Source organism: Pleurodeles waltl, chromosome 5 (genome assembly GCF_031143425.1).
Source record: "Pleurodeles waltl isolate 20211129_DDA chromosome 5, aPleWal1.hap1.20221129, whole genome shotgun sequence".
Lineage (NCBI taxonomy): Eukaryota > Metazoa > Chordata > Amphibia > Caudata > Salamandridae > Pleurodeles > Pleurodeles waltl.
In genome coordinates this window covers 146,117,757-146,261,935 of record NC_090444.1, presented here as the reverse complement: position 1 = coordinate 146,261,935, position 144,179 = coordinate 146,117,757, and positions in this window count along the sequence as shown.

Genomic DNA, 144,179 nt, shown 5'->3' with positions numbered 1-144,179 from the left:
AGTTTTATTCGTAATTATATTTGAAAGGATATACAGGCAGTCACGAGGTGGTGTATAAGAAACAAACCTAGCACCAATTCAATGACATACAAGACGGCGTCAGAAATAACAATTTCCAGAGACCAGACTCCCTGACGCCGAGTTCCCATACTAAAGTACCATTGAAAGTCCAGCAGTTTTAGAGAGAAGGACGTCTGATCAAGCAATAGGGAAGGCTGTCAGTCAGTGCAGCTCCACATAAACTGGACCGCACCTCTGCTTAAACCTGTGATACACTGACTTTCTAGGCTAGTTAGGTTTCTGGTTGGGTATGATATTGCCCTCAGGGTCGCTATCTTGCAGATTTTAAATATGATATGCAATGTGTGTTTTAAGAAGAGGCCGGTGTGGGGCACAAAAATAAGTGGCGTGGAATTCTTGGGAACCTGAGGCATGAATCCTTACAGCTACTTGTACTGTTCAGGAATCTCAACTTTTATGTTATTATATCTGATGAGAAGTAATTCTGTTTCAACAGGGTTCTATTTGAGATACATATTTGACACCTAGTTCTGTATGAGGGCACGTCAGATTCTGAGATGGTCAATGCCCAGATTATATGTCAGGCTGAGTGGTATCCCTGGATGAGTTAAAACTCGGTATGATCACAAGAGGCCTAGCGGGAATACATACCCAATTTTACCAGCCAGAAAATGTGACTGGTAGCATTATGAATGGATCGGATAGTGTGGGCCAAAGCCCAGCCCAGCTCCATTCAACCCCTTCTACTTCAAGGGGAGAACACTGAACACTGAACAGTCCCTCCCGCCTCGCATCATCCTTTGCTGCCACCCCTCGATGTCCTCCCAACCCTCAGCTCTTACATCCCCCACCTACCATGCACATGGCTTCCACCCATTTATTACCGGCTCAGAGCAATTTTGGGGTACTCTCCATTCCCCCCACAGAAACGTTAATTTCAACCACCATCAATCTGTGCACCTAAGTCCCTCAAATGTCGTTTGTGGAGAGGCTTTTGGATGAGTTTTTCTAATAAATGTTTTGATGGCTGCTACTACCAATGTGGCTGTGTTAGACTCCACCGGGCTCCATTTGGAAGCTGAAGATGATGAGGGAGAAGATGGATTTGGAATACAATTAACTATGAAATAAACTAGAGAGAGACTGGATTTAGAATACTATTATACTATCAAATACTATTTTGATACAGCTGTAAAATAGCAGTACCAATGTAACACTCAGTCAGAAGCACAACTGCAGCTACATGTCAATCCATGAATACATATCTCTTTTTACTGTAGCATCTTACTCCGTTGCATCCTCTTCATTTCGGTGTCTGGGCTTTTACGTGCAAGAAGTGCCACTTTACCCGTATTTCTGTAGAAGGAGTAGTAAGGTACAAGCCCTGCTTCGAGCCACTGAGTGGATGACCTACCAGACTGCTGCACAGTACAGAGGAGAGCAGGAGAGGTGTGGGGAGCACAGCAGCAGTATTCCATCCCTTTGACAACACACGTTGTAGCAAAAAAAGTCTCTATCATATGGTACCTACAATAAAAACAACATTTTCTAAACGTAATCAGAAGTCAGACTTATTGGTCTTATCAGGGTCAACAGCCATGAAAAATGTGCATTTCAAAATCAATGACGATTTCAGTGAAATATCACAGTTTATGGGTTTTATCACCATTATGATGACAATTGCCTTTCCATGTAAAAAATACAGAGCTTCGACAATATTTCTTCAGGAAACCAGATTTTAAGAAAATCTATATTTCCACTTTAACGCCAAGTAGCTTAGCAAGCTCTTATACCCAAAACACATTGGACCCAGCGCTCTCAAGGCAACACAAAATGTCACCCCTAGCAGAAATGTTTTTTTCTGCCTAAGCTTCTCCTATGAGCATCTTATATTCAGTGTAATCGTCTCCTGTGGTAACTTTCACTCCACCCCAGGAGACAGAGGTTGTTGCTTTTCTATCAGAGTGTAGGGGACTGCCGCTACTCCAGATGGCCCCTAGAACTCAATTTAACAATTTAGTGGTGTGCCTGCCCTTCAGGGAGCATTGTGCAATATGATATGCACATTTTGTAACCTGGCCTATGGGGTGCTGTTTTGCCCGAGGCAATATGGCTCCTGGGTCTTTGATGCAGCTATGGCTACCCTAGGAATTCAATACTTTTTCTTTTTGTTTGTTTCTATTTTTTTCTTTCAATGCGTCCACTGGTATTGTTAATAAGCGTGCACCTGCTCTGTCCAAGTACCCAGGACTTCGGCCACTTCTAGGGTGCCTATGTGTTCAACAGCAGTGTAAAGTGCACCTGAGATAAACACAAACAGGACCAGTTCACAGAAATGCACTGGGATCCTCTTTGTTCAGGGTCCCAGCAAATCTACCATCTATGGGGAGTCACGAGGCGAGTGTATATTGCCCGGGGGAGCGAGAGGTAGTACACAAGAGTCCAGGAGTACAAGTCCTGAGTGGGAACCTTCACACTCTATACAGGGACTCATTAGCTACACAGGTCCATCTTCTGCTCCTGTTTTCAAGCCCTTTCCCCTGACCAGTGATTTTGAAATTCAACTAGAGAGTTCTAGAAAATGGGAGTTGCCGTACCGGTCGTGAGATGCCATATCACCATTCCACTAATAACTGGCATATCGGATTAACCCACTGGCTGCTCAAGCTCTCGCACCGTACTGAGGTCTGTATGAAAAATGGCCATTGGAGCAACATTAAAGCACATTCCCTCTAATCCAAACTCCACAACTTCAAAGAAAACCCAGGGTAGACAAGAGCCAAAGTTCTTCATGTCCTCCCTTTCTTTAGTATAGGTACACCCCCCAAAACTCTTGAAAATTAGGTGCTGATTATAAGCTTATGGAGATTTCATACCCATCCCTCCAGCAGGGTTAACCCCTGGGTTAACCCCCTCTAGCACAGACCTATTATCTGGGGGTGGCTGGGGTTTTCTGCCAGCTGGGGTGCAGAGCAAGTAACTCTCCCAGCAGGGCAGCTCAAAAATCATTTTTAACAAGGCTGGGTCAGGAAAATATACCAATTGTATAAGTATATGAAAGAACTCATACAATAAAACAAGCTCTCTTTATGAGTCTATGACTCAAGAACTTAGAGGAAAAGTAACAACAATGAAACTCATGGCAACCAATATTTACATTTTAGGCACACTTTAATCAAGTACACACTAGTCTAAATACTGCAGAATTACAGAACAATTCTATCAGTGCAGGGATGCCAGTCTGATTCAGATACAGTCTTCTTACTTTGCCTGCACTTGGGTGAACACATGTGAGTACAAATCTTCATACATAATCTGAGCAGAGCCTTAACCCAGCTGGGCAGTAGCAGACTTTATTTAAAAAATAAACATGGTCACTGGAGGCAACAGATAAAATCTATTCTAACACATAGCTTACTGTGGGTGAGACTCAGTCAGGGGTCTCACGCCACACAAGATATCCAAAAACAGTAGTCTAAGCAAAATAACATAGGCCTTTTATGGGTTAGATCCTTATTGCTCACTCTGACCCTCCATAGCATTTCACAGGCCTCTGGCCACACCAAAGCAGCAGACCAGGCGGACAACAACCCAGCCTCACTGATTAATGGCAAGAGTGAGGTGGGCAGAAAAAATTATATCCCTCTGAGTTGAGAGAGATAAAAGGAGATATTGTTGGGGAAAAAGTCAACTTGAAGTTTCTTTGACAGGGAACTACTGATAAAAATCCTGATATTCTTCACATCATCAGAAGATAAGTAGGCGATAGCAGATTAAAAATACAATAAGTAGGGAATGTAATAGAAGCCTTAAACAGTGCATTCTTTATGTTCCGTTCATGTAGGAAGCCCTAGCCTAAAAACTTGAAAGTTGTGAATGGCAAGTTGGATTACAATTTTATTTTTAACCAATAATAACAATGTAGCACAGTGCCTTAAAACGTGGTTAAAGGAGCCAAACACTCTTTTGGACATGCACAAAGAAGGTAGCTAGTGTTTCTACAGGATGGTGGTTATGAAATGTCAGGTCGTACTATGGTCTGGGGTGTCCAAACCGAAGGATAGGTATTTAGAAAGCTTGCATAGATCCACTGGGTCTCAACCCATTTGTTCTTTGGACTCAATAGAAATCTCTGCAAAAAGGAGAAAAGAGTTAATGATGTGGTGGCAAGCGAGAATGTGAAACATGTTCCCAGAGTAGGTATTTCTGTGTAGGAGGTGTAGCATATTCAAGAGAGCAGGATTATACGTACAAGAACATTTGGACTTGAATTGATCTAGTTTTTGTCTACCCCAATAACTCTTTGATTTGAATGCTGTGCTTCTCTGAATTGGCAATCGTACTGTAATATTATACTTAACTGAGATGGGATGTAGTACATGCACAAATCCTGAAGGGCTTAACCTCGCAGGACCTAGAGCGGTACAAGGTCTTATTCATAAAATGTGGATATCCTTAGAAAGTCTGTACTTATGACTGGAAGCAATTCAATAGGAAAGAACATTTTGGGCATTCAGCATTTGTTACCCTCCACCCTTTCAAATGCAACTATGCCTTCCCAGTGCATTTCTGGGTTTTGGTACTGCCTTCGATAAACTGGACTGTGGTACTTTATGGCATCAGTGGTTTTGGTGTGGCATGGCTATGCTGCTTAAGTGCGGATACTTAGAAGACAGGTCTATGAAGGTACTTTGATAGCAACAAATCCCAGCCTAATTGCTGGAGGCGTGAATCAGAGCAGCATCTTTAATTCATATTTAGCATCTGGCAGTATTACTATTCTAAAAAAAGATTGGAAACATTATACTCTGCACATTACTATGTGTATGATATATTGATCTGTAACCAAAGTAGTGCCGTGGGACTTCAACATGCACTGAATTAACTTCCAAGTTTGATGTCAATCTTGACAAGATCCAAATGGTATGCTTTTGAAGACTGCTGCATAGAGAGAATTAGAATATGAACGAATCACTGCTGATACATGCTCAACCCAATAAATCACTGGGTATAATCTTTCAGAACAAGTTATCATGGGCCTCAGAGAGGGAAAGAAAGAAGGCAGTCAAGATGTTGGGTCGCTTTAGGGTTAGCGTCAAATGTTACTGATGATCAAAGTATTAACTATACTTCAATATGCTTCTGTATAGAGCTTCAACATAGCTTCCAATGCTTATAAACCCACTGAATATCTTAGTTGTATTATTCGGAGGAAGACTTTGGGTATGCAGATGTCTTCACTAGAGGAGGCCTTGTGTTTAGAAGTTGGTCTATCTCTACTTGATCAAGAACCCTTTTTTTATTTCTAGGGTGGACTCTTCCCTCCAGGTCATTATGGACACTGTCTCTAGTTCTGAACTTTTCACCTACAGATCATTGAATTCAGGTGTGTTAGTCTGATTAGATCAATGGAAGCACACCTGACTACACCACCTATAATGCATTAGGCTCTTGCACAAAAGTCCAGGACTTGACATAATATCTGTAATGACCTGGGGGAAGGTGGTCACCATAGTTACCACCAAATTAGTTATCTAATTCAGCAATTATGTAGTTAGTGCTGAATTAGTTTTAGAAGCACAGTGGTACACTGAAATTATAGTCTAAAAATGTGCCAAAAGCAAATCTGTCACTTTTCTAATTACCTGGTCAGGTACCTTGCAGATGATGCACCTGCTTTTTTGATAAACTCACAACTCTGTGGAGCCTTAATTTAGTTAATAAAATGACATTGACTGAACAGTCAAGTAAGTCTAATTTACTATTGCTAAAAAAGAAATACAGCATAGTGTATGTCATTTACGTAAGGTGGTGTGACTGTTGTCACTCCAGAAATTAGAATCTGCCTCATCCAATCCAGGTTCCGTCACACTGGAATTCGGGGAACATGGGAAAATGGATTCTGCATACTCAGATAACTTTCAACTGAAGACTGCATGGCAGTAGTCTGAGAAATCTACATCATCTTTTATTTGATTGCAAAAAGCTTCACAAGATTAGAGAGGCAAATGCCTAATTTAATTGAAGTAAGTTTGGCTTTGAAGCGGACACTATTTATGCCCTGATGAACTGTAATAAGCTATTTACTAGTAGGATGATAGTCAAAGTTATAACTGTTTTTATTTAGCAAAAAAATATGTGATATAAATTATAACATTTTTGTACATTAGATGCACTCTATTTATGTAGTGCTATTAGTAAATCTATATGTGTAATTTATACTTACACCTTTGAGCAACTCCACTACCTTTTGCTATTCACAAAATGTGAGTGTAATGTTACTCAAAAGTGTAGACTTTCACTTCTTCCCCGCCTAATAGAAGAGGTGGGGCCAAATTTACAAAAATAGGTTACAATAAAAAAACAACAGTTAAGTCCAGCACTACACATGGCCAACCACTGGTACTAGAAAATGACGGAGGCAGGGCATAAAATAATCCCCCTAGCAAATATTGTTATATTAAATTAAAGTATTTACAACAGTTGAAAATATAAATCAATATAATTTAATTGAAGAAAACATATGGAGTACATATTTTAATATTTTCATAATAAAACATTTTGCATGTAAAAACTTAAAAAGCTTTATGTACAGGACATTTTAATAAAAGATAATTAAATGACAATACCTTCTATACATCACGTTTAAAAACTATTACTACAAATCATATTTTTTTACTCTATATGAGAAATTATTTCACTTTAAAGTTCAGAAAAATCATTAAATTGAATTTAATACATATGCATTAATTAAAGTGTTAATTCTAAGTTTAGTTAATAGTACTGTGGCATTTTGTATTTAGTTCTAGATTTTAAATAAATATGGGAAATGCTTTTATATTAATACTTATCATAGACATATTTTAATATTCCCTTAAGTTTTACAAACGTTTTTATTTTCCTTATGCTTTGCCATGCAGGAGTGTTGTGGGTACACTTGTTGCCAGAACATGTGAGAAAATAGTCACAAAAGTATTCATTTTTCAGCACAATTTTTTCTACAATGTCTTACAAGCCGTAGGCGCTTGGGGTAGTTTGGAAAATGCACCTTTACCTGGTCTATAATTGTTCACAGCATTTAACGTACTTTCTACATTTTGTTTCCTTCCAATTTTTCCATTCTGCTTTTTCTAAGAACTTAATTACCCGAGGTCCCTCTAGTCCTCGTCCCATTCATCACTAAGTGGATATAACTATCTCCATGACAGAAAAAAAGAACGTAAGGAATGCTGGGATATTCCCTCCACACCCCTCCCTCTGGTAGTAGTAAAGCTGTACTTTTTTCTGTCTTTCGACAGGACGTGGACATGAGGATGTCGTCCCTGCTGGGCTCGAACAACTGTTGTTCCAAGTACGCTACCCTCAAGTCTGCTGGGCTTACTGAGATAGCGCTGCTGTTTGCTTCACAGTATCCACTGGGCGGGCCCTTGTTTGCCGTTGTTATGGCTCACTGGTGCGGTGATCGTGTGGCTCCTTTTTCGGGAAGAAGTCGCCGGATGCGACATAGTCATGGTCATAGGACCTCCCATTAAGAGCTGAGGATTCTGTTTCAGTCGATGGCGGTCTGATTTCCTCATCTCCCAGCTAGCTGGGCAGGTGGAAGACCTGAGGTGGAATCAGAAAGCAATGGGCTTGCCTGACTTCCTCCTCGAGACACTGTTGTTTCCAAGCATGGACGGGAAGCGCGCTTTCTGGCTTGGTGGCTGGCTGTTCCTGGGGTTCGCATCCCACCTGACTGGTGTGGCTTCTCTCCAGATGTATCTGTCATTGCTCGCCTCTGTTTTGTTGGTCGCGATCACTGGGTCTACATTCTGTGAGACGAGGGTCCAGGTGTCTCTGTATGTGTCACCTCCCTTCCATCCTATTGGTTAGGCGCTGTCTCTCCTTCCTGCTCCCTGTTGACGGATGATGGTGTGTCAGGGTTTTGCTTTACTTGCATTTTTGGTGGTTTCCCATGGGTGGTCATGTTCTCATGCCCTCATCTGGAGGTATGTGGCGTCTGTTCCATGATTGTCCATAGCCATTCCCCTCTTGTGCTTAGCAGGCTGCTGCCTTTCTCTTACAGGCATGTGTAGCACTGACGGTTTCTCCAGTTGCCGGTGTTGTTTTCTTCATGTTGTGGTCGTGGGTCTGCAGTGAGACTTCCACCCTGGCCTGTTTCGGTTCTGAATCCCTCTCAGTGCAGAGTGGGGGTTCTGTTCAGCCTGTGCCTGCTCCTATTTTGCCTCCTTTTTTCCCAGGAGCTTTGGAGATTCACTGTGGCGTAAGGCCCTTGGCCACTGTTACTCGCACAATGTGGTACGAGTTCTTTTCGGGGTGTCGTCTAGTGGTCATGTTCTCTGCCTCTCAAGACGTGAGTGGAGGGTTCTCCTCCAAGTGTGGCAGTCGCCATTTCTGGCTTTCATTCAGGATCAGTCTCTCTTAGTCCCCTTCTTTTGTGTGCTTTTTGCTGGTGCTGGGGTGCTTCCAGGCACATTCAGCTTGGCCTCCCTGGCAGTGCCTGGTGCAGTCGGTGCTAAGCGGGATAGGAGGATCACTTCTGGTTGTTGTGGGCTTGGGTCGCCTCCTGTGCATTCCTTGAGCTTTTGGTTTCCCAAGGCATTTTTGGGGACTTTCCTGTTGCCTAATGGTCACTGTCCCAGCCTCTTCTGATGTGTGTTGGGGCTTCTTCCCAGGTGTGTCTTTGGGCATTTGTGGGCATTTGTTTTTTTTTGGGGGGTGGAACTCCATCTCTTTCTTTTGCCCGTGACTTCTCCTGGCAGGATGGGCTCTGTGGGAATGATGTGCTCAGACTTGGATTTTCATTTCCTGGCCTGCTCTGTTGTGGCCAGTCTGGTGTTGCGTAATTCTGGGACTTCTAGGGGGTACCATTGTATTTGGTGTCTCTCTTCCCTGTGTGCTTCCCAGGCGGCACTTGCTGTGTGCTCTGGGTCTGTGTCCTGTTCTCTGGGGTGGTGTATTGTCACCCGAGTGCCCGTCCCCGGTACGGGGTCCTGCCTCTCTGTTGGGGGGGCATGCGGGAGGAGGTTGTCCTGGGTGGTTCCCCAGCCTGGCTAATGTCTCTTTTGGATGTGAGAGTCATGTTGCCATCCGCCGCATCTAGGGTGCATCAGGCTCCTTGCCCATCCTTCAGGAGCCATTTGATGGCCCTTCTGCATGGTGTTCTTCCTCTTCATTGGACTCCTGCTGTTTGTTGCCCGCTTTGATGTGGGGTGAGGCGTTCGGCTCCATTCTTCTGTGGTTTGGCTGTTTTGTGTTGTTTTGGCTGGTATGCATTTGACTGCTCTGGGCTTCTTTGTCAGCTCTGTCCATTTCGGGAGGGGAATCTTACACATGTTCTTCACTTCAGTGCTGGGGGGCTTTTCTGGTTCGGGCTGCTTGGCTGGGTGCATATTATTGGGTATCCCTATTGTGGTCTGCGGTCTACGTCACATTTGTTCCCGAAGTGGTGTATCCACTGGTGGTGCTCCTTCTTCTCCTGACTGTTTTTTGTATCTTTCTCTGGTCGCGTGGCTCCTTGCTGTGTGTGGCTCCTTGGCGTGGTGTCTGTTGGTCCCTGTTTCCAGTTCTGCCTTTGGTTGGGGCCGGCTGTCGCATGGTTCTCCACACACGGTTGGTGCCTCCTTTTTGGGCTCTGGGGATTGTTGGCCAGGGTCATGTTCCCGCCGCGGTTTTTTTTCCAGCTGGTGGCATGTTTTCTCCTCACCCCTTGTGTGTTCTTCTGTTGTCTTTGCTTGGGGCCTGTCCCTTGTCTTGGGTGGTCACCTTCAGGGCTTTATCCTGCCAGGCTTGCTGGTCCTGTCAGCTGGGCCTTCTCTTGGAAGCCGTTGGTACTGCTGCTCATGCGTCTGGGCCGTTTTTTTCTCACTATGGTGGGTTTACTCGGGTGGTGTGGCTTTGGTGGTACACTCACCTCCCAGGTGATGGTGCTTTTTTTGGTCATTCAGGGGCTGTTTGTTTTCTGGTCCCTATCTCCTATTGTTTTCCTCTATTAGTTGGAGGATGGGGGGAGGTTGTTGTTGTTTCCTGTCTTAAGGGTCTACTTCCCCTCTTGTGCCTATTGTCCACGGTGGTTTATGGTGGGTGGGGTCTTGTCGGTCCCCTGGCCCTGGTGTCTATTGTGCTTCTTGCCTCTGGTGGCGTTCTTGCCCTGTTTTCTGCCTTGCTTCGAGACGAGCACCGGTTGATACTTGCTTGTTCCTGGTTCACTTTGGTGGTCATGTTTAAGGGGTTGACTATGATCTTGGTTGCTTCCCTTTCCTTTCTGCTCTGGTTCTTCTGCAGCTCTCTGCCTCGTCTTTGTGTGGCATAGGCTGGTGTGCGTGGCCTTCCCCAGCTTCTGGCGGTGACTGTGCGGTGTTTTGGCCTGTGGGCCTTTGGTTTCGGCTCCTGTGTGTCTCTGGTGGTGGATGCTGCTCTACTTTTATCCATTTTGGTGGTCCCTTGGTTGGCCTTCACTTAGGTTGGGCATCTCAGGGTCCTGAGCGCCTGTAGGGCTGGGGTGACCTTCATGTCTTTTTCAGCCTATGGCGTCATTTTTGTACTTCAGTTCTTCCTTGTTCCTGTGGTTCCTTTTCGGTTATGTTGCTGGCGCAGCATTTTTCCCTGCCTTGGGTTCTCAGGGTCCGGATGTCTCGGGTTGGCCTCTTCTTACCAGGCTATGCCTAGGTCTTTTGCGTTTGTGGTTTGACCATGCCCCGGAGGGGTTTCATTGATAGGTGTTTCTTTTTGGGTCCGTCTCTTGAGCTGTCTGTTGCAGTGGCTTTTGTTGTGTGCTTTTCCACACTGCTGGCGGGGCTTCCTTTGAGCCTGTATTCTGGCACTGGATCTTCCTTTCTGGTTTGTGTTCTGCCTCCGATTTGGCCTGGGTCTTCGGAGTAGGGTATGTTTGTGTCTTTTTTCTCCCTCTGTACTTGTTTGGGGCATCCCTTTTTGTGGTTTTGTGTTGCGTCTGTCCGGTTCTTAGAAGGCTGGCTTTTGCCTGCTTGGGTACTCTCCATTTAGTGATGAACGGGACAAGGACTAGAGGGACCTGGGGCTAATGTTATATTACTTATCTGTAATATTAATTACTCCTGGTCCTGTTGTCCAAGTCCATAGTAGGCCAGAGGATTTTTACCCATATGCCATAGTTAGGCTCAGTTATGTCAAGGGTGCCCACAATATGTTAGGGGTGGGCCTGGGCCAGCAAAGGTCCAGCGATTGTCACCATCATGCACAAATTACCATAATCATACCTGTATAAACATTACATCAGAGTTGACCACCATCAAGCCAAAGTTGTCCACATTACATGTTTTATTGCGTTAGAGTTAGATGGCATGCATTCTGCTATTAGTATGGTCTTGCAGCACTTTTGGAGATTTGGTCCCTTTACTCCATGATCTTGAGAATTCTGTATCAAACTGAAGACACCATTATGCTACTGCAGAACATTACACCAGGGGTGGGCCATTCAACACAGGAATGTGTATAACATGTCAAGAATCGTGGCCATTAATCCGGTAAAATTAGTACACTACTAGTGTTGTGCACCATCCAGCCAAGAATACCTATACTATGTTAAGAATTACCAAAGTCAAAAGCAAGCATTATGCAGTCGGGGCACGAACATGCTAAGAAGGCACACAATAATTCAGAATTACCACCATTTTGCTAGTGCATTATTCCGGCCGTGGACCATGTTGTCACAAGAATTGCCATCACTGTGCCAGTACGAGCATTACACGTGTACAGCCACCATGCCAATACTGGGTGCGATATGCCACGAATTCCTACATCCATGCAAGGTCCCCGTGATGCCCCATGCTGCTAAAAGGAACTTCATTACATTAGCAGCACACTCTCACACAGGCATGAACATATGCAGAGAGTCATGTGTACAGCACCATACACACAGATACACACAGACCCTACACCTGAATGGAAACAAGTAAAATTCCATTTGTATGTCTTCCCGTGGCACTCATGTTGTCAATGACTCTTGTGCTGCCTTACAGATCTGCAGCTCCATCAACTGATGACTTGTGAGCTTCTCCTTCCACTTCACCCTTTCCTATTTAGTCACATGCTGGGATGTAGCCAGGGGTGTAGCTTCGGTGGGGGGTGAGGGGGGTGTTTGGGGTGTTACACACAATTAATGTATTTTCTGATGAATAGTTGGGTACAGGTGCTTTCAGTCGGGTATGGTGAGGTGTCTCTCGGATTTCACCTGGGATTTGTGCATGAACACACAAACACAAACACATTGTCTCTCGTCTCTGTTTTGAAAGCCCTAAAAACGTTCATTATTTTACCAAATATGACGTTTCTCTTACTTAGTACTCCTGTCAATCCTCATTGCTTTCCCTTTCCATTTCCTCTTAAGCCCATCTCATGTGCCCTGCTTGTTTTTTAACATTATGGGGGTCATTACAACCCTGGTGGTACATGACCGCAAGGGCTGAAATGACGGAAGCACCGCCAACAGGCTGGCGGTGCTTCCCTGGTCATTACGACCGCAGCGGAAGCGCCGCGGTCGCACCGCCGGGGCCAGCGGTTTCCCGCTACAATAGCCCCGGCGGTAGTAATCCGCCAGGGCAGCGCTGCTAGCAGCGCTGCCCAGGGGATTACGAGTCCCCCTACCGCCAGCCTTTTCCTGGCAGTTTGAACCACCAGGAAAAGGCAGGCGGTACGGGGAGTCGCGGGGCCCCCTGACAGGGCCCCATGCGGCTTTTCACAGACAGTGAAAAGCGCAACGGGTGCAACTGCACCCGTTGCACGGCCGCAACACGCCAGCTCCATTTGGAGCCAGCTCCTATGTTGCGGCCGAGATCCCTGCTGTTTCCGCCTGCCGGCCCAGCGGGGATCTCTTAATGACCGCAGCGGGGGTGTGGCCGCATTGGCGGCCGCCCGGCGGTCAGATCTTGGCGGGTGGCTACATGCCAGCGTGAATGTCGGAAATTCTGAAGCTTACTCTCCTCCCACCCCCCAATTTTGCTGACCAAGCTACACACCTAGATGTAGTCAGTGATTTCTTACCAGATCCCCAAATTGTGACTTGTGAGAAAATGGTAGGCCAGGGGAAGAAGTCTGGAGAACCTGTGGGACCTGCTGCCTCTTTTGTTGCTTATGGGAGCAGTGTCTTAGGTTCCCAGGCATGAGAGAATCGGTGGGTGGAGGTCCTGCCCCTCACCCTTCACTGCTTGAGTATTTGTGTAAGGTAAATGTGCAGGTGTACTCCCTGGCCTTTGCAGCAGTGTAGGAGAACATGCATATTTATTATCAGCATGTCACAGAACCTGACTGGTGGGGTTCAAGACATCCAGGGACTGTGGAAGTGGTCATATGGGCCACAGAAGAAAAACGAGGGGGGCCATTGGGCTTCATCCAGGGTTGCATGTGGAGTAATTCGCAGTTCGCGAGGTTCCCAGAACAGTCCACCAGGAGCATCACAATCTAACATATCTCTATAGGCACCCATAAGGTTTCCTGATGACGAGGAATAATTCATCCGAAGTACTGGTCTATTTCAAAAGTTTCTCTCTCGGACAGACTGTAAAGCCTGTGACATTGTATACAATATAGTTGTGATGTTATGCTGTTAAATGAAATATATGGCCCCATTTTCTAAAAACATATATCTTGGCGGGAGATTTTCTCCAAGCATAATGCAGCAAGGCATACATAATACAGCTTCAAATAGCATTGTTAATATTTGTACTATTTGTATTACAAGCGTAAAGCACACAATCTGCAGTTAGTGTGGCATCACAGCGCATTCGGTAGATTGGGGATGACTTTCTAAACCGTTCAGAACTTCCATCGCACACAGGAGTCTGAATGGGTAGACGTATTTCCGGGAGAGTGAGGAATGTGCTTCTGATCGGTTCATGTGTGAGAACGAGTGGGTTGCTGGTTTGAAGGGTGATGCTGCAAGGCTGTGTTTAGACAACTTACTTATCTGTCTTAATGATGTGTCCCACGGCAGGAAACGTGTGTAGTATGTGGTAGTGCACGCTCTTGTGTGGATCTGGGTCCTTGATTGTTTAATGTATGTAGGATAGTGGATTATTGGGGGACGTGGTTGTGAGACCTCCCCATGTAATAATGTTACCATCTCAATCAGGTACGGTTAGGTTTCTTTGACAAACCCTTTAGCTTAATCCTGGGCAGCTGTGCTACAGAGCAGTCAAGTTAGGCAAAGGAGCACGTGTAAAGCACCTAGACGTACCAAAACAGCAGGAAAATAAGAAAAACGACGCAATACAAATCCAGCACCAATTAATAAAATTATAATATTCTTTTGGTTTAAATTGGGTGCAAAGATGATAGAAATCTATCGGGGGAACTGGAGATATTATTTTTAAAAGGTAAGTAAATTCCTTTAAATGACGATAAATCTTAGTAATCGCCGTTGTAGTTCCTTGAATCAACGGCTAGCATGACTATCAATCATGACTGGACTTGCAACAACCGGTCACAGGGACTACGTAGGTCCAGGGAGACAGATACCTGTGGGATCCAGCAGTCTCAGATTCCTCACAGTAGATTTTCTCGGGATTGAGGTTTCAGCAAAGAAGTAGTGCTGATGCTAGGGTGCAGGATGCTGAGGATGCTAAGAACGTGCCAAGGGCACTGACGACATTGAAGCTGAAGAGGAGATGTAGTGAGTGTTTCTGGGGCCATCCTGGGGACCAAGACCTTCAGGGGTCATCTCCGGCATCAGAATCACATCTGGTAAACACCAGAAAATAAACAAAACACCTCATCGAGACCCATCTGAATTTGCCTAATGTTGCTTTGAGGCAGGCAACATGCTTAGGGCCATATTTATACTTTTTGACACAAAACTGCGCTAACGCAGTTTTGTGTCAAAAAAATTAGCGCCGGCTAACGCCATTCTGAAGCGCCATGCGGGCGCCGTATTTAATCAATGACGTTAGCCGGCGTTAGCCGCCGGCGCTGCCTGGTGTGCGTGGAAAAAAACGACGTACACCAGGCAGCGCCGGCGTAGGGGGATATGGGGCTTGGGCGTCAAGAAATAGGGCAAGTCAGGTTGAGGCAATTTTTTCGCCTCAACCCGATTTGCGCCATTTTTTTCGACTCCCAACCCCCATAGAAATGACTCCTGTCTTAGCAAAGACAGGAGTCATGCCCCCTTGCCCAATGGCCATGCCCAGGGGACTTCTGTCCCCTGGGCATGGTCATTGGGCATAGTGGCATGTAGGGGGGCACAAATCAGGCCCCCGTATGCCACAAAAAAAAAAAAAAAAACACTTACCTGAACTTACCTTAATGTCCCTGGGATGGGTCCCTCCAGCCTTGGGTGTCCTCCTGGGGTGGGCAAGGGTGACAGGGGCTGTCCCTGGGGGCATGGGAGGGCACCTCTGGGCTCCTTCAGAGCCCACAGGTCCCTTAACGCCTGCCTTTTGCAGGCGCTAAAAAAACGGCGCAAAAGCGGCCGTACGTCATTTTTTTTGACCCGCCCACTCCCGGGCGTGAATTTTGCCCGGGAGTATAAATCCGACGCACATGCCTGGGAGTCGATTTTTTAGACGTGAACGCCTACCTTGCATCTCATTAACGCAAAGTAGGTGTCCACGCTAAAAAATGATGCAAACTCCATGGACTTTGGCGCTAGACGCGTCTAACGCCAAAGTATAAATATGGAGTTAGTTTTGCGTCGGAATTGCGTAAAAAAAAACGGCGCAATCCCGGCGCAAATGGAGTATAAATATGCCCCTTAGTGTCTCTCATCCCTCGTTGGTTATACAAAGGGGTTGAAGGAGTCATACAAACGTGTCAAAGAATCACTTATCTGCATGTGATGGTAAATTTGGGCCCCACTTGTGTACCCAAAGTTAGTATGCACACAGATTTGTATGTAACATATGTATCATCAGAGAAGCTCTGCCACGTACAAGGGATGATCTCTATGTTTATCAATTCACTATCTAGCATTATTTGTAGTTATGCTTTCACAGTCCTTTTATTAATCTTGTTGAATTTGTTATTCCTCCTTTTTACTAACCCCCATCTTGAGGAATTTTGGGCATGTTTTGTTTCCTTTCTTCGGTTCGTCTTTTTCCTTGGAGGGATTTAAAAGGGGCTCATCATTGTTCACATATGTAAGGCATAACAATTCGACTGCCAATTCTCTTTTTTCTCATTTTCTCGTCATGTTCATCCATTTGGTGGATTAATGCTTGTTTCCCTTGTTTGCACACTCTTTGCAGACCTTGAGTTGTTTTCCATAGCAGAGAAGCGATTTAATGGATGACGGTATGACGATAATTGAAAATTGATTAAGTTGAATGGTACGATACACCCGCATTGCCCTTTTTCCGTCCTTTTCAGTGGTTTTATTTTATTTTATTTTATTTTATTCCTTTTCGCTGGGGCAGCCATTCCAGCTGGCTCAAATGGATTGACCTTTGATTCTCCTTAAATGGACAACACAGGTCAAGTGGCAGAACTCTGTAAACATAAAAGTAGAATCAAATGAAATAAAAAAATCATCTCATCTACCACAACCTCGTTTCAGGCAGCCAGCGGCCGCACCAGTTTTTCTGTCTGTAACTACTAAACTAGACATCAATGGTTACAGTGGTCTGAGGTTCTAGAGCACCAATTACAGCTGCAGACCTTTATTCCTTAGCTGTATATTTGTACTCTCCAGTAACGAGGTCTATAGTTACTGGATGTAATACTCAACGATGTCGCTTTCTCTTATTACATTGTTATCCTCCCCACTCACTCCACTCCACTCCCCTGCTGGAGCATTGCCCATCCGAAGCTCACAGCCCTCTTATGTAGGGCCAAGTGAGGCCTTGGAATGCCAAACAACCGAACAAAGTTGACTCTTGCTCATTCAGGATTCATTATACACATTTGAGAGGAAATCAGAAGAAAAAGGTGCGCTTGAGGGGGAGGTCACGTCTCCTGGTGTCTCCTTTGATCCCTCTGGCACAAGCACTCCAGTGGTCTGGCAGTTGTTGGTAAGCAGCTCAAGAGGCCTAAACAGATCAGAGTCAATAATTCTTCTCACTTTTCAACGCTTCTGGTCTGATGGTGCTGTGGTCATCAACAGTGGAACACGGTAACCCGCAGGTCTCCTGCAAAGTGCAGAATACTGAACCAGCACAGCTCTCACAGATAAGAGGAAAATATGCATTCCTGAAGGAGTTGCAGAGAGGGGACAAGCACCACTCGCCTCTTCCGTGGCTGCACCTACCAGAATAGTGGTGTGGCAGGTGAGTGGCAGACACATCCAGCCAATGGGTTCCTTCCAAAGCTGGACGACAACTAACAAAAACAGTATCTAAAGGGTTGCCATAAATTGGATGACCCATTGGACCAATGCTATTGCCTTCAGAGTAGGAATTGGTAGTGCTGCCTTCCTCCAATCCTTAAACGCAGTGGAAGACTACAGAGTATCACATGCATGGCTTCTTTCTTTTGTTAGTAGAAGTTCTGGTAGCCCCTGTCTCTAAATAAGCCCCTAGGCTATGTTCCCACCAGTGTGCGTGCCTGCGCGCGCCCCCTGCTACACTGAAGTGCCCAGAGTCCTTCATAGAGCATGCAGGTCACATCACAAACCAGGAGAGTCCTTGTTGTAGCCGCACGTCTTTTACTCTAGCGCCTGAAAACTAGTATGTTGCTTGGGGTGCTGCACTGCAAAATGGATCAAGGACCCCAGCTGGGAAGGAGATCGACGTGTAATTAGCCTGGAGGAGGTGAATATGCATGGGTCTTCACAGGTCTTCTGAGAAATAGAAAAGGATTTCTCACTAACAGGGCTTCCTTCACAGATATCCTGGGGCTCGACCCAACCCCCCAGCACTCCTGACTGAGGGGTGCAACCCTAAATGTCTAGCTTAGGGAACAAAGCACAGCGAGAGAAAACGGGTGGGCGTTTGGTATAGCGCTTAAAGCTGAGAAAGGCCAGTCCCTAAGCGCCGTTCTAAAAGTAAACAGCAAACCTGACAATGCATTCTCCTACTGCCCAAAGCTTCCCTGTTTCAGAATGTCATATTATATTTTTGCATTGAGACACATTTATCAAAAGTGATAGTTATCAGAGCTGAAGTCTTAAAACATGAACTTTGACACATTTAGGACTTGGGCTGTGCCACAGTGCAAGGAGCAGGTCAGTATCTGGTATACCAGTATGCGGCCTACATTCTTCTTACACTTTGAGCAATATAATGATTTAGCGAGTCAACGAATTAACAAGGATAGCAGAGTCCAGCCAAGGGTAGGCCCATACAACAGACGTTATGTCAGAATGGGCAAAGGTGTCTTTAAACTTCAGTAAAGTGTATTTATTAAACGCATGGAAGCTTTCCACCTCAGTCAGGGCCACTGGAATTATATAGCAGGGGAGGGTCAAATTATGTGGCAGGGTTGAGTAAACTATACGTCAGGAAAAGGCAAATTATGTGGCAATATGCAGCACTTTTTGTGATAGTATTAATTCATTATTTTGTCATTTTTTAAGCATGTTAACAATGTTTGGGCATCAGTTGAACGTCTCTGGTACCAGTTTAACACCCAAATATAGCAATAAGCAACAGACAGATGACCAGTCAGCCTTCGCAAAGGGTCTTCCAATGTGCAGCAAAATGTGTCTCAGAGGTTTTAGTAACTTTTGAACAGTTTGAGCTGAAAACAAATATTTTTTTAGCAAAAACTACAGGTTATGCGGCAGATGATGGATTATGTGGCAAATGGAGCAAATCTACAACTATGCGTAAATCGCTGGTCCTGCACAAGTTGCAGAACTCCAGTAGCCCTGACCTTAGTGCATCAGATTGGTTTTACAGTATTTATTAAAAGTGAGTTTATAACATGTAGTGAGAAACCTTCCTGCCCTGCCCTTATGACAATGCTATTAGTACACTAGGAGGCAAGTCAGTTGTCATGTATACCATATACATAGACTGGATTTTTATTATAAATAGAACAGCATTTTAGGTTATTAATTCAAGAGGCTTTTGTACAGAGCACACCCTCAATTGAGCTATTCAAAAGTGTTCTTCTATGTTATAATAAACAAAAAGGAGGTTTGGTGAAATAAAATATTTAACTTTGATCACACAAGTAAGTGTACCAGGGAAGCTGTGATTGATCCCAGAGTTTCTAGTTTCACACTGCAATCGGACTACTAGATCTGTATCTCAGATATCAAAAGTTAATAGTTTGTTCGTAATTTTTGAAAGATGCGATTAGAGAGCAGAGGACAAGCAGAATTCACATTTTATTTTTGGCACGTTTATACAGCACAAAGCTTGAACCTTACCCAAGGACATAAGCATTCTTCAGAACAGAAACCAACTGCTAAAAACATTTTTTTTTCAGCACAATGAAATTGTCAGAGATAAAGTTTGGCTCATTTTGGGCTTGAAGGTCCAAGAGGACCTTGAGCTGAGCCAGAGCTAGGCACCTGGATCAAGCTTTCAGTGGCTCCCCCACCTCTAGAGTAACCTTATACACTATTAAATCAAACGAAGCAGAATTATTTACAGCACACACCCTGGACTCATATAGTTGAATGTGCTGTCATACATAATAATGAAGAAAAAAGAGGCTCAATGAAATAAAATATTTGAACAGAATCACACAATTTGATGAAATAGGCAAGCTGAGATTCAGCCCAGGATTTCTAGATCCACATTGTGCAATTCAGCTACAAGATGGATGTATCTTCCTCATGCCTGCTTTACAGTAGAGTACTGCTTTGTTTTGAACTCTTGATGCATAAGGTTAGAGCATTTTGGCAGAAAGAAACCACATAAAAGCATGGCTGATTTTGGGCACCAGGGTCAAAGAGGGCCTTGAGCTGAAGCAAAGCCAGTCATCGGGCTTGAACCTGATTTGAACTTCCAGTGGCTCATCCACTTCTGCCTCAGATTACAAAGTACTAGCCTACCGCAGCCTGCTGAGGGGAGTCAGACTGTATAAATATGCGGTTCAGCTCAGGGCCAGCGAATTCAGAAGCCCCCAGAGAAGGTGTTTCTTAAGTGAGGGAAAGAAAGCAGAGAGATGGATGTGCTGCATGGGGCTATGTTTTATTGGGTGCCATTGAGACCTTGTGGTAGGCTGGTGCCTTTCCTAGGGCCAGTAGTTATGGTTGGGATATATCAGTCAACTGTCAGATACAGTGTCAGGTATCGCCTCATTTGTTACTGACTCATCCCTGGCACTTTTCGGGCCTTAAAACATGTCTTTGGTGCACATAACCTTGGCTGTGGTGCACAGAGATCTTTCATTGCTGCACACAGGGGAATACAATTAGAGTGAGTATTGCCCCTAAGTCTCTTTTTTATTCATCCTGCAATGAGTCCCTAAGACTAAGGAACCATCCAATAAGTAGAGTACCTTAGGTCATGATGTCAATTACAGAATTAAATGTACTGTGTGTAAGAATGTTCTTGTGTGTATTTATCTTGGATCATTTCACGTAGTTTCTATTTCTCTTGTTTTTTTATTGATGGGCAATTCTGTTGCAGTAGTTTCTTTTTGAAGGTTGTCTCACTACAGAAGACTTTATTTTGAAAGTCAACTAAGGTATGTCAAGGCAGTCTGCATCCGAAATTAATGTCCGAATATTGGGTGCCCACTTCCATTAATAGCTGCGATGCTTCAACGACTGTGTGCTCTGTGAGAAGGGCGAATGTTGAGAATTAATTAGATACTAAGATACAATTTTCATCTGTGGAGCTATTCTCCTAATTAACCGTCTACTTTTCTCAGTGTTGAGGCCAGAAGCCAAAGGCTGCCATTCGACCACTTCAAGTGTTTGTGCCAGAGCCCTCTTTATGCCAGGGATGTCATGCATTGTATCTCAAAAGATATGTTAATATGATCGATCGAATGTCTGCATTGTTTTGTGAGTCCACAATGAGGCCTGTTCTTTGAGGGACACTTTTACCAGGGTACATTTAGTACGAGGTACCAGTGCAGGAAGGGTACGAATGAACGTTCTGGGATGATGTATTTGGTTGTGCTTCTTTTCTTGCATCTTTTGTTGTTAATAAAGATCACCTGAAAAACCATATTGACTAAATTCTGACCTGATGAGAAATGGATGAATGCGTTATTTCAAAATACAAGCCTCTCTATGGTGCAGTCAGTTGTGGTTTTAAAAAACGACAAGGATGGGTAGGGAAAAGGGAGACTTCCCTCTAGTGGCTCATCAAAGAGACTTAGAGGATGATGCTTCTGCGCAAATTCTGGCTAGCAGTCTGGACAAAGCTCCTATCTATGAAGGGAGAAAGAATAAGAGCCTGTGTAAAAGGTGGCCTACAATGGACAAAGTTAGAGTCTCAGTACTCTCTGATCGAAATGAATACCCCCGTCCGAATAGACACACTACACCAAACACAACACAAACACACTATACCAGAGCACACACACAACCCACACCACACGTGATACACACCACACATGCATGCACATATCCACCACACAATACACACATATATAAATATACCCCACCCCGCCCCCACACACACTTTGCAAATTGAGATGGGCTTAGTCAACCAAAGGAGAAGAATGCAAACATGTAGACAAAGTGAATCCTAAAGGAGAAGTGCACACAAAACAAATAATGGACTTCGCTCCCTCTCCATCTTGCTCTTTAGACTCTCCCATGTCTTTTTCCAGTATCTGATCTGTATTGGACACTTTGTGGGACTCTTCTCTCTCTCTCCCTTTCACTCTCCTCACTTTCACACCCTGTCTCCAGTCCGACCCTGCGGCTCTTACTGCTTCGTTTGTTTCCGTTCTCATATCTCACTTCAAATGTTGTATTTCTCTACTTCATTTCTCGTTCTTTTTCTTCTTGGCCTTCACTCTCTGCTTTCAACCCTTCCCAGTTTCAATCCAGTCCAGTCAGCTGTTTCCAGTTTTTACCGACTCTTTACACATTACCTTTGTACAGAAGGGGATTAATGTTTGACCTATACCTGACACTAACGTCTGACGTCAGCGAGTGCCACATGTTGAGGATTTCCTGTCTCAGAGGCCTGCTCTCTTCTTCTCCTTCTCTATTTTTGATTCTTTCTCCTCCCAGCTGCTAGCTTTTTAAGCCTCGCAGGTTATGCTTGATCGGTTTACTGAACTTTCCATTGCTTAATAAAATACCAGCTTTCTTAGGGATTATTTTTAACGTACGCAGCCTGAGCGGAGAATGTTAGTTAAACCAAGCGGTTTCCGTATGCTTCTGTTTTCTGTCTCCGGGGGCAGGTTGAGAATGGTCCAGCTAGGCGTCCATTAATGGAAGAACACAACCATAGCCATGCCCCAATGAATTCTCAGGAGGAGGGCAAGTCAAGGGTACTTGTCTTGGTCCTTCCAGGAATGGATCTGATTTGTAGTCTGCAAAGTAGAAAATAAATATTAAAGAACATGTGAATTATCACACAATTTAGCAGTTAAATATGTATTTTTATTTTGTGCGTTGAGTTTTCGGCATATTTAATTCATGTTTTCTCCTATAAGTGTGGTACAAGCGTAAAATAACAAATACATGTGGATCAGAGTTGATTATTGTTAATCACTTACCCCAAAAGGCACGATACTTGTAAAATATTGTAAATTATTCTAGTTTAGATGTAGGTGGCGACCTTAAACCCTCTGATTTCTGACTGAAGTTTTAAGTCTACCTTTAGCCAATTCTTCACCAGTAGAGAATATGCTGGCAAAATTACAGCCACCCGGGCTATTTATTCCACCAGTACCATTGTAAATTTACAGTACCAGCTGTAAATCACCCTTCAAGACTTACCTAAGTACTACTGGGTCACTTTCTTTCTGTGCTCCTGCGCATTTTATTTTAGGATTTTTATTAACCATTCTCAAATGCCCGTCAGCTGTGGTGGAATGGAGAATTTAGAAGAAAACACCAAAATGGAGGGAGAGCTAGTCACAGACTAGTCTTTCCCGGGAGATTTCAGGGGTGGAGGCATGGCAGGACAGGATTAGTTAGTGGGAGGTGGAAGGAAGTCCTTTAGGGTGGATTGAGAGGTAAATTGAGCCAGGAGAGGAAATTACATCCTCTTTCAGGCTCATGGTGAAAGGGAAAGGAGCTTTTCAAGTGGAGGTCCGTGAATTTAGTAAACGTTAACACGCTTCCAATGGGGTTAGCGTGCCACGTTGCTAGGGCAACGAGGCCCTTGTAACGCGACTCAGGATGGCCACATGGCCCGACAATGAAGTGGTGTGGCCCGCATTGCTGGCTGTGGGCGATGCCTGTTGCGGCGCGGTGTATTGCAAGAGGCCTCGCTCATTATGGAAAGACCGATCTGGGCTGCGTCAAAGGGCGTGGCTGCTTCCGTAGCGGAATGCAGCTCTCCAAAAGGTAAATCTGTGGGAAAAGGGAAGGGGAATAAGGGAGGGGACCTTTCTCCTGGGGGGCCATGATAGTAGCCTCATGGTGGCCCCAGACTGTGCAGGGACTGGGGCCAGTCAGGATGTTTGCATGGCCCCAGATGGGGGAGAGTCCCACTGAGGGGGATGATGGAGGTCAAAGGAAGTCAGGGGGGCTGGAGGTTTGCCAGGGGGTGCGAGTTGGGAGGGCCCCCTGGATCTGAGTGTAGCCAAGGTGGGCGATAGCCAGAAGGGAGGCAGGGGACAGGTGCAGGGCACTGTGGGCAAGAGGAAGCAGGAAGGCTACAGTGGTGGTGGTGCCAGGCAGGGGAACAAAGTGCTATGTTTTACCCAGGGCCAACGGGACTTGGGCATTGCAGTGGGCATGGTTGTGCCCAGTGAGAGTAGAAGTGGTGAAGTGCTGGGGGCCCAGCATAGTGGGGGCAGGGCTGGCCTGGGGAATAAACAGTATGACTGGTAGGTGGTGGATCAGAGAACAGCACTGGGCGGTGGAGGAGACTGAGGCTTTATGAGAAAGTCTGTGCAGGGCTAGAGAACAAGAGAGGGACAAGGTAAGGCAGTTCAAGAAAGCCAAAGAAATTCCAGTTAAGGGTGGGATTCAGAAAGGGCTGGTAGGCCAGGACCCAAAGGGGAATTGGCAGTGGGTGAACACTTACATGAAAGAGGTAGAAGAAAGGGCTGGGTTGGGTGGAATTTCCAGTCAAGGTGGCGATGCGCCCAGTTGTGGCGGCCAGAAGGGCAGTGGCTCGAGACCAGCAGGTGAGGCTGGTATTCGGCTGGTTATACCAACAGGGAGCATGGCAGCCCCAAGATGTTGGTCTAAAGAAATAGGTGGGTTTCATGTGGCCCTCCCTACAGCACATGATCAAATGCATGGTGTGTTGCCTAAGGAGCAGACAGCACAGGAGGGGTCTGTGCGACCTTCCACAGCATCACAACTGAAGGAGCGAGTGTTCAGTGACGTTTATGAATGAAAGGATGTTTTGGAGTTGGATCATGATGCGGAGAGTGACGACGGGGAGGAGGGTGAAGTGCGTGAGGACGATGGGGTTGGTTGCAAGTGACTGGCACGGCCTGGAGGGGATTCACAGAAGGCAGGAGTTGGTGTCTTGCAAGCGTCAAGTGCGGACGTAAGAGGCACCCCAGAGTGGAAAAAGCTGACAGCCAGAGTAACCAGGTGGCCAAGAATGAATGCGGACATTCCCATAGTTAAGAAGGTTTGTTGGGCAGTGTGGGATGCAAAAAGTGGGTTTCACCGAGCAAGGCATGCAGGTCAGTGGGTGTGGGGGATGGAGTGATTGGTAAGGAGGGTGAACAGCAGCAAAAGGCAGACAAAAAAGGGGATGAGGGCATTACAGAGGTGAAAGGTGAGGCGGGCAAGGCAGGAAAGGGTGAAGTTGAAGAAGCCACAGATGTGGCAGGGGACAAGAAATGTTTCCCCTGTAGGGGCCTGACCATGCCTTTAAGGTTCCATCTTTCTGATAAAACAAATGGAAAGATATGGAAGCATGCATATGCTTCTTTATAGGGATATTCAGGCTAAGGAAAGGTCGAGGGAAGAGGCGTGGGAGCTGGGCAGGTGACCCAGAAGTCCCATTACCATGGAGAGCTGGACATCGACATTTTTAATCTATGCTAGCATCTTCTGTGACAAATAGCCGACAGGGCAATCGCCTAGTTTAAGTATATGGACATCCTTCGGAAGGCCCAAATGCATTTTGGGGGTTTTGCCTGGCTTATCTATGATGAGGAATTTAGAGCGAAGGTCAGGGTTAACCCTGACAAGCCATGGGGGGACATAGATGCTGAGCTTTGGATGCAGTTGATGTTGTCCACCCAATCTACTGCTTCGATGCATACAGCTAGTGGTTTGCTGATCACATACAAGTCCTTTCAGCTGTAGCCACCCAGTCAGGGATTGGGCACTACAGCCAATAATAGAACCAAGACTGCGGCTGCGGGGGAGCATCAGGGGTGTGCTGGAATTTTACCAAAGGTTTCTGAAATAGGAATTCCTGTAGGTTCAAGCATGAGTTCTCTAAGTGCAGGGGAAGGCATCCTATCATGCAGTGCTTTACGCAGGCCAGCCCAGCAGAGCAATGGAAGTCAGGGAGGGGAAGAGAAGAGCAGGACCCTGCTGGTCCGAAGCGCTCCTACACCAATTAAACTAGATGCTATGCTGCCATGGCTAGCCCAATATCCTGAAGTGGAGGTGGCTTTAAGGCTGAGAAGAGGTTTTCTGGAAGGTATCAAGGACCTAGGAGTCGCAGGTGGGCTAACAATTTGCAGTCAGCTAGGGATCTTCCAGAGGTAGTAAAAGCAAAAGTGAGCAAGGAAATTCATGAAGGGAGGATTGTAGGCCCTTTTCGAGATCGGCTTCTGACTGACCTAATAATCTCACCATTGGGGGTTGTACCTAAGAAGCAGGGGGGAGTACAGGCGGATACATCACCTTTCTTGGCCCGGAGGTGCATTGATCAATGATTCCATAGCTGTGGAGGATACAAGGGTTGTGTATGCCTCCGTTAACAATGCTGTTGTACTCGGCAGGCAGTGTGGGCAGGGGGCTCAACTGGCAAAATGTGATATCAAGTCTGATTTCTGCTTGCTACCTACACACCCTGGGGGCTTCTCGTTGTTGGGGATGCAGTTTGATGGAGCCATTTATGTGGACAAGGTGTTACCCATGGGTTGTGCTATTTCCTGCACACTGAGGCTTTTAGCTCCTTATTGCAATGGGTTTTTGTGCAAGGGAGTGGGCACAAGGAGGTCACACATTACCTGGATGATTTCTTGTTTCTTGGAATAGCAGGTTCTGGTGATTGTGGCAGGGCTTTGCAACAGTTTCAGTGCATTACAGATACCTCTAGGGTGCCCCTAGCTCCTGAGAAGATGGAGGGCCCCAGTACATCCCTGGTATTGTTTGGGATTGAACTTGAATCAGTCAGTATGATTGCACGTTTGCCATGGAAGAAAGTGGAGGAGTTTCAGGCTTTCCTTCAAGAGGCAATGGGGGAGAGGCGTTTGAAGCTTTGGAAGGTGCAAAAATTGTTGGGCTTCCTTAATTGTGCTTGCCGGGTGGTGCGGGGAGGTCGGACATTTTGTAGGCGGTTGGGCTTGGCTATGTCCGGGACAAAGCTCGCGCACCACAGTATCAGAGTTTCTATGGCAGTGAGGGCAGATTTAGGGGTCTGGCACTCCTTTCTTGAGGATTTTAATGGTGTATCCATGTGGTTTCAGGAAGAGAAGATGGTGTGGCAAGTACAGATTGTTTCAGACACAGCAGGGGCGCATGGCTTTGGCCTGTTCTGGGATGAGGTGGGGTGGTCTACTGCCTTTTCTGGCATCTATTTTGCCTGGACGGGTTGTCTCGATATGTGGGTGATCCATTTGGGAGAAAATGATTTGGTGCAATTGTCAGGTTTGACGCTACTGCATTACATGCAGTGGGGCTTGGAGATCCTCAAGTGTAAACTATGTGGGACATGTTTGGTATGGACAGAATTTGTGCCACGCAGAAGGTGGAGGGGAGTGGTCAAGCATGCCACCATCGACAAGGCCCATAAGAAGGTTAACAGGGCAATGAGGGTTTTCTGTGCAGGACATGGTATCAAGGTGGTGGCTCACAGGGGTATTCATGAGGAAGACAAGGGCTTTTCCGGAATGATGGAGTCCACTTTTCTGATTTGGAAGATGCCTATTGTTGGAAAATGGGTTATTGGTAAGGGCAGGTAAGTACCTTCACTTATCAATAGACCACTAACCTTCACTTATGTCCAGTTAGGTCTAAATTAATCCCAGCTCAACCCTTGGTAGCTTGGCAACGAGCGACAAAGCTTAACTTAGGAGCCAAAACTTAAAGCATTCAAATATCACAAAACAGTAATTAAATAAAACACAGGAAACAGTTTAAAAATCCAAAACCAATTTATAAAAATAGGACATATTTTTAGCTTTAAAATGATACCAAAATGAATAAAATCAGATAAAAGGAACCAGAGATATGAATTTTTTAGCAATTAATGCTTTTTAGCGCTTAGAAACGAATAGCGCCAATCTGGTCATCTGGTCGCACCTCGACCAGGGCAAAGTCAAAGTTTAAGGCTGACCACAATGGAGCCTTGCTCTGCTACAGCCTGCAGGAGGCCTTGGTGAAAAGTTTGCCTTCGGACGTAGTCGTTTTTTGAAGATTTTCTTCAGCGGGACCAAATCGCCAGTCCAATCCGACCTCCTGCACCTCTTACTTGGATACACGCCGCGGGAGCCCTTGGTGGAGATTTTGACCTTCAGACTCAGTTGTTTTTTCAAGATGAAAATCCTTCGACTGGGGCAAACCTGAATCTTGATCCGATGTCCTTGGTGCCCTCTTCAGATACACTACCTGTGAGGTCCCGGTCAACTTTCTACGTTTGGTCTTAGTCCCTGTTTCAGAGATTTTCTTCACTGGGATGAACCTGCAAGTCAGGCCGGGTCGCGGTTGAGGCAAGCTGGCTAGTGTTGCCACAGTGGGTCAGTCCCTTTATGGAGCTTTCTTCAAAAAGTTCTCCAAACTTCTCCAAACAGCTTAGCCCAAGGTTCCAGAAGCTCTGAGATGCTCCTTGAGGGTGTGGGCTACAGCTCCCAGAATGCACCTGGTGCAAACTCCAGTTGGCCAGTGGACAGTGGTCAGCTGGTCAGTTTCTTCAGGAGTTGGTGCAGGGGACTCTGGTTAGCAATTTGTTACCTGTAGCAAACAGGGAGTCCCTCCTTGAACCAGTTGAAGCCAGGCAAAGTCTTTCTTGTGGTGAAGCCCAAGTGTGCAGATGGTGCAGTCCTCCAGAGTGCAGTGTCTGGGTGCAGGTCAGGGGTCCAGCAGGGCAGTCCTTCTTCTCCTGTAGTTCTTCCTTGTAGGGATCAGAGGTGTGGTTGCAGGTCTGCCAGATTTATCTTTGCTCCTGGGTGAAAAACAGGGGGTTACTGGTTCTCCAATCAGATGCAGGGTCCTTCCCCCTGTGATGACCACTTTCTGGGAAGTGTGACGAAAATCAATCCCAGGGAGCAACATTCCTCAAAAATCCATCATGGCTGAAATTGATTTTTGGAGGTTAAATCTGGCAGAGCCCACCCACTGGTGTGGCAAAAAATCCTAAACACAGCCCTCTCCTGCCCTCTCCTAATCTAATAAAATGGGCACCTAATTGTCTGGGTTTGCAGGTTGTGAGGGAGGTGCTGTGTTGCTCCAAATGTCCTTCCCTGCCTTCTAAGACCAGTTTGGCACCCCTCCCTCTTCCTGCTTCTCCATCTGCTGAGGGAAGTTCTCCTCCCCCAGGCACATCTCTTTGTGTTCAGCCCAGGCTAAGTCACACCTCATCAAGGCAACCTGGCCAGGCTGCCAGAGGCTGGCCAATCAGAGCAGAGTACTACAGAGCTGAAGTTGGCAACTTTTTACGTAGAGTCCTAAACCCTTTACCTGAACAAGTTATATTAAATCCAACAATTGTAAGTTATGGGATTTATTATAATAATTAATTTGATACCAAACTTGAGGTATCTGACACTCAAGGGGACTTTATAAATTAAAATCATGTCTCCCCATTCTAGCCTAAGGAGGCCATTCACTACAATGAGGGAAACATGAATTTGGCTGTTTTACCTCACCAGGGCTTATAAAGCTATTTTATAAGGTCCCTGCTTATAGTTACATGACATGACACCCACACCTAGGGGCACATAGGGTACACCTTAGGGTGACGTATATGTAAAAATAAAGTAGTTTAAGACTTTGGAAGTACTTTTAATTCCAATGTCAACTTTGCATATCACTTTAGTCTAAAAGCAGCCAGCAAGGCAGGCCTGCCTTTAAAATGACACTGGGCACCTCAGTAGTGCACCTATGGGTGCACTACCTATGCTGGGGTCCCTAAACCTACATGCCCTACCATATACTAGGGACTTATAGGGAGGTTAATATTGCCAGTTATAAGTAGCCTAATTTGCATATCCAGTTTACACAGAGCACTAACCCTGGGACTGATAAGCAGTAGCCAGGGCACAGCCAAGGGTCAGTAACCACCAGTATCTGTCCAAAAAGTTTGGGGGTGACCAGGGCAAATAGGAGGTCTTTCCTACTCCTATTATCTGGTGGAGCTCAGGGATGCATTGGGGAGCTTGTGGAATGAGTGGGTGTGGTGTGAAAAGAAGAGGTGGGATTGAATGTGTTGCAGTAGCATTTCCTTACAAGGGTGGGGCGGAAAAACACACTTTCAGAGGTGTCTTCTTGGTGGCGATACGTGGGGGTGGAGAGTCAGATGCTGGCAGGAGTAAGGGGTTCAAGTGAAAGGAGATCTGTTTGTATGTTGACTGGGACAGGTGAATGAAGTGGTGGTTGGAGGATGTTTTGAAAGGAAGATATGAGGACGACAGTGAAGGAGGAAGTGACTGAGGTGAAGGGCAAAAAGAATGCGTGAGACATTGTTGGGGAGAAAGGGTGATGATGGGCAAAGGAAAAATACAGTTGATATGTTAAGGAGTTTAAGATATTGTTTGTTACATGTTAGAATGCTTTTTGTTGCAATCCTGTCCTAATAAATGGCCTTTTACACAATACTGATGTCATGATGATTATCCCACGATGGCTGTCCCGTGAGTAGCTTAAATTAAAACCATTCCAAAATGGCTGTTGGGTGCTCACATGCATGCCCACGCATCACAGTGCAAATGTACAATGTATACCAAATGGCAGACAGATGACCATTTTCATTTTTGTTTTTACTTTACCATTTTAACACAGTTGACTGCCATTTTAGAATTGTGAAATAGCAATACCACAACACAGTGTGCATGAGCACACATAGAAAAGTGAGCATCTTGGGAGCGCTTAGGAGCTGCAATACCCTTGAAAAAAATTAACAAAATAAACAGCATTGGCAAAGTGACAGCATCCGCACTCCCATTTAACAGGTAAGTTATATAGGCTCTACCAAAGCTTGTTTTTTCTTTTGGATTTCCAGTAAGAGTTTTGGATCAAGAAAGCTGACTGAAATTGTCAGTTTATCACGCAGACATGCCAATTGGATTAGAAGGATGAGTTTGCAGGTGCAATATCAGATTTCAAATTGAGTCAAGCCCTTTCTCATTTTGAAATTTGAGCACCAGGAAGGTAAAACAGGCCTCTTACCTACCTGAAACCTCAGAGAAGGAATACCTCTGTCACTGTGGAGAAGGCTTGGAAGTGATTTTGATAAGCACACATTGGAACAAGGGCAGTGGTTCTCAACCGCTTAACTTCTGTGGACCCCTGCTTTATCATTACTGGAACCTGGGTACCCCCACTGAATCATTACTGGACTCAGGAGACCCCCACTGAATCATTACTGGCGTAAACATTGTCAATGATTTGAACCTCAAAACAATACACAAAAAAACAGAAACAAGCATTTTATCAAACACATACACAAATGATAACAGATTTTATTTAATTGCAAACTAATATCAATAAAAATATATAATTTTTTATATTAATAAGAAGGTTGGAGCTTTTCCAAATTCAATTGAAGCCACCTATCGCTCATACTGTATTCTGTTTGATGCACCTGCACTTCCCCCACAAATCAATCCGAGGTTACTAATTTAATTTTTGGCTTCCATTTTCAAATTCCTTGACATGTGCAGTATGTTTTAAAATGTTCAATTGAACATTTAGCTACTTTATCTATATACACTTTATTAGTCTGTTAATATTTTTAATTTTCTAAGCAGTCATGGCCCTTCTAAGGAGACTTTGCAGGCCCCAGGTGTCCCTGGACCACAGGTTGGGTACCACTGAACTATACAATTAGTTTACACTGTGGGGTTGCAGGGATGACATTTCCTACATGAAACATTCAGTAAACTTAACTCAGTGTGTTTGCCAGTTGAAAATAATAAAAAACAGAGGAACACACTCATTCACCATTCATCCCAATAACTTCAGCACTACTCTAATTCATTAAACGTAATCACGTGTAAATCCATCACTCAAATCACCACACAATCCACTCCTTCTTGAACAGACTTCATGCAGCCAGTTCATTCCATTCACTCTAGATTTTCTAGGACCTACCTAAATTACTGCAACAACTGTTCATCTTTCTCTGCTACAGACCCAACTCAAGCACATGGCAAATTCAGGACATTAAGACCAGGCACTCCATTCCACCCTAAAAAACCTCATAACTCCCTCCACCACTCTATCAACAAGCCTCTCTCACCCCAGTCACCCCACTATCTGTTTTTTGTATTACCCTCCTACCTTTTCCATCTCTCAATTCGCAATTAGCTCACCTCCATTAACTCTCCAGCTAAGAAGGAGAAGAAAAGTGTCAGATGAACCCTGGACAAAGATATGTTAAGCAACACATACACCAGTCCCCTTAGATATCCAGCTTTTAATGATTTTATTACTAGCTAATAAAATAAATGACACACAAACCTCAGTCCAATAGAGGGAGGATAACTGTATATAATAATTAAAAATAAGGCAAAACAAACACCAAACACAAATAAAACAATCCAAAAAGCATAACTCAAAGCAAAGCAATGACAAGGTATTTGACTTATTTTTAGGTCGAGTGTACAAGTGCTTTTTAAACTGTTGTGAGTGCTAGCGCACCCGGTCCTTAGTAAGTAAACTAAAAGGGGAAGCGTATAAGTCGATTAACCTTTTGAATTGCATGGAGTATCCTAGTCATGCAGTGACCACTGAACCAGAAATCAACATCAATAAACAAGATTAACACTTTATAAATCCACAATAGAAATCATACTAATAAGAAATAACCACTACTCATGGAAAGGGTTAACAAGTTTTATTCCCTATTGCTTAAAATTCTAAGCCATCTGCTAGTTCAAAGTTTATTCAAATCAACTCTTTTTTAATTCATTAGTTAAATAGACATAGGCCCTCATTCCAACCCTGGCGGTCTCTGACCGCCAGGGCAGAGGGCAGCGGAAGCACCGCCAACAGGCTGGCGGTGCTTCCAGGGCTATTCTGACCGCGGCGGTAAAGCCACGGTCAGAAAAGGGGAACCAGCGGTTTCCCGCCGGTTTTCCCCTGGCCCAGGGAATCCTCCATGGCGGCGCTGCTTGCAGCGCCGCCATGGGGATTCCGACCCCCTTCCCGCCAGCCTGTTTCTGGCGGTTTTCACCGCCAGAACCAGGATGGCGGGAATGGGTGTCATGGGGCCCCTGGGGGCCCCTGCACTGCCCATGCCACTGGCATGGGCAGTGCAGGGGCCCCCTAACAGGGCCCCATACAGATTTTCACTGTCTGCTTGGCAGACAGTGAAAATCGCGACGGGTGCCACTTCACCCGTCGCACCCCTGCAACTCCGCCGGCTCCATTCGGAGCCGGCTTCCTCGTTGCAGGGGCTTTCCCGCTGGGCCGGCGGGCGATCTTCTGGCAATCGCCCGCCGGCCCAGCGGGAAAGTCAAAATGACCCCCGCGGTCTTATGACCGCGGTGCGGTCTTTCGGCGGTTTCCGACTGGCGGGCGGCGCCCGCCGCCCGCCGAAGTCGGAATGAGGGCCATTATCTCTTGAAAAAAACAAATGCGACAAAGCAACACCATAAGCTATGGATATCAGCATTAACAATGCAATTCAGCAATAAAGTTTGTCAGTCATTTGTCACTGTCCACGTCACCCCTAACAGCCTACCTAACCCAGATTAGCATTAGCATCGGGGTCTTCATGCGAAAACATTTTAGGTAAAAACATTAATTTGGAAAAATCTACCTAAGAGTGAATCTCTGTGAAACAGCGCAGTTGGTACCTAGAAAAAAAGGCACAAAATCGTCACTCACATTTCATAGCTACCTATCCAGGATGGATCAGCAACAAGTCAGTCTTTGTCTTCAGGTCGTCAATAGTCAGCTACAGCTCAGGCTCACAGGGTATGAGCCCAATATCAGCACCTCGGACAGCGTCTCCTGACGTCCTCAACTTTCTACTAGCAGTTCTGAATTGTCATCCTTTGTCATGACTTTTTATTAGGGTCTCCCAGTCTATCCCACTATGTGCTAATTGGTCAATCTATCGGAAGTTATGACTCTAACTTATAGTTTTTGTTTACCAAATCTCTGAGTTTGCATATGTCTTGTGTCCCAAAAAACTGATTGGTTCTTCTTGCGATGAGAACATCATCCGGCTCTTCAGGTAACGAAATTGTTGCATTCGAGTCTTCAGTCAGTGTCTCTATTGTTCAAGTCCTGGGAAAGTACACTTAGCCTTCACTACACATAATTGTATCAAATTGTCTTCATCATCTCCTTTCCATTGGTACATTTGCAGAATGTTCTAGCTGAGTGGCCTGAACTCTGAGCTGTTCAAGGTTTCAATCCCCGGTTACCAGCCCTTTGCAAGGCATTCGAATTCTCCATGTTCAGAGCAAGTGAGGCCCAGTGAAACCAGGCCCTCAGTCTGGCTAATTTAAGAATATGAATTATTATAAAACATAGGTTATAAATTTCGTTATGACATATTAGTGCATTTTTCTTATACGCTTTTCATTATTTTGCATCTTTTAGTTCTTTTAGTACACATGGTGATCACTCCCCGAGGGCACATTTTCAACACACACATTATTTTTCTACAATTAATCTCTCTATGCATTTTTCTCATTAGTAAACAAACACATAAGTCATTAAAAGCTCCATCATGAGTATTCTGTCAGCTTTTAACCAGCCACTCTCACGCCTATCACTTTCATTCGTTCGTGGGCTTCCTTTAAAAAATATCTTGATGTCATTGGTAAATGCTTTACGATTGACCCTGTTACATGGATTATTGCATGAAGGCTGATATACTTCAGGGTGGGCAAACTATTTTTTTATTTTGGCTCTCCACTTTTTGCTCCATGGCAGCCATGGCACTCACAGCACAGAACACCGCAAACTTTTTTTTTTTTCAAATATATTTTTATTTAACTGTTTGCTGTTTTACATTTGTAGGTCATTTTACAGTAACGTTTTGTCATTATTATACACATCTCTTAAGTTGTCCGCACCACTGTTTTGCTTTGTTTGCATTGCGTTTCACAATTACTTGCTCAATTCAGTAGTTTAATAATACTTGTGTAATATTGCTCCCATCACTTAATCAATCCGACTTTATGGAGACAGTACTTACAGTGCCCCTCGTTACTTTTAATATTGGTGACCTGATAACAGACTTAACTCCACTTCAAACTGTATATAGGCTTAATGGCTCATGTGGGTGTGGCTGCTTAACTTCAGAGAGGGGGGGTTGACATAGAGTTTCATACTATGTAGGAGCGGTCTATCTACTATTCCCCTCCCTCCTTCGTTCTTTTAGTTATTGCGTCCTGTCCTCTGTACTCGCTCCCTCTGCGCCCGGGCCAGCGGGGCTCCTGATGTTCCTCCCATCCTGTTTTCTGGAACTTTCGCTTACAAGCACATCAGGTGACCCTCTCAAGTGGTTCCTCCCATCCCCTCAGGTACCATTGGTCCCTTCGTTAGGCCGTCCCACCTTATCACTAGGTTTTCCCACTCCGGGGCGATGGGTGTCTGGCGGACTCCCCTGGCCTCCTCGGCCTTAAGGACCTGTAGCTCAGCTCTGGACCATCTTGTGACATCGCCTCTCCATTCTGTCAATGAAGGGGGTGCATTCGATTTCCAACCCTTCGTAATCAGCCTTCTGTAAAGGGCCAGGGACAGGTCAAGGAAGCGACTCTCTACCCTGCTCCATTTGGCACTAGCTCTGAGGCCCAATAGACAAATGTCGGGGGTTGGCCGGAGTTCCGTACCGAACAGCTCCATGAGATTAGTCGTCATCGCCGTCCATCCCCTCTGGAGCATCGTGCATCCCCACATCATATGATCAAAGTCGGGTTCCCCGTCTCCACATCTGGGGCAAGTCCTGGGCTCCCCCCCGTATATGCAGTGCAGTCGTTGAGGAGTAAGGTATGTTCTGTGTAGATAGTTGTATTGTATGTATCTCAGCCTAGTGTTGCGTGAGACCACCCCAGGGTAAGCAAGTGCTCTAGTCCACTCTGACTCGGTCAGGTCCCGCCCAATTGTCTTCACCCATTTTTCTCTTAGGGGTCGCAGGGGATCCACTGCTACCTCTATCTGGGCCCTGTATATTTTTGCTATTAGGTGAGTTTCCTCTCCCTCTGTCAGCAGGAGGTGCAACACTCCGTGGGGAGCGGGTTCTGCATTGACCGTGGTCCAATGCTCCTTCAGGGTATGCACCAGCCTTCCAAAGAGTAAAAACTGTCCTATTGGGACCCCCCCTCCACTACATCAGCAAAGCTCCTCAGCACCCCCTCCCTGAATAGCTCCCCCACTGTCTCTATCCCTGCTCTCGTCCAAGGCCCCAAACCCAGTCCCCCTGGCCCCTCCGCCCTCACGTCCAGAGCGACGGCCGCCAGCGGCAGAGCGGGAGAGTATGGTGGCCCCACTCCAGTCCTCCTCTCACATTGTTTCCAGCATCTCATCGCCACATTGTACATTATGTTGCCTCTAATGGGGGCCATCTTCCTGCCCGCCATATTTGCTGCAATCTGAGCTATGTCAATTTCACCGTTCGCGGTGGCCAGGTCCAGCCGCCCCCTACCCGCTAGCCAGCCGGCCACCCATTGTAACTGAGATGCCAGGTAATAGCCTACGAAATCTGGGGCGCCCAGGCCTCCCAACCTCGTCGGCCTACAGATGGCCGAGAGCGCAGTTCTTCTGCGGCCCTCATCCCATATTAGTTCTCTGAGCAAGGCGTTCAACTCTCGGAACCATGCCGCGGGGATCTGTAGTGGTAAGTTAGCAAAATAGTAGAGGAGGCGTGGTAGCATGACCATTTTTGAGAGCGCCACCCTGGCCATGATTGTTAGTTTTAATGATCTCCAAAACCCCACCGAGGAGCGCAATGATCTAAGCGTCCTGCCGAGGTTACCGTCCCTAAGATCGTTTAATTCGTGAAATATCTGTATGCCCAAGTATCTAAATGTCCGCGGGGCCCAATTTACGTCAGCTGGGCACGCATCTGGGCGTGCACTGTCTGACATCACGGGGAATACATATGTTTTCCTCCGATTAAGTCGGAGTCCCGATAGGCCCCCGAAGTCTTCCAGTATTCCCAATGCCCACGTGAGTCCTCTTGACGCGTCCCTCATGTAAATAAGTATATCATCTGCATACAGGGAGACTATATGTTCGGACGGACCCCAGATAATTCCCTTGCCCACGCCTTCCCATCGCAGCTGCGATGCCAGGGGTTCGATTGCCAGGGCAAACAGTAGCGGGGACAAGGGGCAGCCCTGCCTAGTTCCCCTGTATACTGGGTATGCACTGGAGATCATCCTTCCGGTTTTAACTCTTGCTAACGGGGATGAGTACAGCAAGTCCACCCATTTTACCCAGTTCTCCCCCAGCCCCATTTTAAGCATCACAGTCCTTAAATAATCCCATCTGATGGAATCGAAGGCCTTCTCGAAATCCACCGCGAGTAAGGCTCCCTCTGGCGGTCTCTGATCCCTGGGCATGTGCAAGATCGTAAACACCCTTCTCAGGTTCAGGGAGGTACTACGGCCGGGGACAAAACCATTCTGGTCAGCGTGCACTAACTTTGTCATGAGAGGGAGCAACCGGGCAGCCATTATCTTACTAAGTATTTTGAAGTCGCTGTTTAACATAGATAAAGGCCTAAAGTCCGTCACCGGAGCTTCCCTGTCTTTTGTCTTGGGGAGCGGTACCACTAAAGCCTCCCGCATTGTCTGTGGTAGTTCTCCATATTGCAGCGCCTCCGCGTACAACCCTGTCAATTGGGGGGCCAGCAGCAATTTGTATTTTTTATAGAAATCCATGGGGAGACCGTCTGTCCCTGGGGTCTTTCCGGGTGCTAACTGTTCTATAGCTTCATTTACTTCCTCTAGCGTTACTGGACCCCCCAGGCTGTCTCTCTCATCTGCGCTCAGTGTTGGTAGTGGGATTTGCTGTAGGTATCTATTGAAAGATTCCATCTGCAATTCGCTGGGTTTCCCGTACAACTGCGAGTAATACTCTCTGAATGCATCGTTTATGGAGCCCGGTCTGAGTCTGCGAGACCCCTCCCCGTCTATTACACATGTGATGGGCTCACCCTGCTCTCCCGGGCGGACCAGCCACGCCAGTAGTCTCCCCGATCTACCCTCTTCCGCATGTAGGGATGCTAGATATTTTTGCCTGTCGTGGCACCGGAGTTGCTCTTCAATGCGGGAGTGTTCCCTACAAGCTCGGTTATATTCTTCATTCTCCTGCGCTGTCTTCCCTTGTCCCAACTCCCTCTCGTGCATATCCTTCTCCAGGTCATTCAATTCTTTTTCAAGTGTACGCCTCACCCCCACCGACTGCCCCAGGCAGAAGCCCCTTGTCACTACCTTAAGCGCCTCCCATTCTAAGGCCCTAGAAGGAGTAGACCCCTTATTCGTCTCAATATATTCTGCCAAGTGGCCGCGTAGGGCCTCTCTGTACGCCTGGTCCTCAAGTGCCGAGGGAGAAAGCCTCCATGATGGTATAAGGGGTCTATCCTCCGACATCCTCATCGTTATTAACAAGGGATTATGATCAGACAAAGTGCGGGCTAAGTATTCTGAGCGTGTCATATTACTTATCAAGCCTGCTGTGCAGACTACTCTGTCAATTCTGGTATGCACTCGGTGGAGACCCGAGTAGTATGAATATTCACTAGACGTTGGGTGGTGCATTCGCCAGACGTCCGACAACCCCCACATGTCCAGCCACTCACTCAGCCTTTTGGCTGTTTTGATTGTCGCTGCCCCATGCAGAGGCGGGGTGGACCTGTCCAGATTTGTGTCTAGTACTGCATTGAAGTCCCCCCCTACTAATAGCTCCCCAGCGCTTTGGCGTGTGAGGTGTCTCGATAGGCTCGTCATAAAGGGGACCTGGTCTTGGTTGGGGGCGTATATGCAGCTTAAGACTATTGGGATACCTTGTAGCTTCCCTTCCAATATCACGAATCTTCCCTCCCGGTCTATATTGGAAGAGGTCAATATGAATGGGACCCCCGCTCTGATCCATACTAAAGCGCCCCTTGCATAAGCTGAGTATTCTGTTGCAAACACCTGCCCCCTCCACCTGCGCCTTAGCTTCTCTCCCTCTCCAGACGCCAGGTGTGTTTCCTGTAGTAATGCCAACTGTACTCCCCTTCTCTTTAAGTAAGAGAGTATTTTGTGCCTTTTAGCTGGAGTGCCCATCCCCCTAACGTTCCAGGTCAATAAATTATAGTCCGCCATTTCATGATTTCATTCTGGTGACAATACCCCCGCTTCTCCCCAGTCGCAAGGATATTTTCCCACATCATCATGTCTTTGCCGCAGTCAAATTCCGCCACCCACATTGCCATATTAACTTGTAACTGTGTATCCCAACTCCCCATCCCCAGGGCACCTCCTAACCTGTAGGCTGCCCAGTAAACTATGCAACCGTGCAACTTGTTCAACTTTTGATCAGCGGTACTCGCCATGTTGAATGGGCGAGGTTCTGTTCCGGGGGGGTGGCCAAGTCCGGAGGGGCCGCCATTACGCTTGACATGCCCAGTCCCCGGCGCCTTCCGCAGGCCCCGGCTAGCCAAGTTCGTCAGCTGTTTGTGGGGTCACCTTCGGGGCTCGGGCTGAATGCTCCAGGTCTTCCGCAGAGGACACCAACGTGTCGTCCGTTTCATTCCCAGAACCTTCCTGAGGGGATGCATCCCAAGCCATGCGTGCTGCCGCTTCCAGTGCTTCCTTCCTGCCTTTCTCTTTCTGTGTTTGTGTGGGCGCCAGTCGTCTGCGGTCTCTGGTCTTCCTTCCCTTCAGGGCTCGGCGAGCATTGCCACCGGTCGGGCCCTCTCCAACGGGACCCCCCGCCTGAGGGCCACGTGACTCAAGCCATTCCCATGCCTCCTCAGGGGATTGGAGGAATGTTGTCTTCCCTTCCAGCATCACTCTCAATCTGGCTGGGTAGAGTAGCGAATACTGGATTCCCTCCTCTCTTAGGGCTCTCTTAACTGCCAGAAACGAAGACCGCTTGTTTTGCACCTCCAGGGTAAAGTCCGGGAACAGTGTCACCTCCCCATTTGCGACTTTAAATGGGCCCGTCTCCCTGGCCCTTTGCAGGAGGGAGTCCCTGTCTCTGTAGTGTAAGAGTTTAGCTATCACGGCCCGGGGGGGTCTCCCCGGGGCAAGGGGCCTCGCCGGCACCCGATGTGCTCGCTCCAGCGTGTAGAATGGGGTCAAGCGCCCCGGCGCCACTGAGGTACTGAACCATTTCTCCAGAAATTCAACAATGTTCTCCCCCTCAGTCCCCTCCGGGAGGCCCACCACGCGCACATTGTTCCTTCTGTTCCTCCCCTCCGCATCTTCAGCTCTTTTTTCGAGTCGCGCCACTCTGTCGGCCAGGGATGTCACTTCAGCCCTCAGGTCTTTCTGCTTTGGTGCTATCTCGGCCAGTACAGTTTCTGTCTCTTTGACTCTGTCTGCCAGTTTGTGGTGGTCCGCTCTCAGTAGGCTCACCTCCACAGCTACTTGACTGATCTCCCGTTGCAACGTTGTTTTGGTGTCTTCGATCGCCCCGAGTATTTTATCTAAAGTATCCTGGACTTTGATCTGCATGTGGCCCTGTGGGTCCAAGTCATCGCTCCCGGACTGAGCTGCAGCGGCCATGGTTCTGTTCTTGTGGCGGCTCCTGGGGGGCATCTGATCAACAGCGGACCTCGCCCCGACAGCTGCCCCAGCTGTTTCAGTTGTTCCGCTTCGGAATGCTTCACCCCAGGCGCTCTACGTTTAAGCGCTATCCATCTCAGCTCCAGGTCCTTTAGCCCGTCATGGACTCTCAACTGTCACTCTTCATCGTGGCACTAAATTTCCTCCCGCTTGTCTCCCTTGTTGCACCAGGCACACTTCTGTGCTCAGTCCTACTCCTTTATGGATCTCCAGTACTCCAATGCGCCCGGGGGAGTCCACGGTTCAACCTTTTAGGCCATCCGCCCTTCGCCCCCGGGGGCGCGATCCGCCATCCGCCAGCTTCATCAGTCGGCCCTTTTTCCTCGCTTGCTTGATCCTATCTTCTGGGTTCCTCAGCCCCGGGTACTCATTCAACCCCCATGGGTCACGGGCCACCTCCGTCCGGGGCCACCCCGATCCGGCCCCCGGCTCGGTCAAACCAGCCACCATGCATCTAGTTCACCGGTGTCTGCAGGGGTCCACCAGGTCCCGTTATCCCTCGTTCTCTCCGCTTCTTCGGTGTGTACCAGGGCCCAAAGGCCCACCTCAAGTCAAGCGGCCCCGGGTCACGTCGCTACCTCGAAATCGTTCCACACTGCCTTTCACTCGCTCTTGGCCTCGCTTCGTCCCCAATCCTTCCTAGGGGCCTCGTCCGTGGCCCAGAGTAGCACCACTTCACCACCCGTCAGAGTGCGACTTCCGCTGGGCCACCAGAACCCAAATGGCATCTCCACCCCAGCTCGTAGTCTCCGCCGGCAACCTCCGCTTTCTTCAGCCTCCGGGTCGCCTCAACCTGCAGCCCTGCCCGTGGCCGCGGCCCCGATCTCGGGCCTGCCCCCTGTGTTCTTCTGGGGTCACCCGTATCCAGTGTCTCAGTCTCCGTGCGCCTCCACAGTGCGCGATCTCACCTGGGCCCTCACCACTTCGGCCCCCAGGGTCGCCGCAGGGGCCCACACACGCTCGGCCCTCTCCTCTGGTCCACGCAAGGCCTCCAGGCCGCCTCAACCTACGGCCCCGCCCAAGGCCGCGACCTCGGTCCCGTTCCTGCCCCCTCTGTTATTCCGGGGCCGCGCGCTTCCAGTGGCACAGTCTCTGTGCGCTTCAGCTGTGCGCGATCTCACCTGGGCCCCCTGGCCCCCGCCAGCACCTCTGCCGCTGCCGGAGAGCCTGCTCGGCGCCTCCCGCTGTTCTGTGCCGTCCGTGCACTCACCACTTCGGCTCTCGGCACCACGCGAGGCCGCGGCCTCTGTCACGTGCTCAGACCCGCAGACTCCGAAGTCCCCGACGGGCAGATTCGGCACCCCCGGGGTCGCCGCAGGGGCCCACACACGCTCGGCCCCCTCCTCTGGTCTCGCCCCGCAGCCTGGACCTCATTCGGCCCGGGGAAGGCACGATTTTGACTTTCTATTCGCCGGCCCCTCCGGAGCTCAGAACACCGCAAACTTCATCGGCGTTATGAAGAGCTAGTCACATTGTTCTCACTGTTACCTAGTCATAGTAATTTCTTTTGGCTCTCCCCATCATGCTCCATAACTTTCACAAAAACACTTTTGATTGATAAATGCTTTACCTGAAAAAAACAAAGGAATCCTCAAAGCAGCTCTCCCGACACAGCGGAAGAGCCAATACTACATTATTCACTGCAGTCGGGAAACTTGCCCCATAATCCTTTGCAGGCCATTACGTTTAGAAAACATGTTTGCTCATAACTCAGCCTGCGGTGGTCCTAGGACCATGGGACCACCACCAAAATGGGCACGATAATGTGCTCTTTCTGTCTACATCATCTCCGGCTCCCCACACTAGGTTAGTGGGAACCCGAAAATAATAACCCCTCCCACCATTCAGTGTCTAAGTTCTCTCATGGCTGGAACATTTTACAGTTGGGAGTAGTTTGTGTTTTAAGGGACTTGTTTGCAATATCATTGCAGTAGGCCTCAGAAAATGTGTAATGCACTATGTTCTCTAGGGACTAAATATATGGTTACACTTCATTACTTTCTTCCGTTTTCTTTTCATGTGGTTATGCTCTTTAGGGGCTAACTATATGGTTACATGACCATGTTTCTTACAAATGCTATTTTCATTTTGGTGTCCTCTAGGGTCTGTTCTGGGCATTACTGGCTAATGCCAAAAGTTTATTTCTGATAAAGGTTTTTATTGGGTTTACATGATAATTGTATATGTTTTTATTAATCTCCCCTTATTACAATTATGACTGTGATTTAGACCAACTGAACATCCTAATTACACTATGATTGTTTGAACACTTTTGATATGTTTGGGTGACCCCTCTAATTTATTTCTCTCTTTACTCCTCCGTGACTGTGTTGTGTCTTTATTTTGGGAATTGTGTTAGCCAGCCAGCAACTCTGATGGTGGGGTGGTGAAAGTGATATTCTATTGGAATTAGCATGGCAAATTTAGATTAGGATGCTACAAGGAAACATTTTCATTTTTGGCTGCAGATAGGGGAAGAAGGTAAATCGAAGTGCTCTAGTTATATGCAGGACCACTGGAATTATGTGGCAGGAAAAGACCACATTATGAGGCAGGGTTGACCAATCTATGTGGCAAGAAAACTCCAGTTCTGAATTTACAACATCAATAGCTCTAACTCAAGCAAATCTGAGACCTGTTGCATTGCGAATTATTATTTCTTCTTTCTTTTCATCGCACACTTCTCGGACTGCCTCCCTGTTGTCCACATTGGTAAATGGTAAAAAAAAGTAAGAAAACGGTGGAGGAAACATATTAAACAAAGAAGGAAAAATCGAAAGCAGGGCTTCATGGTGCAGCAGCGTTAATAAAAATACAATAATCAAGAAAAAATAATACCACACTCTGAAAAGTACTAGAACCCAATAACAGTAATCAGACTGAAGACTGATAACCAGTAACCGTTTTTGATATAACAATATCAGTGAAAGACGATATAAAAAGTGTGGCTTTGAAGCTTTGTGAAAAAGCATAAAAATTGAATTGTGGGAGTTTTCCTATGTTGAAAACTCCAGAAACATAGCTGTTGCTGCAAAAAACTTGCCAGAAGTCAGGATATACATTTGCTGTGTCACATTGACCAAGGCAATATGTTAGTTTTAACTGCAGACAGATCTATTGTTTCCAATATAGGATACATATTTAGAGAGGCTTTTCAGTCAGCCACTTGATCATGATTAGATTGTTTATCTGTCTGACTTAGGTTTTGGCTCTTGATTGTCTTTCCTCCCTATTCTTGTGATTGTTTTACCTATTTCAGCGTCAGAGTGTTCTGTCTGGAAGATCTAAGGTGATTTTGTTTGTTTACTTTTCAGTGCTGCCTGTGAATGCCCCTGTTTTCTAGGTTTGGGTTAAATTTTCAGGACACCAGTGAAATCTCTCATAATTGGTGGTATTTTGTATTATAGTTGGTACACAAATTTCCAAAAATTACAACATTATGCCTAGTCACATAATTAAAGACTGTTTGTGCAAACATTTTATGGTGGGAGTGTTGGAAATGACTTTCGTTTGTGTGGTATGTGCTCCAATGATTGCCTTAAGCTTCCGAATCTGTTTGTTGTTTCTCATAGACCACAGTGCACTTAACTCTGCCAACCAGTGGTGAAATGCTTGTGCTGCTCTTTTTAAACATAGTTATGCCTCTTTTTAAAAAATTGATATACAGCTAACTGGCATATTTAATTTCTGTGTTGTCTCTAGTATATGGTACCACCCGTATTTAGGGCCTGCAAATTAAATGCTACTAGTGGGCTTCAGCACACATTGTGCCACCCACGAAAGCAGCACCGCAAACCATGTCTCCAGCCCTGCCACTGCAGCTTTGGTGTGCAGTTTTAAACTGCCATTTCAGCTTGACAAAATAAACTTTATGCCAAGCCTGTACCTTTTTAATGCTAATAAGTCAGCCCTAATGTAGGACCTAAGGGCAAGATGTATATAGGCCTTTTGAATTTCTTGAAGGGCCGAATCGCAATTCCGGCCCATTAAGAAATGCAAAACTGTTTTTTCCTATGTACAAAGGCCTTCAGGGAATGGCAAAATGTGATTTGTACCCTGTAGAAATCGCATTTTACAATTCCCTGAATGGGAAATTGCAATTAGAGATAACCTATTTGCGATTTCTTGACACATGTACAAAGTGTAAGTGTACAAAATGAGCATTTAGGAAATGCAATTACCATCGACTTCAAGTCGATGGTAACCATATGCAATTAAAAAAAAACACCCAAAATTGTTCTTGTAAAGTGCAATAATGGGGCATGTGTGCTCTTTACATGTGCACCACATTTTACGGGGTGCAGCAAGAGGGATCTTAGGCTGAATGCCACCCTTGCGTTAGCATTTCCTAATTTGCTATTTATCTATAAGTAAATTGGTAATTGGGAAATGCTAAACAGTTTGTACCTATAGAAAAGAATAGTTTGGTATTACCTAAATAGCAATATACAACCAATTGACAGATTTAGGCCCACATTTATACATTTTTAGCTCCGCAAGTGCCGCATTATTTGGTGCAAAAGCAGTGCAAACTTAAAAAATGCAATTATATTTTGAAGGTTTGCGCCGTTTTTGCGTCAGAAAAAGACGCAAATGTGGCGCTTAAAAAAGTATAAATGTGGGCCTTAATTTGTATGAATCACTATTTTTGTACATACCATTTTTGCATTTCCTAAATAGTGATTTCAAAGGAGTCGCTATTTTGGAAATGCAAAATAAGTGTTTTGTACCTCTGGCCCTAAATGCCCATAGAGCAGGGTGCATGATACTTTAAATGTAAGGCATGTATATTTGATGTTTTACATGCTCAGTCAATGAAACAACTCCAAAGTATTTTTTTGATGTGGCAAGGGTGAATCTCCGATAGATTAACACCCATTTACACTATATATAATAAGGGTTAAATTCAATTTGTGTGATTTTCATGCTGCTGTTTTAGAAATTACACTTTTAGAAATTTATCTTTTTCCTGTCTCGAACCAAAATGCTTTCCTGCAAGTGTCCAAGAGGTCTTGTGACCCCTGATGGCTCCTCTGTGGTAATATGTGTATTGCTCCATCATAGTGGATAAAGGGCCCCACGAGAGGGGAAGACCCTTCAACATTGACTGGATGGCCTGGTGGAAGCTGTGCAGAGCCCTTGCTGCTGTGCAAAATATGCCTACCTTGTCACTGGCAGATGAGGCTCACACCTAGGATGGCCTGTCATTTGTCTTTCTAGTCAGACAGGCACCAAACCTTGTTGAAGTAGAGGAACTGACCAGAAGTGGTTTAAGCAGTGAACAAAGTATTGCCCTCCAGCCACAGGCTGGCACTGAGCATAAAATTAGACCTTACAGACATCTCTTCAGAGCATTACAGGACTTGTGAAGAATCAGAAGGACTGTTCTGCTGTCTGAAGAATCCTGAAGAAAGACTGGACCTTCTTGCCTTGATCCCAGGACCCCAGAAATGACTCCAAGTGTCAGTTGGCTGACCTCTCATTTGAGCTACAGGAACAGAGCAAGCTTCAATAGGTGCTTTTGACCAGTACCAACTGCACCTGCCCTGGACCCTGCTGCTGGCCTCTATTGGAGTGAGTCCTAGCCCCCAAGTGATACCCTCCAGGTCTTGGCCCTTGGCTAGTTTTAGAGTAGATTTCTCCAGTCTCCATACTGCACTGGTACTTTGAAACTTTTGCCCACTTTCTGCCTGGAGAACTGATGGAGAACAGCATCTGCGTTAGAGCTGCAGCCATCTACATCAAATTGTCAATCAGCCACAGCTTGCTGGTTTGCCCACTGAAGGAAATATGAGTTCTAGAAAAGTTTCCAAGTCAAAACATGGAAGGCTTCATCGAGCCCGACACTAGGCAAAGCTGATTGTGGCCGAAGCTGATCACCATTGAGACCTTCCTGGCCACAGACTTCACCTGCTAGTAGATTTCCCACCTTCGGGGGGGTGACTGCACTGGGACTTTATGCTTCAGCAACCCACCAGCGTTGAACCCCACTTTGATTCCAGGTTGCAGCTTGTCCCTTTGGCTACCACTTTTTCTCCATAAAAATGTCTAAATCATAAGGCAACTTTTCCACCAGGATGTCCGTGGTTCCTGAATCTGACTCCTGCATCCAACCCGGGTGGTTAGGCTTAATTATTGACTTTGACACAGTCTAGAACGACCAAATACCCACAATTGGCACTCTGTGCTTTTTATCTCTATTTTTTTAATTCAGACATTAAAAATATACATCTCTGGTTCTACTTATTAGATTTATGTTCTTTTGGTATCATTTCATTCATTAAAAAAATCTCTATTTTTCAATATTGGTTTGGGATTTTTCTTCTGCTGTGTTTTCGTTTTATAACTCTTTGAGTACTGCATAAATACTTTACACATTACCTCCAAGTTAAGCTTGATTGCTTTTTGACAGCTACCATAGGGTTACGCATAGGTTTACTTAGTGTATTTAGTGATTCACCCTACCAAGGATTGTAATTATTATTTGAGGTAAGTTCTCCCGCTATCAACTAATACTCAGTTTCTTTCAGGGAACACTGCATCAATATGAACAATCAGAACATAAGCAGCTGTTGTTCACGGCACTTGTAGTTTTATACTAGTTTTTTAGCATGAAATTCATCCTCATGTCCCAAATGGGCATGAGGACACATTTCACACTAAAATATAGCTCTAAATACCGAATTTTAATTATTTCACATAAGTTTTGCAAAAATTCATGTAATTATTCAAAAAGAAATTACATGAATTTCTCATACCTTTAGTTTCTTCTCCAGTTGTTCCTCCTAACATGCCAGGGACTTAGCCCCCACATTTTCTCTATTTGTTCCCCTGACCCTTAGTTGCTCGCCACTGCTCCCCGTCTTACTCTCTGTTTTCAGTCATTTTTTTTTAAACTGTATTTATTTGTCTTTTGTTCAGGCTTGGCAGCAAGAAAAAGCAACTGAGCTGTTGTCTTCAATTGTTTTGCACTGCTGTGCAGTGTTTTTGTTAGCTTTAATTTACTGTTGTAAATGGATGTCATGCAATGATGGTAAATTAAAAATGCCAAAATATCTGCAAATGTTTAATATGGCTTGCCCATTAATGTATCACAGAGCATGCAGGCGCATGCATACACTTAGGCTGCCATAATGGAATGGTTTCATGTATACACATGCACCACCACACACGCACATGTCCAGACAAAAATCCATTCCCAGATGGTTGGCTACGCGTTTGCAATGTTGTGCATGTGTCATGCATTCCTATGGTCTGGCAGCTAATTTGCCATTAGGTAATGCCAATACAAAAATTCATTGGCAAAGACAAAAATTCAGCCTTGCAGAGCTGAGATCTATTTGCTTTGCCATGCTTGTTTTAATAAGTGAAACATTTGCCAATCTTCAAACGTATATATGTGAAAGCACCAAGAGAAAATAATTCCTTCATCACAGAAAATGAGCTACGCACCACTGCTCAAGAAATATATTCGATTACGTGGGAAAGAATGTGATCATCACCATAACAGGTGACCTTCATAGATGCAAAGCAGAAATCTGATTTTGCAAGAAGATTAGTCTATTCTGTTTGGGATCTGACTGAAGCAGTGCTTAATTTTTGAGCCGGTGCTTTCCGGTGCTCTGCACCGGTATTTAATTGTCAACACGGCCACTTATGACAGTCTACCACATGGTGGTGCTGTCTAATATAGAGGTGAGCACAACAGTTGTTTATTAATTCTATGTACGTTGACATGATTACACTTGCCACCCAAGCCATTCTTAAAGCTTTGGGGGTCCTGCAATAGTCTGAATTGTCAGAAATGTATCAGTGTGCTCTTTAGAGGATGTCATTTGTAGAGCTGGCAGGAGTAATGGCTGATGCAAGCTTCAGTGCTTTCCTGACAAAGACCCTGGCACATATTATTTTACAAACTAAGCACTGGATCCAGCTATCTCTAAACCTAATCAGTCAGGGGTATTGAGATGCTAAGTGGTAATTTTGTTACATAGTTTATTTAATATTAAAAACAAAAATTGAATTGTAATTAATGTCCTCTTCCACTTTATAGGTACTTTATGGGATTTGAATCTAGTGGCTGCATTGTTGAATTACTTACATTGTATAATGTAGTCTATTTAAAGCTGAAGAACCACTTGTAGGCACGTGGGATGCATTGGTAATCACAAAGAGCACTATATTTGGCAAATGTTAATTCAATTTTGGTGAATATTAGCATTTATATTAGCATGGTCGCCCGTATTTTTGTGCTACAAACTTTTATAATGCTCTGACTATGTTTTAAAGTTTCAGTCATACTAGCTTCTTTATAAGTAGTGTTAATGACTTACATTGATGAGACAAATAAGTAGAATCTCTTGAGAATAAATTAGAGCCAAAATGATAATTAAATAACCAAGAAAACAGTTTGAGTCATTCTTTAAAGGAGTGCCTTGTGTTGTTCTAATTTGGCTAAATAGCAACAATATGATCAGACTTCAAATTAAATTATAAAAGAATTAAACAGAAATCAAATCACTCTAATTAAACATTTCACAAATAAACTTTGCAATAGGTTTATTAGAAATGCAATAGTCCTTCTCTATGACTACAATATGATATTCACAAACCTATGCACAGAGATCTCCACCTCCGCCTCTCTTATCTTTTCTTTGCAGAGGTTTTGCCCCAGTTGCAAAGGTCTCTGCATATGTAGGTATACATTTTACTAGTAAATGTGTGAGGTACTTAGGGGAGTGGATGGAAAATGGACAATCTTTACTACTAAATGGGAGGGGATTAGGAAGTAGGAGGAAGAGGATTAGGGAGAGGCAAGAAGAGGTTTAGAGAGGGACATGCAACTACAAACACCCACCCACAAAAGAGTAAGCTCCTTGCTGTTCACAAACTGCACCTCTAAAGTTATTGTAGCAAAAAGGGACCAAAAACATATATAAATGTACTACAATACACATGATCACTCATTAGAAAAAACAATGGAGGCAAATACTAATGCCCCATAGAAATAGTTACTTTAAAGGACTCCAGCTATAACTGCTGAGTTTCAGAAATTCAAAACCTAATTATAATGTCTCTGTAACCTTTTGTTTTTCTCTGTATGTATATATATATATATAGCATATATATATATATATATATGTATAGATTAACTATTGGCGGTCAGCAGTAGGTAGTTATAATTAGGACCTACTTTTCATAGAAAAAGCTTTTTTGACGTGCCATCAGATGATTCTTCACAAAATTTTCCAAAAGAAGTGTTCCGGAGAATCTTCTTGTGCATGAAAAGATTTGAGGGGATCTGTAAAGCAGGGGTTAAGAAAAAGGGGGGAGGGAGTCAAAGTGCCTTTCCCATTTTAATTCCCACAGGGATTTTGAACGTGACCACAGGCCAAACCGCTAAATGGAATTACACCAAATTGGAAGAAAGGTAGCTTTTGGTGCAGAAAGAAGCCTTTTTGTTATTTAATGTAAATCAGTTTAGTAGTTCTTGAAATATTGAAAGAAAACTGAATTTGTGTATTTGGAGGTGTGCAGGTTTCCCAAATACGCATGGTATCCTGCAGATATCTGATTGGCTGCCAACACTTCAACCAGGAGGTTTTGGCAGCCATTTTAAGATTTGGCCTCATCAGAGTCTAAAAAAAAAAAAAAAAAAAAAAAAAAAAAGGGGTAGGGTACTGTTACTCTACCCCTCAAGCCTTGGTGCAGGGGTCTCCCCAGGACCACACCAAACGTGGACTCCCGGTGGCATACCATAAAAATAGGAGGGAACGCATGGGGGCCCCCACCTAGGGCTTTTGAAAGCTCCAGGGACTGCCACATCCACAGAGCACTGTCTTTTATGTAGGCAGGGGGTGCCAGCGTGGCACCTCCGGCACCCCAGGGACTGCCACGGCAATTCCGGTTAAAATAATGCAGGTGGACACTGTGCAGCCGCTCTGCAGCCACAGAGACCACCACCTCCGGATGTCAAATCTCGTTAAAATAATGCAGGGGGCCGGTGCAGCCTCCCTGCAGCCCTGGGCACCGCCACCTCCCAACAAGCAAATCTCTTTAAAATAATGCAACGGGCCACACAGCCCCTCCGCAGCCTCAGGGACTGTCACCTCCCCAGGGCACTTAAAAATATGTATGCAGCTGAGCCCACTGGGCCTGCCCGCGCCATGGGGACCATCAGGTACCCAGGGCAAATCCTGTTAAAATAATGCAGGGAGTTCCGTGCAGCCCCCCACAGCCCTGAGGACTGCCACCTTCCCGGGGCACTTAAAAATATGGATGCAGGCGGGCCCAAGGGCCTGCATGCGCCCTTGAGACCACCATGTACCCCGGGCAAATCGTGTTAAAGTAATGCAGAGGGGTCCATGTGGCCCCCCACACAGCCCGAGGACTGCCACCACCATGGGCAAAACTCATTAAATTAATGTGGGGGGCCCATGCGCCCCCCCCATGCACCCCCAGGAACTGCTCCCTGCCTGGGGCTAAACATAAAAGCAATGCAGGGGGGCCACACACTCCCCGCAACCCTGGAGACCGCCACCTCCCAGGGGCAATACATTCAACTTAAGGTGGGGATGTTTGCCCCCCTGCAGTCCTGGGGACCGTCTCCTACCTGGAGCTGAAAAAAAATAATGTAAGGGGTCTGTTGCAGACACCCTGCCCTTGGAACCACCACCTCCCTGAGGCTAAGTGCTTCAATGGAGGGGGCCACGTGGCCCCACTCATGGAGCGACAAAAGTAAACAAACCAAATGATGGACGGAGTGCAGAACAAATAAAACATTCACCCCCAAGTCACACATCAGGATTTAATCCATCAATTCTTTTGCTCATCACACCACCCCAGTTTGGACCCAGTCCAATGCAAAACAGTCTTGACCCTGTTACCCATGGGAACAGTCCTTCCCGAAGTGTGAGGCCAGGCCCACCCTGGACCAGAAACATCCATCCTCAGACTGGTTTCGGGGCAACACCCCCTCATCAGCCAGACTAGCTTGAATCCAGTGACATAGGTGAGCCTGGAACCCATGTCTGGGCATACCCAGTGCACTTAGGGTGACAAATGCAAACATACCAAATGATGGACGGAATGACAAACACATCAAACATTCACCCCCAGTCACAGATCTTGGTTAATTCCATCAATTCTTTTGCTCACCTTGCCATCCCAGTTTGGACCCAGCCAAATGCAAATCAGTCTTGACCCTATTCCCCATGGGAAAAGTCCAGCCCGAACTGCCAGGCCAGGTCCTCCCTGGACCGGAAAGAAACATCTATAACTCGCACCCTTACCATGCACAGTTATGTGATCAATCATTTTACTGCAGATGTTACAGCGACATTATCAATGATGTTATCAACGCAAGTTATAGTTACCTTAGGGCATGAGTTATAGTTACTTGAGATAACTCTAATTATAACAGGTGAATTTCTATGATTTTGTACATTTAAAATGTGAGAATAACTATGGCTTCCCTGTAACCTTTGTTTTTTTAGTGACTTTATATATATACATATCTCTATATGTATGTATATATATATATATATATATATATAGAGAGAGAGAGAGAGAGAGAGAGATGTATATATCCAAGAAAGAAGAGACTCAAACAGATGGTCTCACCAAAGAACAAAAATACAAAGATATATTTCCACTACAACCTTTCGGCTTCCGCATTCCTCAGGTAGTACAAGATGGTTTGCTCAGCTGTGACACAGCTGGATTTTCAGAAAGCATCATGAGTGAAGATTCCAATTGGAATGTGCAATCATTGCAGTCCTGAGAACTCTTCAGATATGCAGAAATCAAGTGGTATTGTCAGTGATGTTCAGTCCATCTTGATGCAGCGATTTTAAACGGTATCCAGAAGTTTTCTCTGATGTCCAGTAGTTCTTCCTTTAAGACATGTTCAACAGGGAAAAACTTCAAATCTGATAGTAAATGGTCCACAGGGTTAAAATGAGTGGCTACAGACTGGTCAAGTTTCTTGTTAATTATTGTTGATTTGTGGTTCCTGAATGGTGTACAGAGGTCATTCACTGTTTGGCATACATATTGCTTTATCAATCATAAATCATTCTGTTTTTGGAGACTCACTTGTCAGTGTATGTCCTGTGGGTAAACAACATAAAAAACAGATGTTTTTGCCCCAAATTACTTTTAATTGCTCAAGATGTCCTACTCTGGAAATAATTTCACATTACGAGGGTAATGAGTAAATATTGAATTATCTTTTATTGCTCTGGTGTAATTACAATTTCGCCCAGGCCTAGTAATATGTTTTCACTCGTAAATCCTGATCTAGCAGGCTCTGGCAACCATTTTTGAGGTGGTGGAAACATTTGTCTCCACCCAGTAGTAAATTTACATTAGGAAATGACGACTAGGAAAAAAGTGTAAAGTTAATTCTAAGTGCAGTAATGAGTTCAACCCAAAGTAAACCTACACATGTAAATTTACCTTTGTGAATGGTCCCGAATGTTTCTCAGCTGCAATTGTTTGATGTGCTTTCAAAGTTAACCGCGGTTTTAATGTAACAAGAATGAAACAATTCATCAGTCAATGGATATTCAAATTACTCAAAAATAAATGGTGAGTGTGCAAAATTGAAGTGTGGATGATTTAATTTAAATAATTATCAATTCTACCCGACTTTGAAAGGTTAAAATACACCGGACAGGTAAATGAGAAGAAAATCAGATGACTAACGAATCATACATTAGAAAATTACTTTTACATTGTGGGGAGGGCGTGGGGTCTGCTGTGGGGGAGGGGCTCAGCGCACATCACCACCGGCCAACAATGGAGGAAGGCTGAGAAGAGAAGGCGAGGTTTAAAGTGTCCAAGGAGACACTCTCGTCCAAATCACAAATTGCATGGTCTTTTAAGGTTGACCGATGTATTGGGGAGATAATAAAAAACAAGCATTTGCAATGCAATGGGTCTCGCATTACATCGAGTTACAGCTATTAGCATTGTAAACACCTAATCGGACCTTTCTTGCCACATTAAATTAAAAACAAAAAAACGAAAGTGATCACGCTGCGGAGTAAAGAGAAAAAGTAGTCCAGAACCATACGGAAAACATAGAGCCTCGTAGGTTTCCTGTACTTTACCGGTGCTCTCGAGGCGGGCGAAACACTGGAAAAGGCATGAGTATGCATGCCTTTCACGAATAAAAACAAGCGGATTTTAAAAGGCAAGCCCACGAACCAATGAAAGTAACTGACTTGGCCTGGGCGTGGTTAAAATCCCCCTAAAGGGAGATTAGAAGAGGGACGGAGCACTTTGCGCTCGCCCCTAACAAACTCAGTGAACTTCGATTGTGCAGAGTTTCCACACAATTGCAATATTTACATTCTTTGACAGCAGGACCTTTGCAGTTACCCAAAGGATGAATTTGTGCCAGTGTTCACATCATTCTAGAGTTTGGTGGCTGCACTCATATACACCTGTTTAGTTCTGTTCTGATATACTTTAATTGTCCCCAATAGCAGCTTTCTCAAAGTCATAGTGGTTGGCACTTTTCATCAACCATTCAGTACAATATTTGGATGAATACACTCTCTATAAGCTGATTGGCCAACCCCTTTCTGGAAACTTACAATTACTAGATGTGTATCCTGTGCTCCCCATAACCGAGTGAGTCCTGCTTCCGGTGACCGCTTTTTGCTGTCATATTTGTGGCTAGATTGGTGTCGAAGCGAGCCGTGCTGTAACTCTCACTTCTCGGCACTTCCAATTCAGCACCTCGTCCGGGAACACCCGAGATGTACTTCACAAGTTGTTCAACAGATAAAAGATAAGCAGCTCAATGAAAATGTGTAAGATAAGAGCGAGCACTGGTGTTTACCCTGGGCTTGTCAGAGCGAAAGAAACACGCGAATATTTCCATAATATTTATGTTTGATGTATTATGGGGCATATTTATGAAAAGTGGCGCCTCTTAGCAGCCCCCTAACGACACCATGTGTGCACCTTATTTAATATACCGTGCACCATGGTGGTAGTTAGGGCACTAGCACCAGAATTTTGACTCTAGTTCAGCCCTTTGCAAAATTTGATGCTAATCCTGCAAAGAACCCAGAAGCCCATTGTAACCAATGGGCGCCTCCTTTTAAGGCCTGCTCAGAGTAGGCGTTAAAAGTGCTGAAACAAATGACGCAAAGAAATCTCTCAGATTTTCTTGCGCCATTTTTTTCAACCCCCCCTAACGGAGAACGCCCCCTTTGCATACATTATGCCTAGAGCAGGCATAATGTAGCACCAAGGGTTACAAAGTGGTGCAGTGCATATGTAAATATGGTGCAGTATTTTTGGCCATCTAACGCCACATCAATGTGAAAAAAAATTACATTAATGTGTCGTTAGAATGGCGATAGGCCTTCTTAAATCTGGCCCTATGTATGCAGCTGTTTATTGTTATCTAAACCAAGAATAATTTACGTGCACCTACCGATGTGGATTGGGTTTAGCACTTCATAATATCACTACCCAACTCGATGGCATTGATTTTATTTAGTGTTGTAAGCAAAAATAACTAACATGGAATCCTTTACACGAGGCACATAACTCAATGACCTAATTTCCAGCAACAGAAGTTGTGACCTACATGTTAGGCAAGGACCTCTATAACAACTGATGAGCCCACTGAACTAACTTATTAACATACTTACCTAAAACCTACTGCTGTGCAGAAGGCATATTAATAATTTCACTAGATTGCATGACTGTAGTGACACGTTGTATGTAAAAAACAAGCATGTGACTGTGTACTGATACATATACGTGTGTGTGTGCCCACACACCCATATTGCCACCCTTTTACACGCAATTTGTTACGACTGTTCCAGTTTATTAGCAATATCAGTATGTTTTATGGATAGTGATGGGAAGGGACTTAGCACTTTCCCCACACCGGGTTTAAAGTCCTAGTTTGTTTGGGGTGGAGGTGACAGTACTGCCCTAGAAATTGCAGATAAGTGAAGACTGTTGCTGGACACTGAAAGCAGGTGCCTGCGGTCTCTATTGCATGATGAGTTGAGGGCAGATTGGCAGCAGGTCTCGTGAGCTGTGCAGGGCATTTGGAGGGCTACTGGGGGCTCTTAGAGGGTAGCTAAAGGGCTCAGAGGGATTGCGATTATGTTAAGGCTCTGAGTGAGGGACTGAGGACTAGCAGTGTACTTTGATGATATAGAAGGTAAGTAGAGAGAGCCTGAGGACAATCTATAGTGATCTGGAGGGCTGATGGATATGTTATAAGAGCCAGAAGAAGTGTTGCTGACTCTGGAGACTGATGTGGCTAAACCTTTGTGAGGGTCAGCTAAGTGACAGTGAGGACCAACAGAGGGAATCTGAGGGCATTGAAGGTTATGTAAATGTACCTTGTATATAAGGGCAGGCTGATACCCTGTAAAGGGTACTTACAGATTTGGTGTAGGCATCTCAGGATCAGTTAAGGATAACTGAGTGTCATTGGAGTGTATGAGTGTCACCTGATGGCCTCTGATGGTTCACGTTTGTTTCTCAATGATTGATTGATTGAGGCACTGCTAAAGGTGTGTCAGGACTGGCTGAGGACATCTGAGGTTGGATGAGGGCAAATTTTGGTTACTTGTGCTTGTGACTTCTTGAAGTTGGAAGAAAGTTTGAGGGCCAGATTATGTTTTTTGAGATAACAGTACGATCAGCTAAAGGCCATTGAGAGCCAGCTCACGATTTGTGGCAACAAGCCGAGGGACCTTTCACCAGCTGGCACAAAGATCCTGTAGCAGCCCCCATTCGGTCTTCCCCTGCCCCCATGGTTGGATTTCTGATGCCCGTGTTACACGTCTCTGACTCTGAGGTAAACTTGCTTTGCTGCTGCTTGTGCTGTACGTTTTTAAGAGAGTAAAACTTGAGTGTGGTTGAGGAGTGTTTTGCACTGTAGCGTCCATGCTGTATCCATCCTTTGTGTGCAAGTGACGTCCGCACTGCTTCCGGCTGCACTACACTTTTTTCAGTGTGTGTGAGGGAAGCTTGCACTGCTGCATCGCCTGTATACAATGTTGGACACATTCATGTTTTCCTCTCTATAAGTTAACCCCAATAACCCTCTTAGTTCAAACATTCGATATTGGCATTATTCAACGTTCACCATTAAACAGTTTGGCGGATTTTTTCACTTAGGGGAGCCCTGTCACATTTTTATAACATATTTTATAAAGTTTTTAATAAATTTGAAATACAAAATGTTTTATCATACAAACCTTTTCATCGGTGCATTGATGTTTGCTTTCTGCACATTTGGGTTCTTTTATTTCTAAGTTGAGGCAGTTGTTTCAGACCACTGTCTTCCTTCTTCGCCGTGGGCCTTCGGAGCGGGAGTGCTTCCGGTTTAGCCGGTTAGTGCATTTCATATCCATATTGTTATCATTTGTGGTCCTTCCCCTGTTCGTTTGATTCCTTTCAGATTGTGCCTCACCTTTTTGCCTTTGCCTTCCTCCCCATACTTTTTAATTTTTTCTTGGGCTTCTTCTCCCTTTGTATGCCCTCCACCACTATTCTCAAATAGATATTGCATACCCTTTGGTCATTTATTTCCCGGTGTCACTTTTGAGTACTATCAGGGCTACATTTATGTATAGTTTGTGTATCTATTTATCGTTTGTTCCCCCTCCTCAATATTTCTATTATTATGGGATGCAGTCTTTATCCTGCTGTCTATTCTCTACAGGACATTACCACACATGCCTTTACCTTGCAGGTAATTACCATGCAGGCCTTTTTTACTGTACTTTACCACACAGTATTTTACTACCTACGTAAGTATTTTGTAATGACTTAAATATTATATAATTTAAAAAAGGGGGATTTAAAGGTTAATGGATGGGCAAGGGTTCAGGGTGGTAACAGGTTTAAAGGGGGTTTTAGAGCTCAGGGGTGGGAAAGGGTATGAGGGAGTAAGGGGTTTTGAGGGTTCAGGTATCAGCAAAGGAATATGGTAGTAAGATGTTTTACAGGGCTTTTTAAGGTCCAGAGGTGGGTAAGCTATGGGTTCATAAAAGGTTTTTAGGGTTCGGGTATGGGTAGGGCTACAGGGTACTAAGGGCTTTTTAGGGTTCAGGGATGGGTACCGGTAAAGGTTAGCAACAGGTTTTGTATGGTTCAGGAATAGACAAGGATACAGGTTTTAAGGCTTTTCTAGGATTCAGTGATATATAAGAATAAGGGGTAGTAAGGGGTTTAGGGGCTTTTAGGGTTCAGATATGGATAAGGATATGAGGTAATGGAGATCTGTAAGAACTTTGGGTATTGGTTGAAGGGGTTGAAACACTTCTCAAGCAGCAATCACACATTTTCTCATGGTGAAGTCACAAGCAAACCTTAAATTAACCTGTGCTCAACCCTCGGGTAGGTTGGCATATGGCAGTGAAGTTTAACTCAGAGGAAATGTGTGAAGTATTTTCCCACAGGAGGGTTAGAAAAATAGAGTACTTTTCTATAATTAAAGCAACACCAAAATGACAAAAATGTAATCAATAGAACCAGAGATTTGCAATTTTGAAGTTTTTGAGTAAAACAGTGCCAAAAAGCGCCAAGTGCCAAATGTGGAAATCTGGTTGCGCCAGACCTGGACAAAGTCACATGTTCTGTCCGACTGCGAAGGAGACTGGGCAGACTACATGGACCCAGGTAGGCCTGCTGAACAGAGTACTTTAAATACTTGTTTAAAGATGTGTGCTGCAACTGAATCAATGCATCAGTTCTGAGATGATGGAAGATCCCTTCAACCAGGGCTTGCGTTGTAAGTCCAGAGTTGGGAATAAGTCACACATTCCGAGCAGTGCGTTGGTTCCATAGGAGCCTCAAAGTTGCAATGTGGAGTCTAGAGTGGTGATCAACACTGCCGTTGATGAGGCATGTGAGGGCCTGCATCGAGGATAAATCATGGAGTGGCGGTTCTGAAGCAGCAATGGGCTGCATTGTGATGCAGGCCTTGCAACATCTCTGATCCATGCAGCAGCAGTGATGCGTCCTTCTGGTTGGGGTGCACTGCACAGTAGAGAGGATGTGTTGGTGGTGCTGGATCCACAGAAGCTGGCAGAGCACTTTGGGCCCACTTCCAAGGGCCTAGGACTTGGGTGGCACCACTTGGAAGGGTAGACTCACAGATGGCAGAGTCCAGGTACAGGAGCAAGGTTGTTGGAGATTTCTGTCACTGCGGCTGACATCAGGAGGTCAGCCAGCTAACACTTGGTGTCACTCCGGGGTTCTAGGTTCAAGAGATGCAGGTCCAGTCCTTCTCACCCAGGCAAGTGGGCAGCAGGTCAGCACAGGAAGGCAGAAGTCGAGCAAGACAGTAGTCAAGCATGGCAACAGTCCAGCTGAGTTTCAGTCCTTCAGCAGCACAGCAGTCCCTCTTCCTGGCAGAGTATCCACAGGTCCAGAAGTATACTGAAGAGTTGTTGCCTGAGATCCAGTAATTATGCCCAGTTGTGCCTTTGAAGTGGGGAAGAAGCTTTTAGTGGTTTCCCTTTGAAGGTCTTAGGCATCCTGCCTTCCCTGCCATGGCTCCATACTAACTACAGGGGCTATCCAGCCCTTTTTTGTGGAGGGAGGACACAACTTATTCAAGTGTAAGTGGGTATATGGGGATGTGCCCAGCTCCTTCCTCATATCCTGCCAGTAATGGCCCATCCAGGCACACCTAAGCTGCCTATTCTGTGTGGCTGTAGGGGAGGAATACACAAAGCTCAGCTGGCAGCTATACCCAGTCATGTGACTCAAATACAGGATACAGGCACTAAGGGCCTTATTTACAAGCTCCTTGAGCCGCTGGTGTGTCACTTTTTTATGGGAAGAAGTGATGCACCAGCGGCATAAGGGGGTTGTAAATAATCCCCTAAATGTCTAAGGTGAGAAAGTGCCAACTATCTTAAAGTAGCATTTTCACAATTGTAATTTAAAATACGATTTCACCATAAGTTAGTATATTTCATTACAAATCTAAAGTTACGAAACATGAACTGGTTACCTGCTCCCATTTGGAAATTACAGCTTATTAAATATAATAAATAAAGCATCTCCAGTCTTATTCAATGGGAAAGGTAGGCCTCGCAGCAGTGAAAAAACTAAGTTAAGGGGTTTTCATTACCAGGACATATAAAACATAAAGGTACATGTAAAACGTAAAGGTACATGTACTACCTTTTAAATACACTGTCCCCTGCCCTCTGTGTTGTCCAGGGCCTACCATAAGTGTGGCATATGTGTAAAAAGGACATGTTTTAGCCTGTATTTTGCTAGGTCGGCATGGCAGTTAAACTGCACACACAGGCTGCAGAGCCAGGGCTGGGACATGGCTAAAGTGCTTCTTAAGAGTGGCAGCCCCACGAGTAGCAATTAATTTACAGGCCCTGTGCATATAATGCAACTTTACTAGGGACTTACAAGTAAATCAAATGTGCTAATTGGGAATAAGCCAATGTTACCATTTAAGGAGGGAGCACATCCACTTTATCACTGGTTTGCAATGGTAGAGTGTTCAGAGTCCTAAGGCCAGCAGAGCAAGATTAGCAACAATGGAGAGGAAGGCAAAAAGTCTGGTGGAAGAGCAGATCTAACATGGTTTTCAGAGATTTTAGTGGTTTGGAGATGGGTAAGCATAAATGATAGTGAGAGGTAAATATAAAATTGGAGCAGAAAGAGGAAAAATATATGTATTTAAAATAGTTTTTTTAACGTTTAGTTTCGTTTATGAGTTTGTAAAGCGCATGGCTACCCCAAGGCCTGCCAACGCTATAGCGGAAGCATATGTACAGGAGACAACTTCAAATTCTTACAAAAGGAAAGTTCTTGGCTATCTTGCTGGAGCTCCAAGAGAAGAGAATTCCAGAGATTAGAGGCTGTAAATCCTTAAACTCGACTTCCCCATCTTGCTTTCTTAATCTGTGGAACGTTAATTAGGGAGGCCGTAGAGGGTCTAAGAGCCCTTAGAGGGATATAGGTTGTAGCAATCTGTTTAAGGAAGGCTGGACCCTTTTTATGCAAAGCTCTGTGCAAGGTGTTCCACAGGCAGCCATTGAAGGGAAGCTGAAGCAGGCTTCATGGACAAATGTCTGGGAATTTTCAAGAGTAGGCATGCCACCGCATTCTGCACCACCTGAAGTCTTTAGTACATAAAGAGGTGATCTCAAATAAAGGATATTTTCATTGTCCAGGCTTGAGATATCAGAACCTGAGTAATATGTCTTTTGGCTTGAAATGGAAGTATCTTAAAGACTTTCCTAAGAAATCTTAATAGACTAAAACAGGTGGTTGCCAGCTTTTTAGTAAGGTGGGAGTCTAGCCAGACGCCCAAGAACTTTATGTTTTCTCTTGGCGGAGGCAGGTCTTCCAACCCATCAGGGAGAAAAGAAGGGGAGTTGAGTAGGCCGTAATTACCCACCAACATGACTTTGTTTTTTTCTTCATTCTGCTTAAGATTACCTCTAGCCATCCATCTATCTACTGCTTCATAGCACAGAGTGTCAGATTAGGCAGATCAATTTTAAAGATGGTGGAAAACGAGAAGACCAGCTGTGTATTGTCCGCATAAGAAACCAGAGACAAGCTGTAACGTTCCACAATCACAACCAGAGGGGACATATAAATATTAAACAGCATAGGGCTGATAGAGGAGCCCTGGGGCACGCCACAACTAAGAGGAACGTTTTTGGAATAAAAGGAGCGATCTAGAACTTGAAAGGTTCTATCCCTCAAAAAAGACGAGACCCATTTCAAGGCGCGCCCCTTTGAAACCTGCATGAGAAGTTCTTTGCAGCAGATGTTATGATCTACGGTGTCGAAGACAGTACTTAGGTCCAGTAAAATGATGGCGGCAGTGCCCCCTGCATCCAGCCGTCATTGAACATCTTCGACGACTGCCAGAAGGGCAGCCTCAGTACTATGTTGGGGTCTGAATCCCATTTGAGTATGATGGAAGATCTTATCTTCAAGAAAGCCTGACAGATGTCTATTGACATGTTTTTTCAAGCAGTTTAGCTGCTATAGGAAGAGAGAAATTAGCCTATAGTTACTCAATAGGGCTGTATCTAAAGGAGGCTTTTTAAGTAGAGGTTTAATGATAGCATGTTTCCAGTGAGACAGAATGAGACCTGTTATTAGAGACACGTTAAAGGCCTTAGTTAGGGCAGGGGCAATAATTTCTGAACCTAGTGCCAAATTGTGAGGTGGGGCAGGGTCCAGTGGAGATCCGGATTTTGTAAAGTGTAATTACAGATCCGTCCGTAAGAGGTGGGAAATCTGATAGATGATCTCCGGCGTTAAGACCCTGAACTTGGTTGTCAAAATCGTCATTCTGGATAGTCATGTCTGGGAAAGCTCAATAGATGTCAAGAAGTTTCTTTTGAAAGAAATGGGCCAAATTATTGCTATGCTTCTTAGAGGCTTTAATAAGATCGGTGTGAGAGGGCACTTGAATGATTTGTTTAAATACTGAGAACATTTCTTTGGGAGAGTTGGAGGACTGATATATTTTCCATGCATAATAGGAAGACTGTGTAGCTTTAATTTCTGTATGAAGGTATCTAATTGCTTTCCTATTTTCGTTTTTTTCGGACATATCATAGGTTTTCGCCCACTTTCTTCCAAGGCGTTTACACTCCCTTTTTAGCAGCAGTAGCTGAGGAGTGAACCATGGTGATTTTTTATGACTTGCACCTCGGGTGATAGTTTTTAGTGATAGTATGGAGTCTAAGGATGTGGAAATCTATTCATTGAATTTGTCCGCTGAGCTTAAGGTGGAATTAAGGAGAGTAGCTCTGGTGTTCTGAAGGGCTGAGGTCTATTCCTTTCAGTTTAACGTAGACCAATGCCGACCAGAAAACTTGTTTGCTGGCCGACCGGTGTTATCGGCAGAATTGGGTAACATGAGCCTGATTAAATAGTGGTCGGACCTTGACAGAAGAAGAGGTGTTCTGAGTTGAAATTTCTGAGAGGTTGCTGAACACGAGGTCGATCATATGACCTTTAATATGTGTGGGACCATTGATCATCTGCATGAGACCTAACGCCTCAAGGTCTGTGAGAGAGGCCACAGTATTATTTGGCTCGTCCGCATGAATTTTAAAATAGCAGAGAATAGTGACGTTAGATTTACTGCCAACTAAATCAGCAATTTGTTCAGGAAGAGCTTGAGTAAACCTATTGTGGGGACCACGTGGGCGATAAATCAGAGTTCCGGAGAGTGTAAATGTAGGATTCACTGCTAAGGAGAAAGACATTCATTCACATTTAGGAATTGTCAAAGGCTGAGAGTGACATTTAATTAAGCCCTTATAGATAATGGCAATCCCTCTACCCCTTGTATGTGCCCTATCTAACCGGTTTAATGGGTACCCAGGTGGCAGGGCCAGGATGACATCCGGAGCGGATCTCCCCATAGCCAAGTTTCTGTCAAAAATAAAACTTCTGGGGCATAGTCACTCAGCAGTAAGAGAAAGACAATTTTGTGGGCTGGTAAGGATTGGCAATTGACTCATAGGAACCTGCCGACTGACCCATTGTAATGCCTTCGGGCTGCACGACTACACTCAGAGGAGTCCTTAAGTAGATGTTATAGACCCAGTGTGGAACACCAGGGTCAAAATAGTGCTGGCAGTAGACTAAATCAGGCGTTCTGAGGACAAGGAGTTGGCTGGCTGGAAATGTTATTATATCTAGGCCGGAAAGGGCAGCTTCACTAGCCCCTGGTCCAGTCCAAGCACAGCAAGGCGCAGACGGGCTTGCCTTTGGTGAATCTTTGGCGCACTAGCGGCGCTCCCGCTGTGTGCATCCACTGACTCATGACCTTTACAAAGGGGTCAGAGAAGCAGCAGCCCATGCAGCTATACCGGCACCCAAGATGGCATACCCTTGAGGTACAGAAGCATGGAGGAAAAATGGTGCCCCTAAAATGTTAAATAGAGTGATTAAAATGCTTAAAAATAAGCCGCTAATACGTGGCTAACACTACTGTTGCCACTGAACACGGGCAGCAAGTGTAAAGTGAGGAAGGAGGGAGGGAGGAACAGGGAAAATTAAACATAAAGCAAGTATGAGACTAAGGCATTAGACAGCAATAACGTCTGTCTTACCATGTATCTTTCGGTCTACACAAAGGTGAGGGGCTTGGGGATTTCCCCCCAAATTAAAATTATCTATCTATCTATCTATCTATCTATCTATCTATCTATCTATCTATCTATCTATCTATCTATCTATCTATCTTAAAATGGCAGTCACCACTGTCTAGTTGTTGGTTAGGTTTCTAGAGTATTTTTTTTTTACAAATAACATTGATACTCTTTGATGAATCTTCACTAAACTTTCCAAAAAAGTTCATCCACTTCAGCTCCTTCCTGGAAAGTTTTGGAGTAATCTATATGATATATACATCAGTCAGTACCACTGTAATTGCATTGCAAATCCCTGCATGCTTTATCAACGCCCTGTACAGATCAACATGTTGGTACTCCCATGAGGTAAAAGCATGTATTGTGAATGAAATCAATTGATATTCTATATTAATCTTGGTCTTTTAAGTCTTATGGACTTTTCTACCTCTTCACTGATTTCTTTTTTAACCTGCGTTTGATAGCTAGTCAATTGTGTGAGTTCACATAGTGATGCATGAAGGTTAATTTCTGTCTACTACCATGTTTTTATTTCACGTCTCAAGTTACTAACATAGGCAATAGTTCTTAATGCAGTTATTAAGCAGTTACCAACTGTAGCAGTAAGCTATACCGTCAAACTCTCCTTTTCCCAGAAGTATAAATGGTCAAGATATTGACTAAGGCGGAACTTAAACATTTTGTGGATTGATAGACAATCAGTTGTTTCCATAGAAGCCGGGGAAATAGCTGTGAAAAGCCTTATGAGCAAATATTGAAATCGGGAAGCGGATATGTTCTTTAATAGGCAACCAATGTAAAGAACATAGACAAAGATGAACATAACTAAACTTAGGATCTCCTAGAATTAGCCAAGCTGCTTGATTCTGGTTTGCTTGCATTCCATTAATTAAATATTCAGATGCACCAAGATTAAGGGAGCTGTCATAACCTAGGCTGTATCAGACATTGATGGATAAGTACATCTTTTCCCATCCTCATTGAAGCAGGTCAGATTTTATTGAGTAATTTCAAATTATAAGAACAATTTGAAACTTAGGCTGACACCTGTCTAGACATTGATGTACATTTTCCTCAATTTTTACTCTCAGTCTTTTAACTAAATTCACTGGGGTCGGAAGGAGACAAAATTAATCCGGCCAGTAGCAATTAAGATAGAGGATCCTTCCCTTTCACTACTAACACTTTTCTCTTTTCTGCTTTGATCACATGCCAATTACTACCCATCCACTCCCAGATGTACCTCATGCATTGACTGTAATGTACCCCGGATGCAAAATGTCCCAGTCTTACTGGGTGTCATTAGCGTGTATGTAGAAATTGACTCCTTTGGAGCAGATTAGTTTTTTCAAATGGCTGCATGCATTGGTTAACAAGTGGATGACAGAACTGGGCCCTGACACGTCCCATGTCTAAAGGGACATTTTTGGAATTTCTGGTGAAGATTACAAGGGGAGCAGAACAGATTGTGAATTATCTGACAAAATTGATTTAACAGCATGTTGTTGTCAACAGTGTCAAATGATGGTCGGAGATCAAATAATATCATGCCTTTGGCACCTCCACCATCTGCGGCCACCCTGAGGTCATCAAGTATGATCAGGGATGATCAGGATCATTGACAATGTTACTATCTGAGTATGGCCCAAATTGTTACCAGCATGCATTGAAGCACTGCTTTGGCCACAAGATTTTCTGATATTTTTTACTGCTGTCGATGCACAGGTTAGCTAATTGATTTCTTTAAGATGGGGTGACTAAGGCTAATTTCAGAAGTTGGTTTGCAATTCGTGTTCCATGGAAAAGTTATGTATTACTCTTAATGGATTGAGGAAGGAACTCTGAAGCTGTATTACAGTGATAGGTCAGGGATCCGTGGTGCCTTGGATTTTAAATTAATCAGGGCTGCATGAAAGCCTTTCTCAGAGAAGGGAACTAGAGACAAAAGACTCATAGTGCCAAGCACTATCACAGTAAAGGCAGAAAAGGAGGGAATGTTTCCGTTTCATTTCTGATCTTATGTCAATTATTTTAAAGAACTAACAGAAAGCGTTACATAAATTGTGAGTGGGAATAACTCGTGGTAAATTTGTAGAATGATCAGATAATTCTTTCAATATTTGAAAGACTACTTTCTGTGGCTTTTGTGTAGCTGTCATTGGCCCAGGATAACATTTTTGCCTGTTTTTTTTACTAAATATTTAAAACTTGCACAGGGCTTGTATAAATGTTTGCGCTGCAAGTTTCATCATATACCACAGACTTTCAGCTTGGTGAATGGTTGTTTTGACTTGTGTTTCCTCCTCTGAGTAGCATTGAGCTAGTTTGTAATTAGTTTGAATTTAATTAGGGCACAAATGTTAGCTGCCTGATTCATCCACTTGACAAATACTTAAATTTCTTACATTTTCTTAAGAAGATTTCAGCTTCAAGGTGGTTTCATTTTGACAAATGTTTGTCTGAATCAGCTCTTTCTTTATTTTTGATACAGTGCAGTCAAATGCAGTAGAAAGTTTATAAGGAAATTTTCAGCCCTAGGGTAGGCTCCATCATTATATCTTCAACAAAATAATCTAATGTCTAAATTATGAATAGGCATATTCAGCCTTTGCTGAAAATTTAGTGCCAGATGTATCAAGCTCAAGGTTTGCATTTCTTAAATAGCAAATTTTAAGTAATCACTATTTTAGAAATGCAAAATGGGATGTATGAGAATTGTGAGTCGATAATAGCGATTTCTTAAAATTCGCTATTTGCGAGTTGCAAATACCGAATCACAAAAAATAGTGAATTGGTATTTGCAAATCGCATATTGCGAAAACGGCAACCTGGAAGCCTGATGACATCACAACCAGGAAGTGAGTCAGTCCATGCTGTTTCCAGAAGCACCACCCACAGGAGCATGCAGAGAGACCCAGCCGAGCACCAGGGAGGCAGTCTTGAGAGCCAGCCAGGACCATACAGGATTATGGCTACTTATGGTTAAGTGAAGGAGAAAGGAGACAGGAAGCGCACACTCAAATTCAGTCAGCAGGAATTGGAGGTGCTCACCGAGGAGGTGATCAGGAACCATAACAAACTTTTGGGAAAAAGCTCTCTACAGGTACCTGAAAGTGGGAAGAGGAAACTGTGGTCAGACCTCCAGACCAAAATATGCGCAGTGGGTGTTTCACAGCGCTCCGTCGAGGAGATATGCAAGCGCTGGTACAACTTGCATTCACGTGTCAAAGAGAGGGTAGCAAGCAGGCTCAAGGAGCCAAGGAGCACCGGAGGAGGACCATCCACCCAGAAACCCTCTACACCAGTGTAAGTCATGGTGGAGTCCACACTGCTTTCTGAAGCTGTCAGTTGTGTCACTGACATTGACACCTCAGGCACACCCAACACCAGCAAAATTAAGGGCAGTAATGATGTGTTTCCCCATATGTGCATGTACAAATGGCCCATAGAAAATAGCAATGGCACAATGCAGTGTGATTAGTAGTCCATGCTACATCTTACATACAACACATCAATGCCTAATGGGAGTGGTAGTCCACACCCCTAAAGTGCAACTACCACATAAATAGCAAAATAGTGTGAAACCAAACAGAGAAACAACACAAAAGACTCTCAGTGATACTGTGCCAGTGTAAATGTAATACTTTCATGCAACTATTTGAGCACTAATCCAAGACTGACATGCTGCACATTGTTGTTGCAGATGTTCCGGGCCCTGACGCAGCAGAAGGCGGAAATGTGGGGGATAGCGAAACTCAGCCACAGTCCGACTCAAACACCAGTCAGTCCTTCATACAAGCACCAACTAGACACAGCGCAAGAGTTCTACCTCTCCCTGAGTATAACCTGGACTCTGATGAAATGCTGGATGAAGTACCCACACCACCCCCAGAGGCTAGAAGCACTGACAGACAGCAGTCCTTGACCCAGTGTCAGTCCACTCCCCTCAGGAGGCGTCGTGAAGCAGGCAGACAGTGCACAGAGGAAGGTGAGGGCCCATCACTGTTGGGTGGCCTTGAGGCTTCCTTGCTGAAAGTGGAGCGCCTGCAATGTAAACACATGAGGTTGATGCACAGGCAGTTGGTGTCAATCGATCATAACATGGGTGCAATGCACAGGAAGTTTGAGTCCCACAATGACGACATGGGATCAATGCATAAGCAGTTGGATGCTGTAAGGAAATGGCTCCCTGTTGCAGTTACCCTCCACTTTTTGCCTGATACTGATGCTGACTTGACAGAGAAGTGTGCTGGGACCCTGCTAACCAGGCCCCAGCACCAGTGTTCATTCACCTAAAATGTACCATTGTCTCTACAATTGGCACACCCCTGGCACACAGATAAGTCCCTTGTAAAAGGTACCAGTGGTACCAAGGGCCCTGTGACCAGGGAAGGTCCCTAAGGGCTACAGCATATGTTGTGCCACCCTAAGAGACCCCTCACCTAACACATGCACACTGCCATTGCAGATTGTGTGTGTTGGTGGGGAGAAAAAGGCAAAGTCAACATGGCATCCCCCTCAGGATGCCATGCACACAAAATACTGCCTGTGGCATGGGTAAGTCACCCCTCTAGCAGGCCTTACAGCCCTAAGGCAGGGTGCACTATACCACAGGTGAGGGAATAGCTGCATGATCAATATGCCCCTACAGTGTCTAAGTCTATTCTTAGACATTGTAAGTACAGTTGTGGCCATATTAAGTATATTGTCTGGGAGTTTGTCTAAAACGAACTCCACAGCTCCATAATGGCTACACTGAAGACTTAGAAGTTTGGTATCAAACTGATGCCAGTGTTGGATTTATTACAAAATGCACACAGAGGGCATCTTAGAGATGGCCCCTGTATTTTACCCAATTGTTCAGTGCAGGACTGACTGGTTTGTGGCAGCCTGCTGCTGAGAGACGAGTTTCTGACCCCATGTTGTGAGGGCCTTTGTGCTCTCTGAGGACAGAAACAAAAGCCTGCTCTGGGTGGAGGTGCTTCACACCTCCCCCATGCAGGAACTGTAACACCTAGCAGTGAGCCTCAAAGGCTCAGGCTTTGTGTTATAATGCGCCAGGGCACTCCAGCTAGTGGAGATGCCCGCCCCCTGGACATAGCCCCCACTTTTGGTGGCAAGTCCAGGGGAGATAATGAGAAAAACAAGGAGGAGTCACCCACCAGGCAGGACAGCCCCTAAGGTGTCCTGAGCTGAGGTGACCCCTGCCTTTAGAAATCCTCCATCTTCATTTTGGAGGATTCCCCCAATAGGAATAGGGATGTGCCCCCCTCCCCTCAGGGAGGAGGCACAAAGAGGGTGTAGCCACCCTCAAGGACAGTATCCATAGGCTAATGCCCTCCCAGACCTAAACACACCACTAAATTCAGTATTTAGGGGCTCCCCAGAACCTAGGAAAGTAGATTCCTGCAACCTAAAGAAGAAGGACTGCTGACCTGAAGCCCTGCAGTGAAGACGGAGACGACAACTGATAGGGCTCCAGCCCCCCGGCCTGTATCCCTACTTCGAAGAAAACTGCAACAGCGACGAATCCAACAGGGTCCGGCAACCTCTGAAGCCTCAGAGGACTACCCTGCATCTAAAGGACCAAGAAGCTCCAGAGAACAGTGGCCCTATTCAAGAAACTGCAACTTTTTGAAACAAAGAAGCAACTTTTAAAGACCACACGTTTCCCACCAGAAGCATGAGACTTTCCACTCTGCACCCGACGCCCCCGGCTCGACCTGCTGAAAACTAACACTACAGGGAGGACTCCCCAGTGACTGCAAGCCCATGAGTAGCCAGAGTTGACCCCTCTGAGCCCTCACAGCGACGCCTGCAGAGGAAATCCAGAGGCAACCCCTGACCGCGACTGCCCGCTTCAAGGAACCCGGCGCGTGGAAACGACACTGCACCCGCAGCCCCAGAACCTAAAGAAACCAAACTCCAGTGCAGGAGAGACCCCCAGGCGACCCTCTGCCTAGCCCAGGTGGTGGCTACCCCGAGGAGCCCCCCCTGTGCCTGCCTGCATCGTTGAAGAGGCTCCCGGGTCTCCCCATTGATTCCTATTAGAAACCCAACACCTGTTTGCACTCTGCACCCGGCCGCCCCTGTGCCGCTGAGGGTGTACTTTCTGTGCCTGCTTATGTCCCCCCGGTGCCCTACAAAACCCCCCTGGTCTGCCCTCCGAAGACGCAGGTACTTACCTGCTGGCAGACTGGAACCGGGGCAATCCTATTTCCATTGAAGCCTACTTGTTTTGGGCACCACTTTGACCTCTGCACCTGACCGGCCCTGAGCTGCTGGTGTGGTAACTTTGGGGTTGCCTTGAAGCCCCAATGATGGGCTATCTTGGACCCAACTTTGAACCCTGTAAGTGTTTTACTTACCTGTGAACTTAACATTTACTTACCTCCCCCAGGAACTGTTGATTATTGCAGTGTCCACTTTTAAAATAGCTTATTGCCATTTTCTTCAAAACTGTACATACTATTGTGATTATTCAAAGTTCCTAGAATACCTGAGTGAAATACCTTTCATTTAAAGTATTGTTTGTAAACCTTGAACCTGTGGTTCTTAAAATAACCTAAGAAAATATATTTTTCAATATAAAAACCTATTGGCCTGGAATTTGTCTTTGCGTGTGTGTTCCTCATTTATTGCCTGCGTGTGTACAACAAATGCTTAACACTACCCTCTGATAAGCCTACTGCTAGACCACACTACCACAAAATAGAGCATTAGAATTATCTCTTGTTGCCACTATCTTACCTCTAAGGGGAACCCTTGGACTCTGTGCACACTATTTCTTACTTTGAAATAGTATATACAGAGCCAACTTCATACATTGGTAGATCAGCGGTAGGGTACAAGACTTTGCATTTGCTGGACTACTCAGCCAATACCTGATCACACAACTAAATTCCCAAAATTGTCATTAGAAACTGATTTTTGCAATTTGAGCTATTTTTCGAATTTTTTAAAAGTCCTGCTAGGGCCTTGTGTTAGTCCCTGTAAGCATTTCTTTTAGAGTTTAAATGTTTTGTAAAAGTTTGGATTAAGTTCTAGAGATAGTTTTAGATTCTTAAAAAATATCCCAACTTTTAGAGAAATAATGTCTACTGCAGAAGAGATGGTGGTGGAGCTCAACCTCACCCCTTACCTGCATCTTAGGATGTCAGAGTTAAGGACTCTCTGCAAAATCAAAAAGATAAAAACTGGATCAAACGCTACCAAAGTACAGCTCCAGGAGCTCTTGGCAGAGTTTGCTAGAGACAACCCCTCTGAAGTTACCCTTACAGAGGATGATGCTAGTGAAGTGGAGGACAATCTCCCCCCTCCACCCCTAGTTAGGGAGACCAGGGTTCCTCCAACCCTGACTCCACAAGTGAAAGTCAGAGATGTTGCTTCTCCCACAGGGGAGTCCAACAGCTCTGGAAGCATTGAGGGCAGCCTCAATGAAGATGACCTCCTGTTAGCCAGGATGGCCAAAAGATTGGCTTTGGAGAGACAGCTCCTAGCCATAGAAAGGGAAAGACAAGAGATGGGCTTAGCTCCCATCAATGGTGGCAGCAACTTAAATAAGGTCAGAGATGCTCCTGACATACTAAAAATCCCTAAAGGGATTGTAACAAAATATGAAGATTGTGATGACATCATCAAATGGTTCACAGCTTTTGAGAGGGCTTGTGCAACCAGAAAAGTAAACAAATCTCACTGGGGTGCTCTCCTTTGGGAAATGTTCACTGGAAAGTGTAGGGATGTACTCCTCACACTCTCTGGAAAAGATGCAGAATCCTATGACTTCATGAAGGCTACCCTGATTGAGGGCTTTGGATTCTCAACTGAGGAGTACAGGATTAGGTTCAGGGGGGCTAAAAAATCCTCGAGCCAGACCTGGGTTGATTTTGATGACTACTCAGTGAAAACACTGGATGGTTGGGTAACTGGAAATGAAGTGCATGACTATGTTGGGCTTTATAATTTGTTTATGAAAAAACACATTTTAAGTAACTGCTTCAATGAAAAGTTGCATCAGTATCTGGTAGACCTAGGTCCAATTTCTCCCCAAGAATTGGGAAAGAAGGCAGACCACTGGGTCAAGACTAGGGTAACCAAAACTTCCACTGGAGGTGACCAAAAGAAGGGTTACAAAGCCTCCCCAGGAGAAAGTGGGTGACACTAGAAATAAAGAAAAAGAGTCCTCTGTAGGTCCCCAAAAACCAGACCAGGTGGGTGGGGCCCAAGACACAACCCAAAACAAAGGTGGGTACCAGGCTAAGAACTGGGATGCCACTAAGGCATGGTGCCAAAACTGTAGACAGACAGGGCACCACACCAAGGACACTTCTTGTCCCAAAAACAAACCCCCTAGCAAAATCCCAGGAGTGACCAGTGTCGCCATTGGGGATGACTCCTCAGATGAGGAGGTCTTCATAGCCTTCAACTGGAAAAATGGCCCTACAGGTGAGCTGGAGATTCCAGAGGGAAGTAGACACTTCCACCACCTACTGGTGAATGGAATCCCAGCCACTGCCCTGAGAGACACTTGTACCAGTCACACTATTGTGCATGACAGGCTGGTGTTCTCAAACCAGTACATCCCAGGTGAGACTGCCAGAGTAAGAGTTAGCCCAGACAGGGTCACTGATAGCCCTGTGGCTTTTGTGCCCATAGACGTGGGTGGGACTTTTATCTGGAGAAGGGTGGTAGTCAGTACAGACCTCCCCCTTGATTGTCTCCTTGGAAATGACTACCCAGAGGTTAGTCAGAGCCCAAGAGAGGAACTGGTCCAGTGCCAGCCCTCTCCCAAGGATTCTGGAGGTGCTACCTCTGCAGTTACTGCAAGTAGGTCCCAGAAGAAAAAGAAAAGAAAACAGAGTAGGAAGGGTGGACAACCGTTAGCCAAGGTTCCAGCAAGCCAAGGAGATTCTGCTCCAGTAGGGGAGAACTCCAAAAATGGCACTGGTAAAGTCCAACCTGACCCACAAGAAGTCCTAGCTAGTCAGGCAACTGCTAAACCTAAGTGGGTGGCTCCTCAGTTAACAGAAGAAAGAGTGGAAGAAGGGTGTTTACTACAAGATGTAGTAACCCCCCACTCTTACGCAGCAGACAGGCACCCTGAACCCAAAGATGCCTGTAACTTAGCTCCTTCCCTTGCAGGTGAAGAGCTAAAGGTGTGGTTCTGGGCACTGACAGCGGTCAGTGGCCTCTGCTGGGTGTTAGCCTTTATGGCTGCACTATCCTTGGCATGGTGGTCTGACCCCATGCCAAATAGCAAGTTAGGCCCCCTGACCCTGTTGGTCATGGTGGGGTTACTCCAGCTCTGGGTAACCTCTTTGGGTAAGCTAGGGGTGACCCTGGCTAAGATAAGATTAGCAGAGGTGGATACCTCTAACCCCAAAAGAGAGAGAATGGGTGAAGACATTAAAAGCATAGACAAGAGGCAATTCAGACTAGGTCCTATCACTGTGGAAGTGGGTCAGTTCCCCAGAGGGAATGACCTGAACAGGAGGATGTAAGGCAGAGTAGGCCCTGCAACAAACCAGCCTATTTCCTCTACTCTTCCTCGCCTCACAGACTAGGAAGACTCTCCCAGCTTTGGCTGAGTCTCCTGGCCTGTGGGCTGGGGGGCTTGTGTAAGGAAATGGCTCCCTGTTGCAGTTACCCCCCACTTTTTGCTTGATACTGATGCTGACTTGACTGAGAAGTGTGCTGGGACCCTGCCAACTAGGCCCCAGCACCATTGTTCTTTCACCTAAAATGTACCATTGTCTCCACAATTGGCACACCCCTGGCACACAGATAAGTTCCTTGTAAAAGGTACCAGTGGTACCAAGGACCCTGTGACCATGGAAGGTCCCTAAGGGCTGTAGCATATGTTGTGCCACCCTAAGAGACCCCTCACCTAACACATGCACACTGCCATTGCAGAGTATGTGTGTTGGTGGGGAGAAAAAGGCAAAGTCGACATAGCATCCCCCTCAGGATGCCATACACACAAAATACTGCCTGTGGCATGGGTAAGTCACCCCTCTAGCAGGCCTTACAGCCCTAAGGCAGGGTGCACTATACCACAGGTGAGGGCATAGCTGCATGAGCAATATGCCCCTACAGTGTCTAAGTCTATTCTTAGACATTGTAAGTACAGTTGTGGCCATATTAAGTATATGGTCTGGGAGTTTGTCAAAAACGAACTCCACAGCTCCATAATGGCTACACTGAATACTGGGAAGTTTGGTATCAAACTTCTCAGAATAATAAACCCACACTGATGCCAGTGTTGGATTTATTACAAAATGCACACAGAGGGCATCAGATGCCCCCTGTATTTTACCCAATTGTTCAGTGCAGGACTGACTGGTCTGTGCCAGCCTGCTGCTGAGAGATGAGTTTCTGACCCCACGTGGTGAGGGCCTTTGTGCTCTCTGAGGACAGAAACAAAAGCCTTCTCTGGGTGGAGGTGCTTCACACCTCCCCCCTGCAGGAACTGTAACACCTAGCAGTGAGCCTCAAAGGCTCAGGCTTCGTGTTATAATGCTCCAGGGCACTCCAGTTAGTGGAGATGCCCGCCCCCTGGACACAGCCCCAACTTTTGGCGGCAAGTCCAGGGGAAATAATGAGAAAAACAAGGAGGAGTCACCCACCAGTCAGGACAGCCCCTAAGGTGTCCTGAGCTGAGGTGACCCCTGCCTTTAGAAATCCTCCATCTTGATTTTGGAGGATTCCCCCAATAGGAATAGGGATGTGCCCCCCTTCCCTCAGGGAGGAGGCACAAAGAGGGTGTAGCCAACCTCAAGGACAGTAGCCATTGGCTACTGCCCTCCCAGACCTAAACACACCCCTAGATTCAGTATTTAGGGGCTCCCCAGAACCTAGGAAACTAGATTCCTGCAACCTAAAGAAGAAGAAGGACTGCTGACCTGAAGCCCTGCAGTAAAGACGGAGATGACAACTGATTTGGCTCCAGCCCCACCGACCACACGTTTCCCGCCGGAAGCGTGAGACATTCCACTCTGCACCCGACGCCCCCAGCTCGACCGGTGGAAAACTAACACTACAGGGAGGACTCCCCGGTGACTGCTAGCCCGTGAGTAGCCAGAGTTGACCCTCCTGAGCCCCCACAGCGACGCCTGCAGAGGAAATCCAGAGGCTCCCCCTGACCGCGACTGCCTGCTTCAAGGAACCCGACGCCTGGAAACCACACTGCACCCGCAGCCCCCAGGACCTGCAGGAGTGACCCCCAGGCGACCCTCTGTCTAGCCCAGGTGGTGGCTACCCCGAGGAGCCCCTCCTGTGCCTGCCTGCATCGTTGAAGAGACCCCCGGGTCTCCCCATTGATTCCTATTAGAAACCCAACGCCTGTTTGCACTCTGCACCCGGCTGCCCCTGTGCCGCTGAGGGTGTACTTTCTGTGCCTGCTTATGTCCCCCCCGGTGCCCTACAAAACCCCCCTGGTCTGCCCTCCAAAGATGCGGGTACTCACCTGCTGGCAGACTGGAACCGGGGCACCCCTATTTCAATTGAAGCCTATGTGTTTTGGGCACCACTTTGACCTCTGCACCTGACCGGCCCTGAGCTGCTGGTGTGGTAACTTTGCCTTGAACCCCCAACGGTGGGCTACCTTGGACCCAACTTTGAACCCTGTAAGTGTTTTACTTACCTGCGAACTTAACATTTACTTACCTCCCCCAGGAACTGTTGATTTTTGCAGTGTCCACTTTTAAAATAGCTTATTGCCATTTTCCTCAAAACTGTACATACTATTGTGATTATTCAAAGTTACTAGAATACCTGAGTGAAATACCTTTCATTTAAAGTATTGTTTGTAAATCTTGAACCTGTGGTTCTTACAATAACCTAAGAAAAGATATTTTTCAATATAAAAACCTATTGGCCTGGAATTTGTCTTTGAGTGTGTGTTCCTCATTTATTGCCTGTGTGTGTACAACAAATGCTTAACACTACCCTCTGATAAGCCTACTGCTCGACCACATTACCACAAAATAGAGCATTAGAATTATCTCTTTTTGCCACTATCTTACCTTTAAGGGGAACCCTTGGACTCTGTGCACACTATTTCTCACTTTGAAATAGTATATACAGAGCCAACTTCCTACAGATGCACTCAAAGAAAACATGGAATCAATGCACAAGCAGTTCGAGTCTTTCAATGAAAATATGTGCAAGCTGCATGAGGGACAGCAAACAGCAGCAGAAAAAGCAAAGGAGATGACAAACGCCATTAGGGAACTCTGCACTGTGATGCAGCAGGAGCATGTTAGCCACCGTAGGCGCCAACACTAATTGAAGGGCCGTTTCAATGCAGATCTGTCAATCGGCTCACGACCACAACTGCTTTGGTATCATGACGTGCTGTGGGCATACAAGTGGGGATGGCACATTGCAGTCGGGACGTTGCAAAAGGATTGGTGCAAATCACCAATGTTTTGGAGAAAATGCAGACAGCACAGAGTGTTACAAACAGCGAACTGGGTGGTGGGAATAGTGAGGAGCTCTCTAGCCGCAGCAGTCTCACAGCCCCGGTGATGGATCCTAGGCGTCGCAGTACCAGACACAGTACTGTCATGGAACCCACAACAAGAGGTGCCACCGAGACCACTGAGCACTCAAGTGGAGTGCGTGGACGTAGCAAGTAATGTTGAGAGGTAGAGGGGACTTGCAAATTATGTAGCAAAGCAGTGATACTATGATGCTAATAGTGTGACACTGTAACTAGCACCTGTTTATGTATAGTGCATACCTATGTCCTAATCACACAAATATTACCTGAAGTGAAGGCAATAATGATGCTACCTACAGCAATTCATAAAATTAGACGTGGTGTTGTCATTACTTACATCAGAAATATTTGCACGTGATCTCAGGATGTCGATGTTTGCCCTCTGCTGCACTGCTTCTGTCTGCTGGCTGGAGGGGTGGCAAGGGATCGTCACCTCATCTGAGTAAGGCTCGGCGGGTTCCACTGGCATGCTCCTTGTTGCAATGTTGTGCAACATGGCGCAAGTAGCCCCGATTTTGCAAGTGGTTTCAGGGCTGTATTGTAGTGCACCACCACTCTTGTGTAGGTATCTGAAGCGGCTCTTCAACAGAGCGAAGGTCCTCTCTACAATGCTGCGTGTCATCCTGTGAGCAGCATTATACCTCCTTTCGGCTGACGTGGCAGGATTCAGATAGGGCATCAGTATGAAGGACCACACGGCGTAGGCACTATCTCCTAGAGGAGACTAATATGAGTAATTGTTATCCATGACATCACATACACATCAAGGCGACATTGTCAACTATAACATTACCAAGTAGGTATCCTTTTGCCAAACTCCCCAGCAAGTAGTCTTTTGTATATTCCACTGTGCCGGAAGATGTAGGAGTCATGTGTGCTACCTTGGGTAACTGGCCACGAGATCCGTTATAATGTTGGAGGCATTGCTTATTACTTGTATGTTTATAGAATGTGTACTTTTTCAGTTCTGATAAACATACTCTGTGGCCGATGGTGGACAGATAGCTACATGTGTCCCATCGATGGAGCCTATTACGTGTGGGAATTGGGCAATTTGGTAGAAATTTAATTTTGTTTGGAGTAATTCCCTTAGGGTGTTGGGGAATCTTATGTGCTGTTGAATTTTGCTAAGCATGGCATTGAGAAATGCATTGAAGAAGCGTGAGAGAGCACTCTGTGAGACACCTCAAGCTGCTGCTATGACCCCTTGATAGCTCCCTGAGGCTAATAGGTGCATGGAGCATAATACCTGCACATGGGTGGGTATGCTATTGGTCCTGTGTGTGTTGCAGTAGGGGATGTAGATCAGCTATCAGGTCGAGTATCATGGATGAGTTTAACCTGTACTTATCAGATATCTCCTCCTCTGTCTGGTCAAAAAGGGTAATGCGCACTCTGAAAATACGCTCCTGTCTCGTCCTCCCTCTCCTCAAATCTGCCAGGATCCTCATTCTCCTCGCCATCACGTAGAGTTCAGCCATGGAGGAAAAGAGGCTGAGTCATTCTGGGCCTCTTTATATAGGTTGCACCTGTTTACCACCTGATTTCACTTTGTGGTAATTTGCACATGCAAAAAGCCATTCTGAGAATAATCGCAAATTGTCACTTTTTGATGCATTGCATTGTGATATGGAATTTGCAATTCGCAGTATGCGATTTGCAAATTCACATCGCTATTTGTGATTCGCATACAGCGATTCGCAAATTCACATCTGTATTTGTGAATCACAGTATGCGATTCGCATTTACTCATCGCAGTTGCAAGGAATCGCTATTTTAGCGATTCCTTATATTTGCAGAGCGAATGGCTTTCAGACATCGTGAAAGGCGATTTTGCATTCGCAAATGGTGAAATTTACCGATTTACACCGTTTGCGAATGCAAAATCCTTTGATACATCTGGCCCTTAGTGACATAAGTATTTCACAAAATGTGCACTAGGGTCATCAGCCTAATATTTTAAATCTCCAATTAATATTTGCTTTAATAGGTAACAAACAGACCATTTTGAAACACAGATTAGCTTTCCTTTGGTGCCCCACTGCTGTGCCCACCACATGCGTCTAGTTCCCATCCGCAAATCAGCCCTCGTTAAAGGTGAAAAGCCTATGCACATGTTGAGCTGGTCACACAATACTAGCCCTTGACCCCATGCTTTATTGTGGGTACATGCATGGATGACACAAATTAAATTGAAGCTTAATACACAGAAGCCTGGGTTTCTTGTCCATTATTCACACCAAAAATCCCAGCTCCACCGTTGGCTTGCTTGAGCAGTTAAAACTAATTTCTGCTTTTCCTCAACTGGGACCTTTGACATAATATTGATCCATAAAATATTGGAACACAAAAATATCAGAAATTAAATATCGATAACAAAAATATAAATTTTGTTTACGTATCTATAAAAGCCACAAATATCAAGAACACAGATATTGTTCTTAAAAAATATCAATTTTAACATAAATCAAAAACAAAAATATTGTTCCCTTTAAATAAACATATAGTATGTGAAAAACATTGATTCATACAATATTGACAACAATATTATCCTCAAAATAAACTAAAAAGATAAAGACACTTTTCACATAAAACAATTACTTCAAATAAACCCAAAATGTGCTACACATATTTAAATTAAATATATAACATCAACAAAATATTTACCATTCACCCAAAAAATAATCTAAAATATATACAATTAAACCCCCAAACAATTAGCATTAGCTACAAACATTTAAACACAACCTAAGGCACACTAACTTAAACAACTAAATACTTCAAAAATGGGAAATGCTGCAAGACATGGAAACTGAAAACATTAAAGAAGATATATATATACATCTCAACAACTATATATCCAAGTAAGTAATGCTTATATTTAAACTAAAGCGTAACTGTTATTAAACTTAAAAGTGTAAAATGGAAAATAAATATGAACGCACTCTCTAACTTTTACCAAACTTTTTTCTTTTTAGACTTCCTAGAAGAAAAAAATCCACAACTTGAAAACTGATAAACTACCAGAAAATAAAAACTATCACAAGCAAGAAAAAGGATAAAAAGAAAGTAAGTATACGGAAATGCATAACACATAAAATTACCCCAATAGCGAACAAAAATAAATCTAATCATCTCAAAACAACCATCAAAGTACCATGTAAAAGGAAAATTACTTTTTTCATTCAACGGAAAAGAAAGTACCTGCTCTACTGTACAACACTCCTAACCGAAAAGCTTAAAAACCGCATAGAACATCTCAACCAAAAATAGATGTAAGTATACAAAATAGAAGTAATTGCAAATTACTAACAAACATGCATTAGTTAAATTATAATATAAAATTATAATATATATTTATACTAGTACACTACTTACAGATACAATGTATCTGTAAGTAGTGTACTAGTATACTGATCAGTGATCAGTATGCCAAACTGATCACTGAACAGAAAGGAAAGCAGTTACTAAATCACATGGGCTACACCAACAATCAAGAAAGTGCATCAACAGAAACAATAACCTAGAAATTTACTATATATAATTCTATTGCATGCTATGGCAGGGCAACTGCAAATGATGATGCTGTAATTCATGTAAAAGAGGGCAACCACCCCGCAAATGTGACAGAAACAGAGTAAGAGAAATATTGCAGGATATAAGAGGGACAAGGACTAGTTCCCAGAAGCCACAAACAAAATATTGAATGATATAGTACTTAGAGTAACCAAACACATAACAAGGCAAATACCACCTGTTCCCACTTTAAAAGGTTTGATTGCATGAACTAAAAAAGCAACCTGCAATAACCCACCTGTCCCTAGAAGATACCAAGACATAGGCATACCTGAACATTTAATATTTACACATAATTAGGAATCTTTCCTTTTACATGATAACCTAAATAATGAGAAACAAATTCTAATATTCTCTACAGCAAACAACTTAATGAAACGTAGCCACTGTTAAACCATTCTCTCAGATATACACCATGCATGGTGAATATCAAAACACAAACATCCTTTTTATATATGCCCTACCACAAAACAAAGAAAGCAGTACCTACTACAAGCTCTTTACTCAAGCCATAAAAAACATAAACCAAACACCTACTACCTCCAAAAAATAATCATAGACTTTGAGCAAGCCATGATTCAAACCATTCTAAACATATAACCCCACACAGCCATTGAAGGCTCCTACTTTCATTTTAATTAAAGTATATGCAGACACCTCCAAAACTCTGCACCAAGTGTAGAATATTTCACAAACAGACAATTTGCTTTTGAAATTAAAAAAATGATAGCAGTACCCTGTTACCCTATCACAGAGGTAGCAAACCACTGTATCTGGATATGACAGCACCTTGGTACAGGAAGCCAAAACAAACAAAGCAGTGGAAGGATGCCCCAGTGCCTTCCAATCCACACTAGTAGAACTCAGCCTACATTATACACATTTACAAAAAGAGTAAAGCTACCAAGAACTATGAATGGAGCAATCTGTTAGCCAAAGTGGCCCTAAACCTTGCTAAACAAACCAAACCGTGCTCCAATTTAGAGTAAATAACAAAAGAGAATTCATAGCCAACCGCATGTCATAAAATAAATATTAACCTACTGAAGTCTACAAAAATTATAAAAAAAACTCTAATCTAACATACCAGATCTTTCTTTTTAAATAATAAGTATACTTTTTATTATTCACAGTCAAACAATTATTTAAAATCACACTGTGAATAATGACTGATACAACCGAAATACATATATGAATTATAGCAAACATATTCAACAATCACTAACCAAAATAGTTGAAATCAAGCTCAATTCAACAGATAAAATAATTACAATACATAATCAAAACAATTCCCCACAACAATTACATACATTTAACACAAATAAAATAATATCACAATTCCCTCCCAAAATTAATGAAAGAAAAGAAGACATACTGTTCTCTAGCTGCAGATCTTTCTCTGTCTCCATGTGATAAAAATAGTAATCCACCAAAAATCAGATAAATAAATCCAAAAATTCACCCGAAAAGATGCAAGAATATAACGAAGCCAAAGAAAATCCCACAAAGAAATCCGAAGTTCCTAGGTTACATATAAAACCTGAAAAAGTGTTTTAAAAAAAGAACTGCTCCAGGAAACTAGAAAAAAGAAATCAAAGTGAAAATGATTTTTTTAATATAAACCAAAAGTAATATCCTTTATCCCTATTGGTGTGTCTGATGGCCAATGGGCATAACACGCACATCCTCCCTGGTGCATCTGACGGCCATTGACCATCTAAGTAGGGCTTAAAAGAATTATCTAGTGCAAAGCACCGGAGAACTTCCCCTTCCCGGTGAAGACATGGAATCACTTCTCCGTCTCTATGTGACCTCAGCACGCAGCGAGTCATGCTAACGTCATAACTTTTCCCAGCCGGAGCAGAGACACAACAGGTAACACCGCTCTCTACTCCAGTAGGGAACAAATGGTCAGAATGCCCTCCCCATCTTTCAGGGAGGCCTTGTTTTTAAGGGGAGAGTCTCTCCTTTCAAGCAAGGCCTTCCTGAAAGGGTTTCCTGGTCGTGGATTGTGGCCCTACTGTCATCCACAGCCATGAAATAACACTAGATACCATCGATTGGATCCAGAGAATGGCTGTCATGGAAGGGTGCCGGCCCCACCTGCGGGGGCATTTATTTTAAATGACCATGTTGGTTTTTCCCGAGGGGGTAGCTATTGTCGCCCCCAGATTATATGCAAACTTGATTTTTTTGTAGATTTGTGGTTTCCCTGGGTCCTATGATCGGCCGCCAGGGGAAGCACACATCTATTAAAAAAAGTGATCTGTGTGTATAAATCTAGATAGAGAGACTCTCTCTATGTATAGAATAGATAGAGAGGAATAAATCTCTCTCTCGCGCTCTCTTACACACACTCTCTCTCTCTTTCTCTCTCTCTCTCTCTATATATATATATATATACATATATAATTTGTTTCAGTGAAAAAAACAAAGGTTACAAGGTCGTTATAGTTAGGTTCTGAATTTACTCACCCAAAACCATAGAAATTCAGCAGTTATAGTTAGTGTTATTTCAAGTAACTAGAACTAGTGCCTTAAGGTAACTATAACTCGTGCCCACACCATTCTCAGTTGTCTTATCAATAATTTTATTGCAAATGTTGCAGTGAGAATATGAAAGATGGCATAGACGATGTCATCAATGATATAATAGGTGGAGTAATTAGCTGTGCATGGCAAAGGAGTAAGTTACAGTTACCTTAGGGTGCGAGTTATGTTACTTGAAGGAACTCTAACTATAACTGCTGAATTTCTATAGTTTTTTCAACACTTAGGGGGTTATTACAACTTTGGAGGAGGTGTTAATCCGTCCCAAAAGTGACGGTAAAGTGACGGATATACCACTCGCTGTATTACGAGTCCATTATATCCTATGGAACTTGTAATACGGCTGGTGGTATATCCGTCACATTTGGGACGGAATAACACCTCCTCCAAAGTTGTAATAACCCCCTTAGTCATTTTCTTTACTACACATTGATCTAACCACCGCCGGGCATGGCCTGCGGCCAGGCCCTGGGGCCAACTCCCTATAAGCACCCAACCTTGCACTGATCATGGCCTTCAATTGTGTGCAGTAGGGGTTTCCCACAAGGGCTGGCCTGCGAGCCAGTCCCTATGGCCAATCCCCCTAACCACCCAACCCAATGCTCTGCACGGTCCTTTGGGCATACACAGTGGATGTTGGCTGCGGCCTCTCTGGGTGTGAGAATAGGTGTGAGAGGCTGTATCTGGAGGTGAGAGTGGCTGTCAGAGAGTCTGTCTAGGTGTGAGAGTGGGTACATCAGTGTTTTAGTGGGTGTGTCAGTATGTGCGCTAGATTGTGAGTGGGCGCATAAGGGTGTCAGTGGGTCTGTACTGGGTGCATAACTGTCTGAGTGGGTCTGTGAGTGTGGTGCGTCAGGGTCTGACTGGGGCTGTGAGTGAGTTAATGAGAGTCTGAGTGGGTCTATGAGTGGGAGAAATTGATTGAAAGAGAGACATTAGAGAGAAAAAGTGAGAGGGAGAGAGATAGTTTTTAAGGCTGTGATGTCTGATATATTTAGAATTAGATATTTGTGTACAATTAAAAAAAGAAATGTACTTTATAATAAAAAGGGAAATGAGTTCAACTGGACTCGAAACCTTAATGCTCAGTGTGAATGTCTGCAACCTTCACAATTAGCTGTTGCTTTCCTTTTTTTTTAGCCCGTTATGGGCTATCTGGGACCCTAAGGGAACCCTCGAGAGATTTATCCCTCTCTATCTCTCTATCTCTCTCTCTGTATAGAGAGAGTCTCTCTCGCTCTTATTTATTTAGTAATTTCTGTATCTATTATGTTAAGAAAGTGCGCTTTATAGGCTATCTGGCACCTCATGGTGCCATTGTTTCAGCAAGCAAGGAGCTGCTGTAACAGGAGCTCCGTACTTGCTGAAGCAAACCTTTCATCTCTGTTCACTGCACGCATACCTGTGTGCAGGGAACAGAGATGAAAGATCCACTGTTTGACAGCGGGACCTGCTTGACAGGTCCCGCTGTCATACAGTGGACTGTTTGCTGTGGCTTGAATGCAGCTTCAGAGCTGCAGCCAAGACACAGCAAACAGCTATGTCCAAGGGTGGGCACCCCAGGACATAGCAGGAGCCAGACCTGGGAGGTGGTGGTCTCCAAGGCCATCAGTGGCCACCCAAGGGGGACCATGTGGCCCCTCTCCATTGTGAAGTAGCCAGGGGAGGTGGTGGTCCCCAGGGCTTTGGGGTTCTGTGATGGACGCATCCCTTCTTTAAATTGAGCCCCAGGGAGGTGGAAGTCCCGGGGCTGTGGGAGGGGGGCGGGCTGCAATCCCCCCCCACACTCATTGTGTTTGCCCTGGGAAGGTGGTGTCCCTGGGACTGCGGGGGCCCGTCCCCATTACAACATAAATAAGCCCCTGGGAGGTAGTGGTACCAAGGCATAAAATGCCCTAGGAGGGGGGCCATGCGCCCCCTTCTTCATTTTCCTATGCCCTCAGTACCTGGCCCACCCATGGGGCTTCATTTGAACAAGGGCATGTTTTTATAAAAAAATAATTCCAGATCCGCCGCAAATCGATGCAAAAATCTTTTTAAGAAAAGTTTTTTGCCCTGGCGTGGGCCTCTGCGACCCCCTCCATCCCACCAGAGCTAAGGAATCAGGTGTCCCTACTCTGGCCCCTTTACTTTTTTTCTATCTTCTTTTGTGGGACTCGGCTAAGGAGCTCTGCATTTCCCTGCAAAAGGTTGTTATTATTCATGAATCCTTCGTGCCACTAGATATCTATATTTATCTTCTTTTAATATCTAAAAAATTACTCAACAGATTTACAACAAATAACAAAAAACACTCTTTGTGGACCAAGAGCTACCTTTCTGCGAAATGTGGTGTAATTCCACCCACAGGTTTGGGCTGTAGTCATGTCTAAAATCCCTATGGGAATTATAATGGGTAATGCACTTTTTTGACTCCCATTTTTCTTGGCCCCCAAACCTTCCCATGTACAACCAGATTTTCAGGAACACTTTTTTGGGAAAAATTTGTGAAGATTCGTCAAACGGCGCCATAAATAAACGTAAGTCAAAAAATGCTTTCTCAATGGAAACATGGTCCTAAGAATAACTACCTTCTGGTGACTGCCAATAGGTTATATCTATATATCTATATCTATATATATATATATATATATCTAATATATATATATATATATATATATGTATATATATATATATATATATATATATATAATATATGTATATTATATTTATCTATAGATCTCTCTCTCTCTCTCTCCCTCTCTCTCTCTCTCTCTCTCTCTATATATATATATATATATATCAACAACATTCATGAAATACTTCACGAACGACCGCACTCCGGGATCTCTTATTTCACAAAATTCATTTATTCAGGCTCCGTTAACTTCGTTTACAGCTCAACAATCACCTGCCCTACGCGTTTCGGTCTGAGAGACCTTGATCACGGGCATTTCCGGTAGGGGGTTTCTGTTTCCACATTTATATCTACAGATAACAATTCATTAAGACTCAACATATTTCTAAATACACTTAGAAACTACTTCTCTCTGCTTGTTAAGTTTAATAACTACGGTCTACACAACTAAAACTCACCCATAATTTCCAAATAAATTCAATTATTAACTAGTGCACTATAAACTTATAATGCTGCATTCTGGGAGTTGTAGTTACCGCAAAACAAAACTAATTTAACCAATCTGTTGATACACCTCATAAATGTGTGTATGTGACATACTGTCCGTGTCTCCCCCCATAATAAAAAAACTAAAATATTGACCAAACTGAATATTAGCTGCAAGTGCTACAGAATAAAAAATAGAAAATAGAAAAAACTGTGTTTTATGATTATTTGCAATGGCTGCCATGTAAAATTACAAAGTACAAATAACTCCTCATCCTGATTCATCCCCAGAGGGGTCAAGGTTCGAATCTCCAAGATGTGTTTAGACTCCAATTGTCGTAGTCTCTTTTCTCTGTCCCCTCCTCGTTCACTTATAGGGACATGGTCAATCGCATAAAAAGTCATTGCTTCCCATTGGCTATCATGTGCCAACTCCATATGCTTAGCCGTGGCATAACTTCTGTCTGTGTTGACGATGGCATGAATATGTTCAAGGATCCTTTTCTTTGTTTCACATATGGTGCTCCCAACATACTTTAAACTGCAGGGGCATTCAATAACATATACTGTGAACCGGCTCTTACAAGTGATATGTTGTTTAATGCTTTTTGTGACCCCATTACCAATGGTGTATTCCTTAGTGTTTTTCGCAATTTTTCAAGCCTTTCAATTGCCACATTTCCAAAAACCTGGTTTTTCGAGCCAGTTGCCCCTTTTCTGAGAGCTAAAGTGACTTTTCGTGATTCTGTCCCGCAAATTTGGTGCTCTTCTAAAAGTCATTCGAGGAAAGTCTCCCATAATCTCCTTTACTATAGGATCCAATTGTAGAATAAACCAGTGTTTGGTTAGAATCTTCCGTAACTGGGAGATATTATTGGAGTATGTTGTGATGAAACGTATAGGATCCTCCGATTGACCTTCCAACACAGAAGTTTTTTTATGAACTAATTCTGTTCTCGAAATCTTTTCCACTCGCTGTTTTGCCTTATTAATACATTTCCTGGGATATTGTCTGGAGATAAATCTTTCTTCTGAGGCCTTCATATGTTTAGCAAATTCTCCAGATTCTGAACAAATTCTTTTTATCTGTAAGAATTCGCCATATGGTATGTTCCATTTAGTATTGGGTGGGTGAAAACTATTGGCATGTAACACTGAATTTGTTGCAGTGGATTTTCTGTGTAATGTGGTATGTATCTCTCCTTCTCTTATATAGATTTCTGTATCCAGGAACGTCACTGGTGTGTATAAAAGGTCACTTGAAAAACAAAAGGTAAAAGTAACTATAACTTGGGCCCTAAGGTAACTATTTCTCAAGTCCCCGCCATGCACAGTATCGTTTGTCCAAAATTTTACTGCAAATATCGCATTGATATCAGCGCCTTGAGACCCTCATGGATGAGTAGTGCGCTAAACAAATCCCTGATTGATTGATTGATTGATATTATCAATGATGTTATCAAAGATGTCATGAGTGCCGTAATTTGTGGGGTAATTAGCGGTGCATGGTGAGGGCACAAGTTATAGTTACTTGAGATAATTCTAACTATAGCTGGTGAATTTCTATGGTTTGGTATGTTTAAAATGTGAGCCTAACTATAACATCTCACTAACCTTTGGTTTTTAAGTGAATTTCTATTTTTTTTTAAATTCTATTTCCTAACTATAGCGTCCCTGTAACCTTTGATTTCATAATTTTAATTTATAGTAATTTTCATTCCAATACGTTAATCCAACCACTGCCATGCATATCTTTCGGCCATGGGCAGCGCCCAGCATAAATATTGAACTATTTTGTGGGAAGAGGGTGCTGTGTGGCTCCCCTCAGCCGATCTCGGCCCCCAGGATCCCATCCCCTGGGGCCTGGCCTAAATAGTTGATTTTTTTTGCGGGAAGGGGAGCCACAGGGACCCCTCCCCAGGTAGATCTCAGTCCTGGGACCCCATCCCCTGGAGACCAGTATTCATATTTAATTTTTTTTGGGGGTAGGGGGCAATGCAGCCCCTCTTCCTAGGCTAATCTCAGCTCCAGGGACCCCATCCCCTGGGGTCTGGCCTAATATTTTTTTGAGGGGCGAGAGAGGACCCTGCGGCTTCCCTCCCTATGCCAATATTGACACTAGGGACCCCATACTCCAGGGTGCGGCCCAATTATTACTTTTTTGGGGGATGGGGACTGTGTGGCCCCTGTCCCCAGGCTGATATCGGCCGGGGGACTCTATCCTCCGGGGAGGGGCCTAATTATTTTACTTTTTGGGGGAGGAGGGCCACCTGGCCCCCATCCCCAGGCTGATTTCGGTCTGGGGCCCCATCTCCTGGAGCCCGGCATAAGCATTTAATTTTTGGGGGCAGGAGGACCGTGCAGCCTGCCTTCCCAGGCTGATCTCATGCACAAGGACCATGTCCCCGGAGGTCTGGCCTAATTTTTTGGGGGGGAGTTAAAAGGGGGTCCTGCAGCTCCCCTCCCTAGGCCAATATTGGGACTGAGGACCCCATCCCCCGAGGCGCAACCCAGTTATTTATTTTTTTGGGGAGGGGGCTGCGTGACCCCCCTCCCCAGGTTGATTTCAGCCCCTGGGACCATATCCTCCTGGGTGTGGCCTAAATGTTTTATTTTTTAGGGGGAGCGAGGCCTCCTGGCCAGGACATTCTCAGCCCCGGGGACCCCATCCCCTGGGGCCCAGCCTAATTATTTTTTTATTTTAGGTAGGTGGCTGCATGGAAGCCTTCCACAGGAACGATCTTGGCCCCGGGTACCCCAACCCCCAGGGCATGCCTAAATATTTTTTTGGGGGGGAAGGGGGCTGCGTGGCCCACCTCCTCAGGCTGAGTTTGACGCTGGGGACCCCATCCTCTGGGGTGTGGTCTAATTATTTTATTTTTTGGGGGAAGGAGGGCTGCCAATTGCCACTTGGTAAAATATATGCATATATATGTATATATATATATATATATATAAGAGCATTTTTTTGCTTTGCCAATAACTTTAAAGTTGCTTGAGGAATCTTCAGGAAATGTTTTGGGGTGATCTGTCAAGCGGGGACAGAAAAAAAGATGCATTCATTTTCCCATAGGAATTTTGAAAACAACTACATGTGTGGTTCCCTGGGGCCACCATCGGCCCCCAGGTATATCACACCTCAGGAAATATGTACATCCTAGTAGTAGTGGATCATGATATCTATCTATCTATCTATCTATCTATCTATCTATCTATCTATCTATCTATCTATCTATCTATCTATCTATCTATCGATCTATCTATATATACATATATGTAGAGAGAGAGAGAGTTAGAGATTTTTCTCTGTCTATATATATTTATATATATAAAGAGGGAGATATCTATCTTTCTATTTATCTCTCTCTCTCTCTCTCTCTATATATATATATGTATATATACACACATATATATATATATATATATATATATATATATATATATATATATATATATATATATATATATACATATATGGTCATGTGATCATTACTGCGCTTGATGGTTGAAACGCATAATAGCCAACATGTTTTGGGCAATGGCGAAATAAACATGGTGGATCAATTATTTGGCATCTGTAGTGATCTGTGGAAAAGCAGCACAAGTGGTGCATTCTGTTGATTCAAGGTGGTGATATATAAACATAGATATTCAGGCAGCAATAATAAATGTCAAGATAACTCTTGTGATTATGTTCCTGCTAGAGAAAGAGATCGTATTTTATGTGGACAACTGAGTATTTTAGTAAAGCCAGTCATTATCCGCATTTTAGAATACATGAAATGTATGTGAGAGAGGGGCTATGGAGAGATGAGGGGAATATAGCCATTGATGAGTCCTTGATCCTGTACAAAGGACAGCTGCTGTACAGGCAGTACATTGCGAGGAAAAGAGCTCACTATGGCATTAAGCTGTACATGCTGTGTGTTGAAAATATCTACACGGGAGTAGAGCTGTTCAGTGAGCTCTACAAACCTGGCACTGTGCCCTGCAGTACAGTTAGTTGTCACCACAAAGGATTCCCACAAGAGCTTGTTTGCAAAAAGCAAGAACGACTAGGTTATCCAGCCATACAATGCAATTTGTAAAACTTGCACTGGTACAAGAAACTGTTTACCCACCGGATCCAGATGGCAACATATAATGCATATGTTGTTCATCATCAAACAACCACAGGAAGACTTGTGCCTTTTCTTGACCTACAGTTGTCTGTGATTGAAAGTATCACTGCTACAGAAGCAGCAGCCTCCACTTCATATGTTCAAGAGGATGTGCCAAGGCTGCAGGAGTGACACTTTGCTGATTGTGTTCCTAAAACACCGAAAAAGGATCCACAATGTTGTCATTGTAAAGTGTGTTCAAAGCAGGGAAAGAGGAAGGAGAGTTGTGTTTACTGTTCCCCGTGCCCATCTCAGCCAGGCCTGTGTTTTCCTACTTGCTTTATGTTGCATCATACTAAAGCAAACTACTGGGAAATTGACAGGTGGAGCTGCTGTTAGGTAATCCTTTCAACTGCTGTTCATGGATACTTACCGTCCATGGAACGCTACTTCTCTAGGCAAGAAGCCATTGAATTTTAGTTCATCTACTTCTGGAAGTCATGGATTTCCTTATGACCTGCTAGACACCTTTGCCCACCGTCAGAACATGGTAGGAGTTCTGTTCAATGATTGACAAGTGCGTTATAGTCCCCACACTGAACATACTGATGGACAGAACATATGCTACGTTGTCATGGATTACCTTGTGAGCTTGACTGGATTTTGAAGTGCCTGTTAAGGAACTACACAAGGACCACACTGATTGACCACGAGAACCACAGTAAGTGTAATAAGTCATACAAATGTCTTGTGGGACTTATTCACCAGCATTTCTACTTGCTTCGAACATGTACAAACTCAATTCGTAAATTGTATAATAACCAATGTTATTGAAAAGGGGTAGAGGACACAATGGGGGTCATTCTGACCCGGGCGGGCGGCGGACGCCGGCTCCGAATGGAGCCGGCGGTGTTGCAGGGGTGCGACGGGTGCAGTTGCATCTGTCGCGATTTTCACTGTCTGCTGTGCAGACAGTGAAAATCATGCTGGGGCCCTGTTAGGGGGCCCCTGCACTGCCCATGCCAGTGGCATGGGCAGTGCAGGGGCCCCCTGGGGCCCCACGACACCCGTTCCCGCCATCCTGTTCCTGGCAGTCAAAACCGCCAGAAACAGGCTGGCGGGAAGGGGGTCAAGCAGCGCCGCCATGGAGGTTCAGCCCAGCCAGGGGAAATCCGTCGGGAAACCGCCGGATCCCCTTTTCTGACCGCGGCTTTACCACCGCGGTCAGAATGGGCACTGAAGCACCGCCAGCCTGTTGGCGGTGCTTCCGTTGCCCAATGAGGGCCAATATCTTGTATGATAATCTTTTTCACATCTTCAGTATAAGATGTGAAATCAATTGGTAGGGTTTGCATCTAACCCAGAGGAAATCCACCACTCTAATCAGGGCAAGTAAGTTACAGACCAAAGATAACCTGTGCTCGCCCCTGGTAGTTTGGCACAGAGCATTCAGGCTTATCCCCAGAGGTCATGTGTAAAGCATTTGCGCAACACACTCACACCAGTGACAATAAATTCATCACAAAATAGACTTCACAAAAGGTTATATTCAAATATAGTATATTGTATATAACATAAACCACAATTACCTTATTCATACATACGACGCGCACAATGCAAACCCTGAGTCGTTATTCATTACCTTGGCTATGCAAGAATCAAAATGTCATTCATCATAACATCAGGGCATGAAACACTTAGGTAGGTTATAGCAGAAAAACAATGACTAACTAAGTATCATAAATTATGTGCATATTATGCAGCTATCATGCCAATAATCGTAATCCTGCTCTAAATAAGACAAATCTGACATAAACCACATAGGTACTGCTGGAGATATGCTGATTTAGATGTATCATAGTTGAACTGCATATAGTACACATACATACATTTCAAGATAAAAACCAAGTACATTTACATGAATGAAAACAGTGGGTACAGAAGCATCTGCACTTCTACCAGAACCTTTACAGTAACTTCAGCGCACAATGTACAGCACCGAAACACCGGTGTGCCTACTAAGGGAATACAGGAATCTACTGTTTTCCTAAATGGAGGAAGTTCCTAGTGGCAATTCCGGTGGGGCTCGGGGGCCTCCGATGAAGTCTCACCCCTTAATGCATGAAATCAATCAAGTACCCCCAAGCCCACACCAGTAAAGTAGGTAGTTGGGGAAGCACAACTCTAGAGTCACGCAGGAGATCTCGTTGGATCCTCCACATGAAAGGAAGCTGCTACCAAGAACTGAGCCACCTTCACCAGAAAGCGGGAAGGCCCCATCCGGACCTCAGGGTTCCAGTCCCAGCACACACCAGCGTGGCGGGGCCTTGACAAAAGGGCCTGCTTCCATAGAGGGCAGCCCTCCTTTGGCTGTTCCTACACCACACTGCTCCAGGGGGAGGGCCAGGCAAATGCTCCTCCGAAACTTGGTCTGACCCTGCTAGTGGAGACAGCATGCCGGCCTTCAGGGAGCAGTATCCTTCACTCAACATGGCCACTCCTGTGCCGGGTTTACCGCTTCAACCTTCCTGGAGAGGGGGCCCTGCTGAGGGGGCTTTATCAGTCGGTGAGATCACTAGGCCTTGGGGATGGCAGGGACACAGCTTGTGGGTTAGCAATAAGCTCTGCCTCAGCAGCGCAAGCCAGGAGGAAAAGGCAAACGCTGCATGTAGTGCCCCCTCCTTGGGGTGAAGACAGGACTAACACTCCCCATGCACTACCACCACTGCACATGCTCGATGCAGAGGGGTGTAAGAAGTAATTCCTCACCACCACAGGGGCAGGGTGCAGCACTCACAGGCTTGCAGAATATGGAGAAGGTGCAGAGTTCTCACCAGGTGCTTATAATTACAGTAGCCATGAGAAACAACCAACGCCCGACCTGCGCTGGAATCCTGGGAGAACACTTGGGGGGTCCAAACAAACAGCATTGGACCGGCAGACCGGCACAGCAACACCAATGGTGATCCCTCCTGGCAGTCCCAGGTGAGAGCCATGCATATCAGCCCACCCTGGATGGCCCTACGTGTCTATTTTCAAAAATGTACTGGCTGGCTAGGTTTCCCTAGGTGCCGGCTGAGCTAGAATCCAAAATCTCGAGCCACCCACATTGGAAAAAAAAGGGTCAGTTTTTGGAGAAAAAGAATGCTGCATCCATATTGCATTTTGGGCTGTTTCCTGTTGCAGTCACTAGGTCTACCCATACAAGTGAGGTACCATTTGTATAAGGAGACCTGGAGGAATGCTGGGTGGAAGGAAGTTTGTGGCTCCCCACAGATTCCAGAACTTTCCAACACAGTAATGTGAGGAAAATGTGTTTTAGTGAAAGTTTGAGGTTTGCACGGGATTCTGGGTAAAACATCCATGCAAAAATTCTGGGCAAAAACATTTGGTGAGAGCCATGCAAGTCAGCTCATCCTGGATACCATAAGGGGTCTAGTTTTAAAAAAAATATGCAGGTTGGCTGGGTTTCCCTAGGTGCCACCTGAGCTAGGGTCCAAAATCTCAAGCTACCTACAATGGAAAAAAAGGGTTTGTTTTCAGTGGACAAATGTGCTGCGTCCTTTTGTGTTTTGGTCTGTTTCCTTTCGCAGGCCCTAGTTCTATCCAAACAAGTGAGGTACCATTTTTATCAGGAGGCTTGTGGGAGAATAGAATATTTGAACTTTTGTTATTACCTATTGGATTTCACAGGCTTTTTTCTCTTTCAAATGTAAGCCAGTGCATAAGAAAGATGACACTTTGAAAAATACCCACAAATTCAGAGATGTAGAAAAAGCACTGCTACTAAACACCATATCATGTGCACATTTCAGAAATACATGAGTTTCCTTGATACCATTTTTCACTCTGACTATTTTGCTATAAGAATTGGTCTATAGTCCGTACTCAATGAAAAACCACTGTATGGTGCAGTTCAGTTGGGGACTGTTGGCATTTTGGGTTCTTGGACAGCCTACAAACCCTATATTTCCCTTCAACCAAAGGGTCTAGTGGATTTAATGGTATGTTGTTTTTGTCGGTCTGCCATTGTGACAAAAAGTTACAGATGTAATGTTGCCACAAAGGCCCGTTTTTTCCTACTCACTTACAATATTTCTTTATTTCAACAGTTATTTTCCTTAGGAAAACCTTGAGGAATCTACACATATGGCCCATTTCTGAATTTGGAATGTTGTAAACTTTTCATAAATCTATAGTTTTTTCTAGTCACCCATGGGTTTCACACTTGTTTCCACCACAAATTAGAAGTAGGTTGAGAGCATAAAAAATTGGAAAAATATTCTACCTCTTAAAAAAATGCCAAAACTGTGATACAAATTTGGGTTTCTGGATTCAGCTCTGCATGTTTCTAAAAGCTGGAATAATGGTGAATTTAGTACAGCAAACCATTTGTGGATAACGTTTTTAAGGAAAAAACAGACGCTTTTGTCTGGAGAACATTTTCCCTATTTTTCTCAAAAAACTAGAACTTTTCCTTTATTTTGTCTATTGCCTTGGTCCCCTCCAGGGGAGTCCACAAAACCCTTGTACCTTTAGAATCCCCAGAATGTTGGAAAAAACAACTGAAATACTTTATTTGGAAAAAAGTCTATGGAGCCCTAATCGCAAATTTCCCCACATAACTAAAAAGAGACTCAGCACTAGGGGGAAAAGGCCTAGCAGCAAAGGGGTTAAAAAAACAACCATTTCAAATGCCCATAAAATGCGTACGTGCACAAAAACCTGTAAAGAAAATGAAGATTCCCACGTGCACAACATACTACATTCCCACAAATACATACATTTAACAGTCAATCATCAAAATATAACTAACATCACACAATTTAACACAGCACAGTGATGCATTATTTAAATGTGTACAAAACACAAAACTACAAATTAGAGAAAAACAATAACATCAATACATTTAAAAATACACAAAGGTCACAAAAAACAGTATAACTTACATTTAAACCTGCCTTCTAAACCCCCCTACCTTCAAAACCTTACCTGACTAAGAGCAGTACCTTACCTCAACCTGGGTCTGGATAAATAGACTAAAAATAACACAAATAGATTATAAAATAGAAGGTACCAGTAAAAAAAACATGGCTGCTGAATGAAGCCAAAAAAAGACTATTTTACCATACAAATGAATGGGGAATATTGTAAAAATGTTGACTAAATGTTTAACAAAATGTAAAAAATTATTAAACAAGTAGAACATATTAAACAATGTTACAAAAATAATGGGACAATTGTAAAGTATACATTAAATAATAGTATAAAACAATAAACAATTAGTTAATATATACTAATAAACAATATTTTAACATAATGTGAAATGTGCATTAAAAAAGCTAATAAATGTTAAGAAAATTGTTAACATTGTCAAATTAGACTGGGAAATGTACAGCATACAAATGTATATAGATATGATTTACCTACTTGTTTATTGTTACGAAATAATGAAAACATGTTTTATTTGTTTAACTTTATAGATTTGTTTTACTTGAAGTATATATCATTAAAAATGTAAAACTATAGAAAGATTAAAAATTGTAAATGAATAAAAGTAGAAAAATGTGTGACGTCTTTATTATACAAAATTTGGAGAAGGTTATGGACAATAAAAGGGGTGACATTTACTCTTCCCGCTTCAATCTAACCAAATTGAGGGAAGGTGTTGGACTCTAAAGGGTTGACATTTGCTTTTCCTACTCCAATCCAGCCATATTGGGGGAAGTTATTGGACACAAAGGGGGTGACATTTACTATTCCCACTCCAATCTAAACTATTTTTGGGAAGGTTGTGGACACTAAAGCGGTGACATTTACTAGTCGTACTCCAATCCAAACCAATTTTGGGGAAGTTGTTGGACACTAAAGGGGTGACATTTACTATTCCCACTCCAATCAAAACAATTTGAGGAAGGTTTTGGACACTAAAGTAGTGACATTTACTATTCCTACTCTAGGCCTACCATATTGTGAGACGTTGTTAGACACTAAAGGAGTGTATCTACTATTCCCACCCAAATATAAACCAATTTGGGGAAGGTGTTGATCACTAAAAAGGTGACCATTTGGAGGAAGGTGTTGGACATTAAAGGTGTGATATTTGCTATCCCCACCACAAAACAATTTGGGGTAAGACATTGGACACAAAAGGGATGACATTTTCTATTCCCACCCCAATCTAAACCAATTTAGGGGAAGGTGTTGGATACTATATGGGTGACATTTACTATTACCACTCAAATCTAAATGGGCAAACACTAAAAGGGTGACATTTACTATTTCCACAGCAACTAACTATATTTGGGTAAGATGTTGGACAGTAAAGGGGAAATATTTGCTATTCAAATTCCAATCTAATCATATTAGGGGACGGTGTTGGACATTAAATGGGTGACATTTATTATTCCCACCCTAATCTAACCATACTGGGGGAGGTGTTGGACAGTAAAGGGGTGACATTTACTAGTCCCACTCCAATTTAAACCAATTTGGCAAAGGTGTTGAACACTAAATGGGTGACATTTATTATTTCCACTCCAATCTAACCATATTGGGGGAAGGAGTTGGACACCAAAAGGGATGACATTTACTATTCTCACACCAATCTAACCATATTGGGGGAAGGTGTTGGATATTAAAGGGATAGCATTTAATATTCCCACTGCAATCTAACCATATTGGGGGAAGGTGTTAGAAAATAGAGGGGAGATATTTACCATTTCCACTCAAATCTAAACAAATTTAGCGAAGGTATTGGACACTAAAATAGTGGTATTTACTATTCCCACACCAATCTCACTATATTGGGAGAAAGATTTGGCCAATCAAAACCAGTTTGTGGAAGGTGTTGGACACTAAAAGGGTGACATGTACCATTCCCACTGCCATCTAACCCAATTTGGGTGAAGATGTTGGACACTCAACTATTTTACTATTCCAACTCCAGTATAAACCAATTTTGGGGAAGGTGTGGTGCACTGAAGGGGTTATATTTACTATTTACACTCTAAATCAATTTGGGGAAGGTGTTGGACACTAAAGGGGTGACAGTTACTATTCCCACTCAAATCTAAACTAATTTGGGGGGAGGGGTTAGACACCAAGGAGGTGACATTCACTATTTTACTATTTGCACTCCAATTGAAACCAATTTGGTGAACGGTGTTGGGGTGACATTTACTATGTCCACTCCAATATAAACCAATTTTGGGAAGGTGTTAGACACTAAATGGGTGGCATTTACTATTCGCACTCTAATATAACCATTTTCGGAGAAAGTGTTGGACACTAAAGAGGTGACATTTACTATTCCCACTCCAATCTAACCATATTGGGGGATGGTGTGGGTCACTTAAAGGGTAACATTTACTATTTCCATTTCAATCTAAGCCAATTTGGGCAAGGTGTTGAACACTAAAAGGGTGACATTTTCTATTCCCACCCCAATCTAGTTCAGTTTGGCGAAGGTGTTGGGCACTAAAGGGGTGATATTTACTATTCCCTATCTTATCTAACCATATTAGGGGAAGGTGTTGGATACTAAATAATTGACATCTACAATATCCACTTCAAAGTAAAACATTTTACATAAAATGTTACAAAATAAAACTATTACATACACACTCCATACTCTATCTTCCAACATATTTTTTATTTAAAAATTAACAAACAATGTATTTAAAAACACTAATGTAAACTTCAAACCTTGGTATACATATGTATATTTAAAATGTTTAAATTAAGTGTTAATTATTATTTAAAAATTAATATATATTTGAAAATATTCACTGCCATTCATAAATCTTAAGCAATAAAATAATATTAATTATACAAACTCGATAATCATAAATTCATAAAAGATACTGATGTAAAATTTAAATTGAAAATATTTTAAAAATAACTTAAATTCAAATGTATTTTTTTATTTTAAAAAATGATTACACAATTGTACATTTTAGTTAAAAAATGTTTCAATTTAGAATTTTAATCTAAACATATTTCCAAATATTCTACTTCCTTAAAATATGTAAATTGTATGTAATATTGTATCATATTTTTTCTTACTAAAAAGATAATTACCATTAAATATATATCTTAGTTAACATCAAATTAAAACATATTGCAAATATTTATATAATAACATACATTTAAAAAATCAAAATCATTAACTTGCATATCTTTATATAATTATTTCTTTACAAATTACATTTAAAACAGAATATTTTAAACAATCTCCCACCCGTTTTCCCCTAAAACCCCAATATACCGCCACAAAATAAATGAAATATTTTATTGTATACACTAACACAACTCAAAAATAGAAATTTCATAATTTTCTTGAGTAAAAAAAATCTGACGAAAAACACTACATTGCATTACATATAAATTACCACTTACACATGATATTTTGTACAATATTTTACATCAATATCTTTTACAATATTAAAAACAACACTAAGAATGATATTTTCACCTTTCATTTTCCTGTCCACAATATTTTTGATGTCCCGGTATTCCTGACACGATAATTTTGAATCACAATATTTTTTCCAGTATTTTTCGAAAGACCCCTATACCGGCCTCACTAGGCAAATCCTGTGGGTCCAGGCTCCATTTAGGGTAAGGTATTTAAAGAAGGATTTACAAATGTAGTAGAATTGATCTTGTATGGCCATAGCATAAAACCCATGCGTCAGCAAAGTCATAAGAATTTTGGGTTTCAAAGAAGTGGTTAGCTAAACATATACAGTATGCAAGTTCTTTTGCAATGGTTCCTCTTTTCTCAGAGATTCCTTGCAGATGACTCAGTTGAGAGAGACATACTAGTTAACACTGAACATGAGTCTAAAACCCCAGACAGTGGTCTGTATAAATATTTTCAGGCAATAATTCATCAGTCCCCCATGGCAAATTGTGTAAATGGCATCAGTTGTCTCAGAAATTAAATTCACTCAATTTTCATGATCACAGTGGCCACAGGCAGCAAACGTCAATCAATAACTCCATTCATCAATGAGAATTAATAGTGTCATATTAACAGCCCTACACTTGGCCTTCATTATTCCCAGACACTAATGAATAATATTCTGTGACAATGACGAGCACTTATGACCCTCTTCAGTAACAAGCATAAGGCCCAATTCATTAATGAAAAGTAAAAGCCCCACACAGCAATGAACCTAATAAAGCAAATTTTTAAAAAAAGACTGTTTTTCTTGGAATTACCAGGTGACGGTTGAGAGTCCACTGTTCAACATGCACATATAGGGCCTCATTATGAGTTTGGCGGTCCGTAGATGCCATGGCGGCGGTCCGACCACCATCAGGTTGGCAGTTGGACTGCCGTATTACAAGTCATGTGGGCTCATGGAGCAAAGACCGCCATGGTTCTGCCTGCACCACCAGCCAGCACAGACTGCCACGGTCACAAGGAAGCACAAACAGGATGGCAGAGACAGTGTTTCCGTCTGACACATTACGAGGTTGCACACTGATAATGTGACTGTGGCAGTCCAACCACCATGTCTCAGCAGGCGGAAACGGACAGTATAAAGGGAGACACTCACCTCCAGGCAGCTTTACATGTCCGATGCCGCCATGGAACCCATCATGCACATCCTGTCACTGCTGGTGATTATCGAAGGAGACCAAAATAGAATGATGTTGTGGACGCCACCGACCGTAAGTTCAAATACCTACATGTGTGAATAACCTTAACAACAGATTGTAGCACCGTCGTCCACATCATATGGGGGGTACATTATGGGCAGCAAGTACACTTTCAATTGGGTCCTGTGTCTGAACCAGATACCACGAAGGACACAGTCACAACGCGCCACCTTTGGGCAGGTCACTCACACTGCACTGCAACACAACACAAAAACACATGGCCACACTGCTCAGGCACAGAGACAGTGAAGGCTACACAACATGCTCACACACATCACCAACAACACACAAACATCACACCTACAAATAGAACTCACACACCCACATTCCACACAGACCAGGGACTGTCATCACATACACCACACGTATGTAACAATGTAGCATTAAACGCAAATAACACCACCATTAAACAACCCTGCAATGGACACACACATCACACAGATCACATCACAATTGAAGGACAATGGCATGCACAGTACACAGAGAGAAAAATATATAAAGGACTATATCCACATAATACTTCACTATTGGGATGGGGGCACTAGGAACACTCAGGGAAGGGGGCTGCACTGGGACACATATTAGTTTGCATGTGCCCATAAAATGACATGTGCAGAGGAAAGGGCCTCAGTCTGTCTCAGGGACAAACAATACCACACACAAATGTCTTCACCATCTGCAAAACGTGGAAGTTCAATTCTACAAAGCAAATTCAACTACAAATGCATGGGACATACCCCTACAGGAAACATCTGCAAGGGACACACAGGTAAATGGACACATGCAACTACAATACATGCTCGCACAATGGAAGACACACTCCATGTCTGCACTAACAAAACTCAAGCTGACACATATCAGATGAATACATGAGCCATATCGGGGGACAAGTCCAACACCTTACATGTTCACACTGGACAACACAAGATTAACAACTCACCATAACAAACACCACACAAGGCCATTACACCACCATTGCATTCACACCCTCATATACATACACTTAATATATACTTTTCTCTTGGGGGACACCAGCACTGTCCAAAGTAAGATATGCAAATAATAGCAAAAGGAGCAGCAAGCAGGCTGAAACACACACAACTGTAGGCACACAACACAAGTCACTCAGAAGCAACATTATGGTCGTAAAGGAGTTGCAGGACAAATGTGTACCCAAATCAAATCAACTCTTTGGGTTTATAAAATAGGGGGTTCAAAAAAGGTTCTAGGCCATTGACCAGTCCATATCAGCCATAATAAAATAGCACAGTTGTGTGTGTAAACTTGACTCCCAACTGCCATGGAACATCCAGAGGAAGGGGCATCAAGGGGGCAGTAAGGCACCTCAGGGATCTTCTGGGGAGGAAGGCTGTTAGGAGGTTGGGTTTGGGAGGGGGTTTGGGCTTGGGATTGGGCTTGGGAGGGGTGGTGTTCTTCTTGGGAGAGAAGGGCTTTTTCTTGGTGGGGGGAGAGGTATGGGTGCTTGCAGGGAGGGCAGGGGAGGCCTTGGAAGTCGAAGGGAAAGGCTGGGAGCTGGGTGGGGGTCTCTTGGATTTGGGACAGGCTGGAGGAAACAGGGGAAAGGGGAAAGTCAAAAAAAACTTTCTTATGAGCATGGGGATGTCATCAGAAGGGGTTCAGGTGTGGAGGTTGAGGGAGTAGTTGTAGGCTGTGTAGGTGTTGATGTCACGGGTACGTACTCTGGGAGGTATGCTTGTGTGAGGTGGGTGTCTGTAGGGTGGGTGAGTGAGGGCGTTTATCTGTCTTGGGCTTAGCGGGGTGGAGGTGCTGGGGGATGCCGTGGTGGATGGGTATGTGTCTGTTGGGGTGGTTACTGCATGTATGGTGGATGTTGTGGATGTCTGTGTGTCTGTAGTTGTGTCTGTGGGTGTGGTACCAGTGGTGGATGTCTGGGGTCTATTGGGAATGTATCTGTGAGTAGGCCAGCCATTGCACCATGAATGCCTTCCGCGAATGCATTTGTTTGTTGTAGTCGGGTTGCCAGTCCCTGGATGGCATTCACAATGGTTGACTGACTCACAGAGATACTTCTCAGGAGGTCAATAGCCTCCTCACTGAGGGCAGCAGGGGTAACATAGGCTGACTCAGAGGTGCCTGCAGTGAAGGAGACACCCACCCTATTGGGTGACCAGGCACGACCAACTGGGTGGGGAGCAACAGGGAGGGCAGTGATAGAATGGTGGTAGCGGACAAGGATGGTAATGGGGGATGTCCGGATGGGTCCACCACCACTAGGGAGTCGCCACTGGAGGAGGAATCCGATGATGACAATGATGATGTTGATCGGGTCTCCCCTGTGGCACTCCCCTTGCCCTCTGGGCTACTGGGTTGCTCTGTGTCAGTTGTCTTAAGTCCCTTTGCCAGATGCTTCCCCACTTGGTCGGCACCATCTCCTTCGCTTTCCGGTATAGATGCTGCAATGACAAACAGAAATAGGGTCATCACATGTCCAGGAACACACTTGAACAACAGCTCTGGTTAGCAAACATTATCATGATGTCAAGTAAGCCCCAGCTGCTAACTCCGTCTAAGTGGCCCATATAGGTACCATATCATATGCATGCATGTCAGCTGAAATGTCAACAGTTGACCACAGGAAAATTAGAATCTGTGAAAACTACAAATGCATGGCTATAGTTCTGCAATCACAGTAACCTGTGAACTAGCGGGAGATCTCATCACCCACAAGGTTTTTCCCCATGGAGCAGACCTCAGGTACCAGTTGTCACATAATTATAGGCGAATGTCAAATGTATTCCCACATTTCTCACACAGTTGGCATGCACACATAAGTCATATATATAAGGACCCAACATAAATAAATGCTGCTTCAAAATCCTGCCTTGTTGATGACAAAAGTACATTAGCCTGGAGAAGGTGACAGGAAATACTCATGTCACACAGGAAGCACTATGCACTCTTCACCAAGTCCCATCTGTCCCATCAGAGTCAAGGAGGTATCATTGATGTTGCTCAGGTAGGCCACACATGTGGCATGGAAATAGACAATGTAGACATCATGTGTAAGATGTCAGGGAGAGATTCCACTAAATACAGAACACTATGAATCATCAAGCCCCAGGGTGATCACCACTAATGTCTAGCACCCCTTACAATGACATGCTCTCAGTGGTTCAGTAGAAGCCATTAATCCTTGGCATGATGGAGACACACAAAAGTTGCAAGGCCTTGTAGAGGTCGCTCAACACGTTGCCCTGTGAGAAGCTACATCACTATGCCCATTTTGGTCATGGAAACCCAATGTCTGTCTGTGGATGAATGCCTTTACCCAAACACATGTGACTGAAATATTAATGCAAGTCACTCCATAATGCATGTCAGGGCACAAACCTTGAACATGACACATGTGCAGTGCACTTATCAACATGATGACACTTCAAGTGCATAGATACTCACAGTGTGGCTCTAAAGTCTAGGCCTACCTGTCATGTCCCTCATTGCTACTGCAGTTGTACATGCCAAATGACATGCTTAGATGCTTGAGGGTATGTGTCATTCAATAGACAATGGTGACACACTCCTGTATGTAGCGTAACATGACATGTACCACATTGTAAATGGCTTATTCCACATACAGCTTGCCATGCACATATAAATGTGTGGGAATAAAGACATCATCCCATCAACATAGTTAGATCATGCATGAAACTGCAGCTCACATATGTATTCTAAAGAGAAAGGGACACATGCTGACATGTAGGCCCAAGGAATGTAGGCCCAGATGAGGGGGAGCCTGCAGTGCCACTGGGTGAGCCTCCTGAAATGCCAAGTGAGGATGACAGTGATGAAGAGGAATGAGTTGACTTGTGGGAAGATCTCATCAATAACTACTTTTCCTGAGTGTAAGTATATCATGTGATATAATGACTGTGACTGTGAAGGTGCAATGAACTGTAGTTGTCAGAATGTGTGGAGTAGAATGATTTTGCAAGACAACGAGGAGCTAATTCTATCCAACATTCATCTAAAGGGTGCATGAAAAGTTAACCTTTCACATATCCCCACCTTGATGTCGCTGCTTTGTTTGTGTCAGTCTCATTGCAATGTAACCTCATTTCCAGATGCTTGCTATGTGATTTGTGTTGTAGCATGTTATTAAATCTATACTCCTTGTCTTGACTTTGTCCAGGTACCTTCATCATGACATCCTCATGTGGGCATTTCAGAGTTGTGACATTGTCAGGCATCTGATGCTGTTCTGACATATGAAGTGGTTATGGACTGTTCCAGGTAATGTGGGTAACAGATATGGGGTGTATGAGACCTCTTCCAAGACCTGTGCCATTGTTTGGGTGTACGGTCTAAAGTGCACAATGTAGTTGTTTTTTGGTGCTGTGTTGAACCAATTGCATCATGTGTGTGAATATGTGGCTATGAAATACGTTGTCATCAATACCAAGCCAGGCATTCACCCTTCACATAGGCTAAACACTCTTTTTGTATGACCTATATGTAGCTGTAGATGTGTTTCATCATTGCAGGCCACAGTGCCTGTGCCACAACACTGACATATGTTTGTGCCATACCACCAGATGCATGATCATTGGAGTATGATGGACCTGTGATCAGGGACTGTTGTCCTGCCTGCTGTCTGTGCCTTGGTTGATGTTGGATTACTTTGGTGTGGTATATGAGAAGGCTCACGCTGGTGACACCATTCACTTTTCTGTTTGCCTATTCTACAATACACGTCTGACTAGGCCCTTCCTTCTGTGGTCTGGGGGACTGTACCTTGATATATCCACATTGACACCAATCATGGCTTTGACAGTCCAGACATTTTGACAGCATATGTGCTGTACAGTGAAATAAAATATTTGGTGTGACAAAGATGTGTACCAAAGTGTTTGTGTGTGCCGTTAGTGATCCTTAGCAGGACACTGTACTTGTTACACATCCCTCCTTGCACTAGTATATTGTGTGTTGCTCATTTGCTTAAATTGAAACAAAAGTAGGCAGACTCAAACTTTGGGATAGGTGGTTTTTAATAGCCATAGGTGCATAGGATGACAATAAGGGACATGGCAGAACAGAACAGAGGGGGGTTCAGTCTTGATTGATAAAATCATTGTATTAGATGCCACAGCATTGTAAGTCCAAAGTCCAGTGTGCTCATCCCATAGGAAATGGAGGTTTGTTGAAGGACAGTCAACAGAATGATTATGTGACACACAAAGGAGTTCATTTAGGAAGAGCTCACTTGCTGGCAGTGGTAGGTGTCTTGCCATCTGCACCTCCTGTATTCTTAGCTGGACGTTCCAGCTTGCTGGGTTGATCTGATGCTACAGAGGCAGGGGTGTCTGTTACAGGTTCTTCACCAGACAGGGCCTCCCTTCCAGTGGCTGGCACCGATGATGAAGGGCCTGGTGGTGCTGGGCCAAAGGAAGGGGTATGGTGCTGCTCACAATTCCTGATTGGGTACTGCTAATCTCCCTGAACACCCCTCTGAAGGAGGGCAGGATGGTATTGGTGGCCTCCCACTTTTGAAGCATTTTCTTATGCATGCCCCTCTGCAGCTGCTTGATCTTCCGGAGATTGGCAACTACCTGGCCCTTCATGCCTTGAGACTGTTGACAGACCCCCAAGACTTGGCTGATGGTGTCCTAGCCAGGGATATCCATAGTGCCCACAGCCTGTTGACCCACAGCATCCCTCCAATGCACCCTACCCCACGGGCCTGTGCCCTTGCCATAGGGTGCCCCCTACTACTAATTCCAGGAACATCATCATTCAAGGTGTCCTGGACTGGGGGACATGTGATGGTTGCCACCATCCTAGGGAAACTGGTTGGGAGTGAGTGGCTGCCTGTGAGGTTGATGTAACCAGGCTAGGAGGTCTTGATGTGGCCACACTGACAGTCACTGCTGATGTCTGGCCAGGTTGCCCAAATGGGCCAGAACTGTCCTCCATGTCCAGAAGTACAGGAGTGTTGTTGTCACTGAGGGCTTCATCCATGGGGGCAGTGGCAGTCTCATTTGTGGACCCGGTGTGCCCAGTGGCAGCTGGACTTGTTGATGTGAAAGGTACAATGTTAATGGTTGTATTGTGACATCTTTCTCCAAAAGTTTACAGTGACATTTAGCAAAGACCTTGTAGTTACCTGTTTTGCAGGTTATCCTTTTGTGGCAGGTACCCATGGTATTTGTTGTATTGACCTGACATTTGTGAAATATGCCAGTTCCATTGACGTCAAGAAGCTGCTGAATCTGGGTGTTCAATGGCCCTTGGGAAGGTGGACAGGGAATGCTATCTTGCCACCAGTGCAGGCAAAACAGTGGCTGGGCAGGATGTGGCCTTGACCATGTTGAGGGCTGGTTGATTGTTATGCAGGCAGACCCAGATGTCTGTTGTATAAATGATTGTAGACATCATGTGGTCTGTGCTTTGTAAATGTGTCTGCAGCCAATACCATTCTGGTTATGAATATTGAGGCCTTGTTGTTAATTTATGTTGCACACTGGCAGTGCTGTCCTTACTGTGCTCAATAGTTTTATCTTGGCTTAGCAGTTCAAGATGGAGCTAGGTGGCCAGCCACATCTCTGAGTTGAGCATGGTCCGTATCTTGGTCCCTCTCAGGTGAGTACATGCCATTTGAGAGTAAACAGACAAGTGTTTTTGAACAAGTGACCACTGTTCTGCTATTTTATGTCATTTGGACAGTGCCTCCTGTGAGTTGCATTCAGGTCACTCCGCATACCTCCCAACACTATCCAAATGTTATCTTCCCAGGTGAGTAAACGTCCTTTGAGAGTTCACTTACCTATGCTTTTGGGCAAATGGACACAGGGATGGTGATTGTAGTTAGCAAAACAGGGCCATTTGGGCTTGGCTTTCAGGACACTCCCTCTAGTTCCAAACAGTAAACAAATGTTATCCCTGAGGTGAGTAGACTTCATTTGGAAATTGACATGCAATGTTGTTTTGAGAAGAGAACGCTTTGCTGATGTTTGCAGTTACAGCTATAGTGTATGCTGGCAGTTGCAGTTATGTCACTCACTCAAGTAAACACACTTGACCAATGTTCTGCTCCTAATGAGCACACTTCAATTGAGAGTTGACTGAGAGATGTATTTAGACATGTGACCACTGGTCTGGTGTTTGGAGTACCAGAGACAGTGCCTGCTAGGAGTTGCAGTCAGTTACCTCCCTTTACTACACACACTATGCAAATGCTACTCTCTCAGTTGAGTAAACTTCAGTTGGGACTGACCAAACAGGGGTATTTAAACAATTGTACACTGGGCTGGTGATTGGTCTTACATACACAGGGCCTCCTGGCCTTAACAGCCCTGTCAGGCCCTGCACTAAACATGCTACACACAAATGTCATCCTCCCAGGTGAGTAAACTTCAATTTGGACTGACCAAACATGTGTATTTGGACAATTGTACACTGGGCTGGTGGTTGGACTTAAATACAAAGGCCCTACTGCCTTAATAGTCCTGTCAGTACATGTACTACACACAATATACACAAATGTTATCCTTCCAGGTGAGTAAACTACAATTGTGAGATGCCACACGGGTGTCTTTGGACAGGTGGACACTGGACTGGCATTTGGAGATGCTTACACAAGGCCTCCTTGGAGTTTCAGTCATGTTTTTTCCTGCACTATGCACAGTATACAAAAGTAATCCTCCCAGGTGAGTACACACTTAATTTGTGAGTTAAGGCACAGGGAAAATTGGGCATGTGTCTGTAGTTGGTGAGACAGAGCCTCCTGGCCTTAGCTGTCATGTCACTCCCTCTACTTCATGCCCTTGGTAAATGTCATCATCCCAGGTGAGTACACTTTATGCGTGATTTCCCAACCATGAGTACTTGGATAAGAAACCCCGAAACCGGTCCCAGGTTGCTTGTTTCCAGTCCAGGGAAGACCTGGCCTCGCAGTTCGGGCTGGACTGTTCCCATGGGGAACAGGGTCAAGACTGATTTGCATATGGCTGGGTCCAAACTGGAATGGCATGGGCAGCAAAAAAACGATGGATTAAACCCAGATCTGTGACTGGGGGTGAATGTTTGACAATGTTCAGCATTCCGTCCATCACTTGTTGTTTTTGCATTTGTCGCCCTAAGTGGGAAGGGTATGCCCAGACGTGGGTCCCGTGCTTCCCATGCCACTGGATTCAAGCTAGCCTGGCTGATGAGGGGTGAAACCCCGAAACCGGTCCCAGGTTGCTTGTTTCCAGTCCAGGGAAGACCTGGCCTCGCAGTTCGGGCTGGACTGTTCCCATGGGGAACAGGGTCAAGACTGATTTGCATATGGCTGGGTCCAAACTGGAATGGCATGGGCAGCAAAAAAACGATGGATTAAACCCAGATCTGTGACTGGGGGTGAATGTTTGACAATGTTCAGCATTCCGTCCATCACTTGTTGTTTTTGCATTTGTCGCCCTAAGTGGGAAGGGTATGCCCAGACGTGGGTCCCGTGCTTCCCATGCCACTGGATTCAAGCTAGCCTGGCTGATGAGGGGTGAAACCCCGAAACCGGTCCCAGGTTGCTTGTTTCCAGTCCAGGGAAGTCCTGGCCTCGCAGTTCGGGCTGGACTGTTCCCATGGGGAACAGGGTCAAGACTGATTTGCATATGGCTGGGTCCAAACTGGAATGGCATGGGCAGCAAAAAAACGATGGATTAAACCCAGATCTGTGACTGGGGGTGAATGTTTGACAATGTTCAGCATTCCGTCCATCACTTGTTGTTTTTGCATTTGTCGCCCTAAGTGGGAAGGGTATGCTCAGACGTGGGTCCCGTGCTTCCCATGCCACTGGATTCAAGCTAGCCTGGCTGATGAGGGGTGAAACCCCGAAACCGGTCCCAGGTTGCTTGTTTCCAGTCCAGGGAAGACCTGGCCTCGCAGTTCGGGCTGGACTGTTCCCATGGGGAACAGGGTCAAGACTGATTTGCATATGGCTGGGTCCAAACTGGAATGGCATGGGCAGCAAAAAAACGATGGATTAAACCCAGATCTGTGACTGGGGGTGAATGTTTGACAATGTTCAGCATTCCGTCCATCACTTGTTGTTTTTGCATTTGTCGCCCTAAGTGGGAAGGGTATGCCCAGACGTGGGTCCCGTGCTTCCCATGCCACTGGATTCAAGCTAGCCTGGCTGATGAGGGGTGAAACCCCGAAACCGGTCCCAGGTTGCTTGTTTCCAGTCCAGGGAAGACCTGGCCTCGCAGTTCGGGCTGGACTGTTCCCATGGGGAACAGGGTCAAGACTGATTTGCATATGGCTGGGTCCAAACTGGAATGGCATGGGCAGCAAAAAAACGATGGATTAAACCCAGATCTGTGACTGGGGGTGAATGTTTGACAATGTTCAGCATTCCGTCCATCACTTGTTGTTTTTGTACTTGGATAAGAAGACACTGGACCGGTGGTTCGAGTGACAGTAAGAGAGCCTCATGTGAGTTGCAGTCATGTAACCCCCTGTACTACATACACTATACATATGCATTCCTCCCAGGTGAGTAACCTTCAATAGGGAGTTGAGACACAGGTGGCTATTGAGGAAAGAACACTGGTCTGGTGGTTGAAGTTGGAGGAACAGTGCCTGCTGGGAGTTACAGTCCTGTCAGTCCCTGTACTATCCACACTATACAAATGTTACCCTTCCAGGTGTGTACACTTCAAAGGTGAGTTCACAAACAGGAGTATTTGGAGGAGAGAACACTATGCTGGTGTGAGGAGTCATTATAACAGTACCTTCTGGGAGCTGTAGTCCTGTCAGTCAATGTACTACACACACTATATACAGATGTTGTTCCCCCTAGGTGAGTCTACCACAAGTATGAGTTGCCAGACAGGGGTCTTTGGATAGGGTGACACTGGACTGGTGAGTGGGGTGAAAGTAAAGGTGGCAGTAGGTGAGCTGTGAGCATGCATGACATGGCATTTAGGTAACATTTTTATTGTTGTGACTTACCAGACTCCACTCCCTCAGTTATTCCTGTCAAACCATCAGGTTGCAGAATGGCCAAGACTGTCGTAGTTTGGACTCTTGCTCTAGGCAAGACTGCTGGTTTAAGGATGACAGTACTTATGTTTGTAGGCGACTATGCCTATCCTACAACAAGTCGCAGCTGTCGTCCCAACCCTTCCGGCTCACTAGCAGCACCTCACCAAAACCCCAAATAGTAAAAGGTGATTTGTGGCAGCCATTACGCATGGACTCGAGAGTATGACATCTCAGGGAGTGTCGTGGTTAAACGGATATTACCCCTTTCTCACAGATACATCATGTCTCAACCAAACACAGGCAATAATGAAGATGCAGTAAAGTTTCAATGGTTTTTATTTAACACAACTGCAATCTGCGATATGTTGTATGGGCTGCAATGAGTAGGATAATGAGCAATGCAAGAAACAGAATTGTGAAGACAAGAGTCATTATTACAAAGACCCCCACCATCTTGCAATAACATGAAAAGTCTTAAAGTGTGTAATATGTCCTAATACCCTATCATGATAGGCCTAACCTCCTACCTAAAGGAGAGCTGGGTATGTTAAACCTAATCTGCCAATGCCATGTCCATGAGAGGAGCCCCCAACCCTTGTTACCTTGGAATGAGGTCTCTATCTCAGACTCTGCAGGGTCACAAAGACTGCGTCAGCGTCAAGACGACGTGCAGCATCGATATCAGCGATGGTGGCGATGCCCTCTGGTCGGAATCCCTTTGATTATCTGTCTAAAATGTGATGTATTTATACAGATCTACTTGGACCCCTGACGTAGGTGTGTTCCCAAACAATAGATAACAGGCATGCTTGGGGCAGCAATTAATATAAACAATTCCCTCAAAAGCATGGAGAGGGAAAGTCCCTAAGTGTGAACACCTACTGTTTGTTTGTCTTTTGTCACTTGATCTTGACGCCTTAACACGGTGGCACTGTTAATGCAAAGCATAACAAGTGGCCTAACTATAAACAAGGCAGCCATCTTAAAGGAATTAAATAATTAAATGGGCTAAGACAGAGCAAGCTACGTAGGTTAAAAGTCACTAGGTGACAGGGGCATGAGTCTGCAAGCCGAAGGCTAAGCTAACTCCTGTTATCCCATTAAAACAAACTAGGATTCACTACACCCTCCCTATTGCCATAACAGGTATGATGAAAGTAAATGAATCCAAATGCTAAAATTGCTCTGGACTAAAAAGCTAAAAGCATAAAAACTAGCTAAAAAACATTAAAAAATTTGTTAAAAGATAGTTAAAATATTAGCTAAAAATACATGCAGAGAATGTTAATGTCAACCATGACAATCACAGCAGGCCTAAGTAGAGGCAATTTGAATGCATACTTTTAATCGGGAATGGCAAGCCAATTCATCAAATTATTTGCTATAGTCATGATCTTGAAGAGTGTCATTGAAGTCACCAACCAAGGACCTAAAAAATGAGTCTACAGCATCAGATGTTAAATCGATCACCGGGCGGGCAAACGGATCCACAGAGCAGTAGTGCGTGCCAGTCTCTTGTGCAGATCCAACTGCAGTAGTGCCATTGTCCATGGTAGATATTAGAACGGAAGGATCATAAGTGGCCTCGCGGAGCAGCCTTATTCTCAAGGGGCATGACCGTGAATGAACCCTCATAGGGGACATCAGCAGTTCTTGGTCCACAGGAGATGCCGGTGCAACAGCAAGACACACCATAGGCAGGTGTTAGAGGAGGCACCACACGCCGCGGAAAACCGATTGTATTCACAAGAGAAGTGGCCGAAACAACAACAACCAATCACGCTCCAATTCCACCAGCAAGGAGGCACCGAAGATCCGAACCATGCGTTCACGGCACAGATGAGTTGGTGGGAGCGGCTCCATTGCTCTGCGTAGCTGGAAAGAAATAACCACTGCGAATCAGAAGAAATAGCACTAGTGGTCCGCCAATCAATGCCAAAATAATCGGAAAACCACCAAACACGCTTGAAAAGAGCGAATGGATGGCTGATGGGATGACTCCCAAAACAGTCTGGAAGATGGACACAAAACCAGACCCGACAGCCTTGAAGAAATGGACGATCCCAGCAGTGCTAGAAGCATTGAATATTCTGGATACCAGTTCTCCAAAGTGCTTGGGGAAGTTGGTATTTAATAGGGATTGTATCTCGGCTGGTGATCTTGCTATCTGGAGAGCATACGTCTCTCTAGCAGATGTCAACACGACCTGTTGTTGAAACAATAGCGCCTTTAGTCTGCTCAGCTTGTCATAATTTACATTAATCGTATCTCTGTGGGGCCACATGTCAGATATTTTGATCTCTCGTGTAGGGGGGAATAAAAGATGTCCGCAACACGTAACGACCTTCGAGACCGAGATTGCGAAGGCAATTCCTGGTCGCATGCCGCAACAACTTTGATCGTTCAGTACCACATAACTTCCATTGGAAAGTACTTGAAATACCGGTCGAATCAAAGTAACGGGAGTACCCTTCAGAAAACAGGCCAAGTTTACGACCCCCGCATTGCAAAGGCCGTGAAGGGACACCTGCTTACTTATCATTGAATGACTAACAGTAGTCTCACATTCGCTTCCGCTCAGAAAAACCTCTATTTCGCCATTCAAACATTTATAATCAAAGGGCAGCTCCCACTCTTCCTTAATATAGCTATCGCCTAGTTGCTCAAACCTGCCCACTGCAAGACATTTCAAGCAATTTGAGAAACGAAAGGTCGAAATGGGCAAGTTAATTATGCCATGTAAGAGCCAAATAGATGAAGGACTCTCTGCTACCGTGAAGGGCAACTTATCTAACTTCTCAATGTGAAGTATGGTGAAACTAGCTTCCCTTTTAGCCATTGTCTGCTGTTCCCTGGAAAGATTAAAAGCAGTGAACAATTCACTACCGTTAACATACTTCCATGGAATGCGGCCACTTTTCAGTGTCTGTAATGTCCAACTTAACTGCATGATGGAACGGAGGTATGTTTGTCCATGATATAACCGGGACAAGTCTGTCTGAGTAATACCAATAGCAGACAACACAATGTTTCGTAGTGAATAAATCCTGTTGGACAGAGTGTTCATGCCGTTGTCGACAAATGCTAAAGCCTTCTCTAAGTTTTCCTTATCTAATTGCCTCAAACGGGCAGCAGCTTCTATCTGTGAAAGTTTCCAGATCTCATTATACATAGCATATAGGAACCTTCTAGAACGCTGTTTGCTAGGACCTAGCAGAAAATCCTGTAAGTCTACATCTTCAGAAAGAGTGCTAAGGTGTTTTTTAACTGCGGCTAACGTGTTAGTCTGTACCCACTGTTGGCACAGTTTACCCACACTGTATGTTGTAATTATACCTGTATGTTGACCCGATACAAAGCGAGGGTCTGGCCTGTTAATTGTAAAACCCCCTGAAGAGTTCAAGAAACATGCTTGACACCTATTGTTGTCAGTTGGCCATATTAACCACCCGCTGGGACTGGAAAGTGAAGAATTATAGGTACCAGCCTTAACCATTGCATGTTATGTTATGTTATGTTATGTTATTGCGACTTATATAGCGCCAGCTACCCGGAGGCCTCGTAGCGCTGATCAGTTTGAAAAGTTTAGAACATACTGGAGGAATCTCAAACTTCACTGGAGAGGGGGAACTTAGAAGAATTTAGAATAGCCAGGTTTTAATGGCTTTCCTAAATTCAGTCTCCTGATTCATCATGCAAATATTCGTGGGTAGAGAGTTCCAAAGTCTGGCTCCCTGGTACTTCAGGGATCTTCCTCCCCATGATGTTCTCTTTACTTTAGGTACCACTACCAGGGCTTTAGAGGCCCATCTCAAAACTCTTGTGGGTGGGTATGGTGAAATTAATGATTTTAGATAATGAGGATCCTTTTTATATAAAGCTCTGTGGAAGAAGCAAAGAGCCTTGAACTTTATCCTTTTTGCCACTGGAAGCCAGTGCAGTTCAATCAGAGCTTTTTTAGCTGATGGGGTCCTAGGCAGATTAAAGAGCAAATGTGCTGCAGCATTTTGTACCACCTGTAATTTGTTAACCACATAACCTGGAGATCCCAAAAAGAGAATGTTTCCATAATCTAATCTGGATAAAATCAGGGCTTGTACGGCCAATCTTTTGGCCAATGGTGGAAGCAGACCAATAATCTTCCTTAGTAGCTTAAGAATCCCAAAACAGGTGGCTGACGTTCTCTTGGCTTGATGTTCCATGGTGAGTTTGGGATCCAACCAAACTCCCAAGGCTTTAATCTGAGCTTTGGGGGGGGGAAGTAATCTAAATGTATTACTGGTCCTATATTTTTAGCAGGGTTGGCCAGTTTTCCTAAAAACATAATTTCTGTCTTTTCTTCATTGAGTTGCAGCCTGCTTTCTGTCATCCAGGCAGCAATCGCTTGGAGACAGGCAGGCAAGGCCAAGTTGTCCGCCTCCTTATTGGGGGAGAAAGAAACCACCAGCTGTGTGTCATCCGCATATGACACCAGGGATGCCCCAAAGGGTTCTATGACTTCTGCTAGGGGGGACATGTAAATGTTGAACAGAGTGGGACTCAAAGATGAGCCCTGAGGAACTCTGCATAAAAGTTTCAACTGGGCTGAGAAAAAAGAGCAATCCAAGACTTGAAAGGTTCTATTTTGTAAGAACGAGCTTAACCATTTAAGCGCCCTTCCTTTAATCCCACTATTTTCCATTCTTTGAATGAGTAGATCATGATTGACCGTATCAAATGCCGCGCTCAAATCTAGCATTATTATTACAGTTGCCTGACCTTGGTCCATTCGTTTTCTCGCTTCTTCCGTAACTGCAATCATGGCAGATTCAGTGCTGTGGCCCGGTCTAAAGCCCATTTGAGTTATATGTAAAATCTTATGTTCCTCCAAAAAGCCCGATAGTTGTATATTTACGAGCTTATCAATAAGTTTTGCCATCATGGGAAGGAGCGAGATAGGCCTGTAGTTTTTAAAGACCGCTCCATTTAGATTAGGCTTCTTTAGAAGGGGCTTGACCACTGCATGTTTCCAGGAGTCCGGCACCATCCCACTTTGTAGTGAGCTGTTTAACAGCTCGGTAATTACCGGATTTAGCACTACTCTACCCTGCATAATAATATGGGGAGGTGCGGGATCAAGTGGAGAGCCTGATTTTAATTTGCTGAGGAGCCCCAAAGCTACTTCTTCAGAGATGGGAAGAAAACTCTGTAAAACATTGTCACCTTCCTTCTTCTCCATCGCATGCCCTGCGACTCCCCCTACTTCCCCTGAGAAGTTTTCATAGATGTCCTCAATCTTCTTTAAGAAGAAGGAGGCAAAATTGTTACTATGTTCTTCTGAAGCTTCCATTGCTTCCGGGCATGCAGGAATATACAATAGCTCCTTGAGCACACCAAAAATTTATTTTGGAGATTCTGCCGCCTTTTCAATTTTATCTCCATAAAAGGTCGCTTGGGCTAATCTGATCTCCTTCTGGTACAACCTAATTGAACCTCTGTACTCTTCTCTGTCCTCTTCCTTTAGTGATTTCCTCCATTTCCTTTCAATCTTCCTACAGTTCCTCTTTAATGTCATTAAGTGGTTATTGAACCCGGGAGCCTTTCCTCCCTTCTTTTGCCCAGAGAGGGGTGTATAGGGCAGCACTCTGTCCAGACTATCAGAGATCCACTCATTAAAAGAGGTAGGGTCTATCTGCCGGTCCCTCATAAAATATTTTGTATTTCTATTCAGTGAATTGACCCATTCTATTGTCTTTAGTTTGTTCCACTTCCTAATCTTAGTGTTGGAGTGATGGTGGTGTCCAAACCTATTAGTTATACTAGCCTTTAAGGTGATTAAAAAATGATCGGACCATGCAACAGGGGTAGGGGGTAGTGCGACCAACGATGAAAGATTACTAAACACCAGGTCTAAAGTATGCCCTTTCTCCTGTGTGGGGCCGCTGATCAATTGGTGTAATCCCAGCGCTTCCAGATCATTCACTAACCGCTTAGTTGCCATCAGTTCTAAATTATCAACTTGGATATTGAAATCTCCTAATAAAGTAAAATTCGGCCTATTGCAAATGAGACTTGCCATCCGCTCTGGTAATAGGTTCAGGAATTCATCATACGTCCCCGGGGGCGGTAAAGTAGTACTCCTGTAAATGTAAACGTAGGATTGAAGGTAATGGAAAAAAACATTCCCTCTCACCCTGCGAGGTCAAGGGGACTATAGTTAAAAAGAAAATCTTGTTTAAAAATAATTGCTATTCCCCCTCCTTTACCTTTATCTCTATCGGTTCTTGCTATCACATACCCTTTGGGTAAAGCAAGAGCTAAATCCGGCCCTGAACCCTCATGGAGCCACGTTTCTGTCAAAAAGAGGGCATCTGGTGCCCCCTCGCTCAGCAAGAGATTTATGTCTAGTTTGTGTGCTGGCAGAGAGCGGCAATTTATTAGCTGAATCCTCACATTATATTTGGAGGGCTCTGCCTGATCTGAGTCAGGACCCATAGGCTTTTCCAGAGTCCAATCACATCTAGGGCAAGACCATGTGTTCCTCGCATCGCTGGGACAAATGTTGCAGCCCTCTCCTTCTCTTTTCCTAAGGTCCTTTAGTGCACCTGATGAATAGGTAAAGGTATCAGGACTTACTATCCTTAATAGATACAGGAGGGGTGGCCACTAGCCCCGTCCTGGCACGGACGGGCGCAGACGGGCTTGCCTTTGGCGCGCCTTTGGTGCGCAGACGGCGCGTCCGCTGCGCGGAGGCCGGGACCGGTTTTAATAAAGCTGGGAGGCGGTCAACTAGACCGCCAACCCCCCAAGATGTGGGACCTCCGTGGGCCTCTACAGTGTAGCAAAAATGGCTGCCCCTTAAAAACCGAACTTCATTACAGATTCAATACAATTTTAAAAAGATGTTTAAAAACTTTGCAGTAAAATGTGCTAATCGGCTGACCTTAAAAAACCAATGGTCAGGCTAGGAAAATGCAGTCTGACCAAAAGTGAAGTTCTCCTTCTCCTAAATAAATCGTAATTTCCTCTTGTTCACATCAACTTTTCCACCTATTTCAATTTTTCGCCACACCTTAGTTCCCTCTTCCTCCCACTCTCCACTACCAGTTTACATGAATTCAGCCACATAAAAAACCTTCAAAATCCGATCTCCAGCTCGGATGCCGGGACCGGTTTTATTAAAGCTGGGAGGCGATCAACTAGAACGCCAACCCCCCAAGATGGCGGACCTCCGTGGGCCTCTACAGTGTAGTAAAAATGGCTGCCCCTTAAAAACCGAACTTCATTACAGATTCAATACAATTTTTAAAAGATGTTTAAAAACTTTGCAGTAAAATGTGCTAATCGGCTGACCTTAAAAAACCAATGGTCAGGCTAGGAAAATGCAGTCTGATCAAAAGTGCAGTGCTCCTTCTCCTAAATAAATCGTAATTTCCTCTTGTTCACATCAACTTTTCCACCTATTTCAATTTTTCCCCACACCTTAGTTCCCTCTTCCTCCCACTCCCCACTACCAGTTTACATGAATTCAGCCACTTAAAAAACCTTCAAAATCCGATCTGGCATCTATCGTCTCCTCGATGATATTAAGGAAATATTGCCAATCAGTAAACTTTGCCGGTGTGGGGATACTGGGCGTGTTCATGTCTTTAATTTTTGCTTACCCTAGACAGGATGTCTGTTGAATCGTGTCATTTAAAAAGATCATTTGCACAGGAATCAGGCATGCTCTAAATAAAGCTTCCTTACCTTGTATCTGCTAATCTTGTGTTCCCCATACACTTTTTAAGTCAATAGTGCTCTTCCAGTATTTGTAACCTTCAACTGCGAGCCGGGAAACAAAGGGATCTGAATAAATCAGTTTCGTGTTAATTAGCAAACTTTTCCTAATTTGTGAAGGAGGCAACTTGAAGTAATATGATTCTGCATTTTTCATGTCATGCCCAGAGAAGTATGTAAATGTATCTGAATAGTGTTTTGGGCTCCCCACTGGTGGTGTTGAACAGTGTTCCCACTGTGTACAGTTCAATACTGGCCTGTGTCTAGTGGTACAGTGTAGGTAGTAATGTCCCCAATTGTTGTAACAGAAAATTTCCCCATAATTCATTGTATGTTCATATACATCATCACTTTCAAATACAGAATAGTCCTTCATTTCAGTTAGCATGGAATCAACTGTTTACACATCCCAATCATCTGATACAACATCAGGTCTAATCACATCTGTCATAGATATTTTGAACACATATGGAATTTGAATGACCTCAGTAGGCCCGTATATATCAAAGGGAACGTTGTCCCATACAGTCCCATCAGGAATCAGTATTGCTGAAATGTTCACAAGAGACAAGTGTCTTCCGACCTTATGTGAGGAATGATATGGAGTTAAGACTTCATCCAAAGGCTCAACAGAGGAGCGTTCAGGAATATAGTGACCATTTATAAGCAAAAAGAAAACAGTCACAAAACCAACCCCAAAAAATAATGTGGAAAATGTCAAATAGAACCATAAATAGTTCCATGGGTAGTTTAAATAGTTCTTTTTAAGCCATTGATACAGCTTCCGTGTTTTCGAAACATTGTCAATCACAATAGTGGATGAGTCTGAGGAAAAGTCATCAATGTCTACGAAATAGCCAGAGACAGTCTCTGCAACTACTGGAGGCCGGTGCATTACTTGTACATTGGTCCACTTCGCGTGGAGGCACTTGGTAGACGGTGTCATCAGTCTGTGAAGTGTTTGTGTAAAAAACAGCCAAATCTTGGACAGGTGTTGTCATTGAAGTGGTAACTGGAACTAGCAAGAGTCTGTTTTCCGCCCTCCCCATGGTCGAGGAGGTCTCTGTGACAGCGTTGGACATTGTTGCATAGTCGATGGTAGTGTTGTTCATCCTACTTTGTAGAGGTATGTCCTGTTGGGTAGTGAGAGGGGATCGGGAACCACCCCAGGGACCTCTTGGTGTACTGTGAAGGATCGGCCACATGGTATAATTTGATGTCATCAATGGAAATTAATCTGTTCGTTCGGGAACCAGACAATGGTGGTAAGATGACAGTCCTGGTACCTTGAATTCCCGAGACCAGTACAGGTGCTCTGTAGGATGGACCGAATTCCTTCTTCACAGCGATCTTCTCACAAACCAGATCCCCAACTTTAGGAATCCAGCCAGTCGAAGTTTTTGCTAAATCCCTTATTCCTAAGGTGGCAGCACCGCATGATGATTTCATCATCATGGAATTGCTGAAGCTCCTGTAAGACAGTGAGACGTTCATTTATGTCAAATGGTGTTTCTGCTGCAACCAAACCAGAGCCATCAAGATCTGGGACATACATAGGTGTCCGAAAGAGAACCTCAAAAGGAGTGCGTCCCCCCAAGTACAGTCTTGGCAGATTATTCAGTGCTCTCTGGATCCCATATAGGTGATGAAGCCAACTGCGGCCTGAACCTAATACTCAAGCTGTTAAGGACTGCTTTAGATCACGGTTCCGCCTCTCCACGACCGGATTTCCCTCGGGATGGTATGGTGAGGAGTAATGGAGTTCAACACCCATCGTCCCCATGGTGTCCCTGAATGCCTTAGAGGCAAATGCAGGGCCCTGGTCCGAATGGAATGCTGTAACCACATATGTACCTATAAAGATCAGCAAGTCTTTTATAACAGTTCGAGCGTCAGTCGACCGCTGTGGCCATACCCACAGGAATCTAGAACAAGAATCTACAGCGACTAGGATGTATTTGTATGCACCATCAGGTTGGAGTGGACCGCAATGGTCCAGGTACACACATTGTAGTGGCCTGCTCGACACTAAGAGGGATGTCTGTGGTGGGCGTTTGATATTGGAGCCTTTTATTTGCTGGCAAATGTCACAACAAAGGATGTACTTTTTTGTCCTTCTGCATAGACCAGGCCACCAGAATGTTTCTGTAAGAGTGTTATCGTGGTCGAAATACCAGCATGTGCAGAAGCGACACCCTCATGCGCTGCTTTTACTAGATCTAATCTCTGGTCTTCGTTGGGGATCACTCGATCTCCAACCCCAGGAATTGTTGCCTAGGCAACATTCTGTGCACTGATGTGGTAAGAAACATTTGTAGGGTATCCTTTCGGGAGGGGCTTGCCTTCAGCCGAAGCTTTCAAGGCAGTCAGTATTTCATTATCCAGTCTCATTTTTGAACGAGTCACTGCAGACACAGAAGCTGTAGCTACTGCAGATTTGGCTGCTTCATCAGCCAAAGTGTTGCCTGTAACGTGTACTCCTACACGTTGATGGCCCAATGTATGTACTACATGGACACACTGTAGCTTATCCTTAAGATCAGCCACCCTCCCCCACAATGTCTTGTGTTTAATGGTATTCCCCTTAGAATCTCTAAACCCATTCAGCTTCCAATGATTAAGATAATCATTGTAGGACTGGACGCAGTAGTATGACTCACAGACTATTAAAGTCAGGCTTGCTGGCTCTGTGTGTTCTAGCGCTAATATAAGAGCTTTAAGTTCAGCCAACAGAGCTGTGCAGTCCCCTAGGGTCTGCGTGTAGGTATTGTGAGGGTGAAAATCTCCATCCTCCATCACTCCGCTCCTGGCTGCGCAAGCGGCTGAGTATTGATGTTTAGTACCTACAGCTGGTTGTGCTGAACCATTAGTGTAGATGACAGTATGGTATCTTTCCCGTGACAAGATGTTTAGAGGAGCGGGGTACTCCTGTTCAGACTGGAGAAACTCTTGTGTCTGAAGTTTTGGATCAAAGATGAAATCAACATCAGTGATGGTCAGAGACGTTGCCCACTGAATCCAACGTGGATGTAATGCTTTAGCGTTAGGAACGCTTGCTTTGGGGACAGCCTCTAAGGCCGGCACCGGGGTAACGACAATAATGTGTTTCCCTTGGGCAAGTGGCCTCTCCTTTATGACAACCATTTGAACTGCAGTCAGAATCTTTTCTGTAGGTGCAAAACGTTGCTCTGCATTTGAGAATAAATGTGATTTATATGCTATGGGTACTGTGTCGCCTTCATTGAAGGTGACATAAGTAAATCCAATGGCACCAGCAATTATTCTGATGACCAAATTCGTTTTATTGTCACGTGTGTGCAAGTGTTTAGCTTCTAGCATGTCCTGTTGCAAATCCCTAAGGATGCGTCTGTGTTCAACTGTCCAGTGTTTGCTAGAAAGTTTTGGCTGTACCAAGTCATAAAGTAGCTTGATACGTTGTGCATAGTCTGGAATATATGTTCTGCCAAAGTTGAAGAAACCTAGTAACAACTGTAGTTTCTTGAGAGTGTTAGGGGAATGCAATTGTGCACATTTCTTTAGAAAGTGCAGGGCCAGGCTCTTCCCCTCGTTCAATAGCTTGTATCCCAGCAACAATACACTGATAAACACAATCTTACTTTTCTTAAAGTTGAATTTCTAACCAAGGTCTGCAAATCCCAAAATGATCCGATCGACCCTTACAAGATGAATGTCGAGGTCGTCGTCCGTGAGATATATGTCATCCATGTAGGATAACGCCTCAGGATCAATATCATGTAATATTGATGTTACACGGGTTGAAAATAGCCCTGGGCTGTTCTTATAGCCTTGGGGTAAACGACAAAAACATTTTTGTGAGCCAAATGAGAATGCACTCAGGTCCCGACTTTCATGTGCTAATTCTGGCAGAAAAATCCATTAGAAATATCTAACTTTGTTTTATATTTTTTACGCACTATATTGTTTATTAGTGCTGCGCTATGTGAGTTTTGTATAGCCTATGTATGTCTATGACTATTTAAATGTCTGTAATCAATGACTATTCTGTAAGAATGGTCTGGCTTTGTAACGGAGAATAGCGGGTTATTTATTGCAGATGTACAGGGCTCTATTACTCCCTTATAAACAAGGTGAGTGAGGATCCACCTCACTGGAGCTTTTGCTTCATGTTTAACAGGATATTGTGGCTGCGGTTGGGGTGTAGACCTAATGGAAATAACATGACAGGGAGACTCCTTGTCCCAATCTACATGATTGCAGTATAACGCAGGTGCCTGCGCTGAAGCCCATTCAGTGGCATAGGCTTGTTTTTCTGCTTCCGGAACAAGATTAGAGAAAGAAGGCAAAATGACATCTTCCCCATGTGGGAACTTACGGACGTGCTCAGGTAGCCAGTCTCTTTCGGCCAATAGGATGTCACTAGTGAGTTCATCCCAAAATATCACACCAATGGTGTGCTTTACGTCTCCCTCTATTTGAATTTTTAAATCATAAACCCTGTCGGGTGGGAGAACGCGGCCATTCGCCGTCTCAACTGCAATAAAATTGCTAGTTGCTGTCGCATCCAGATGACCTTTCAGACTCTGGCGACATATCGTGATCTCTGCTGCGCTGTCTAACAGTGTCACTGCCCACGTCTTGTTCCTCAACAGTGTTCTCAAGTGTACTGGCATTTTTAGCTGACAGAGCTGCCACCTTTTTCTTTTTAAACTGTGGCTTTTGCAGAGGAGTCTTTTCTTCTTTTTTAATTGTACACTGCTGCTAGTCTTTGTTTTGTTTCATGTATTCAAGACGTCGATCAGGACGGCCCCCTCTCTTGCTACGTCTATCCGGTGCGTCCTGAAAGGAACGAGAGGGACGTGAATCAGTATATCTGTCAGGAGTTTTGATATTCTCCCTATTTCTGAGATTGTATCTCCTTTGGGAGTTCTCTGGGTGTGGAGAATCAGCTCTCTTATTTCGTCTATCCTTAAATTCTTTTTGCTTTTCCCAGCGCTTTTTAGAGCCCTCTTGTGCCTGTTTCGTACCTTCCTTACGGGTAGTACTTTGTAATTCCAATTTCTTTGACTTGGCTCCCAAGCTATCCCGCCGTCGACTAGTATAGGTGTCGGAAATTATTTTTGGTAGCTGTCTCTTCTGTTCCAATTGTGGAGTTTCTCGGAGACGCTGGCGTATTGCCAGTGCTACCTCTTCCCCTTTAATATTACTGAGTAGTATAGGTGTCGGAAATTATTTTTGGTAGCTGTCTCTTCTGTTCCAATTGTGGAGTTTCTCGGAGACGCTGGCGTATTGCCAGTGCTACCTCTTCCCCTTTAATATTACTGAGTATTATTGAGGAAACTGCGTCAAAGTTCCGCATTAACTTCATCCCCAAATCTAAGGCTGGTGCAGACCCATGGTCATTCTGTATTTGTTTTAACACTTCCGGTAAATTGGCAAGTGTCGGGGTACCATATGTGGTAGTATATATAGCAGCAAAGACTGTACCCCATGTGGCGCAGTCATCCACCAAGGGAACCACCTCAAAGGGCAAGCACATTGTGAGAAGTCCATGCTTTTCCTGTGGTCCCGTATGGGGAAACACAGCTTCCAGCTGGTTTGTTTTCTGGGCTATCCAGAATGGTATTTTCTCTCGTTCTGTGGGTATTTTACCCATGATAGTATGCACTGTTTGTGGATTAATCCCAGTAGCCAATTGGTATCCACCAGGTGCTGGTGGAGCTGGACGCACTGATGTTGTGTTCAAAGTTTGCATTATGAACTGAACTAGTCATCTATATGGTGTCACTAATTCATTATATAAATTTTGCAGATCTGCATATTTGGTATGCCTGGGTGAGGTGTGTATGTGGCAAACATAGGCCACGTTGATCCATCATTACTTAAAGGACCTAGTTCCACTCTTCGTAATACTTGTGTTAGGACGCCTTCAAACCAGTTCTGATGCTCTTGATATGTGAGCGATATTTCATGATACTGGTATGCTTGGTACTGTTGAAGTACGTTTGCAATTTCGTATGTGTGGAATGTATGTGTTCTTTGGTCCACCTCAGGAAAGGTGACTCATCAGTAAAATGTTTCTGTTTGGTATGCTTCATTAGCTTATATTATGAGTATAACATCCCGCCCTCTTCTGTAAGGCCATGCGCTAGTAGGTGTTGTGTTAGTGCTTGTTTAGCATTCTCAGGAATTTCTATGGTGTTAGCCATATTTGTTTAAAGAAATGGAACACCAAAATGGGGAGTTAATTCCTTTATGAGTTCGAGCTCGAACAACCTGCAGTCTAATCAGGTGTTACCTTTTCAGCTGAGGAGGATCTTCCCAAAGACCACGGACGTCTCAGTTTAATGGTACTTAGGGTACCTGTTGTCTGCGAGACAGTGATAGTCAGGGTATCCGTAAATTAGTGCCTTAACACCATCGTTGGTGGCACCATGTCATAGTTTGGACTCTTGCTCTAGGCAAGACTGCTGGTTTAAGGATGACAGTACTTATGTTTGTAGGTGGCTATTCTTGTCCTACAAGTCGCAGCTGTCATCCCAACCCTTCCGGCTCACTAGCAGCACCTCACCAAAAACCCAAATAGTAAAAGGTGATTTGTGGCAGCCTTTACGCATGGACTCGAGAGTATGACATCTCAGGGAGTATCGTGGTTAAACGGAGATTACCCCTTTTTCACAGATACATCATGTCTCAACCAAACACAGGAAATAACGAAGATGCAGTAAAGTTTCAATGGTTTTTATTTAACACAACTGCAATCTGCGATATGTTGTATGGGCTGTAATGATTAGGATAATGAACAATGCAAGAAACAGATTTGTGAAGACAAGAGTCATTATTACAAAGACCCCCACCATTTTGCAATAACATGAAAAGACATACAGGGGGTCATTCTGACCCTGGCGGTCGGGGTTAAAGCGGCGGCCAACCCGCCAACAGGCAGGCGGTCAAAAAAATGGAATTCTGACCCTGGCGGGAACCGCCAACACAGACCACCACTTTAACACTCCGACCGCCACGGCGGGACAAACAAACAGCACGGCGGTCACCGCCAACAGGCAGACAGCAGACAATGTACCGCCCACACTATCACGACTCACCAATCCGCCACCTTTTCCGGGGCGGGAGCCCCGCCGATAAAAACACGGCAGAAACAGACATTTCCAATGGAAAACGCTCACCTCGACACACTCCACGCGGAATCGGGACAGCATGGAACCGGAACTCCACATCCTCCCAGCCATTGCCTTCCTGCTCTTCTTCCAGGATCACGAACCTCGCCGCAGACGACAACGGTGAGTACTGCACCTACGACACAGGGAAGGGGGGAGGAGGAAAGGTTACGGGCACACACATACGCCACACACCCACCCCCACCCTCACCCCCACCGATATACCTACACACCAATGCAGATTAAAAAGTCAGAGTGACACCCCCAAACCCCCACAAAAAAAAAGCAAAGACAAAAGGCAATGATTGTAAAATTAGAACCATATTATTGCAACAATAAAATATAGCGATCTTAGCAACATATAAAGAATTATTACACATCTAGAACCATATCCATACAAGTAGCAAAAGTCCGGCACAGTAATGCAAAGTTCAAAGTCCGTGGGCCAATGTTCAGCAACACATGGGCAAAGCCCACACACGAGATCGAGTCCATTGGAGAGAACACTGCTGGGGCATCACAAAAATTAAAAACAGGCACCTCAGGGGGAAGGGAAGGGGGGGCACCTCAGCCACATGAGTCCACGACGCCAGATCCACGAAGGGCCTCCATGCCCACTGTGCCATCCTGGGGAGTGCAAAGCCACAGTCTCACAAGTCTCTACAGTGGGTGGGTTGCCCACTGTGCCATCCTGGGGAGTGCAAAGCCACCGTCTCTCAAGTCTTTACAGTGGGTGGGTTGCCCACTGGACCATCCTGGGGAGTGCAAAGCCACAGTCTCACAAGTCTCTACAGTGGGTGGCTTGCCCACTGTGCCATCCTGGGGAGTGCAAAGCCACAGTCTCACAAGTCTCTACAGTGGGTGGGTTGCTCACTGGACCATCCTGGGGAGTGCAAAGCCACAGTCTTACAAGTCTCTACAGTGGGTGGCTTGCCCACTGTGCCATCCTGGGGAGTGCAAAGCCACAGTCTCACAAGTCTCTACAGTGGGTGGCTTGCCCACTGTGCCATCCTGGGGAGTGCAAAGCCACAGTCTCTCAAGTGGATAACAGAGTCCACTGGTCATGGAGGAGGCATGGTGGGCAGAGTGCCTCGTGAAGCCCTGCCCGACACAGAACCAGGACTGCCAATGGGCCAGCGGTGCATGACCGGAAGGGCCCAGCGGAGCGGTGCTTGAGACGGCGGTGCCCAGTGGAGCGGTGCTTGACAGGAGGGCCCAGCGGAGCGGTGCTTGACAGGAAGGGCCCAGCGGAGCGGTGCTTGACAGGAGGGCCCAGCGGAGCGGTGCTTGACAGGAAGGGCCCAGCAGAGCGGTGCTTGACAGGAAGGGCCCAGCGGAGCGGTGCTTGAGACGGTGGTGCCCAGCGGAGCGGTGCTTGAGACGGCGGTGCCCAGCGGAGCGGTGCTTGACAGGAAGGGCCCAGCGGAGCGGTGCTTGACAGGAAGGGCCCAGCGGAGCGGTGCTTGACAGGAAGGGCCCAGCGGAGCGGTGCTTGAGACGGCGGTGCCCAGCGGAGCGGTGCTTGAGACGGCGGTGCCCAGCGGAGCGGTGCTTGACAGGAAGGGCCCAGCGGAGCGGTGCTTGACAGGAAGGGCCCAGCGGAGCGGTGCTTGACAGGAGGGCCCAGCGGAGCGGTGCTTGACAGGAGGGCCCTGTTCAGCGGTGCTTCTCACGGCGGGGCCCTGTTCAGCGGTGCTTCTCACGGCGGGGCCCTGTTCAGCGGTGCTTCTCACGGCGGCCCTTGTTCAGCGGTGCCTGTCTTGTGTTTCGAGTGAACCACACCTGGCCAATACTTGCCGCTCAGTCAGCATCGGACCTTTCCGTTGCGGGGCCCTCCTGTGATGGAGTCCTGGGTCTCTGGGTCTCTTCCGATACCCCCGGAATGGGGCTGGTGGGGCCCTCATGGCCAGGTCGGCTGCTCCCTGCCTTTTGTGTTTTGCTGCCCTTGGCCTCCTTGGCAGACTCTCCGTGGCCCTTGGCTCCCCTACCCGATGTGGCAGGTGACGGTGCAAGGCTACCCTCCTTGGGGGCAGGCGTATCAGGCCTGTCGCGCCTGGCCTTCAGTTTTTTACTCCTCTTCCCAGGGGGGGGGCTGGCTGTGCCTTTGCTGCTGGACGATGTCCCAGCCCAAGGAAAGGGCGGACTCCAAAAACCAGACACGACGTTCTTGGGAGTTGCTGGGCTGGTGGTGGCTGAGGTGTTTGTGGAACTCTTACGGGATGGAGGGGGTGGGTCAGGTGAGGAAAAGTGGTCCACTTTAGAGAGGAAAAGTTTTTTAGGAGCCATGGGAAGGGTAGCAGAAGTGGGTATGGGAGTGGAGGAAGAGGATGTGGTTGTAGGAGAGTCAAGTGTGCTGTCTTTGGGTGCAGGTGCTTTGGCTGGAGGCTGACGTGAGGTGGATGGCTGTTGGTTGGGTGCCTGCCTGCGTTTGTGTGGTTTGGAAGCGGGGGTGACAGACACACTGGGAGAGGACACAGGGGACGTGTACATGGCAGTGGGGGTGGTGACTGCACGTGTGCGGACTGTACTGGAGGGTGTGCTGGTGATGGGTGTAATGGCTGATGGTGGTGTGCTTGCAGGTGTGAGTGGAGACATCACAGGGAGGGAGGAGGGAGACGAGGAGGTGGGGGACACAGAGGAGGTAGTGGCTGTTGGCATGTTTGCATCTGTATGTTGCTTGGGTGAATGCTTGTGTTCTGTGGTGCTTATGTCTGGATGAGCTTCCCTTGGGTGTTGAGGTGTGTGCAGGCTGGTCTGTAGGTGTGGATGGGATAGGCAGAGGAACAGGGGAGTGGGACTGGGTGGAGGGAGTTAGAAGAGGGAGGCTGGAGACAGGGACAATTGCTGCCGTCAGTGCTGAGGCCAGAGCGTTGAACGATCACTGCTGGGCAGCCTGACCCGAATGAAGGCCCTCCAGGTATGCATTGCTTTGATGCACCTCCCTCTCCACACCCTGGATGGCATTCAAAAGGGTAGACTGCCCAACAATGATGGTCCTCAGGAGGTCAATGACCTCCTCACTGAGGGCAGCAGGGGTGACTGGGGCAGGGCCTGAGGTGCCTGGGGCGAAGGAGATGGCTGGCTTCCTGGCCGTGCGGGCACGGGCCAAAGGCCGAGGGGCTGCTGGGAGGGCGGTGCTGGTGCGCTGGGTGGCGGCTGTACCTGTAGTATCGGTGGGCACGGATGTTGCCGCCACCGCAAGGGAGCTCCCATCCGAGGACGTGTCGGTGTCACTGACGTCTGCACGGGTCCCTGTGGTGGAGCCCCCCTCGCCCTCCGTCTCACTGGTCATGTCGGAGTCCGTTGCATGGCCCTCCGGGGCCATGTGAGATGCAGCTCCCTCTTGCGCCGATGCCACTTCTCCTCCGCCTGATGATGCTAATGCACACAATCACAGAAAAACAAAGAAAATGGGGGGGGGGTGGAAAACATAAAGACAAGTTGAGTGCATGCATTGGGGACACCGTTGGCGGAGAGGACAGACACAGAAGCCCCCTGCACTACGCTGCGCACTTGGGGTACACAACTCATTCCATGGGACATACCCTACAAGCCTATGGGTGACAACTGCCCACACAGAATACACAGGTCCATGAATCGCGTTACTAGGCACCCTACTGAGGTGGGGGGGCGGGGGCACAGGACCATACCTCACGGAGGGGCCTATCCTACTGAAATCGCCCTGGCCTAGGGAGACCCACAGCCCTCCTCCCCCACCCAGGCACCTCCACTGCGCGCTAAATAGCTGAATGTGCTGGTACTCACCCCCTTGTGTCTGCTGTGATGTCCTCAAACGCCCATCTAAATCGGGGTAGGCCACCGCCAGAATCCGGGACATCAGGGGGGTCAAGGTACGACTGGCACCCCTCCTAGGTTGGGAGGCCATCCCCAGCAGAGCCTCGGCGGTCTTCCTGCTCCCGCGGTGGATGTCCTCCCACCTCTTGCGGCAGTGGGTGCCCCGACTGTTGTGGACCCCCAGGGCCCGGACGTCCTTGGCGATGGCACGCTAAATGTCGATCTTCTGATGGGCGCTGACCTATGTGACATGTACAGGGGGGGAAGAGAAACATCATCACTTTTCTGCATGCTCGATGTTAGTGGCCCCCCCTCCCCAAACTTGACCTGTGGCACATGCTCTAATCTGTCGTGCCATGCATTCGTCATTCGCTGCCCTCCCCTCCATCGTACATCCTCACCACTCATCACAGGCATACCCACTATGCATTGCCCCCCGTGTACTCACCTGTTGGTCTGGAGGACCGAAGAGTAGCGCATACTGGGGGAGGACCCCGTCCACGAGCTTCTCCAACTCTTCGGAACTGAAGGCGGGGGCCCTTTCCCCAGTCGCAGCAGCCATTGTCACTTCCAGACTGAGGTCACAGCAGCACTTGCAGTATGGGTCCTCTCCTGTGGATGCTCAGGTCTCGTGTGATTAAGCATAGAGAAAATGGCGGTTACGGCCACGGCAGTGCGTACCGCGACCGCCGGCGCTCATCGCCATTGGCTCCTGAAACCCATAGGGTTCAATGTTGTCCAATGCGGCTTTGCGCCGCGGACTGCGACCGCCTACCGCCACGGTGTGCCACGCCAGCGCAATGACCTCACTTCACATTGTCACACTTCACAGGTCAGGCAGCCGCCATTTCAAGGGCCCACATGGCTTAATTCCTACTGCGTCACACATGGCTAGGCCTTGCACCGACATTCATACTAGCCATTCAATCCTGAGAGATTCGTGTTATGTGCATGCTGTGGGCACTTACCTGTGGGTTGCTTGACTCTGTGCTCCATGTTGTCCTTCCTAGGCACCGTCCGCTGGGACTTGCGAGGAGACGGAGGAATCTTCCCGTGTACAGACCGCTGGTGGACCTGTCGACAATGGAAGAAAGACACGTCATACTCACCTACAGACTCAACCGTGCCACTATACAGGAACTGTGTGCCCAGCTGGAGCCAGACCTGATGTCACCCATCCGCCAATCCACAGGCATTCCGCCTCTAGTGCAGGTGCTGTCAGTACTGCATTTTTTTGCCAGTGGATCATTTCAAAATACAGTGGCCATTTCATCTGGGATGTCTCAGCCTATGTTTTCAAAGGTGTTGTCCAGAGTGTTGTCTGTCCTGATGAAATACATGCGGAGCTACATCATTTTCCCTGAGGTGGGTGACTTGCCTACAGTGAAGGGTGATTTCTATGTCCTTGGACACATTCCCAATATCATTGGTGCCATTGATTGTACCCATGTGGCTTTGGTTCCCCCAAAAGACAATGAACAGGTGTACAGGAACCGAAAAAGTTATCATTCGATGAATGTCCAGGTGGTCTGTTTGGCTGACCAGTACATCTCCCATGTAAATGCCAAGTTCCCAGGGTCAGTGCATGACGCGTACATCATGCGAAATAGCAGCATCCCTTATGTGATGGAACAGCTACAGAGACACCGTGTGTGGCTAATTGGTGACTCTGGTTACCCAAACCTGCCTTGGCTATTGACCCCAGTGAGGAATCCCAGGACCAGGGCAGAGGAACGGTACAATGAGGACCATGGGCGTACTAGGAGGGTGATTGAGCGGACCTTCGGCCTCCTGAAGGCCAGGTTTAGGTGCCTGCATATGACTGGTGGATCCCTAATGTACTCACCAAAGAAGGTGTGTCATATCATCGTGGCCTGCTGCATGCTTCACAACCTGGCTTTGCGACGCCAGGTGCCTTTCCTGCAGGAGGATGGTCCAGATGGGGGTGTTGTGGCCGCTGTGGAGCCTGCGGAGAGTGAAGAGGAGGAAGACGAAGAGGACGACACAGACAACAGGGACAGAGTGATACTGCAGTATTTCCAGTAACACACAGGTAAGAATCTACTCCTGCATTGTATTATATCTGTAACTGTAGTGGCTCTCTACTGTCTGACCTTTCACCCCAATGTATGGTAACTTAGTTGTGTATTTCACTTCCTATTTCAGTGATCTGATCCCCACGGAGTGCCCTCTGGTTTATTTCCCCATGGACTACCGCTGTGTGACACTGGTATGTTGTCATCACAATGTAAATAGAAATGTTTTGTTGGTTATATCGAATACATTTGGATTTAAATAAATAGATAGCAGACTCCAGTTGTTTTTTGTGCAATAATTGTGTTTATTGAAGTTTAAAAATAGGTGTATAGTTCATAAAGGGTGATGGGTGATGGTGGAGGCATGTCCATGGCCGAGTCCAGACTGTCGTTCCTACAGGTCCATTGTCCATATGCCTGTGGAAGGTGGAGCAGGGGCAGTTCAAGGTTGGACAGGGTGAACAAGTGGGACAGTGGGATGACATCCGGGGGTATCCGTGCATGGCGGGGGTCTTGACATCCTACTCTGTCTTCTTCCTAGATCTCAGGCCTTTCTTGCGGGGTGGTTCTTGTTCTGCAGGGGGTGGGGTCCGGGTGGGCCGTTGCTGTTGTGTCGGGGCATCCTGACCACCAGCGCCGGCGGAGGTGGTGGGCTGTTCTTCCTCCATGCTAGTGGCAGGGGCCCTTTGGGGGGCCACATGGTCCCGCAAAGTGGTGACAATCTGGTTGAGTGCCACCACCATTGTACCCATTGCGGAACTGATGCTGCGCAGTTCTTCCCGGAACCCCATATTCTGTTGCTCATGCAGAAGCAGGATCTCCTGCAACCTGGCCAGGACCGTCGCCATCGTCTCTTGGGAGTGGTGGTACGCTCCCATGATGGTGGTGAGGGCCTCTTGGACAGTGGGTTCCCTAGGCCTGTCCTCCCTCTGTCGCACAGCAGCCCTCCCAGTTCCCCTTTGTTCCTGGGCCTCTGTCCCCTGGACGGTGTGCCCACTACCACTGCCCCCAGGTCCCTGTTGTTGTTGGGGTTGTGGGTTACCCTGGGTGCCCTGTACTGGTAGACACACCGCTGCTTGACCTGTCCTGGAGACAGAGGCATGGGCCCGCTGGGTGGGTGCTGTGCTGGTGTTTCCAGAGGGGGGTAGGTCTGCTGTGGCCTGTGGCTGACTGACGGTAACCGACTGTCCAGAGGTCCCTGATGGTCCAGGCTGGTCATCAGGTTCTAGGTCGACAGAGCTGCTGTCATCACTGGGGGCCTGTTCTGGGGGTGGGATGGACAAATCTGGACCCTCCTGGCCGGTGTGTTGGCGTTCGGGCCCTGCAGGGGTAAAAGCGTATGGTTATTGCTTTTGTGTGTGCCATGGCGTGCGATTTGTGGGTGCCCTTGTCCCCCAGTGCTGGCAGTCCCTTGTGGGAGGAGTTGTGAGGGTGGTTTGGGGGGGGATGGGTATGTGCAGTGGTCATGCTTAGGTGATGGGTGTCCATGGTTTGTGTTGGCATTCAGGGGTTGGTGTTGGGTTGGGTGGGTTGTGCTGGTGAGACATTAGCAGGGAGGATGTGTGCTGGGGGGTTGGGGGTGAGGGTGGGGGTGTGGGTTGGCATGCTGGTGGTTGGGGGGGGTGAAGTAGTTGAGATTAGACTTACCAGAGTCCATTCCTCCGCCTACTCCAGCGAGGTCCTCAGGATGCAGGATGTTAAAGACCTCTTGCTCCCATGCTGTGAATTCGGGTGGAGTGGGTGGGGGTCCGCCGCCAGTCTTCTGCACAGCGATGTTGTGTCTTGACACCATCGACCGCACCTTCCCCCGTAGGTCGTTCCAGCGCTTTCGGATGTCTTCCCGATTTCTGGGATGCTGTCCTACAGCGTTGACCCTGTCGACGATCCTTTGCCATAGCTCCGCCTTCCTGGCTATTGTGGTGTGCTGCACCTGTGTGCCGAAGAGCTGGGGCTCTACCCTAATTATTTCCTCCACCATGACCCTGAGTTCTTGGTCCGAGAACCTGGGGTGTCTTTGGGGTGCCATGGGGTGGTGTGGATGAGGTGTGGGGTGGTGTTTGTGGTGATGAGTGTGGTGGTGTGTGGTGTTTTGTGCGTAGATGTGGTGTGGGTGATGAGGTTGGGTTCCTGTGTGTGTTGTGGTTTGCGTTCCCTGTGCTCTCTCTCTGTGTATTGCGCCTTGTCTCTGAATTTCGATTTGTGGGGGTTTGTGGGTGATGTGGGTGTGTGTTTTATATAGTGATGGGTGTGTGGGTGTGTTGTTTGTATGTGTATCAGGTGTGTGTATTTCACATTGTCCAATGTGGCTGTGTTTTGTAAAGGTGTGTGTATTTTGACGGCGGCGGTGTGTACCGCCAATGGAATACCGCGGTTGAAAGACCGCCGCGTGGATTCGTGGGTCGGAATGGCATGGGCGTGTTTGTGTTGGCGTGACGGTGGAGGTTTGCTCATCTCCAGTTTATCGCTGACCGCTGATGTGGCGGCCTTCAGTGGAAGTCGGGTTTTTGGCGGTTTGGCAGTTGTGGGTCAGAATGACCGTGGCGGTTTACCGCGACCGCGGCGGTGTAATGGCGGTCTTCTGACCGGCGGTAAGCGCCTTTTACCGCCGAGGTCAGAATGACCCCCACAGTGTGTAATATGTCCTTATACCGTATCATGATAGGCCTAACCTCCTACCTAAAGGAGAGCTGGGTATGTTAAACCTAATCTGCCAATGCCATGTCCATGAGAGGAGCCCCCAACCCTTGTTATCTTGGAATGAGGTCTCTATCTCAGACTCTGCAGGGTCACAAAGACTGCGTCAGCGTCAAGACGACGTGCAGCATCGATATCAGCGATGGTGGCGATGCCCTCTGGTCGGAATCCCTTTGATTATCTGTCTAAAATGTGATGTATTTATACAGATCTACTTGGACCCCTGACGTAGGTGTGTTCCCAAACAATAGATAACAGGCATACTTGGGGCAGCAATTAATATAAACAATTCCCTCAAAAGCATGGAGAGGGAAAGTCCCTAAGTGTGAACACCTACTGTTTGTTTGTCTTTTGTCACTTGATCTTGACGCCTTAACGCGGTGGCACTGATAATGCAAAGCATAACAAGTGGCCTAGCTATAAACAAGGCAGCCATCTTAAAGGAATTAAATAATTAAATGGGCTAAGACAGAGCAAGCTAAGTAGGGTAAAAGTCACTAGGTGACGGGGGCACGAGTCTGCAAGCCGAAGGCTAAGCTAACTCCTGTTATCCCATTAAAACAAACTAGTATTCACTACAAGACCTTCTCCTCCCAGGAAGTGAGTTGTAAGGGACGAGTGGGGGTGCCACCGCCAGTCTTGTTGGCCTGCAGCTGGTGCCCAGAGACTATGGAACGGACCTTGCCCCTGAGGTCATTCCACCTCTTCCTGATGTCCTCCCTTGTGTGCATGGTGGTGCCTACAGCATTCACTCTGTCGACGATCTTATCCCACATTTCCATTTTTCTACTGAGCGAAGTGTGCTCCAAGTAATTGTGGCTCTACTCTTATGATTTCATCCATCATAACACTTAACTCATTATCAGTGAAACGTGGATTTTTTATAGGTGACATGGCGGTAAAAAAAAAAAACAGTAACAGGTGACAGTGTCTTACTAAAGCGGGGAAGTGCAAAAGTGCGTGACTGGAAAAAGCATGTTCAGGGTGTGGCATGTGTTGTATGAGAAATGTTTTTGGGAATGTGCTCTGTCTTGCTGGGTCTTTCTGTGAAAATGCAAAGAACTCTGGTGTGTGAAGGGGTTACTTTATAGTGTCCTTCGCAGGTGTGTCGAGTGTGGCAATGTGTGTCAGCTGTGTTGTTTTCAAATGCATCCAATGTGCAGTTGTGTATTATTTTGGTGACCATGGACCACTGTGGTTCAGACTGCCCTTTGCTGACCACCATGGGTACCCACCACTGCAACTTTGGACTTGTAATGCATTCAGTGGTTGGTCACTGGGCTGTCGGGGCTGGAGGTCAGACCACCTATTTCCGGCCATCCGCGACACTGCTGGTCTGCCTTTTTTGCTTGGCGTTCAGCGGGCCTGCATGTATAACTCGTAATAGGATGGTATGTAAGACCACCAACATGGTGGTCTTTTCAGGACCACCAACATGGCAGTCTGGCGATCCGACTGCCAAACTTGTAATGAGGCCCATTGTCTTAATATAGATTGGATCTCATAAAGAGCAAAATGTTTCCTTCATACTGCCTGCTTTCATGAACCAGGAGATTGCTTTCAAGGCACTACAGTTTCCACAGCTCTGACTATTTAAATCAGAAAGTATTTATCTGTGGGAGAGGAAATATGAAAAACAAATCCCTATAGCATTTTCTCATTCCATGCTTTAAAAAAATCCTCTAAATAACTCTGATTCGGGAAATGCACCAAAAATGTAGAATGCCTCACCCTTCCAATAACAGATACGCCTCTTATTCCCCCCTCCAAAATACTTGGGTCATCTGATCTTTTAAGACTTCCTTCCAACACATCACGCTACTACTTTCCACGTCCACTTTCAAACATCCTTCCCTTTCTTGAGTTAACTTTTCTTTTAACTCCAGTCTCTGCTCTGTTCTAATACATTTTTGCCTCGCACATAATGAACCTAGGGGCAGATTTGTGAAAAGTGGCGCTGCACTCAGTGCAGCGCCACTTTCCCTGCCCCCCTTAGTACCCCCCTACCGCCACCATGTGTGCACCATATTTAAAATACGGCGCATCGTGGTGCAGGGTAGGGGGAAATAGCATAATTTCTCATGACGCTACTGATGTACTCTGCAGGAGTAGCGCCAAAATATTGGTGCTACTCCTGCAGAGTACATAGGGGCCCGTTCTAAAGAATGGAAGCCCCCTTTTAACGCCTGCTCTTATGCAGGCATTAAAGGTGCCGTAAAAAGTGGCGCAAGGAAATTTCGTGGATTTCCCTGTGCCCTTTTTCCGGCTCCCCTAACGGGGGAACGCCCCCTTCGCAGGCATATCGCAAAGGGTTACAGAGTAGCGCAATGCATTCATTGTGCCACTCTGTAAATATGGCGTGGGGATTTCGGACTAGTTGGGCTACATTAATGTGAAAAATAATGGCAGTAATGTGGCGCAAGGTGGCGTTAGGTGCTAAGGGACTATAAATATGCCCCCTACTGTGTTACCTCCATTACTGTACGTGCATTCGTTGGTATGTTTGGCTCATTTTTTAAATTGCACTGATTATTCAAACATTTGATGCACCTATTTCTTTGATTTTATCTGTAGTTTGGTTATTTTAAATAGGTTTTACTGACCAAGTTCTATCTGCCCTACACATACGTTAACTAAATAAATAAACCAACATTGGCAAAACCAATGGATTTGTCCTTCTTCTACGTATGATATTTTTATTTGTTTTTAGAGCAAACACATACAATAGGCATTAACATTTCCAGATTATTAAAAGAAAAAATGTCCTCTCTAAAGGTGGCATAATATTTTGGCAAAGAAAATAAGTGAAAAATTACACATTGCAAAAATAATTTATAACAAGCTTTGACAAAGGCAGCAGGTTTGGCATTACTTGCGGTCCATTTGACTTTATCAACGCTTGTTTTTGTTTTGTTTTTGCTGGTGCAACTTAATTGTTGAGGGAACTGCTGGGCCCCCCGAAGACAAAAAAAAAAGCTAAAAGCAAATTAAATTTTTTTGGTCTCAAAAAGCACACATTGCAATAGTAGTCCAAGGCGCCGAAGAGAACTATTTTTTTGTGGATGTGCTCATGAGAAAGAGCAGAATGTCGTAACTCACAGCGAGGTTTGCCAATGGCTGACACAGACTTCCGCATTGTACTATTCTGTAGATTTTTTTGGGGTGAAAGAAAAATGTGAATGACACAACAACAAACCAATGCATAAAGGAGGATGGCTGAGAAGTCCTAAAAGCAAGAATATGAAATATATGTTTTGAGTAAATTCAAAAGCCCTGGGCCTATGCCAGACCTAAAAACATTAAAACATCAAATGAAAGCAGTGATTGGCCCTCCACTCCTCACACTGAAGTGGATTACTTTTTAGACAGAAGTGAATGAGTGCACAAGCAAAATGCCATCACTCCCGGTTAGAGTGACAATGATTGAAGAGTACTGCTGTGGGTGGAAGCAAAATGTTAATGACACTCGAACAGAACAGTAGATGAAAAGGGCTGAACGAAAGCCCCTGTATGCGGTTATAAATATATATATATATATATATATATATATATATATATATATATATATATACAGGGAGTGCAGAATTATTAGGCAAATGAGTATTTTGACCACATCATCCTCTTTATGCATGTTGTCTTACTCCAAGCTGTATAGGCTCGAAAGCCTACTACCAATTAAGCATATTAGGTGATGTGCATCTCTGTAATGAGAAGGGGTGTGGTCTAATGACATCAACACCCTATATCAGGTGTGCATAATTATTAGGCAACTTCCTTTCCTTTGGCAAAATGGGTCAAAAGAAGGACTTGACAGGCTCAGAAAAGTCAAAAATAGTGAGATATCTTGCAGAGGGATGCAGCACTCTTAAAATTGCAAAGCTTCTGAAGCGTAATCATCGAACAATCAAGCGTTTCATTCAAAATAGTCAACAGGGTCGCAAGAAGCGTGTGGAAAAACCAAGGCGCAAAATAACTGCCCATGAACTGAGAAAAGTCAAGCGTGCAGCTGCCACGATGCCACTTGCCACCAGTTTGGCCATATTTCAGAGCTGCAACATCACTGGAGTGCCCAAAAGCACAAGGTGTGCAATACTCAGAGACATGGCCAAGGTAAGAAAGGCTGAAAGACGACCACCACTGAACAAGACACACAAGCTGAAACGTCAAGACTGGGCCAATAAATATCTCAAGACTGATTTTTCTAAGGTTTTATGGACTGATGAAATGAGAGATGGATGGGCCCGTGGCTGGATTGGTAAAGGGCAGAGAGCTCCAGTCCGACTCAGACGCCAGCAAGGTGGAGGTGGAGTACTGGTTTGGGCTGGTATCATCAAAGATGAGCTTGTGGGGCCTTTTCGGGTTGAGGATGGAGTCAAGCTCAACTCCCAGTCCTACTGCCAGTTCCTGGAAGACACCTTCTTCAAGCAGTGGTACAGGAAGAAGTCTGCATCCTTCAAGAAAAACATGATTTTCATGCAGGACAATGCTCCATCACACGTGTCCAAGTACTCCACAGCGTGGCTGGCAAGAAAGGGTATAAAAGAAGGAAATCTAATGACATGGCCTCCTTGTTCACCTGATCTGAACCCCATTGAGAACCTGTGGTCCATCATCAAATGTGAGATTTACAAGGAGGGAAAACAGTACACCTCTCTGAACAGTGTCTGGGAGGCTGTGGTTGCTGCTGCACGCAATGTTGATGGTGAACAGATCAAAACACTGACAGAATCCATGGATGGCAGGCTTTTGAGTGTCCTTGCAAAGAAAGGTGGCTATATTGGTCACTGATTTGTTTTTGTTTTGTTTTTGAATGTCAGAAATGTATATTTGTGAATGTTGAGATGTTATATTGGTTTCACTGGTAATAATAAATAATTGAAATGGGTATATATATTTTTTTTGTTAAGTTGCCTAATAATTATGCACAGTAATAGTCACCTGCACACACAGATATCCCCCTAACATAGCTAAAACTAAAAACAAACTAAAAACTACTTCCAAAAATATTCAGCTTTGATATTAATGAGTTTTTTGGGTTCATTGAGAACATGGTTGTTGTTCAATAATAAAATTAATCCTCAAAAATACAACTTGCCTAATAATTCTGCACTCCCTGTATATACATGTATTTTATTTTTTGTACTGCCGCCAGACCAGTTTAAGCTGTTTAAACAAAGGAACATTAAGGGTTGGGGGCTGGGAGAAAGGTATACAGGGAATAAAAAGGGTGTTATTTACTAAATGAAATGAAATATTTTATTTTGTTACAAAAGCTAACCACAATACGTACAGGGTGATGATTTTAAAAAAAGAGGCCTCGCATTGTTAGTTGCTAGTCGTGTATGGTGGAAATGCAGGATTAAATGAAACCTCGAGCCGCAGTGCTTGGCTCACTCTCTGCATGGAGGACCGTGGGGTTTTTGGATCTCATTACAGTATTATGTTGTTAAGAACAGCTGCTTCCCATAAAGAGAAATAGTCGAAATGGTAAATATAGTTTTAGGAGCTTGACCTACAAAACATTATTCATTCCAAAAATGAGCAAAGGAAACATTTTCCGAAAGCCAAATATATACAAAAAGTGCAACAAATTCTTCTGCTGCCCACTATTATTTTTTGGGGGGGGGTCTGCATCGGTTTACCCTTCCTTTTTACCGGATTGGTGAAGGTCGTGCCCTCTTCGGGGTTTCACGAGTCTTCATCTGGTTCGCTCTTAAAAATAACAAGAGTTCTAAAATGTATAAAACAAAATCCAAGGAACAGGGACAGTTGGCAGGCAGAAAGGAAAAGTGGATTAATAGTGGAAAACATGAGCTCAGGGGACAGAGAGAATGCACAAGCTTTGCGGTTTCTGCCTCAAACCATTGTAATCCAGAGCTCGGCCGCCCCGGTTCAGCGGCCATGAGACTTCTTTACGGCGCAAACCCCTCAGGATATACAGTCACAGCAGCGCGCGGACAGCGGAGACTGGTGGTTCGTGTCTGACTTCTCGAGAAAGGATAAATGCCACGTGCAATGGAAAATGGCAGTGTATTTATTTATTCAAAAGTTTTGTTACGCACTACTTGACACCCTTTGCACAACCCGAAAGGGTCGATGTGGTGATAGAGGTGGGCCAGCCAACGAATTAACAGGGAGAGCCGAGGCAAAGCCGAGCCAAGGGTCTGGCTTTTATCTTAGAGCCCATGCACGAGCCGAGCCCTAAAATATTTGCTATTTAATATAATAAACATTCCATAAAATATGATGGTCTCTTCAAAATAAAAAATAAAACATGTATTTCTTTAACACGTGGAAGCTTTGATATTTAGGGGCATATTTAAGAGCCTCTAGGGTGACTTGAGCATGAGTTTACATGATGGCCCAGTGGTGCTAACCTCTGCTCCATATTTGCAAGGAGGTGAAACACCGCTTTTTGTGGTGTTACACCTCCTTGTCAATATGGGCCCTTCTGATGCAGTTTTCTGAATCAGAGGGGCGTGCAGTGGGTGTTGCTGTGGGCATTCCACTGCAACACTCATTGCTTTTGATCTGTGGCCGCGGCAAAAACTAACGTCAACCCAGGGGGGGTGTTATCATGGCAAAACGAGGAGGAATGCTTTTATTGCTCCTCGTTTTTTGCTTTTTCTATGTGTGCTGCATCCTGCAGCACACATAAGAGAAGCAAAATACCATGGACAATTGTTTATATGCAGGAAGGTGTCCCTTCCTGCACAAAAACAATCATTCCAAAATGACGCTTTGGTACTTCTATGTGTGCTGCATTTTGCAGCACACATAGCAGTTCCAAATCGCCATTGTAGAATGTTCATGCGCAGGAAGAGACACCTTAATTCAGCTTAATTCAGCACCGGCGCAGGGGGAAACACAGGGGATCACCCTATTCCTGTAAATATGGCGCATCCCTGTGTTTCAATAGTGGTGCAGCACTGCTATTTTTGGCGCAGCACCACGCTGCACCACTTTTGCGTAAATCTGGGCCTTAGTGGGCACATAGTAGAACTGCACTGAGAGGTACTTATTAAAAGTGATCTTTTTGTACAACTGGTATTCTGAGCTCATATATTTGAAAGTGCTTGCAAATGCAATAATGAAGAAAAAAGAGTTTGGGTGAAATAAAATATTTGCCTTAGATAAACACATGTACGCAGGGAAGCCACAATTTATCGAAGTTTCTGTGTCACTTTGTACAAATCAGCCAGTAGATTGATATCTAATTGTCTTTCCTTATGTTAAGGCTTTGTTTTTACCTCAGTGCATTTTTATTACTTTATGTAAGCTCTAAATACATTAGACAAGGTCTCATGTATTGTTTATAGGTATGAGGAGATTAAACGATTTGCCTAGAATCACAGGATTTTGAGCCGATGTGGAGAATTGAACCTGATTCCCCAGTTCCACAGTGGGAAGATCTGACAGTAACGCCACATACTGGGTAGAGAGCGCGAGACAGGCAGAAGCCACTTGAAAGCTCAGCTCGTTAAGGACTAGAGGTTCCAACAGGACCACAAGCTGAGCCGAACCAGGCTTCAGGCTCGAGCCCATCCCAAGCTTTCAGGAGATCACCCACCTCTGTGTGGGTTGGGATATAAAGTTGATGCACAGAGGCTAGTCAGGTTTCAGTTGGAACCTTTGACGTTTTTAATTGGCAACTCTTTATTAAATGCAGGTGAGCTCTAGGGGAATAGGGTTTAAAACATTCAGGCAAATTGATATTTTGCCATTGATACACTGTGCAAGAATGCCACTGTTGAAGACATTTCTTGCAATTAGGTGCCGGCTTGTGGCTATTTGTTGTGGAGCCATCAGGCAGCTTCTTATAGCCACCATATTGTAGCAGTGACCCTGGCACTGATTAGCATAAGGCATGTCTGAAATGTCTGTTTTTAGGTCTCACCTACTAGACAGTGCAAGCTGTCTGGTTACAAACGACCTATTGTGGACTTACCAAGAACTTGCAGGGGCTTAGAAGCCTCCCATTGCTTACCCCCGGTTGGCTTTACTGTCACTCTCGTTTGCATGCTTCTTATTCAGTGGCTTTCCTTGCCCCACCTTGTCCATTGTCTGTTTGCTTTCCTCCACCCGGCAAGCTTAGCCTCCTTATCATCTGTCCAACTGGGTGGCTTCTATTATTCCCCTTCTCAGTTTAAGGGAACTTTTTTTTTCTCTTTGTTTATACACTCCATGAGAGTATACATTTCCCAGCTGTCTCACTTGTGTGCTTCTCTCCATCTTCCACATTTTGTGCTGCTCTCTCTTGCAAATGTCATTCTCCCATGTGCTCCATGTTGCATTTTACCTCATGCGCTCTCCTCTCACCTCTGTGTTTTTCTCTCCCTTGTGTGCTTCTACCCCTGTCCCCCATGTTGCTTCTTCCTTGAGTGCTGTTTTTTCCTCCTTACACCCACCTTTATTTATATTTTAACTCCCTTAAGCGCTCACCCACCCACTCCTCCATTGTCCCCCACCAAAACCAGGCAGTCTCCTTTTTTTGTCAAGCCTGCAGCAAATTGTGCCAGTCAATCTGCTTTAAAAAAAAAGCTTCACTTTGCTGCATTTTTTGTTCTTTTTATTTACCTATCGATCTTGTACCATTAAATAAAAAATAATGGCACTCATCTTTTTTCGTAGGCACATTAATGAGTGGTGATGCATGAGAATGTTTATGTGATGGGGCATACGTGTGCAAACATCATTCCCCCATGCGATTCTTTACAAAAGTTTGTGCCCTCTGGTAACTGCAACAATGCTTCTTTTTTTCTCCTTTTTCTTCACTTTTGGGCAAGCTGAACACCATCGGCAAGTAATATTTATTCTATGGTAAATACAGTACACAATTAGTGCTTCAAATTTGTCTGTAGGTTTTCACCAAAGTTGGTGCAGATTGTGCTATATATCTCTAAACACATGAATGTTTCTGCATTTCATTCTTCATCAGTAAAAAGCAGTGAAATTTTATCTGGGGTTGCTGGAAATACTGCCTAAATCTTCACAGGTCACGGTACCACTCACAGGCACACAGGTGCATCTCCAAAGCTGGTCAGCTTGCTAGCACAAGGGAGCATTGCAAAAAGGAAAGGGGGTTGAAGCGCACTGCCTCACATCCCAGCCCAGTTCCCCCTTTGCATTGTGGTAAATGCGGTACACAACTAGCGCTTACTTCAAATTTTAACCTTCTGGCTTTGCCAAGCTTCTTTAAAGAAGTAACAACCGTGTGTGGCCAAGTTTTGCTCTCAAGCAGGGGATGAGTGCATGCCCTGTTTCAGGCAGATCAGACGAGTGCATGGATGATCAACAGGTGTATGAAGCAGGAGCCTTAATTCCAGTCAGTGCTTAATTTGTCAATAAAAAGGTGCTGGTGCCCAAAGCCCTCCTCTGAAACTCGTGGCTGCCGCTATTAAATGTGTGAACACGGAATACTGCGTAATCCTGAAGCCATCTCGGGCCTCTTCAATCCATGTAAAGCCACTGCCTGCCCCTTCAGCACACTCTTGCAGCTTTTAACTTTCTTCCTTTGTGACGCTTTTTCGTTTTCCCTTCCTCCGTCTTTCCCATATGTGTTTTTTGCTCACAGCAAATGTTTGAGGCAGAAGAATAAGTCCCGGCCCTCAAAAATAAGTGCCGGTGCTCAGCACCGGAAACAACAAGCACAAATTAAGCACTGCATCCAGTGATGTTTTCAGAGTGCTCACAGAGAGCACGATGAAAGGAAAAGTACACAAAAGTGGCGCTGACAAGGGTCACTGGACCACCCCCACCTGCTCGATATCGACAAGTACTGCACACACTTCTTTCAGAATAAAGCAGAGACTTCGGAAAGTGAGTTGATAGGAAAGAGTTAAGATGATATATATATATTTTTAAAAGGATCTTTACCTTTAGGTCACTTTAATGAAATATTTTCTTCTGTTAACCAACATTTTGGGGTGTTAATATTCCGTGTTAAACTCAGGCCCCTTCGCTGTTCGCCTGTACACTGAAGCCCCGCTGCAACGTTACGCACATCAGCTCAGGAATGTTGTTTTATTTGCAATATGGCTTTGTTCATCAGAACTGACATTAAACGTAATTTCTGCTCAAGTAAGCAGAACTATCACAAGCCGCAAGCTTTCACAAGAATTGGCACAATGAACTGAAGCTGTGGAGGCAGAGAAACCAGCGAGAGGCAGTGAAATATGCCACAAAAAGAACAGCGTGAGGGTCAGAAGGAGCTGTTAGGAAGGCCACAGGGAGGTGAGAGCGAGCATGAGAAAATCTACAAGCGGCACAGAGAACTGAGAGCATTTAGCGAAATAACAACATTTTGGGTCTGGGAAGAGCGAATGCACATAGAGAGTGTTTTGTGTTGTGAGAGGGTTAGTATCCTAAAATATGTCCGTTGCTATAAAAGAGAGAGAGAAGTCCTTCATTGGAAGAGAGGTCCTTCTTGACATGGGTACAAGTAAGGCAACAGCTGACACGTGTTTCGCTATGCGAGTCACCTTTCCAAGGTCTATTTTGTCATTAAAGTTGATCCAGCCTTTCTGTTCGCTGTACAAATCTCACTATTTTCAAAAGCTGTGCACGTTCTCTGTCTATTTTGACTGCAAATTAATCCTCAAAACCTCAGTTTTTGGTTAACTGGATTGTACAGTGCCTGATTCCTGGAATTGTGTGGTTCAATATTTAACAGTAGGGAACCTACAAGTGGTGGTAAAGGTGTATATAGCTAACTCTGACCAGAATTCACTTTATGTAGGTTGGGGAACATATTCTGAGGCCCGTGGAATACGGGGCATGACTGGTGAGCTCCTGCTAGGCCGCCCGCATCCTTGCGAATCCTGCTTGATCCCGGTTGGCAACCTGACATAGAAATATGTGGGGCATGCCTATCCCCGGGTGATACCTCTTGGAGGTGTGGGTGTCACTGCTAGGGACTCCGCTGTGAGTGGCTGTGTGTTGGGGAAACGCCCGCTGCGGGGTGACAAGATGCAGCCCGCTTGAATAGGACGTCCTGCCAAACCCAGGTGGTGACTTTGTAACTGGCTGATCTACCTGATACTCTGCATCGTCACTCACGGAGCCGAGTGGGGGTGGAGCTTGGAGGCACAACTGTTGGAGCGTGGCTGCTGGGCACGGAATGGGGTCTCGAGCCCTCGTGGCTAGAAGAAATGCCTTAATTGGGAGCAGAAAGCAGAACCTGCTGCTCTGGCAGTGGTGTAGCCTGGTGGTCTGGGAGTGAGTGACCAGCGCAGAGGCCCTGGCGGTGCTGCTGTATGAAACTCATGCAGCTGGGGGAGCAAGCCTAGCTTTTCGAGGGGAGCAATGTAGCCTTGCAGCCATGCGGTTGCCAAAGAGGGGCCTCCACATCGGCTGAGGTGAATCAGTCAGTGCTAAGGCCCTGTTGAAACTGTGCCTATGCAGACACCATATGGGGTTCCTGCCCCAGTCTTTAGTGATGTCTCCCTGGTTTTGCTTGCTGTGCGTCCCCCTTCTCCCAATTCTTCAATTTGGGGGACGAGGAGGTTCAGGGGTGCCCATGAGAGCCCCCCTGTTGGGTTGTCCCTGCACCTGAACTGTGACTTACACTAGGGTGGGATGATCAACGTAAACTCGCTGAGCAGGTATCAGGAACAAACTGAGTTCTTACTGAACTCGCCCCTGTGGCCACTAAACTGAGAACACTAACAGAGGATATGCAAGAGAGCATTTGGTTCCTCAAATGCAAGGTTGAGGACCTTAAGGGTAGGTCATGCTGCAGTAATCTCACTTTCAGAGGTATTCCAGAGGGCAGTGAGGGTAAAGACCCAACTGCCTTCTTAGGAGACTGGATCCTGACAGCTCTGGACCCGCTTTGCCAATTTGCTACACTTTTGAGACTGGGATACCATCTTGCAAAAAAACAGAGAGAAAGGACACCCGACCTGAAGAAATTCCAAAATAATGATCTTCCTGGATTACACTGTTGCAATCCAGCAAT